General features: G+C 35.2%; 3 protein-coding genes, 2 long non-coding RNA genes and 2 pseudogenes across 26 annotated transcripts; 5 read left to right on the forward strand and 2 right to left on the reverse strand.

Moving 5' to 3' along the window:
* Window positions 1-8,597: 8,597 nt before the first annotated feature.
* On the forward strand, window positions 8,598-52,397 carry LOC145798919 (uncharacterized). Of its 5 annotated transcripts, XM_082888288.1 has the most exons (6): window positions 8,611-9,082; window positions 9,346-9,398; window positions 11,491-11,684; window positions 13,141-13,182; window positions 31,479-31,495; window positions 52,126-52,397. In XM_082888288.1, the coding sequence occupies exons 3-6, from the start codon at window positions 11,573-11,575 to the stop codon at window positions 52,177-52,179; spliced, it is 225 nt and encodes a 74-aa protein (XP_082744414.1). In that variant the 5' UTR covers window positions 8,611-9,082; window positions 9,346-9,398; window positions 11,491-11,572; the 3' UTR covers window positions 52,180-52,397. The 5 variants fall into 5 exon arrangements, 4 of the variants coding, with proteins under 4 accessions (XP_082744410.1, XP_082744411.1, XP_082744414.1 ...); XM_082888284.1 differs by lacking the exons at window positions 31,479-31,495; window positions 52,126-52,397 and adding an exon at window positions 17,400-18,878 and having other exon boundaries at window positions 8,598-9,082; XM_082888285.1 differs by lacking the exons at window positions 31,479-31,495; window positions 52,126-52,397 and adding an exon at window positions 13,255-13,646 and having other exon boundaries at window positions 8,609-9,082.
* Window positions 25,269-26,255, reverse strand: LOC145800075 (uncharacterized). The gene is made up of 3 exons (XM_082889730.1): window positions 26,088-26,255; window positions 25,872-25,990; window positions 25,269-25,779 (listed from the first exon to the last, which is right to left on the reverse strand). Exons 1-3 carry the CDS (start codon window positions 26,233-26,235, stop codon window positions 25,318-25,320), a joined length of 729 nt encoding a protein of 242 aa, XP_082745856.1. The 5' UTR covers window positions 26,236-26,255; the 3' UTR covers window positions 25,269-25,317.
* Window positions 37,039-41,253, forward strand: LOC145798917 (uncharacterized). Its single transcript, XR_014340793.1, has 2 exons — window positions 37,039-38,186; window positions 38,222-41,253. It is a non-coding gene; the product is annotated as an uncharacterized LOC145798917 (long non-coding RNA).
* Window positions 52,398-53,500: 1,103 nt separating the features above from the next.
* On the forward strand, window positions 53,501-92,764 carry LOC114257319 (leucine--tRNA ligase, chloroplastic/mitochondrial-like; annotated as a pseudogene). Its single transcript, XR_014341361.1, has 16 exons — window positions 53,501-53,542; window positions 53,647-53,935; window positions 54,037-54,101; window positions 54,410-54,694; window positions 57,974-58,237; window positions 58,419-58,600; window positions 59,419-59,498; window positions 64,684-64,746; window positions 64,893-64,974; window positions 65,372-65,449; window positions 65,525-65,626; window positions 68,691-68,857; window positions 68,974-69,160; window positions 86,405-86,482; window positions 91,422-91,538; window positions 92,179-92,764. The product of XR_014341361.1 is annotated as a leucine--tRNA ligase, chloroplastic/mitochondrial-like (transcript).
* LOC145798918 (uncharacterized) lies at window positions 71,332-74,237 on the forward strand. The gene is made up of 2 exons (XM_082888283.1): window positions 71,332-71,390; window positions 71,433-74,237. The coding sequence occupies exon 2, from the start codon at window positions 72,417-72,419 to the stop codon at window positions 72,939-72,941; it is 525 nt and encodes a 174-aa protein (XP_082744409.1). The 5' UTR covers window positions 71,332-71,390; window positions 71,433-72,416; the 3' UTR covers window positions 72,942-74,237.
* LOC145799001 (elongation factor 1-beta 2 pseudogene) lies at window positions 83,556-84,657 on the forward strand (annotated as a pseudogene). The gene is made up of 2 exons (XR_014340914.1): window positions 83,556-83,571; window positions 83,988-84,657. The product of XR_014340914.1 is annotated as an elongation factor 1-beta 2 pseudogene (transcript).
* A 1,599-nt stretch (window positions 92,765-94,363) lies between the features above and the next one.
* Window positions 94,364-118,224, reverse strand: LOC114257300 (uncharacterized). 16 transcript variants are annotated; one of them, XR_014340802.1, is made up of 10 exons: window positions 117,742-118,211; window positions 116,898-117,014; window positions 115,971-116,039; window positions 115,548-115,591; window positions 115,427-115,470; window positions 114,334-114,382; window positions 113,614-114,011; window positions 112,643-112,699; window positions 95,213-103,649; window positions 94,364-94,730 (listed from the first exon to the last, which is right to left on the reverse strand). It is a non-coding gene; the product is annotated as an uncharacterized LOC114257300 (long non-coding RNA). The 16 variants fall into 16 exon arrangements; XR_014340799.1 differs by having other exon boundaries at window positions 95,213-96,244; window positions 96,560-103,649; window positions 115,427-115,591; XR_014340800.1 differs by lacking the exon at window positions 115,548-115,591.
* Between the last annotated feature and the right edge of the window lie 25,955 nt (window positions 118,225-144,179).

Raw genomic sequence — 144,179 nt, forward strand, 5'->3', positions numbered from 1 at the left:
TTTAAATACCAATGGGCTGTACAATGACTATTTGATTACTTAATTGTGCCATAATTTAAGTACAATGGGCTATTTATTTCTCACTATAATTCTAATTTTTAACAATCAAATAAAAACAAAAGATCACAGAACATTACTTTGTATGTTAAAAAAGGAAACCCAATTCACACATTTATCAAAATAACCCAAATTATTTATCAAAACACTAATCATATTTGAAACACTTCAATCTCATTGATACTTTATTTGGTTCACTGGAATGACATAAAATGATGATTCACATTGCAATGAATTTATAATTATTCTTTTAGTGAACCGAATATGAGAAGTGTAAGGAATCTTTGCACTTTATTACAGTGAACCAAAGACTACCTTAGAGTTTCACATGACATTTTATTCCAGAAGATTAAAACATAGGGGAAAGGAAAACAGGGGAAGAAGCTCAATCAAATTGCCAAATAAATTGTATGGAAGTAAACAACCTTTTTCCTTCCTCTAATCAATTATCAATTTGAAGACACTGCAAGTCCAAATTCCAAACTAATCTAAATATGCAAATTTCCTTTCAATCCAGTGATGTTGTACATATAGTTGGTTGCTGGATGAGTTTTGGTCCAAAGTCTTCCCCTTTTGGCACTAATTTTTTTGGCCAGGCACATCTTGTAGGAGAGAGGTTACATTGTAAAAAGAAAACGTTACATATGAAAAGACTATATCAAATTGCAAGAATAAAATATAGATGTAGAAAGAATCAAATCTATTTAGGACAAGTTCCAAGTTAGAGTTAAAGACCCAAAATTTATTTTGAAGTGTTTTTTTTTTTTTTGTTTTCATTTTTTGTTTTTAGGTAAGAAAGGTACTTTATATTATAATTAACTCTATCATCGAGGCATTGCTTGAACATAAGTTGTCTAAATTGGCAGTTAACTGAACTCTACAAAGAGTTAAACCCACCCAAGCGTGGCTCAACAACCAACGAAGTCAAACTCTAAACAACCAACAAATAATTTCATCAAATCAAACTCAACCACCCCAACCTCACAATTCCAGAAGCTATGAATTTTACTTTATTATTTTTTTTTCAATAATCAAACACCCAGAAAAGTTATACAAAAAAAAAAAAATGTTATGATAAGAAAAATCCAAAAACCAACAAATTTGAGCAGTTGAGATGACTATTCGCTAAATAACAATTTCTAGCAACACATAAAACATATGTTAAAAAACTTAAATCCCATCCCATATCCCAAAAATGTTTGATTTCATGAGATGAGAAAACAACAAAGAAAAACAACCCATTTTCATTATTTATTCATAATCAACAATGATTCAAGATACAACTATAACTTGCTTAATCCATTTCAAAAGCATAACAACAAACTAAGCATCACTGTAACAATGTAATAAATAAATAAATATATATATATATATATATTAAAAAGGTCGAATGTAACAATCAATCTTCAAAACAAACTAAAATAGATATTTAACGACATAAAATGAAATGAAATGAAATGATGGGTGTTGAAGGTGGGGATGGGGAGAGGGCTTTGAGCAAGAGAGTTACATATCAGAGCCATTAGGGTGGGTGGGGAGTGATTTTTTGGCTAAATGTCATATAAGACTTTGTATTTTCCTGCCTGTTCATTTTGGTTTTCCCCTTTGGCTTCACACACTTTCAACTTGGAGCATGAAACTCATCAATTTTGCAATATGCATTCATCGGACTGGACCAAACAGTTGCATATAGTTCTCTAGTTGTGTGTAAACTTGGTGTTTTATCCATTTCTTGAAGGGTTATATTAGTTGCTAAAATAAGAAGGCTTAAGTTTTGCTATTTTTTAATACATACTTGGGTTTTCTATAGTCAAATACAATTAAAAAATAATATAAGCAAGAAGCCACAACTATATAAGAAGCCAAAAAGTAAGACAATCCATTTCAATTATCACAATCCAATTTACCGAATTAATAAATGATACTGATTACTTGAAAGTAGAAAAATGAAAGAAAAAAATAGGGGGAAAAAAACCCATCATTGGATTATTAATAGGAAAAACAGCCCCAAAATGTCTAATTTCCTGATTAATCCCTAAAATCAATCCATTTCAATTATAACGCGTTTAATACAATTATAAACTGCTTAATACATTCATAATCAAAAGCATGAACAACAAAATGATTCAAAAATTAAAACCTGCTTAATACAGATTTATGGATAAATAATTCAAAAGCATGAACAACAACAATGTAACAATCAACAACAACAACAATATACATGCGTAACATAATCCACAACGGGTGGGTATGGAATTAAATTGTTTAAAAAGTAGTTTAAAAGAATTAAATTGGAATTATATTTAAATGAAAAAGAAGAAAAAAGTAAAATTATATTTCACTCATTTTTTTTTTCTTTTACCTTTCCAAATCTCTACTTAAAACCATGATTCAATACCCTTAATAGATTCATACAAAAGAACTATTGTATTGAACTTTATAGCTAATCCATATAGATTACATTTTCTTAAACAAAACCAAGAAAATCTACAGTAGGAATGAGGTTGCCAATTAAAGCAAGGTTTTAATTTAAAAATTGTTGATCAGTCATGCACTCAGATACTTTGATTAAGGCAAGAAAGTGATGTCCTCAACTTTGATTATGTTCACAAATTAAACTTGCAACTCAGTTATTCCTCAATCACTCTTCTTGGATATCTAAACAAGATATCTAAACAAAAATCAAAATTAAGTTTGCAACTCAATTATTGTTCAATCACACAGGTTATCTACTCAATGCTCTATCTAAGCATCCCTTCAAGAAGATGGCAAATAACCATATTATGATTGTCTATTTGCTCCGGTTTCCACTGGCCTTCTAGCCAAAGCAGAGGAGAAGAATGGTGTTTCCTATCCAATAAACTTGCTTTGCCATGTTCATACAATTTTATATAATGCTGCAGATAATAGATTGTAGTTTAAATTTGAATTTTTTTTTTTTACTTCTTTTCACTACTCTATAAGTTCACCAACTAAGCAAACTCAAGAGTAATTTACATGGTGGGACATGATTTTAGGAGAGGAGACAGAAAAAAAAAAAAAGATCTTGCAACAAATCTTATTATTAAGCAAAGAACTTGACACATTTCAATGAAGCAAACTATAAAACAATAGAACTCGCGTTTATCTAAAACTTGGAGCACATCTTATTACTGTTATTTGTAATTATTTATGAAACAAACAATAGAAACCAATACGGTGGATACAAACCAAACTGCATAAAAAAAAATGTAATGAATCAAACCAAAATATTCACATTAAAATGTATAATAAAAAAATTGTCCATGCCTACAACACTACTGATATTTCTAGTGAATTGTAGGCAAAATTAATTATCTCATGATAGATACTAAAAATTTTAGGTGTATCATGTACAGACACTAAAAATTCTTGGTTCAAAATAATGGTATTACTAAAATTGGTTTTCTTCTATAAATTAAAATTAAACAAAACTACGATGAGCAATACAGAGTAGGGATAAGGTTGCCAATTAAAATTTTATTCAAGTCTAAGCACATGCAAAAAAAAAAAAAAAAAAAAACACAAAACACAAAACACAAAACAAAACAAAACAAAAACAAAAACAAAAAAGGAATCTTATTCAGGAGTTTAATTTTTTAATTTAGAAAACAAAAAAGGAATCTTATTCAGGAGTTTAATTTTTTAATTTAGAAATTGTTAATCAGTCATGCACTCAGTTACTTTGATAAGGCAAGAAAGTGATGTCCTCAACTTTGATTATGTTCACAAATTAAACTTGCAACTCAATTATTGTTTAATCACTCTTCTTGGACAATGATGGATAAACAAAAATGATGACAAGTTATCTAACAAAGATATACATAACAAAGAAAAATGCAAGAATGATGATTACATAGGTTATATACTCTATACTCTAACTAATCATCCCTTCAAGAAGATGGCAAACAACCATATTATGATTGTCTATTTGCTTTAGTTTCCATTGGTTTTCTTGCCAAAGTAGAGGAGAACAAACCTACTTTGCCTTGTTCACCAACTAATAAATTGTAGTTTAAATCATGAAAAGAGACATGAAACCATATAAGTTCACCAACAGTTTTCTTTACTTCTTTTACATGGTGGGAAATGATTTTTAGGGGAAAAGAAACCACAAAAAAAGAAAAGAGAAAGAGAGAGAGAGAGAGAGAGAGAGAGAGAGAGAGAGAGAAAGATGAGGCAATTGAAATCATATAAAACGTCTTAACCATGAACAACAACAAATAAAGCCAATCCCCAAAGATATCTTAATGGCACTTCCAAACACAATCAGACTCCAATAAAAATTGAATGAATTCCTATAACAAAGCTAATTAATCCAAGAACTTGACACATTTCAATGAAGCATCTTCTAAAACACATCTTATTACTATTTGTTTTTTTGTAATTATTCATGAAACAAACAATAGAAACCAATACGGAGGATACAAACCAAACTGTATAAATTTTTTTTTTGGTGAAATCAAGCTACAACCAAACTGCAAAATTAAGATAAAAACACAAATCCAAATCCTACAAATCCAAATCTTCCAAACAACACACTTCACCAAATCAAGCTCACTATCAGAATTGTGCAACTAAATAAGAAAAGATAGGATAGAATTGTGCAACAATACATACAAAAAAGAATAAAAAGACAGGATAGAAGAGCCCTTTATTGGTTTGGTTTCCTATGGTAAAACAACCCTTTTTGTTTTCACCAAATCAACTATTTCCTGGGTTTCTTACCAAATATGATAGAAGATTTTTCAAACCCTTAGAAACACAAACACAAACACAACCCTTTATTGGCCAAAAACTGTCCGATTTGTTGATTAATTCCCAAAAACTGTCTGATTTATCGATTAATCCCCAATAACTGTATTAATTAATCCATTTCATGAGATGAGAGAAAACAACTTAGAAAATTTCCATAAATGATTAAAAAAATGAAGAGAGTAAGAGTGGGGGGACTGAGAAATTGGGGGGAAGAGAGAGTTGTTACCTGAATACGACGACAACCACCGAATCAACGAAGAGCTGGTAAAGCAACGACAAGCTGGTGACGTAGTGATGATGAGTAGGTTTGAATACAACCACTGCGGCAAAAAAAGAGAGAAACATTGTTGATGAAATGGGTGAAATGGGTTTGAAAGGTTTTGAATTTTTTTCAACTTTCAAGCTATATCCAATGATGAAGATAAAAAGACAGTAAACCCACTTCAATTAAACTAATGTAGAACAATGAAACTCTCAACAACCAATTCCGAAGACTTTTGCTTGAACAGTATGATACTGTGAAGGGCCTATTCGTGAATTCTATAATTCTGTTAAGGGCCTATTTGTTGAAATAAAAAAATGAAATGTGGTTTAGATTTAAATGAGACAAAGTGTAAAAAAAAAAAAAAAAATTAGTTGATAATTGCAAGAAAAAATTAATAAACTAGACTTATAAATTTGATTTTAATAAACCCAAATTATAATAAACCAGCCTTATAAATTTGATTCTTGCTCCCCCTACCCCACCCACCCCAATTCGATTTTAATAAACCCAAATAATGATAATTGTAAAAAAAAAAAAAAAAAAAAAACTAGGCTTATAAATTTCCTACACAACCAACCAAAACAATGATCAATCACAAACTGTAAACATTAGACATAATGCTTCAGATACAAACTGGACAATTTTTCAATGTTTTATCGAATCAATGTTTTAATCACAAATTGGCTGTTGATTATTGAAATTAAAGATTATTGATTATTGAAATCAAAGATTAGAGTAAAGATTATCCAAAAATTAGAGTAAAGATATCCAAAGATAGAAATATAAATATTAAAGTAAAAGCCCAAGTTTGCTCACCTACATAGTATGTATGCCGTATTATTCATTTGTTGAACACCCTTGTTCCTTTTTGCAGTCCCCTTGTTCTCTTTTTGCAGCAGCTCCGTTGTCAATATTCAAGGGGATTTGGGGCTGCCATTGTTGATGAAGCTTGGGATAGCGGAGAGAGGAAAGGAGGAAGAGAGAAAATACAGAGAGTAATAGGGGGTTTGGGGTTCGATCGCCAGTAAGGGTTGGGCGGAATGGGCTTCGATAGAGGTAGAGAGAGAGACGGTGCCGTTGTCAATATTCAAGGGTGTTTGGGGCTTCCACTGGTGATGAAGAGAGGGAGGAAGAGAGAAGATGAAGAGAGGGAATGGGCTCCGACATGAAAGGTTGGGCTCCGATGGAGAGAGAGAGAGAGAGAGAGAGAGAGAGAGAGAGAGAGAGGTGTGGGTTGAAAATGAGAGAGACAAATGGGAGTGAGATATTTTGAGCCCTTAGGCCCCATTTGTTTTGGGGTATAGTGGAGGGATGAGATTAGGATAGAGGTAAGACCCATTTAATGTTGTATTTGTTTGTAGATTTGGAATGGAGGAGGGGATTAGGTTGGGCCTTGGAAGGGGGATTTGGATGGTGGAGGTGGAGGTGGAGGTGGAGGTGGTATTAGAAAAATAGTTCCAAGGACTATAAATTTTTTATTTATTTTTTACATGTTGGGCCTTTTTTTTAAAACATTAATGTTTAGTTTTTTATATATTTTTTGTTAAGTAAAAATCATTGTTTTATTTGTTTTATTTTTTTTTGGAAATTTTTTAATTTTTTTTTAATTTTTTTACATGTTGGGCATTTTTTTTTTGAACATTAATGTTTAATATTTTTGTATTTGTTTTATTGTTTTATATATAAATAATTTAACAATCCCTACACTAATAACTATCATCAAAACAAACACAATTTTACTTAATCCACTCACTATTAAACTCTTCATTATGAATCCCCTCCATTCTACCTCTGAAAGCAAACGAGGCCTTAGAATATCTCCAACCCACCCTCTATAACTTTATATTTGAAGGATTTGCTCCTCTAACCCATCCTCTAAATCTATCTCTATTTGGAAGGAGGATGGGTTGATCCTCCATATTTGGAGGGAGGATGAAAATAGAGGATCTCTTCTAAAATACTATTCATTTTATATTTTTTATTATATTACAAATAACTTTTAATATGTAGATTTAATTTTTATAAAATTAGTATCATTAAAAAGGTTGAAATCATATGTTTAGGGATTGTTTGAGAATTGCTAAATTAGTATACTTTTTTAGTTTTTATGAAAAAATGTGAAATATGGATTGGGTTTGAAGTAATGTTGTAGAGAGGTGATGTGACTCAAATAAGATGATTGTGACTTAAATAAGATGATGTGCTAAAATAGCACATGCCAAACAACTACTTAGGCCTCGTTTGGGAATAGGCTAATTTAGTAACTTTTTGGCTATTTGGCTAAAATATAAGTTAAAAAAAACTAGTATGTTTGGGATGACTTTTTGACTTTTTACGAAAAGATGTACAAAAAGTAGAGAGAAAAGAGAATCTTTGACTTTTTGGTATGAGTTGTTGACTTTTTGGCTAATTTAGTAATTTTTTGACTTTTTGACTAAAATGAAGGGTTCCCAAACGAGGCCTTAATATGTGTATAATATTAGATATATTTTACAAAAATTTCAAAATAAAATATTTGTTAATGAACAAAAATTATTTATTTTTTTATGAAAATATTTTTAAGAGAAATCTTTAGAAAAGAAAATGATAATTTTTTATTCAAATTTGAGTAAATAGTAAGATACTTTATATTTAGGGCTGGTTTGGCATAACTTAAAAAAAGATAAAAAGTCAAAAAGTTACTCAAAAAATTAAAAAGTTATCACTATTCATCCAAAAAAAATTAAAAAATCAATTTTCTAAATAAAAGTACAACTTTGATATTATCTATGTGGAGCTGCTGTGCTGCGTTTGTTGACAAAAATGAAATGATTGGGTATAATTTTAGATGGTTGTTGTTCGGCCAGTGGGGGCTATAACAGGTCCCGTTTTGATAATCTGAACCGTTCAATGTGTAGAACTCGTCGAGTACTATTTGTCCGTAAAAAATCACATTGATCGGATGTCGATAACTGCATGATTAAATCAATTATATACAACAAATGGATGGTGTTATAATTAACGATTGAAAAAAAATAAATCTGATCAGATAGCTATCGATATCCGATCAACGTAATTTTTTAGAGACATATAGTACTCGACGAGTTCTACACATTGAACGGTTCAGATTATCAAAATGAGACCTGTGATAACCCCCACGGGCCGAACAAAACCGTCCAGTGTAATGCCTTGAAAAGTAGTCGATAATTTCTTACTCCCATTTCACTTGTGCAGATTCTGGGTCACGTCTCTCTAATCTTCTCTTACATACTTATTTATATAAATTTTTAATATTTTTTTTTTTTATAAAAAGTCAAAAAATTAATCTAAACATTTAAATTTTTTTTCTCAATTTTTTAATTCACAAAAAATACACTTATTTAAGATACGCCAAACAACTCCTTTTTTAAATAAAAAAATATTTTCATCCGTTAAAGAGGGTTGAAGTGGAAATATTATTAGATAAATTAATTTAAAATTTTCGCACAGGACAAAAATCCCATCGGGATTCAAAATTCTGAGCCGTTTTGTTACGTGGATATATCATATATATGTACCAAAACCCTGACAGTCACACTCCCCTCTCTCACTCTCTCTTCCCTGCCTCCCTCCCCGCAGACCGTCGCCTTTCTCCCTGCTCGGCCGCTGCGTCTCTCTCTCTGTTCTCCGTTGATCGTCGTCGTTGCCGCCTCTGGTTGAATCCATCGTCGCCTTCACCAGATCTGAACCACATCACTCCGCCGCCCCGTCGCGCCGGGTCAAATCTGCGACGCACAGAGAGAGAGAGAGCGAGAACGGTGACGACATCTGATCGACCTTGAAGCTTTGAAGAGCGAGAACCACGTGAGAAACGACTCCATTCTTAGCTCACTCTATAACTATGTATATATATGTGTGATCTGTGTGCTTCTTTGTTTTTGTTTTCATTTGTTCAAGGAACGTGCTCCAGGTTTGAGCGTGCAAAGGCTCCTGTAGTTGTAGTTGTAGTTGTAGTTGTAGTTGAAGGTTTGACCTTTTGTTTAGATTTGCATTTCCATATATCAGTATTAAAAAGAAGTAATTGTTTTTGACTTTTCATGTTTCTCAAACTATTTGATCAGATCTGAACTCCTAGGCTTGGTTGTGGTCTTATTTATTTGTTGAGTGTCTTCCAAAAAAAAAGGAGAGTATATGTATATGTACATATATGTGTTTTCATATATATATATATATTATATGTGATATGTGTTTCTATTTGGTAAATTTCTTTTATTTCCGGCATTTTCCAGATCTAGATCGGATGTGGTTGAAGATGAAGATTCAATAGATTCGTTCAAAAAAGGTTCAGATCTGTTCAAAATGCTCAAATTTGTTCATCTTCATTTTTTTTTAACAAATATTACTTTTTTTTTGAACTGTCGACCGGATAATACTCTTTTGTATATATATATACTAGTTTTAAAAAGACTGTACAAGGCACAGAGTTATTATGAGTCCGGATCTTTGGCTGTCCTACCTAGCGGTTGTTTCCAGCAGCGCCCAAAAACGACGTCGTTTTGGGGCTAATTTTCCAAAAAAAAAAAAAAAAAAAAAAAAAACAAACAGAACGGGGATCTGCTACTGCTGGGTTCATCCATACATATATATATATATATATATCTTTATATCTATAGATGAAGAAAAAGAAGAAGAAGAAGAGAAGAAGAGGAAAAAGGAGCTGCTGGGTTCTGCAGGGTTCATCATCAACAAAAAAAAAAAAAAAAAATTTGTTCAAAATCTGGATTTGTTTGTGTGTATGTGATTACCTAGCTGGATTTGATTGTTGATGCAGATGATGAAGCAGGTGATGATGTTGAACATGATGATGATGTTCAAAAAAAATTTTGATCGCCGATGGCCTCTGCTTTCTTTACCTTTTTTTTTTTTTTTTTTTTCCTAGTTGATTTGGATCTGGATCTAAAGGGGGGAAAAAAATTGATTCCTGTGTTGAAGACCTCTGTGTTTTTTTTTTTGACCACCGATCTGTTTTTTTATGCATTCAAAAATTGATTTGGTCACCGATTTGTTTTTTTTTTTTATCTAAAAATGATGAAGACCTGTGTTTTTTATGATGAAGATGAACTGAATGTTAGTAGATGATGAAGACCTCGGGTGTGTTTGGATCATTCTTCAAGAACTGAATGCTTCCCCAAATTTTTCAAGAATGCTTCCCAGATTTGGATCATCCTTCATTTCTTTTCGAAAATTTACAAAGGAAATATACATATATATATATATATATGGATGAACCCAGAAGTAACAGACCTTCGTTCTGTTATTTTTTTTATTTTTTTTAAATTAGCCCCAAAACGACGTCGTTTTGGGGCGCTGCTGGAAAGGGCCGCTGGATAAGGCGGCCGAGGATCCGGACTCGAGTTATTATTACAGTACATTTAAGTTTTGTATTATGATAATTTTTTTAAAATTAGATTATTGTTCCATAAAATTGAATTGAATAAATCATTAAATATATAATAGAATTATGTGATATAATATATATATTTTTTGATTTATTATACACTTAATGTAGACTCTAATTTTATTAATGTATCATTTTGGATGAATTTATGAATCTTTAACATTTTTTCTGAATTTATAAAAGAAATTATGTTGTGTATATTTTTTAACCGGTAAATATAAAACAAATATTAAGATAATTTTTTCATATAAAAATACTACTAAGATAAGTTGCTGAAGTAATAAAGTAATAAAGAAGCAGTAGAAACATATATATACAAATGATTAATTTTATTAATATTTAAATCATATTTGTAGAGTAAATGACCAATTTTAATGATATAAAAAATATTTTTCAATTAACTATTTTGTTATAAATCATTAAAATCATATTTGTAGAGTAAATGACCAATTTTATTAATAAGTAAATTATTAAGTAAATTAATAATTTTTAATGATATAAAAAATATTTTTTAGTTAACTATTTTGTTATAAATTATTAAGGCAATTAATAATTTTTAATGATATGAGAAATGTTTTTTAATAAATAATTTTGATAATTTATTATTATATAAGAGAATTGTTTTTTTTTTTTGAGTATTGTGTTAAATTAAAATTTATATTTTGTAATTTTTAATATTATAAGATCGATTTATATTTTAAATAAATTTATTTGTAATTTGTCAAAAAATAAAACTTTTATGTGTCATAATTAATTAAACATATTTACGTAATTACAAAATAAATTTGTATCATAATTGATCAAAATTATTTGCGTAATTAAAAAAATATTATTTCATAATTGATCAAAAATATTTATGTAATTACAAAAAAATTTATTGTATAATTGATTAAGAGTATTTATTTAATTACAAAAAAATCTTCACTCTACTATTAATAAATTATTCAAAATGAGAGGGTAAGCGATTCTTATTCAGAAACCCTACTGGAAATGGGTTTGAGCAAACATCTCGACGGCGATGGGTTCATGATTTCGACGGCGATGGGTTTGTAATCTGTATGACGATCTCCAAGCTTACCAGAAACGGGTCCAACCAGATCGATGGCGTCAAATATGCATTTGGTGACCTCTGCTTTGAAACGCTTGATCTTCAACAGCCCATTTTGTCAGGTTATTCTCTTCATTGTCACATGCAATTTCAGTTAGCTGCAAGTCATATACATGCATTACAGATTGAATTGCAAGATAAGATTTTTTGTCACTTTTATGCTATTTTGTGGGTATATTTTTGTTAAATCTAAATTTACTTCTACTTGTGTCATATTGTAAATTGTTGAGGTGTATCAAACATGCATTTTTAAGATAGCTATTTGTACATTTTTTAAAATGTATTTCTCTTCTTATATATGCTCATCTTTTACCTTTTTTTATTTTTATTTTTTTTATGTGCCTTTGTGTTTTTATTTTTAAGATTATAAGATTGATTGATTTTCTTTTAAATTTTATCTGTGGGTCAAGCTCTGCTGGTGTTGAAGAAAAGTTTGCTTTTGTCAAATGTTTTGGGCAATTTTTAAAATTTCATGTTGTTATACTTACGTCCTATGTATGTTGTTTTTAACCATTGTTCAACTATTTAATTCTCTGAATAATTTTCCTTTTTGTTACAGTCCTCTTTTTGCAGTTTGATTTCCTTCATCTTTTTTGTCATTTCCTATTTGTAGGTTAGTTGGATTCAAGATTTAGGTTTGAAACCATGTCACTATGTAAGAACCCATTTTTTCCTGCTTTAGTTTGGGGTCTGACTTTTAATGTTTAGTTTATTCTTGTTTGTGCTTTCCTGCTGTGGTTAGATTAGGGGGAAAACAGACGCCTTTTTGGTTATCTATATCTTTTTTTTTTTTTTTTTGTGTGTGTGTGTGTGTGTGTGTGTGTTTATATATATACATATATATCTTGTTGGTTGTTTCTATTATTTTGCGTACATTGCTTTTTCATCAAATTTAAATTTGATGAAAGAAAAGATGGAGTGGAGATGCTCCTTCTTACTTTGCTTAGTTCTCATTTGCTTGATTTGCTCCCTATACTCGCACCTTATTCACGTATTTTAAGGTTTCACTTTTACTTTAATTTCTTAAAAAAAAAAAAAAATATTTTATGTTTTCTATTCCCATCATTTTTAAATGATGTCTTGTGGGTTTCATGCTTTGTGTTTATCAATTCAGCTATTGTTTTTTTGTCCTTTGCAATTCAGTATGCAATGGTGCAGTGTTTTTAAAATTTATTTTCCTTTTCATTCATGGCTTCGATTTTTCTTGGTTGTTTTTTATATAATCTATTATCTTTCTTACCTGCATCAGAGGTAAACCTACATGTACTGTTTTGTCCACTATTCATTCTTGCTTATATTTGACATCTTCGTTTGATTCATTGCTTTATTGGTTGATATATTTTCCATTTCAAATAAGATGGCCCCATGCCTTGTACCTTGATCACACAACTACAAGAGGTAGTGGTCATATAGTCTTAAATTTTCATACTTCCTTCGTTATTTTCCTAGTAAAAGATGATTGAATCTGCTTCTTTTGTAGTTATTGCATAAGCTCTTGGTTTTTTGGTTAATTTGTAGATGGAGCAAAGTTCAACTGTATAGTTCTTGCCAAAGTCCAAGGTATTGTTTCATCTTCTTCACTTATTCTATTTTCTATTTCTTCATTTCTGACAAAATATTAAGCTATTCCAGATGAGACCTTCATTATGCATGATGTGAAAGATAAACTGTGCTTTGTTCCACTCAATGTTGTGCGCAATTTGCAGATTACAACCATTTAGTATGAATATAGTTCTTGTCCAGTTGATTTGCCTTGGGGTTTTGTTATTGTGAGGTGAATTGTGAAATTTGTCTAGGATCTTTAGGATATTTTCAAATGTGTAGAATTACAAAACTGACTTCAATGTGTTTGTAACTCTTTCCTTTTTTGATATGTAATTAAATGTATAATATATTGGTACTGACTATATGTTTGGGATTTCTATTTGAGGGGCTCCTGAATCTATTTGAGTATATTTTCAGAAAAATATAGAGAAGACCATTATAGTCCTCAATCAATCCTAAATCCTAAGCCGTCATTGTTATGCTTGTTGCCGTGTATATGTTAAGTTCTAAGGTTATCTTTTATATTATTTAGCATTCCATAGTTCTTAATACAAGGTGTTGTGGTTAGTTTCGTAATTCACAAAATTCTGAGTTTTTGTTCTCTATGCTATCTTCTTCCATGAATTCCTATCGATTTTATTTAAAAAAATCCTTCTTTTTTTTTTTGGCTTTTTCTTTTTTCACCTAATTTATGTGTTTGATGACCTTTATCCTGTTCTCTATTTTTCTGTTTGACTATTTCTTATCTTCCACTTTCATGGATTCGTATTTCTTTGTTTTAAGCCTATGTTTGCAAGATGGATTTGAAAAGAGATTTGTGGAGGAAAATGGAAAGGAAATAAAATTCACATTTCATTTACTTTTGCGTCTTCGATATTTGTTTCTTCACAGATAAAGAGACTGCCCTCTGTGCCTTGGGACTTGCTACCAGATTATAAAAAAAATAAAAAATCTTGCACAGATCTATATCACTTTATTGTTTGGTGTGTAGAATATTTTTCTCTATATAGTTTTGTGTCTGCTTAATGTATTGAATTTTATAATTTTTATGTCTTGGCTGATTATAACATGCTTTAATTTCTATGACTGGATTAGTTGTTTGGTCTCTCTTGTAGTCACGCTTTGCAAGCTGGATAGATATTTAGAAAGGAATGTTTGCCATTATCATTCATTATTTGCTTTTTAAATATGCATGTTAAAATTTTTCTAGAGTATTGAGTACATGTTCAGAGCAAAGTACCCTGTTTGTAGGCCCAATGCTATATATATAATAGGGGAATGGGGATATTGCTGTGCCTCAAGGCACAGCAGTTACTGCTTCCCCCTTGTGGGAGATTGTCTCTAGTGTTTTTCGACAATCTGAATCGTTCATATTGTAAGGTTCGTTGAGTAGATCATCCATGCAAAAAATCAAATTGATTGGTTATCTGTAGCCCTATAACCAAAGCACACTTGTTTTTATAAAAATTAACAATTAACATAACTTTCATAAATTTTTAAAAACAATTAGGACCTGATCATGGGGTTATTAGGCTAGGTTTGGCATAACCTATATAATCCATCTTTTTATCTTTTTTCCATCACATTACCTCTCTACTTTTCTGCACATCTTTTCGTAAAAAGACAGAAAGTGTACTTTTTTAGGACACCCCAAACCAACCCTTAATATCTAATTAACTTGATTTTTTACATGAATAATATTGTTGACAAGCCCTACAATATGAACGGTTTAGATTATCGAAAAATATTCGGGATAATCTCCCACAAGGGGGCAGCAGTAGCTGTTGTGACTTGAGGCACAACGGTACCTCCATTTCCATATATAGGTACTTGACCTATCCTTTTAGTAGTGATTAGCATTACCCTATGACTTATTTTTCTGGAGCTCTATTTTGCAATTGGGAAACATTTAAGAGGACATTGAACGGTGATGTGGCTTCAAAGTGATTAGTATTAACCATTTTAATGTGCTTTAATGTATTTGTTAACCATTGTATGTACCTGATAATTCTCTTCTCAACACTGTCATTGCATAATTGGTTAGAGTAATCACCAAGTCTTGCTCATATAAGAATGTCATCTTGCTATTTCACTGATATTTATCATTGTCAATTTAACTTAAAAGATTATGCCTTATGCCCTCATATTTAAAAATTTGGTTGGACTGTTATTGAATTTTTATTTTGAAAAAAGTGTGTGAATTCAATGTGAGGTCACAAAATTGATGACAAAGATTAGTCAAAATTTTCATTTGGAACTAAAATTCTCATTTACAAAAGTTTATTCCTTGGTTATGTTTTATTCTTTCTTGAAGAAATAATCAGTAAGTCCTATTTTGCTTTTAAATATACCATTAAGTCCTATAAAGTTTCAATAATGCCATTGAAAAATATATGAATTCACCACTGTATTATTTTCTTTGACTATTGTTGGAATTTTAATAAATTTTTACCCTTTTGGATTGTTTACAATAAAATAAAATAAAAAATCATAGTTTCGAATAACAAAAATGATCTTTTGATCCAATTGTTAGTTATATTTTGTTTAATATAATTTTCATAATTAAAATTGTTTATGAAATTATTATTCATATTAAATGAGAAGGGTAAAATTATAATCAAATTTATAAACTTGAATTTTGTGAGAGTTGTCCATAACAAAACTTGATAGGAATAGTAATATTAAAAGCAAAATAGGACTTAATAGTAATTTTTCCCTGTTTGGTTCTATAGTTTTAATGTAACTCAATGAGTTAAACTTTCATTATTAGATTGTTTCTATATATATGGCTTTTGAATTTTGTTTTGGTCGTCCAAATACATTGTATGTTTACAAATTTATGTCATTTGATGCTCTAGTATTCGTTGTTTTTTCTTGTACCAAAACAATTGACTACCACTAAATTCAAATGTGGGCATGTTTTTTTTAAATTTATATATATCTATGCATAATTGTAAGCATGCGTATATGTGCTATGTATGCATCTATACCTATGGTCAAGTATAAAGTTGTTTATCTGTCTTGTATTGGAGAAAAAAGTTGGTGAATGCTAATCACAAACATATATTTGGCATACGATTCAATTACGAACTTACCTTATGAAACTGTTTTGATTTGTCAATTAGATATCATAGTTCGTGTAACCAATCAAGATTTATTTGATTTGTCAATGGAAATATAAAGCATACAAATATTAAACAATTGTTGCTTAGAATCTATTTTTATGTCAAGCAATGCTTTTTATTTTTTAAAAGTTCAACATCGAATCATTCATCTTAATAGTTTTCGTCAATGCCTCAAAACTTGGAGATTACCTTGGTGAGATAATTAGATCGATTCATTTTAGAAAGTATAAAGATTGTTATGTATCAATTTTTTTTAAAAGGTTTTTATTAATGTTTGTGTTTTTGGTTCTAAGTTAGTTTTTTTTAATCAATTCGGTCCATCATTTTATTTTACCTTCATATTAGTTATTAACGTAGAAGGTATGTCATGTTAATGATTTCATCCACAACTACTCTTTTCAATTTCTGTTAATGATTTTATCCATAACACTTGCGTGGCTAGAAATTTGAAGCTTATACATTAGAATTAATGCTTCTACTTCAAGTGCGCTGTTGGAATTTCTGGTAATTATAGGTGGCATACTTTTTCTAATTTCATCTTTGGGGTTTGCATGGTTCTTGCAAGAGTTGTTCATGCTTGTTATGGAGGAATACGACAATGATCTTCGTTTTGTTTTTGCATCTATGTAGCCTACATATAAAAAAAAAAACACAAATTATCAATACTTTGCTAATTTTCCTTCAGCATAGTGTAAGTATTGCATTTTGTTATACTCATGTTTTTGTACATTGATAACTAATAGGTTCAACGTCTACGGCAGCTTATGAGCCTCCAAAACAACAATATATAGGTTAATTTGTTGTGCCCTTTCTAAGTAGTGAAATTATGAGATGTTTTCATCTATAGTGCTTACAACTGTTGTTGAATGTAGAAAACATCAAGCTATAAGTAGTGAGCAACAAGGTAAAATCAGTAATATCAAAGATTAAGTATCCTTTTATATGGATGTAAATTTCAAATCAAGCAATTTATGATTGCTTAAACCATGGGCATGGGCTATCGTGCGAAGCACAACACCTCGCAACTAGTATATATATATATATGTTATTTTCTGAACAAAACCCTAACACAGTCGACATCTCTCTATTTCTCTTTCTCCTCAACAGATGACACCACTACTGTTACTGCCACCACCACCATTGTCGCAGCCGACTATCGCCGTTGTCATCGTCGACACCACCACCATCTACTCTCCCTCTCTCTCTCTAAGATACACATTATATATATCGGGGTGGCTCTTTTCAACGTCAGAGTCCTCAGTCGCCTCACCACCACCCCCTCCTGTCGCGGTCGAAGCAACGTCATCGTTCCGCCGCAGCCGCTTATCAGTCCAAAGCCAAACCGTAGACTCCCGACGCTTCCGATCTCAGATCTCTGCCCCGAACTTCCTCCTCCGCATTTGTCGTAAGCCTCTATAGTTTTCCCCGTCGCGGTTGACGAGCGCCGTCGCCGCCTCCTGTTCTGCTTGATGGTGGCTTCAGCCATGGACGACATCACAGCGACAACTCTTTGGTCAGTACTCCACTGCATCCAAACCAAACCCTTTCTCTCCTCTCTCCTCTTCATCTTGTGTCACCCCCGATTTGCCGTCGCTGCTGATCTGAACAAATCTGACGTCGCCGCTCTCTGTGGATCTTCCTCCTCCGATAGAAGCTATATACATATTGTACGGGGAGCAAATATTCCGGCGAGCCCGTACTCCTTTCTTCCGAGCTCTCTGTCTGTCCGATCGACCTGCGAACACAATGACGGTGAGCTACTTGGCGGTGTGTGGCCGGAAAACCCCTCCGACGGTCAAGTTAGCACGCACTCAGGGATAGAGAGAGAGGAGAGAGTTGAATGTCTAAGTGCACTCAGGGATAGAGAGAGAGGAGAGAGTTGAATGTCTAAGTGTATCTCACCAAATGATCATCTGCCTCAGCATGGGGGGCGTAGACACGCTTATATACCTTCTGCGCCCCAAATCTACTCCCAGTAGTCTCTTGACACGTGGTGCTGCTATCCCATCTGTCAGCACAAATCCAACAATCACCACCTAACCAAACTGTCAGGATATATTGGCGGAGCCCGGCAGACCGGCGGAATCACCACGGCCTTGCTGCGCCGCATGCTCGAATGCTCACTAGCCGAGCTCCATAACGACCGAGCTCAGTTGCATTCCGGCAGAGCCGAGCTCGAAATAGGTCACGCGGGTAAAACAAAGGCCTTCCTGCCGAGCTAAAGGCGCGAGCCTTCCTGCCGAACAACGCAAGTAGCACGGTTCCCACCTGTGCAAGTTCAAGTAGCTCGGTCTTGGGCTTTAGCCGAGCAGCTTCATCTCCGTGCAAGCCCAAAGCTATCCCGGCCCAAACGCGCTCGGCCTTCAACTTGCCCGGCCCTTACCATGGCCCATTTCCAACTCATAAAATCTCCCTCTCACATATATATGTTTGAATCTATGCATATACAGCTCTGTTTTTTCTTTGCGAAGTTTTTTTACTTTGAATTTGATTATGCTTAAATGATTTCTAGTTCATTTTTTAGGATATTTGAGTACTAGAAGCTCATATCTGTGTTTTAATCAAAATTTTTGATTTAATTCTAGTCCAGAGGCTATATTTTATATATATATATATATATATTTTTTTTTCTTTTTCCTCATTGATTATATGAAAGTATAATTGAAAAAATTAAACAAATCACTTTTAAAAATTTTGACAAATTGCTATCTGTTCATCAACAACAAATTCTATAATATGTTCATCAACATCACCAAATCATATCTGTTCATCTTTTTTATCATCATCAACGACAACATTAAATAAATAAATAAATAAAACATATTTGTTGAGCTCATAACCAAATATTATTTGTTCGTCATCATCAACATAATCTCAGACCATATCTTTGAAAAGATTGATGTTTTTTCTTACATCGTAACTTGTCTTTTTAATGAATTTATTATTTTTTTGTTATTTTTTCCTTTTATTGTATGATTGGTTTGGCCTTTGAATCTTGTTTAGTTGTTGGTTAAAAAAGCCTCAGTCTCTTACTCTCTCGTTTCTTACTCTCTCAGTTGCATCTTCTGTGTAAGATTATTGTCTAGTCAAACTTGTGTCAATATTTGGTAGGGTGAAGTTTGGAGTGAAGATGAAAGAGGCATTTCAAACCCTCAGTCTCTTCCTCTCTCTTCTCCGCTGAAAATTTCAGTCAACATTTCAAATCCATTTCATCATCTTTGTTACTCTCTTACTACCTCTTCGTCTAGTTCCTGCAGCCAATGTAGCATAAGAAAATTTTCAACTGCATCTTCTGTGTTAGACTTTTGTCTAGCCGAAATTGTGCTAACATTTGGATGAGTGAAGTTTGGAGTGAAGATGAAATCGGATAGTTTTCACTTTGTATGTGTACATATATGCTACCCCCATGTTGTTTTTCTCAAACTTGCAATTGTTGCTTCTCGCTCAATGGCGGATTTAGGGTCTCAAAGAAGGGGTTGTTCTTATATTTTTGTTTTTGTTTTTGTTTTTCTGATATTTTTGTAAATTCTATTGAACTAATAGTAATATTTATGTTTTCTTTTAGTATGGTCAAATTTTATACATGAGAAATGAGAAGCGTGGATACACCGTGTTCAACAACATCCATACTCTCTGTCCTACTCAACTTTCTGTCAACGAATTCACGAGGACATTCTTTGCTTGACAATTTGATTATCACCAAAGGCTAAGGAGTTATGATGATCCTTCAATCCTGAAACCCTATTTTCTGAATATACGGAGCAATGTAACGTTGTTTGTGACCGAGAGAATACCCGATCTGTTTTCTGTATTGGCATCCAAGCTTGGAATACGCATATGGAAGTATAGTTATGATATGTCGAAGATTATTTCGATGAGATTTAATTTTTGTGTTATTTTCAGGTTTATGTTTTGCATATTTTTTGTGTTCTATGTTTTCAAATATTATTATTATCAATTTAATGATTTTTTTTAAAAAAAAAAAAAATTTGTTTATCAATACTTGTATAGGCAAATTCACAACTTTGTTAAAAAATGAATACCATGAAAATCTTCTAAGGTTGTGTTTGATTGGGAATTTGAGAAGGAATTTGAAAAAGAAAATGAAAAAGGTGTGTAAAATGGTGAATGGTGAAGGGAGTTAGAATCGCTGACGGGAAGCAAGTTATGTTTCATGACCTTCTTTTATTCATTTACTATTACTTGTTTAGTTTCCTATTGTTTATGGTTATATATTTTCATATTTTTGCTCAGGAGCTGATTTGAACCGGGCCATAAAGAACAATATTAGAATTTTGAAAAGAATGGTTACGTTGTGCCAATTCACAAACCTCTCAACTATCAGGCCCATACCCGTGCGCTTAGCCTATTTTACCGTCTATGTATTGATGCCCAATTGAAGTCGGGTCAAGAGTTGAGATATAATTTTTGTTAGTTTTTTAAAATTTTATTTGTTATTCATATTATTTTTTTGTGACTTTTTTGTTTAATTTGATTTGATTTTTTTGTTAACATGTAGGGACATAGCTTACTTCGTGTAAAAAAATGCATCGTTTTTTAGTTGCAGCCATAGGCTTTAGTTTTTTTTCAAAACCTAGGACTTCGTCGAGGTGAATGTTGTTTTGTTTGATAGTATTATTAACTTTGAACATAGTATTTGCAGTATACTGGCTTGGAGAACTTACAGTTTGAATGTCCTGAAGCTGACCAAAGTATTTAATTATAAAAATGATGCCACTCGTTATTTTCAATATAATGGCCTTGTTTACTTCTACCGCAACTTCTACATTCACTATGTCGATAATCAGGTTTTTTTTTTTTTTTTTTATTGTGATTTGTGTTTTTAAATTTAACTATTTTGATTATTTTAATTTTTGGTTTATAGCAGAAACGTTGTCGGCGCAGGCACACTGACAAGAAACTGTGTTGCGTTTCTAGATTTTTATCCTTATTTTTTCTTTGTTGCTACTTAAATTAGAAAATTTAAGAATTTGTTTGTGAGTTTTAATTTTTATATATTTATTTTATGTTTTGTTACATGGCTAACTTACATGAATTTTTGTAGGAAAGGGCTTGTTGAATTCTTTCGAGATTCCAAGAATTCAAGTAGACGATAGACTTTTGAACAGTATACCACATTTGATATTTTTGTTTCTATGGCTTTTGAACAATATTTTGATGGTTTTGTTTGTAATCTAACGTTATATACTGTCGTAAGCAACCACGCTCTATGGTTTAGGCCATGAATTGGTTGTTGTTGTTTTTTTTTTTTTTTAATGCCCACAACCATGGAGCCCTATCAACAGCTTACGGCAGTATAAACAAAACACACACAAAAAAAAAAAAAAAAAAAAAAACCAATTCATGGCCTAAACCATAGAGCGCGGTTGCTTACGACAGTATATAACGTTGGATTACAAACAAAACCATCAAAATATTGTTCAAAAGCCATAGAAACAAAAATATCAAATGTGGTATATTATTCAAAAGTCTATCGTCTACTTGAATTCTTGAGATCTCAGAGGAATTCAACAAGCCATTTCCTACAAAAATTCATGTAAGTTAGCCATGTAACAAAACATAAAATAAATATATAAAAATTAAAACTCACAAACAAATTCTTATATTTTCTGATTTAGGAAGTAATATAGAAAAAATAAGGATAAAAATCTGGAAACGCAACACAGTTTCTTGTCAGCGTGCTTGAGCCGACAACGTTTCTGCTATAAACTAAAAATTAAAATAATCAAAATAGTTAAATTTAAAAACACATATCATAGTAAAAAAAAAAAAAAAAAACCTGATTATCGACATAGTGAATGTAGGAGTTGCGGTAGAAGCAAGCAAGGCCATTATATTGAAGATAGCGAGTGGCATCATTTTTATAATTAAATACTTTGGTCAGCTTCGGGACATTTAAACTGTAAGTTCTCCAAGCCAGTATACTGCAAACACTATGTTCAAAGTTAATAATACTATCAAACAAAACAACATTCACCTCGACGAAGTCCTAGGTTTTGAAAAAGAACTAAAGCCTATGGCTGCAACTGAAAAACGATGCATTTTTTTACACGAAGTAAGCTATGTCCCTACATGTTAACAAAAAAATAAAATAAAATCAAACAAAAAAGTCACAAAAAAATAATATGAATAACAAATAAAATTTTAAAAAACTAACAAAAATTATATCTCAACTGTTGACCCGACTTCAATTGGGCATCAATACATAGACGGTAAAATAGGCTAAGCGCACGGGTATGGGCCTGATAGTTGAGAGGTTTGTGAATTGGCACAACGTAACCATTCTTTTCAAAATTCTGATATTGTTCTTTATGGCCCGGTTCAAATCAGCTCCTGAGCAAAAATATAAAAATATATAACCATAAACAATAGGAAATTAAACAAGTTATAGTAAATGAATAAAAAAAATTAAATTAATATACATATCATATTTGTTTTGGGTCATGAAACATGACTTGCTCCCTGTCAGCGATTCTAACTCCCTTCATCTTTCACCATTTTACACATTTTTCATTTCCTTTTTCAAATCCTTTCTCAAATTCCCAATCAAACACAACCTTAGGAGATTTTCATGGTATTCGTTTTTTAACCAAGTTGTCAAGGTGTCACCAATTTGCCTATACAAGTATTGATAAACAATTTTTTTTTTTTAAAAAAAGAAATCATTAAATTGATAATAATAATATTTGAAAACATAGAACACAAAAATATGCAAAACATAAACCTGAAAATAACACGAAAATTAAATCTCATCGAAATAATCTTCGACATATCATAACTATACTTCCATATGCGTATTCCAGGCTTGGATGCCAATACAGAAAACAGATCGGGTATTCTCTCAGTCACAAACAACGTTACATTGCTCCGTATATTCAGGAAATAGGGTTTCAGGATTGAAGGATCATCATAGCTCCTTAGCCTTTGGTGATAATCAAATTGTCGAGCAAAGAATGTCCTCGTGAGTAGGACGGAGAGTATGGATGTTTTTGTATCCATGCTTCTCATTTCTCATGTATAAAATTCGACCATACTAAAAGAAAACATAAATATTACTATTAGTTCAATAGAATTTACAAAAATATCAGAAAAATAAAAACAAAAATATAAGAACAACCCCTTCTTTGAGACCCTAAATCTGCCATTGAGAGAGAGAAAACAATTGCAAGTTTGAGAAAAACATGGAGGGTAGCATATATGTACACATACAAAGTGAAAACTATCCGATTTCATCTTCACTCCAAACTTCACTCATCCAAATGTTGGCACAATTTTGGCTAGACAAAAGTCTAACACAGAAGATGCAGTTGAAAATTTTCTTATGCTACATTTGCTGCAGGAACTAGACGAAGAGGTAGTAAGAGAGAGTAACAAAGATGATGAAATGGATTTGAAATGTTGACTGAAATTTTTAGCGGAGAAGGGAGAGGAAGAGACTGAGGGTTTGAAATGCCTCTTTCATCTTCACTCCAAACTTCACCCTACCAAATATTGACACAATTTTGACTAGACAATAATCTTACACAGAAGATGCAACTGAGAGAGTAAGAGACTGAGGCTTTTTTAACCAACAACTAAAGAAGATTCAAAGGCCAAACAAATCATACAATAAAAGGAAAAAATAACAAAAAAATAATAAATTCATTAAAAAGACAAGTTACGATGTAAGAAAAAACATCAATCTTTTCAAAGATATGGTCTGAGATTATGTTGATGATGACGAACAAATAATATTTGGTGATGAGCTCAACAAATATGTTTTATTTATTTATTTATTTGATGTTGTCGTTGATGATGATAAAAAAGATATGATGTTGTCGTTGAATAGATATGATTTGGTGATGTTGATGAACATATAGAATTTGTTGTTGATGAACAGATAGCAATTTGTCAAAATTTTTAAAAAGTGATTTGTTTAATTTTTTCAATTATACTTTCATATAATCAATGAGAAAATATATATATATATATATATGTATATATAATATAGTCTATGGACTAAAATTAAATCAAAAATTTTGATTAAAACACAGATATGAGCTTCTAGTACTCAAATATCTTAAAAAATGAACTAGAAATCATTTAAGCATGGTCAAACTCAAAGTAAAAAGGATGTAAAACATAAACCTGAAAATAGCATGAAAATTAAATCCCATTGAAATAATATTCGACACATCGTAACTATACTTTCACATGCGTATTTCAGGCTTGGACAACAATAAAAAAAAAAAAACAAATTGGGTATCCTCTCAGTCACAGACAACGTTGCATTGCTCCGTATATTTAGGAAATAGGGTTCCATAGCTCACTAGCCTTTGGTGATAATCAAATTGTCGAGCAAATAATGTTCTCTTGAAAACGTTGACAGAAGGTTGAGTTGGACGGAGAGTATGTATGTCGTTGAACGCTATGTATTCTCGCTTTCCATTTCTCACGTATAAAATTTGACCATACTTAAAGAAAACAAATATCTCTATTAGTTCAATAGAATTTACAAAAATATAAGAACAAACCCTTCTTTGAGACCCTAAATCTGCCATTGAGAGAGAAGCAACGATTGCAAATTTGAGAAAAGCAGTATGGAGGGTAGCGTATATATACACATACAGTGTTTTTAAAGGCTCAAGGCGCACTAAGGCGCCGAAGGTCTCTTGGAGCCTAGGCGCAAGGCGCAAGGCGAGGCGCAGGCTTTATTGAAGTAAGGCGCACAGTATTCGTAAAAAATAGAAAAATTAATATAGACTAATCATTTATAGTACTATTACAATTTTTTAAAAAATAAAAAGTAATCAAGATTCAAGACAAAATATAGAATAATTCTCAAAGCCATGAAAGTGCATATTACATAACATTTCAATTTTCAAAGATCAAATAATTCACATTCAATAAAATAAAAACATAAACACTAAACATCTAAAACATAAATATCCAACAAATACTAATATATGTCTTAACACTTAATAGCATCAGTATCAAAAGAAAGGGTAGGTTAGGTCGGTGTCAGTCAATCATCATCCTCAACATCAATGGCAAGCAAACTATCATCTTCTTCTCCATCAGTTGATTTGTATCCCTCAACATCTTCCTCCTCTGTGTCATCTGAGCCCGCTTCCTCTTCATCTATTAATTGAAGTGGAGTCAATGTTGATGATTTAGATATCCTCGGTTGTGCCTTTGAGCGTGAACTTGTTGCTCTACTTGCATGGCTACTTTCTTTTACTCCAGAAGCTCTAGCAACAGTGGCCCACGTCAAGCCATCATCATCATCAAACACAGGCTCATTATCTTCGTCTGATTCTCCATCCATCCTCCCAAGCAACCACTCATTGCTTTCATCAATATTTTGCAAAGATATGGGATCAAGAGTGTTGCGCATGTCATACCTAAATCTCAATGTTCTATTGTATTTGACATACACTAAATCATTGAGACGTTGTTCCAATCTATTTCTTTTCTTGCTATGAAGCTGCAATTATTAAAAAGATATTAAATTCTATATAATGAGAATAAAAAATATTTGAATTGAACAAAAAATTAGTTAGAATGTTAAATACTCACATGTTCGAATACACTCCAATTTCGTTCACAACCCGATGAACTACATGTTAGGCTAAGGACTTTTATGGCAAAAGTTTGCAAGTTTGGAGTATAAGAACCATATGATGCCCACCAATCAGCTGCGATAATCCACTAGTTAGAAATAATTGTTACAAAGTATTGAGTTTTACTAAAAGTATTACTAAAAATAAACTCTCTGAGTCTATAATATATTACCTGGTGCTCTTGTATTTCTTTGCCTAATCGCAACAGACTTGCCAAAAAGACTCTCAGCCTTCATATAAATACTCATCTCATTAGTGATCAAATCTTGAACAGTGACATCCGGGACCAACCTTTGCATGCATTCATAAAACCCATTCATCACTTCATGATCTCTTTGCACCCTTGGGTAAAAGAATTCTGGGTTAAGAAAATGTGCAGCTGCATGTAAAGGTCGATGCAATTGAACATCCCATTGATTTCGAAAATTTCATTATACTTCTCTTCTTTATGATCAAATGAACTTGCAATGCATTCTTTTGCCCTATCCATTGTCTCATAAATGTATCCCATGGGAGGTTTCTTCTCGGTATCAACCAATCTAAGCACTTTGACAAGAGGACCCGAGACCTTAAGGGCAAACACAATAGTATTCCAAAATGAAGGCATCAACAAAGTTTGTGCCATTCTTTTACCTTGTGGCTCCTTTGCCTATTTGCTTGAGGTCCAGTCTTCAGAGGCGACCATCTTTCTCAAATTGTTTTTTTGTTGATGCATCCAAAACAAAGTCAAAAAGGCGGTTGCAAATCTAGTTTTTGCAGGCCTGATCAAATTCTTCAAATTTGTAAAGCACCTCATCATGTTTAGCAACGTAGGCCGATTGTAAATGTAGCCATGTACTGCAATACCCCTTTCAAATGTCTTTTTCAGTCTAGGTATCTTGAAAATGTCTTCTAACATCAAGTCCAAACAATGAGCAGCACATGGTGTCCAATACAAGTGTTCATACTTAGCTTCCAAAAACCTCCCTATAATGTAACAATAATGAAGAATTATTATTTTCAAGTTTTTAAATTTTAAATACAAAACAAACTATGAGTAAACAATTTTGATGTAAGAAATGAGGAAATATTCTTACCGGCCAACACATTAGCTGCAGCACTATCAGTGATAACTTGCACCACATTCTCTTTTCCAACTTTCTCCACAAACTTGTCTAGTAATTCAAATAGCTTTTGCCCATCCTTTGAATAGCTAGAAGCATCAACCGACTGAACAAACATGGTTCCTCTTGGACAATTAACTAAAAAGTTAATCAATGTCCTTCCTCTCTTATCAGTCCAACCATCTGCCATTATGGAACACCCGTATTTTGCACAATCCTCTTTATGATACTTCATCAAATCTTCAGTATGTTTCACTTCTATTTTGAGTTGGGTAACCCGCACTTCATGGTATGTCGGTGGCTTCATACCAGGACCATATTGGCCAATGGCTTCAATCATTGGTCCAAAACTCTCATAATTTACTGCATTAAAAGGGATGCTAGCATCATGCATCCACCTTGCAAATCTTTGTAGTGCCCGAGCTCTCATTTCTTTTTTATAAGGGTCATTTGCATCAATTTTGGTTTGTTTCCCTTTTGCTTGGTCTTTTCGATTTTTCACCACTGATTCAGGATTGGGTGTGAAGTAAACATCCATAGGCCCTTTTCTCTTTGGCGTTTTTGATTTGAATTTGGATTTGGATGAACCTTGGCTACTACTTGTCAACTTGCGGTGTTGATTGACATTGATCTTAACGACATCATCTTCATCTTCATCTTCATCTTCATCTTCCATGTCCATGTCCATGTCATCGAAATCAGCAACATGTTCATTTCTTCTTTTTGTGTCTTTTTTTTGGACATGAACTCTCTAATCTCTTCTCTTACATGAGAAGGACACTTCGGGCAAACAGTGACATTCCTATAACCTCCCGCAAGGTGTTGTTTTACCTGATAAACACCTCCATTTGATACTTTACCACAAAAATTACACTCAAACTTGTTTAAATTATTCTCCTCCACCAAATGGGCATATTGCTACGCCGGATCTTTTCTATTACTTTCCGATGTCATTTTTTACTTAGTACTTGCTACACAACACAAAAAATAAATAATAAAAAAATAATTTCAGTATAATGAATGTAATACATGTTATGTGATGAATTAATTAATGTATGTAATGTATGAATCAATTTTCTATTTTTTTAATTAATGATGAATTAATTAATTAATGTACATTACATTCCATTACATTCATTCTTATGTTACATTTAATTTTCTTGTAATGTATGTAATGTATGAATTAATTAATGTTATGAGTCAATTTTCTATTTTTTTAATTAAAGGTGAATTAATTAATTTCAGTATAATGATGAATCAATTTCAGTATAATCATAATGAATGTATTATATCTATTTTTTTATTTATGTATGAATTAATTTATTTATTTATTTGTTAATCAGGGTTATGAAAGTCAAATAATTGAAAAAAAAATTATTTATTTATTTATCATAATCAATTAATTAATTTATTTATTTATTTATGAATTAATTAATTAATTAATTAATTTATTTATCATAATCAATTTTAGGCTTCCTATTTTTTTTCAGACTCAACTCAAATAATAAAAAAAAAAATAAAAAAATAAAAAATTAAAGCAAAACAGTAGGAAAAAAAAAATAAATAAAAAAATAAAAGCAAAACAGTTGAAAAAAAAAATAAAAGAAAAAAAAAATAAATAAAAGCAAAACAGTTCAAAAAAAAATAAAAGAAAAAAAAAATTAAATCACAGAGAAGTCGAGTTCGAAGACGAAGAAGAAGGGGAAGGGGAGAACCTGCGATCGAAGACGAATCACAGAGCTGAAGTCGATCGAAGTTGAAACATGCGAAGTTGATCGAAGTAGAACCTGCGAACCCTAATCGAACCTGCGAAGTTGATCGAACTTGATCGTAGTCGCAGAGGAAGAGGAAGACAGGAATAGGCGACTTCGATTAGGGTTATCTGAGCCCTATTTGGCTCATATGGTCCCTGAGTCGTAATCCTTTATGATTACGAGGCCTTTGATTAGGTCGATTAGGTTGACGCCTGGTACCTCGACAGGCGCAGATGGTGCGCCTTGCCTCGCCCTGCGCCTAGGCGCGCCTTTGACAACACTGTACACATAAAAGGTAGAGATTGCCCTCTTTCATCTTCACTCCTCCAAATGTCACCATTTCAATCCCATTTTGATCATCTCTGTTTCTATCTCTTACTGGCCTTTCACCTTGTTCATGCAACCGGTGTAGCATCAAAAAATGTTCAACTGCATCTTCTGTGTAAGCCAACATTTGGAGGAGTGAAGTTTGGAATGAAGATGAAAGAGACATTTCAAACCCTCAATCTCTTCCTCTCTTTTCTTTTTTGCTTAAAATTTCAGTCAACATTTCAAACCCATTTTATCATCTTCATCATCTTGGTTTCTCTCTCTTACTGCCCCTTCACCTTGTTCATGCAACTAGTGTAGCATCAAAAAATGTTCAACTGCATCTTCTGTGTAAGCCAACATTTGGAGGAGTGAAGTTCGGAGTGAAGATGAAAGAGACATTTCAAACCCGCAGTCTCTTCCTCTCTTTTCTTCTGTACCTAAAATTTCAGTCAACATTTCAAACCCATTTCATCATCTCTGTTACTCTCTCTTACTTCGTTTTTGCTTGGTTCCTGCAGCTAGTGTAGCATCAAAAAAATTTCAACTGCATCTTCTGTGTAAGATTCTTGTCTAGCCAAAATTGTGCCAATATTTGGAGGAGTGAAGTTTGGGCAATCTTCACTTTGTATGTGTATATATATGTTGCCCTCCTTGTTGCTGTTCTCAAACTTACAATTGTTGCTTCTCTCTCAATGGCAGATTTAGGGTGTCATAGAAGGGGTTGTTTTTATATTTTTGTTTTTCTTTTTCTGATATTTTTGTAAATTCTATTGAACTAATAGTAATATTAATATTTATGTTTTCTTTTAGTATGATATACGACGTTCAACAACATGCATACTCTCCGTCTTACTTAACTTTTTGTCAACGTTTTCAAGAGGAAATCCTTTGCTTAACATTTGATTATCACTAAAGGCTAAGGGCTATGATGATCGTTCAATCTTGAAACCCTATTTCCTGAATATACGGAGCAATGCAATGTTGTCTGTGACTGAGAAGATATTTGATTTATTTTTTGTATTGGCGTCCAAGCCTGGAATACCCATATGGAATTATAGTTACGACATGTCGAAGATTATTTCAAGAGCATATAATTTCTTTGCTGTTTTCAGGTTCATGTTTTGCATCTTTTTTGGTTTCTTTGTTTTCAAATATTATTATTATTGTTATCAATTTAATTATTTTTTTTTTAAAGAAAATTTGTTTATCAATACTTTGATTTATTTTTTGTATTGGCGTCCAAGCCTGGAATACCCATATGGAATTATAGTTACGACATGTCGAAGATTATTTCAAGAGCATATAATTTCTTTGCTGTTTTCAGGTTCATGTTTTGCATCTTTTTTGGTTTCTTTGTTTTCAAATATTATTATTATTGTTATCAATTTAATTATTTTTTTTTTAAAGAAAATTTGTTTATCAATACTTTTATAGGCAAATTGGTAAATAATGAGTACCACGAAAATCTCCAAATGCTGTGTTTGATTTTTTTTATCCATTTACTATTACTTGTTTAGTTTCCTATCGGGACCGGGGCTTAAAGAATGATATGAGAGTTTTGAAAAGAATGGTTGAACACTTTGTGTCGATTAACAAACCTCCCAACTATCAGGCCTATACCTGTGTGATTAGCCTATTTTACCATCTATGTAATGATGTCCAATTGAAGTCAGGTCAAGAGTAGAGGTATAATTTTTGTTAGTTTTTTTAAATTTTATTTGTTATTCATATTATTTTTTCGTAACTTTTTTTATTTGATTGTATTTTATTTTTTTTGTTAACATGTAGGGACAATGTTACTTTGTGTACAAAAATACTTTATTTTTTAGTTGCAGCCATAAGCTTTAGTTCTTTTACAAAAACTAGGACTTTGCCATGGTGAATGTTGCTTTGTTTGATAATATCATAAATTTTGAACATGGTGTTTGCAGTATACTAGGTTGGAAAACTTTTTTTTTTTCGTGACTTTTTTTATTTGATTTTTTTTTTTTTTGTTTGTTAACATGTAGGGACACAGTTTATTTTGTGTACAAAAATATTTCATTTTTTAGTTGCAGCCATAGGTTTTAGTTCTTTTTCAAAAGCTAGGACTTTGCCGCGATGAATGTTGTTTCATTTGATAATATCATGAACTTTGAACATGGTGTTTGCAGTATATCGGGTTGGCGAACTTATCTTTTTTAGTGTCATGAAGTTGGCCAAAATATTTAATTATAAAAATGATCCCATCTGTTATCTTCAATATAATGGCCTTGCCAACTTCCACTGCAACTCTTACATTTACTATGCCAACAATCAGGTGTTTTTTCTTTTATTATTGTGATTTGTGTTTTCAAATTTAATTATTTTGTTCGTTTTTTTTTTGTTTTTTTGTTTGTTTTTTTTGTATAGCAGAAACGTTGCCGACTCAGGTACGATGACAAGAAACTTCGTGTTGTGTTTCTAGATTTTTATCTTTATTTGTTTGTGAGTTTTAATTTTTATATATGTATTTTAAATTTTGTAATATGGCTAACATACATGATTTTTTGTAAGAAGGGGCTTGTCGAATTTTTCCAAGATCCTAAGAATTCAAGTAGATGATAGACTTTTGAACAACATACAACAGTTGATGTTTTTGTTTCCCTGGCTTTTGAATAATATTTTGATGGTTTTGTTTGTAATGGAACAATATGTACTGGCATAAGTTGCTGCAGGGTTCTATGGTTGTGGCCATGGATTGTTTTTTTTTTTTTTTGTGTTTTGTTTATATTGTCATAAGTTGCTGATGAGCTCCAAGGTTGTGGGCCATCGATGAACAATACATCAAACAATCTTGGAGCCCCTCAACAGCTTAAGGTAGTATTAAAAAAAAAAAAAAAAACCAATCCATGGCCACAACTATGGAGCCCAGCAGCACGTTACTGCCGCACATATTGTTGGATTATAAACAAAACCATCAAAATATTGTTCAAAATCCATGAAAACATCAAATGTTGTATATTGTTCAAAAGTCCATCTGCTTGAATTCTTGGGATCTTTGTGGAATTAGATAAGCCCCTTCTTGTATGTTAGCCATGTTACAAAATGGAAAATTTAAAACACAAATAATTTTTTGTATTTTTTGATTTGGGTAGCAACATAGAAAAAAATAAGGATAAAAATCTGGAAACGCAACACGAAGATTATTGTTAGTGTGCTGGAGCCGGCAACATTTTTGCTCTAAACCAAAAAAAAAAAAAAAACAAAATAGTTAAATTTGGAAACACTAATCACAGTAAAAATAAAAAAAAATGTAAAAAAAAACCTTATTATCGACAATAATTAGGTTTTTTTTCTTTTATTACTGTGATTTGTGTTTTCCAATTTAATTATTTTGTTTGTTTTTTTTTTGGGGGGTTTATAACAGAAACGTTGCTGGCTCAGGCACACTGACAAGAAACTTCGTGCTGCGTTTCCAGATTTTTATCCTTACTTTTTCTATGTTGCTACCCAAATAAAAATTAGGAGAATTTGTTTATGTAAGTTTTAATTTTTTTATATTTATTTTATGTTTCGTATTATAGCTAACATACACGATTTTTTGTAGGAAGGGGCTTGTCGAATTTTTACAAGATCCCAAGAATGCAAACATCAGATAATAGACTTTTGAAGACTATACAACATTTGATGTTTTTGTTTCCATGACTTTTGAACAATATTTTGATGGTTTTGTTTATAATTGAACAATATGTACTGTCGTAAGCTGCTGCTTTGCTCTATGATTGTGGCCATGGATTGGTATTTTTTTTTGTTTGTTTTGTTTGTACTGCCGTAAACGGCTGATGGGCTCCAAGGTTATGGTTCTTGGATGAACAAGACATCAAACAATCTTGGAGCTCCTTAATAACTTAAGGCAGTACTAAAAAAACACAAAAAAAAAAAGAAAGACTAATCCAAGGCCAAAACCATGGAGCCCTGCAGCAGCTTACAGCAGTACATATTGTTGGATTACAAACAAAATTATCAAAATATTGTTCAAAAGCCAAGGAAACAAAAATTTCAAATGCTATATATTGTTCAAAAGTCTATCATCTGCTTGAATTCTTGGGATCTTAGTGGAATTTGACAAGACCCTTCGTACAAAAATTCGTGTATGTTAGTCATGTTACAAAACATAAAATAAATATATAAAAATTAAAACTCACATAAATAAATTCTCGTATTTTTTGATTTAGGTAGCAACATAGAAAAAATAAGAATAAAAATCTGAAAACGCAGCACGAAGTTTCTTGACAGTGTGCCTGAGCCGGCAACGTTTCTGCTATAAATCAAAAAATAAAACAATCAAAATAGTTAAATTTAAATTTAAAAACAGAAATCACAGCAAAAGGAAAAAAAAAACCTGATTATCGACATAGTGAATGTAGGAGTTGCGGTAGAAGTAGGCAAGGCCATTATATTGAAGATAGTTGGTGGGATCATTTTTATAATTAAATACTTTGGCTAGCTTCGTGACATTGAAACTGTAAGTTTTCCAACCTGGTATACTGCAAACACCATGTTCAAAGTTAATAGTACTATCAAACAAAGCAACATTCACCTCGGCGAAGACTCAGGTTTTGAAAAAGAATGAAAGCCTATTGTTGCAACTGAAAAATGAAGTATCTTTGTGTACAAAAATGCATCGTTTTTCAGTTGCAGCAATAGGCGTTAATTCTTTTTCAAAACTTGGGACTTCGCCGCGGTAAATGCTGCTTTGTTTTGTAATATCATGAATTTTGAACATGGTGTTTGCAGTATACCGTGTTGGAGAACTTATAGTTTGAATGTCACGAAGCTGGCCAAAGTGTTTAATTAGAAAAATGATCCCACCCGCTATCTTTTATATAATGACCTTGCCTACCTCTACCGCAACTCCTACATTCACTATGTCGATAATCGGTTTTTTTTTTTTCCCCTTTTATTGTGATTTGGGTTTTTAAATTTAACTATTTTGATTATTTTATTTTTTGGTTTATAGCAAAAACGTTGCTGACTCAAGCACACAAATAAGAAACTTTGTGCTGCATTTCCAAATTTTTATTCTTATTTTTTTTATGTTGCTACCCAAATAAAAAATATGAGAATTTGTTTATGTGAGTTTTAATTTTTATATATTTATTTTATGTTTTGTAATATGGCTAACATACACAAATTAGTGTATGAAGGGGCTTGTCGAATTCTTCCAAGATCCCAAGAATTCGAGCAGATGATAGATTTTTGAACAACATACAACATTTGATTTTTTTGTTTTAATGGCTGTTAAACAATATTTTGATGGTTTTGTTTGTAATGTATGATTGTGCCCATGGATTGGCGTTTTTATTATTTTTTTATTTTTTATAATGCTGTAATCTACTGATGGGCTCCGAGGTTGTCGGCCATTGATGAACAAGACATCAAACAATCTTGAAGCCCCTCGGCAGCATACGACAACATTAAAAAAAAGAATGAAGAAAAAAACCAAACTATGGCCACAATCATAGAGCCCAGTAGCAGCTTACGACAGTACTTATTGTTGGATTGCAAACAAAACCATCAAAATATTGTTGAAAAACCACGGAAAAAAAAACATCAATTGTTGTATATTGTTCAAAAGTCTATCTTCTCCTTGAATTCTTGAGATCTCGGTGGAATTCGACAAGACCCTTCCTACAAAAATTCGTGTATGTTAGCCATGTTACAAACCATAAATAAATATATAAAATTAAAACTCATATAAACAAATTCTCGTATTTTTTGATTTGGGTAGCAGCAGAAAAAATGAGGATAAAAATCTCGAAATGTAGCACGAAGTTTCTTGTCAGTGTGCTTGAATCGGCAACGTTTTTGCTATAAATCAAAAAAAAAAAAAACACTCAAAATAGTTAAATTTGGAAACACTAATCACAGAGAAAATAATAATAATAAAAAAAACTAATTTTCAGCATAATGAATGTAGGAGTTGCGGTGGAAGTATTCAAGACAATTATATTGAAGATAGCGGGTGGGATCATTTTTATAATTAAATACTTTTGCCAGTTTCGTGACACTCAAACAATAAGTTTTCCAACCCGGTATACTACAAACATGATGTTCAAAGTTCATGATATTATCAAATAATCAATATTCACCTTGGCAATGTCCCAGGTGTTGAAAAAGAATTACAGCCTATGGTTGCAACTGAAAAACGAAGCATTTTTTAACACACAGATATTTCAATTTTCAATTACAGCCATAAGCTTTAGTTCTTTTTGAAAAACTAGGACTTCGCCGCGGTGAATGCTGGTTTGTTTGATAATATAGTGAATTTTGAACATGGTGTTTGCAGTATACTTGGTTGGAGAACTTATTTTTTGTGTGTCACGAAGCTGGCTAAAGTATTAAATTTTAAAAATGGTCCTATCCGCTTTCTTTAATATAATGGTTTTGCCTACTTCCACTGCAACTCTTACAATTATTATGCCAATAATAAGTTTTTTTTTTTTTTTTTTTTATTCCTGTGATTTGTGTTTTCAGATTTAGCTATTTTGTTCGGGTTTTTTTTTTTTTTTTTTTGGTTTATAGCAGAAGCGCTGCTGGTTCCGGCACACTGTCAAGAAACTTCGTGCTGCGTTTCCAGATTGTTATCTTTATTCTTCTCTATGTTGCTACCCAATCCAAAAATACGAGTTTGTTTATGTGAGTTTCAATTTTTATATTTTTATTTTATGTACCTTAATATGGCTGTTAATACACGAATTTTTGTAGGAAGGGGCTTGTCTAATTCTTAGAAGATCTCGAGAATTCAAGTAGTTGATAGACTTTTGAGCAATATTTTAATGGTTTTTTTTTTGTAATCCAACAATATATACTGTCGTAAGCTGTTGCTGGACTTTATAGTTGTGGCCACGGATTGGTTTTTTTTTTTGTGTGTATTTTGTTTGTACTGCCGTAAGCTACTGAAGGTTGTAGGCCATGGATGAACAAGACATCTTGGAGCCCATCAACAGCTTAAAGCAGTATTAAAAAAAACACAAAAAATAAAAAACTAAAAAAAATAAGTCTATGGCCACAACCATGAAGCCCGGCAGCAGCTTACGGCAGTACATATTGTTGGATTACAGATAAAACCATGAAAATATTGTTCAAAAGCCATGGACTGAAAAACATCAAATGTTGTATATTCTTCAAAAGTCTATCATCTGCTTGAATTCTTGGGATCTCGATGGAATTCGACTAGTCTCTTCGTACAAAAATTCGTGTTAGCCATGTTACAAAACATAAATAAATATATAAAAATTAAAATAGACATAAACAAATTTTCGTATTTTTTGATTTGGGTAGCAACATAGAAAAAATAATGGTAAAAATCCGGAAACGCAGCACGAAGTTTCTTGTCAGTTTGCCTGAGCCGGCAACATTTTTTCTATAAACCAAGAAAAAAAGGAACAAAATAGTTAAATGTGAAAGCACTAATTATTGTAAAAATAAAAATAAAAATCTAATTATCGGCGTAGTTAATGTAGGAGTTACGGTGGAAGTAGGCATGACCATTATATTGAAGATACGGGTGGGATCATTTTTATAATTAAATACTTAGGCCAGTTTCGTGACATTCAAACAATAAGTTTTCCAACTCAATGTACTGCAAACAAAGCAACATTCACCGTGGTGAAGTCCGAGGTTTTGAAAAATAGCTAAAGTCTGGCTACAACTAAAAAATGATGTTTGCAATATACTGGGTTAGACAACTTATTTTTTTGAGTGTCACGAAGTTGGCCAAAGTATTTAATTATAAAAATGGTCTCATCCGCTATCTTCAATATAATGGCCGTGCCTGCATCCACTACAACTACTACATTCGCTATGCCAATAATTAGTTTTATTTTTTTTATTATTGTTATTTTTTATTTGTGTTTTCAAATGTAACTATTTTGTTCCTTTTTTTTAGTTTATAGCAGAAACGTTGCCGGCACGGCCATTATATTGAAAACACTGACAAGAAACTTCGTGCTGCGTTTTTAGATTTTTATTGTTATTTTTTTTATGTTGTTACCCAAATCAAAAAATACAAAAATTTGTTTATGTGAGTTTTTTGATATATTTATTTTATGTATTGTAATATGGCTAATATAAACGAATTTTTGTAGGAACGGGCTTGTCGAATTTTTTCAAGATTCCAAAATTCAGGTAGATGATAGACTTGTGAACAATATGCAATATTTGATGTTTTTGTTTGCATGGTTTTTGAACAATATTTTGATGGTTTTGCTTGTAATCGAACAATATGTACTGACGTAAGCTGCTGTTATGCTCTATGGTTGTGGCATGGATTTATTTATTTTTTATTTTGTTTATAGTGTTGAAAGCTGCTGTTGGGCTCCAAAGTGTTGGGCCATGGATGGACAAGACATCAAACAATCTTAAAGCCCATCAACAGCTTACGGCAGTATTAAAAAAACAAAAAAGAAAAAAACAATCCATGGCCACAACTATGGTGCCCAACAGCAGCTTATGGCAGTACATATTGTCGGATTACAAACAAAACCATCAAAATATTGTTCAAAATCCATGAAAACAAAAACATCAAATGTTTTATATTGTTCAAAAGTCCATCATCTGCTTGAATTCTTGGGATCTCGGTGGAATTCGACAAGACCGTTTCTACAAAAATTTGTATATGTTAGCCATGTTACAAAACATAAAATAAATATATAAAAATTAAAACACACACAAACAAATTCTCGTATTTTTTGATTTGGGTAGTAACATAGAGAAAGTAAGTATAAAAATCTAAAAACGTAGCACGAAGTTTCTTGTCAGCGTTCCTGAGCCGGCAATGTTGTTGCATGAAACCAAAAAAAAAAAAAAAGAACAAAATAGTTAAATTTGGAAACACTAATCACAGTAAAAAAAAAAAAAAAAAAAACTAATTATCGGCGTAGTGAATGTAGGAGTTGTGCTGGAAGTAGGCAAGGCCATTATATTGAAGATAGCGGGTGGGAACGTTTTTATAATTAAATACTTTTGCCAGCTTTGTGACACTCAAAACAATAAGTTCTCCAACCCGGTATACTGCAAACACCATGTTCAAAGTCGATACTGTCAAACAAAGTGACATTCACATTGGCGAAGTCCCAGGTTTTGAAAAAGAATTCACATTGGCGAAGTCCCAGGTTTTGAAAAAGAACTAAAGTCTATAGCTACAACTGAAAAACAATGCATTTTTGTACACAAAGAAACTTTATTTTTCAGTTACAGCCAAAATCTTTAGTTCTTTTTCAAAAACTAGGACTTCGCTGCGTTGATTGCTGGTTGTTTGATAATATCATGAATTTTGAACATGGTGTTTGCAGTATACTAGGTTACAGAACTTATTTTTGAGTGTCACGAAGCTGGCCAAAATAATTAATTATAAAAATGGTCCGATCCAGTCTCATCAATATAATGGCCTTGCCTACGTCCATTGCAACTCCTACATTCACTATGTGAATAATCAGGTTTTTTTTCTTTTATTATTGTGATTTGTGTTTTCAAATTTAATTATTTTGTTTTTTTTTTTTTTTGGTTTATAGCAGAAACCTTACCTGGCTCAGGCACACTGACAAGAAATTTCGTGTTGCGTTTTCGGATTTTTATCATTACTTTTTCTATGTTGCTATCCAAATAAAAAAATATGAGAATTTGTTCATGTGAGTTTTAATTTTTATATATTTACTTTATGTTTTGTAATATGGATAACATACACGAATTTTTCTAGAAAGGGGTTTGTCGAATTCTGGCAAGATCCCAAAAATTCAAGCCGATAGATTTTTGAACAATATACAACCTTTGATGTTTTTGTTTCCATGGCTTTAGAACAAAATTTTGATGGTTTTGTTTTTAATCGAACAATATGTATTGTTGTAAGCTGCTACTGGACTCCGTGGTTGTGTCATGGATTTTTTTTTTGTGTGTGTGTGTATTGTTTATATTGTCGTAAGTTGCTGATGGGCTCCACAGTTGTGGGCCATGGATGAACATGACATCAAACAATCTTGGAGCCCCTCAACAACTTAAGGCAATATTAAAAAAACACAAAAAAAAATCAATCCATGACCATAACCATGGAGCTCAGCAGCAGCTTACAGCAATCCATATTGTTGAATTACAAACAAAACCGTCAAAATATTGTTCAAAATCCTGGAAATCAAAAACATCAAACGTTGTATATTTTTTAAAAGTCCATCATCTGTTTGAATTCTTGAGATCTCAAAGGAATTCGACGAGACACTTTCTACAAAAATTCACGTATGTTTGCCATGTTACAAGACATAAAATAAATATATAAAAATTAAAACTCATAAAGAAATTCTCGTATTTTTTGATTTGGGTGGCAACATAGAAAAATAGTATAAAAATCTGTAAACGCAGCGCGAAGTTTCTTGTTAGTGTGCCTGAACCGGCAACGTTTTTGCTATAAACCAAAAAAAAAAAGTGAACAAAATAGTTAAATTTGGAAACACTAATCACAATAAAAAAAAAAAAACCTAATTATCGGCGTAGTGAATGTTGGAGTTGCGCTGGAAGTTAGCAAGGCCATTATATTGAAGATAGCAGGTGGGATTGTTTTTATAATTAAATACTTTTGCCAGCTTCGTGACACTCAAAACAATGAGTTCTCCTATTCGGTATACTGCAAACACCATGTTCAAAGTTGATAATACTGTCAAACAAAGTAACATTAACCTTGGGAATGTCCCAAGTCTTGAAAAAGAACTAAAATCTATGGCTGCAACTGAAAAATAATGCATTTTTGTACACAAAAATACTTCATTTTTCTGTTGCAGCAAAAGGTTTTAGTTCTTTTTCAAAAACTAGGACATTGCCGCGGTGAATCCTGCTTTGTTTAATAGTATCATGAACTTTGAACATGGTGTTTTCAGTATATCGGGTTGCGGAAGTTATTTTTTGAATGTCACGAAGCTGGCCAAAATATTTAATTATAAAAATTGTCCCATCCGCTATCATCAATATAATGGCCTTGCTTACTTGCAGTACAACTCCTACATTCAATATGCCAATAATCAGGTTCTTTTTATTTTATTACTGTGATTTGTGTTTTCAAATTTCATTATTTTGTTCTTTTTTTTTTTTTTGGTTTATAGCAGAAACGTTGCCATCTCAGACACACTGACAAGAAACTTTGTGCCGCGTTTCCAAATTTTTATCCTTATTTTTTCTATGTTACTATCCAAATAAGAAAATACAAGAATTTGTTTATGTTAGTTTTAATTTTTATATATTTATTTTATGTTTTGTAATGTAGATAACATACACAAATTTTTCTAGGAAGGAGCTTGTTGAATTCTGGCAAGATCTCAAGAATTCAAGCAGATGATAGACATTTGATGTTTTTGTTTCTATGGGTTTTGAACAAAATTTTGATGGTTTTGTTTGTAATCGAACAATATGTACTGTTGTAAGCTGCTGCTAGGCTTCGTGGTTGTGGTCACGAATTGTTTTTTTTCTTTTTTGGTGTATTGTTTATGCTGCCGTAAGCTGCTGATGGGCCATGGATGAACAAGACATCAAACAATCTTGGAGCCCCTCAACAACTTAAGGCAATATTAAAAAAACACAAAAAAAAAAACCAATCCATGGCCACAACAATGGAGCCCAACAGCAGTTTACGGCTGTACATATTGTTGGATTACAAACAAAACCATCAAAATATTGTGGAAAATCCATGAAAACAAAAACATCAAATGTTGTGTATTGATCAAAAGTCCATCTTCTGCTTGAATTCTTGGGATCTCAGTGGAATTCGACAAGACACTTTCTACAAAAATTCGTGTATGTTAGTCATGTTACAAAACATAAAATAAATATATAAAAATTAAAACACACAAACAAATTCTCGTATTTTTTGATATGGGTAGCAACATAGAAAAAATAAGTACAAAAATCTGGAAACGCAACATGAAGTTTCTTGTCAGTGTTCCTGAGTCGGCAATGTTTTTGTATAAACCAAAAAAAAAAACAGACAAAATATTTAAATTTTGAAACACTAATCACAGTAAAAATGAAAATAAAAATAAAAATAAAAACCTAATTATCGGCATAGTGAATGTAGGAGTTGCGTTGGAAGTAGGCAATGCCATTATATTCAAGATGGCGGGTGGAATCGTTTTTATAATTAAATACTTTTGCCAGTTTCGTGACACTCTTTGTCCAACCCGTTATATTGCAAACACTATGTTCAAAGTTGATACTATCAAACAATGCAGCATTCACTTTGGCGAAATTCCAAGTTTTGAAATAGAACTAAAGCCTATGGCTTCAACTGAAAAACAATGCATTTTTGTACACAAAGATACTTCATTTTTCGGTTGTAGCCAAAAGCTTTAGTTATTTTTCAAAAACTAGGACTTCGTCGCGGTGAATGCTACTTTGTTTGATAATATCATGAACTTTGTACATGGTGTTTGCAGTATATCGGGTTGCGGAACTTATTTTTTGAGTGTCATGAAGATGGCCAAATTATTTAGTTATGAAAGTGGCCCTATCCGCTATCATCAATATAATGGCCTTGCCTACTTCCACTGCAACTCCTACTTTCTCTATACCAATAATCAGGTTTTTTTTTTTTTTTTTTTCTCTTATTACTGTGATTTGTGGTTTCAAATTTAATAATTTTGTTTATTCTTTTTTTTGGTTTATAGCAGAAATGTTGTCGGCTCAGGCACGCTGGGAAAAAACTTCGTGCTACGTTTCCAGATTTTTATTCTTATTTTTTCTATGTTGCTATCCAAATAAAAAAATATGAGAATTTGTTTATGTGAGTTTTATTTTTATATATTTATTTTATGTTTTGTAATATGGATAACATACGCGAATTTTTCTAGGAAAGGGCTTGTCGAATTCTGGCAAGATACCAAGAATTCACGCAGATGATAGACTTTTGAACAATATACAATATTTGATGTTTTTGTTTCCATAGCTTATGAACAAAATTTTGATAGTTTTGTTTGTAATCGAACAATATGTGCTGTGGTAAGCTGCTGTTGGGCTCCGTGGTTGTGATCATGGATTTTTTTTTCTTTTCCTTTTTGTGTATTTTTTATATTGCCGTAAGCTTCTGATTGGCTCCACGGTTGTGGGCAATGGATGAAAAAGACATCAAACAATCTTCGATCCCCTCAATAGCTAAAGGTAGTATTAAAAAAACACAAAAAAACCAATCAATGACCATAACTATGGAGCCCCGCAGCAGCTTACGACGGTACATATTGTTGGATTACAAACAAAACTATCAAAATATTGTTCAAAATCCATGAAAACAAAAACATCAAATGTTGTATATTGTTCAAAATTCCATCAACTGCTTTAATTCTTGAGATCTCGGTGGAATTCAACAAGACTCTTTCTACAAAAATTCGTGTATGCTTGCCATGTTACAAAACATAAAATAAATATATAAAAATTAATACACACAAACAAATTCGTGTATTTTTTTGATTTGAGTAGCAACATAGAAAAAATAAGTATAAAAATCTGAAAATGCAGCACGAAGTTTCTTGTCAGTGTGTCTGAGTCGGTAACGTTTTTGTTATAAACAAAAAAAAAAATGAAAAAAATAGTTAAATTTGGAACCACTAATCACAGTAAAAAAAAAAAAAAAAACCTAATTATCGTCGTAGTGAATGTAGTAGTTGCGTTGGAAGTAGGCTAGGCCATTATATTGAAGATAGCGTGTGGGATCATTTTTATAATTAAATATTTTTGCCAGCTTCGTGACACTCAAAACAGTAAGTTCTCCAACCTGGTATACTGCAAACACCATATTCATAGTTGATGATACCATGAAAGCAACATTCAACTTGGCAAAGTCCCAGGTTTTGAAAAACAACAAAAGCTTATGGCTGCAACTGAAAAACAATGCATTTTTGTACACAAAGATACTTCATTTTTCAGTTGCAGCCAAAGGTTTTGGTTCTTTTTCAAAAACTAGGAGTTTGCCACGGTGAATGCTGCCCATGTTTGATAATATCATGAATTTTGAACATGGTGTTTGCAATATATCGGGATGTAGAAGTTATTTTTTGAGTGTCACGAAAATGGCCAAAGTATTTAATTATAAAAATGGTCCCATCAGCTATCTTCAATATAATGGTTTTGCCCACTTCCACTGTAGCTCCAATATTTACTATGGCAGTAATCAAGTTTTTTTCCTTTTATTACTGTGATTTGTGTTTTCAAATTTAATTATTTTGTTTTTTTTTTGTTTATAGCAAAAACGTTGCCGTGTCAGGCACACTGACAAGAAACTTCGTGTTGCGTTTCCAGGTTTTTGTCCTAATTTTTTCTATGTTGCTATCCAAATAAAAAAAATACGAGAATTTGTTGATGTGAGTTTTAATTTTTATATATTTATTTTATGTTTTGTAATGTATATAACATAGCCGAATTTTTCTAGGAAGGGGCTTGTCGAATTCTGGCATGATCTCAAGAATTCAAGTAGATGATAGACTTTTAAACAATATACAACATTTGATGTTTTTGTTTCCATGGTTTTTGAACATAATTTTTTTGGTTTTGTTTGTAATTGAACAATATGTACTGTTGCAAGCTGCTGCTGGGCTCCATGGTTGTGGTCATGTTTTTTTAATATTGCCTTAAGCTGCTGATGGACTCCAAGGTTGTGGGGCATGGTTGAACAAACATCAAACAATCTTGGAGCCCCTCAATAGCTTAAGGTAGTATTAAAAAAGCAAAAACAAAAAACAATCCATTGTCACAACCATGGAGCCTGGCAGCAGCTTACGGCAGTACATATTGTTGGATTACAAACAAAACCATCAAAATATCGTTCAAAAGCCATGAAAACAAAAACATCAATTGTTGTATATTGTTCAAAAGTCCATCATCTGCTTGAATTCTTGGGATCTCGGTAGAATTTGACAAAACCCTTTTTACAAAAATTCGTGTATGTTAGCCATGTTACAAAACATAAAATAAATATATTAAAATTAAAACACAGAAACATTCTTGTATTTTTTTATTTGGGTAGCAACATAGAAAAAATAAGTACAAAAATCTGAAAACATAGCATGAAGTTTCTTGTCAGTGTGCCTAAGCCGGCAACGTTTTTGCTATAAACCAAAAAAAAAAAAAAAACGAACAAAATAGCTAAATTTGGAAACACCAATCACAGTATAAAAAAAAAAAAGAAAAACAATAAGTTCTTCAATCTGGTATACTGCAAACACCATGTTCAAAGTAGATGATACTATCAAAGCAACATTCACCTTGGCAAAGTGCTAGGTTTTGAAAAACAACTAAAGCCTATGGCTGCAACTGAAAAACAATGCATTTTTGTACGCAAAGATACTTCATTTTTCAGTTGCAGCCAAAGGTTTTAGTTCTTTTTCAAAAACTAGGACTCCGCCGCGGTGAATACTGGTTTGTTTGATAATATGATGAATTTTGAACATGGTGTTTGCTGTATACCGGGTTGCAGAATTTATTTTTTGAGTGTCACGAAGATGGCCAAAGTATTTAATTATAAAAATTGTCCCATCCGCTATCTTCAATATAATGGTCTTGCCCACTTCCACTGTAACTTCAATATTTACTATGGCAGTAATCAAGTTTTTTTCTTTTTATTACTGTGATTTGTGTTTTCAAATTTAATTATTTTGTTCGTTTTTTTTTTCTTTTTTTTGGTTTATAGTAGAAATGTTACCATCTCAGGCACCCTCACAAGAATCTTCGTGCTGCGTTTCCAGATTTTTATCTTTATTTTTTCTATGTTGCTGTCCAAATAAAAAAAATAAGAGAATTTGTTTGTGAGTTTTAATTTTTATATATTTATTTTATGTTTTGTAATATAGATAACATACACGAATTTTTCTAGGATGGGGTTGCCGAATTTTGGCATGATCTCAAGAATTCAAGCAGATGATAGACTTTTAAACAATATACAACATTTGATGTTTTTGTTTCCATGGGTTTTGAACAAAATTTTGATGGTTTTGTTTGTAATCGAACAATATATACTATTGTAAGCTGCTGCTGGGATCCGTGGCTGTGGTCATGGATTTTTTTTTTTTTTTCATGTGTATTTTTTTATACTGCCATAAGCTGCTGATGGGCTCCAAGGTTGTGGGCCATGTTTGATGTCTTGTTCATCCATGGCCCACAACCTTGGATCCCATCAGCAACTTAAGGCAGCATTAAAAAAAAAAAAAAATCCATGACCACAACCATGGAGCCCAGCAGCAGCTTACGGCAGTACATATTGTTGGATTACAAACAAAACCATCAAAATATTGTTCAAAAGCCATGAAAACAAAAACAACAAATGTTGTATATAGTTCAAAAGTCCATCATCTGCTTGAATTCTTGGGATCTCGGTGGAATTCGACAAGACACTTTCTGCAAAAATTCGTGTATGTTAGCCATGTTACAAAACATAAAATAAATATATAAATATTAAAACACACAAACAAATTCTCGTATTTTTTGATTTGGGTAGCAGCATAGAAAAAATAAGTATAAAAATCTAGAAATGCAGCACGAAGTTTTTTGTCAGTGTGCCTGAGCCAGCAACGTTTTTGCTATATACCAAAAAAAAAAAAAAGAACAAAATAGTTAAATTTGGAAACACTAATCACAGTTAAAAAAAAAACCTAATTATCAAAGAATTTGTTTTGTAATTAAATACTTTTGCTAGCTTCGTGACACTCAAAACAATAAGTTCTCGAATCCGGTATACTGCGAACACCATGTTCGAAGTTGATGATACTATCAAAGAAAGCAACATTCATCTTGGCGAAGTCTTAGGTTTTGAAGAACAACTAAAGCCTATGACTGCAACTGAAAAACAATGCACTTTTGTACACAAGGATACTTCATTTTTGAGTTGCAGCCAAAGGTTTTAGTTCTTTTTCAAAAACTAGGACTTCACCGCGGTTAATGCTGCTTTGTTTGATAATATTATGAATTTTGAGCATGGTGTTTGCCGTATGCCGGGTTGCAAAATTTATTTTTTGAGTTTCACGATAATGGCCAAAGTATTTAATTATATAAATGGTCTCATCTGCAATCTTCAATATAATGGTTTTTCCTACTTCCACTGTAACTCCTATATTTACTATGGCAGTAATCAAGTTTTTTTCTTTTTATTACTGTGCTTTGTGTTTTCAAATTTAATTATTTTGTTCTGTTTTTTTTTTTTTTTTTTTTTTTTTTTTTTGGTTTATAGCAGAAACGTTCCCGTCTCAGGCACACTGACAAGAAACTTCGTGCTGCTTTTTAGATTTTTATTCTTATTTTTTCTATGTTGCTACCCAAATAAAAAAATACGAGAATTTGTTGATGTTCGTTTTAATTTTTATATATTTATTTTATGTTTTGTAATATGACTAATATACACGAATTTTTCTAGGATGGGCTTGTCGAATTCTGGCATGATCTCAAGAATTCAAGCAAATGATAGATTTTTGAACGATATGCAACATTTGATATTTTATTTCCTTGGCTTGTAAACAATATTTTGATATTTTTGTTTTTAATCGAACAATATGTATTGTTGTAAGTTGCTGCTGGGGCTCTATGGTTGTGGTCAGGGATTTTTTTTTTTTTTTTTTATATTGCCGTAAGCTGTTGATGGGCTCCAAGGTTGTGGGCCATGGATGAACATGACATCAAACAATCTTGGAGCCCCTCAACAGCTTAAGGCAGTATTAAAAAAACACAAAAAAAAAAAAACCAATCCAAGGAGACAACCATGGAGCCTAGCAGCAGCTTACAGTGTACATATTGTTGGATTACAAACAAAATCATCAAAATATTGTTCAAAAGCCATGGAAACGCAAACATCAAATGTTGTATATTGTTCAAAAGCCTATCATCTGCTTAAATTCTTGGGATCTCGATGGAATTCGACAAGACCCTTCCTACAAAAATTCGTGCATGTTACCCATGTTACAAAACATAAAATAAATATATAAAAATTAAAACTCGCATAAACAAATTCTCGTATTTTTTGATTTGGGTAGCAACATAGAAAAAACAAGGATAAAAATCTGGAACGCAGCACAAAGTTTTGTTGTTAGTGTCTCTGAGTCGGCAATGTTTTGCGATAAAGCAAAAAAAAAAAACAAACAAAATTGTTAATTTTGGAAACACTAATCACAATAAAAATAAAAATAAAAAAAAGCCTAATTATCGCCGTAGTGAATGTAAGAGTTGTGGTGGAAGTAGGCAAGGCCATTATATTGAAGATAGCGGGTGAGATTATTTTTTATAATTTAATACTTTGGCCATCTTCGTGACACTCAAAAATAAGTTCTCCAACCCGGTATACTGCAAACACCATGTTTAAAGTTCATGATATTATCAAACAAAGCAACATTCATCGCGGCGAAATCCCAGGTTTTGAAAAAGAACTAAAGACTATGGCTGCAACTGAAAAACACAGAAATGCAATGTTTTTTAGTTGCAGCCATAGGCGTTTGTTCTTTTTCAAAACCTGAGACTTCGCCAAGGTGGATGCTGTTTTGTTTGATAGTATCATGAACTTTGAACATGGTGTTTGCAGTATACTGGGTTGGAGAACTTATTGCCTGAGTGTCACAATGCTGGCAAAAGTATTTAATTATAAAAACAGTCTCATCCACTATCTTCATTATAATGGCCTTGCCTACTTCCACTGCAACTAATTCATTCACAGGCACACTGACAAGAAACTTCATGCTGTGTTTCTAGATTTTTATCCTTATTTTTTCTGTGATGCTACCCAATCCAAAAAATACGAGAATTTGTTTGTGTGAGTTTTAATTTTTATATATTTATTTTATTTTTTGTAATATGGCTAATAGACTCGAATTTTTATAGGAAGGGGCTTGTCGAATTTTTCCAAGATCCCAAGAATTCAAGCAGATGATAGATTTTTGAACAATATACAACATTTGATGTTTTTGTTTCCATGGCTTTTAAACAATGTTTTTGTACTGTCGTAAGCTGCTACTGGGCTCTATGGTTGTGCCCATGGATTGGTTTTTTTTTTTTTGTGTGTGTGTGTTTTGTTTATAGAAAAATTCTTGGGAGCACTAAAAAAGGATAGCCAGAGAGAGCACTAATGATGTGGTAGTGGGCCCGCCCACTTTCTATGCCTTGTTTTTATTTATTTATTTATTTTTTTGCCATTCTTGGGATCTCGGTGGAATTCGACAAGCCCCTTCGTACAAAAATCTCAAAGGAATTCGACAACCCCTTCGTACAAAAAGCTCGACGATGTTTTTTAGCTTTTTTGTAAAAATTGGTTTTTGTTTAAAATGTGGGTTGGTTTTTTGACCTTTTTTTAGTTTGGAGTTAAAAAATCTTGTTTGAGATAGATTTTTTGATTTTTTTGATTTTTGTAAGAGAAAAAAAAAATGATTATGATTTGGATGTGATATTTTGTCTTATTGACTCTTTAACATATTTTATATTTTTGTGACATTTTAGCCCAAAAAATTTATGCCACACATTGCCTAAGATGCACTGCACAACCGGTTTGAGGATGTCAAGGGTTTAGTTTATTTTATTTTATTTTATTTTTTTAAAACTTTTGGTGTATTTGTTGCTAACTTTTACCTATTGGAAGACTTTGTTGAAAAGGAAAATAAACTATAATAAACTATCGTTTGTTATAAATTTTAATTTAATATAATACTCAGAAAAAAATTTTTATTTTCCTATATAATAATAAATTATCAAAATTATTTATTAAAAAATATTTATCATATCATTAAAAACTGTTAATTGACTTAATGATTTATTTATTAACAAAATAGTTAACTAAAAAATATTTTTTGTATCATCAAAAATTATTAATTTACTTTATGATTTACTTATTAACAAAATTTTTCATTTGTTATGCAAGTATGATTTATGTATGACTAATTGAAAATTAGTCATTTGTATATATATATATTATCTTATTTTTTTTATTAGTTCAGTGAATTATCTTAGTAGTTTTTTTAGATGAGAGAATTATCTTGATATTTATTTTATATTTATCTATTGAGAAAAGTTACACACCATAATTTTTTTTAATAAATCTGGAAAAAATGTGAACGATTCATAAATTCACCCAAAATGATATGGTAATAGAATTGGAGACTACATCATTAGGTGTATAATAAATAAAAAATGACACATATCATACGATATAATTCTATCATATATCTAATGATTTATTCTATTCAATTTCATAAAAATAATATTTTAATTTTTAAAAAGATATCAAAATACAAAACTTAAACATACTATAATAATAGCATGTGCCTTGTACAGGCCTTTTTAAATTAGTATATATATATTTAAAAAAAAAAGGGTAAGACCATTATGATATCATCTAAAAAGTAGAAACTGTAGGTGTTGATTTTGGACCTCACAACCAAACTAGATCTCCTTGCCGAGTTCTAAGGAATTTAGCCGTAAAGCACACGAAAGAATAGAAGAGCCCAACACCTGCACATAAGAAGACAACAAACACCACGATGGCTCGTCCACCCAAGGGCACTCTAACGATCAAGTCAGTCAACTTATCTCACAAGATATCAGCACAAATAAACACCTCTCAAGTAAAAGCATACCTTTGACCTACTAGAGTGTCTTATTTTTATAGCTAGCAGTACACTCGTCTCCTAGAAGTCTTATTTCATCGGACTATCTTTTATAAGGATAACATCTATGTTGGACTCCTCTTATTCAGATTAGAATGAACTCGTCTTAGAGTCTCATCTCTATCCAAAAAGAGAACCTCAAACCATCTAGGACTCTTGTCCTCTATCGAAATATATTGAATTCTGGTATGATCACATCATATCTTAGAAGCATGATCCATCCACGTGGCACCTCGGCTAATGACATTGGCCACATGGACAACCTAAAAAATGTCCCCACAGAAACAATTGAACAAAGATTCACATGTACTACAAAGAGATTATAAAATTTTTAAATATAAGTTTTGCTAAGAGAAGACCACACAAGCTGAGACAATTCTGATGGCAAACCACATTACTTAACAGCAAGTTAAGAAGAACAAAAATATATCACAAAATAAACAAAATTCTATATGTAACACCCAATTTAAATAAAAAAAAAAGAAAAAAGAAAAAACCAGCAAAATGAATTACTCATCAACATTGTTTTGCTTCAAATGAGTGGACTTACACATCGTAATAATAGTAATAATAATGGAGTTCATAGTTGGATAGCTCTTACCATATTAGTATTGTGAAAATTATTTTCAAGCAAATAGATGAAAAGAGAAAAGTCGTGCATTTTCGATTTCCTATGACATGAAGGATGGGTGTGTTGGCATGAAGGATGGATATAGCGACCCCGGTCTTTTCCCATTTGATTATTGTATCCGGACTTAGGTTCCGTAGCTCCTGCCATTGTATTATGATTGTTACCGTCCTTTATTTTCCTATTTCTGAGTTGGGGGATGCAATGGGCAGGTTTGTAGCAGGTTGGTTGAGCTTGGGAGCAAAGGGTTGCTGCCCAGAATTTTGACCCTTCGCTCGAGCGAGCAGTTATTCGCTCGAGCGAGATCTTTGTTTTGGCCCGTCGCTCGAGCCAGGGTTTCTTCGATCGAGCGAGGATCGCGTTTTGTAGTAAGATCTGAGAGCGGAGGTTTTTGGCTCGAGCGAGCTTTTCTTCGCTCGAGCGAGTTAGTTCGTTCTTCGCTCGAGCGAGAGTTCCTTCGCTCGAGCGTGTGTCTGGTTACAGACCTGAGGGTTTGAGTCCTTCGCTCGAGCTAGATTTCTTTCGCTCGAGCGAGCTTTTGGGTTGTTGGCTCGAGCAAGGCTTCCTTGGCTCGAGCGTAGTTTTTCTGTGTCTGGTCGCTCGAGCGACCAAGTCTTCGCTCGAGCGAGCCTGTCAGGTTTAAATAGGCAGCAGCGTGTTTCAGATCTGTTTTTCTTGCACTTTCATATTCCAAAACCCTAGTTACGAGTTCTCTCTCCCTCTACACACCTTCTCTCTTAGGATTGATCTACTTAGAGTAAGTTTCTACCTTAGATCCTTTATTAAAAAGATAGAGTGGGTCGAGGGCTTTCATTTAATCTGAATTGTTGGTAGTTCGGAGCACTTTGGAGTTTGGGTCTTCATCTCCATCTTCTCTTTTGGGGCTATTTCTTCGAGGTAGGGATTTCCTACTCCATTTTATAGGTTTTGTTCTAAGTTTTGGCATTTTGATATGTTGGGGATACTTTGGTGATTTTGGAAAAAACCTAGTTGTATTAATAAATTAATTTGTATAATTAATACATGGAATTGGGAAAAATATGGTTAAACTCATGGAATTGGGGAATTCATTGATTAAATGGCGTAGTTGGTTAATTTAAATCACTCGTCTATTGAATTGTTGGTATATTTATTTCCAAGTCTAGAAATAATTGTTTTGGGCTATCGGTGGAGGATAGTCGTGCTTGTTGTAGACACTGCATGTGGATTAGGGATAACTGAAACTAACCATTGATTAAGTCATCAATTTTGACTGCTGAATTAATACAGACATTATGTGTATTGATTGTGTGTTGTATATGTTATGTGTTTGCATACATTGTTTTGTGTGGGAGGAGATAGGGGATGTACTCCACGGTTTAGGGGAAGATAGGGGATGGACCTCTAAACCGGATCTTGTTTGGGAGGAGATAGGGGATGGACTCTATTAGCATCACTTTTATGTGTGCTTATATATATAGAAGTGTTTTATTGATACAGCACTAAAATGTGTATCAATCTAGAAGTATGAAGTGTTTGATTTGAGCTTGAGTCTCATTTGTTTGTTGGTATTCGAAGGACGTGAATATGATATATGTAATTCACTGTTGTAAGTTTGGCCAGGTTCTGAGCCATGTTGATAAAATTGGAAAGTAAAACGTGTGTTAGACAATAGTGTCATGAGACTGTAAAATGAAGTAATTGATTATCTTGGTTAACCATCTGTTGAATGCTATTGCTTTATTCATTGCTTATATGTGGTTTAGTATATTTCTACTGGGCTGTGGCTCACCCTTTATGGGAACATCATTTTCAGGTTCAGGTGATAAGCTACCTCCAAGGACTTAGCTTGGAAGGACTTGGATTTTGAAGACTGTTTTTAGTTATTTGTTTTTCGTTGTTAGTACATGTAAACACTCAAGCCTAGGGCTTTATTTATATTTGAGTTAGAACTCATACTTTGTGTCCAAGTGTTGGCTTGGAAAGATGTAAGCCGGTAGGGCATTTACTTTGATGTTACATGTAATGCTTTTGTTTAATAAGACTCTGATGGATATTATAATGAATTATTAAAGTGTTTTCCTTAAATAATGCATGTCAATGATATATATAATGGGTATATTTTTGAGGGCGTGACAATGGATGTATTGACTCTATAAAAGCAAACTAAAAGGTAGGTAACAATGCGTGGAGAGGGAGTAGTAGTTTTTACATTATGAGAAAACAAAGAGAAATCAAAAGATGGAGAATTGAATGAAACCAAAATATAATAATAATAACCAAGACCAATACAAAATATTGGTGCAATTAATAAAACAATGGTTGCCTGAAAATCTAAATAATAGACAACAAAATAATATTGATAAGATAAATTCACCTTATGAGTTGCTTTTCAGATCTGTTCCTGATTATTCTCAGTTAAGGGTCTTTGGCTGTCAGTGTTTCCCTTGGCTCGAACCTTATGTCTCTCATGAGCTTTAACCCAAATCTCTCTCGTGTCTTCATAAGCTATCATCCATTTGTCAAAGGATATGGATGCTTGGATCCTCTTACAGGTCAAGTGTATTTGTCTAGGCATGTTCATTTCAATGAATCTTGTTTTCCCTTTAAAACTCTTTTTCAATCTTCTTCTTCTTCTTCTAGTCTGTCTTCTTCACATCAATTTTCTGGTCTTCTCCTTGTGTTTCTCAGCCCAGTTCTTCTCAGTAGATTTCTTCTCATCTGCAGTCCAATTCTACCCCTCTGTAGCTCAAATCTACTCTGCAGCCTAGGTCTAGGTCTGTCTCTTCACAGTCTAGTTCTGCCACTCTGTAGTCTAGTTCTGAATCTTTACAGCCCAGGTCTCATTCTCTGCAGCCTAGTTCTCCTCATCCTACTTCTGATCTTCCTATTCCTATTCAGTCTATTTCTATACAGCTTCCTTGCCTCCACCTCCCTCAATAAACACATATCCTATGCTCACCAGGCCCAAGTCTTGTTTATCAGCTATCAAGTCTTCTCCTAATCTTTTTGCAGACTCTGAACCTCCTCCTTACAAAGAAGCTCTCTTATCAACTATTTGGATTAAAGCCATGCAAGAGGAAAAAGGAAATTGATGCCTTGCATACTTAACACACATGGTCTCTTGTTTCTCTTCCACCTCGTAAACAGGCCATAGGGTGTAAATGGGTGTTTAAAGTCGAGAAATTAAGATGGTACTATTGCAAGACATAAAGCAAGATTGGTGTCTAAGGGTTATCTCCAACAACATGGGATTGATTTTCAGGAGATCTTTAGTCTTGTTGCCAAACAGCCTACTATTTGCATTCTTTTGTGTCTTGTTCTTCATTATCATTAGCCCTTGAAACAATTGGATATTTCAAATGCCTTTTTTCATGGTTTGCTTGAAGAAGTGTTTATGCTCCAACCTCTAGGATTTGTTTCTTCTTCACCTACTCAAGTGTGCAAGCTTCACAAAGCTTTATATGGCTTAAAGCAGGCTCCTTGTGCTTGGTATTCCAGATTTTCAGCTTTTCTGTTATCTCAAGGTTTCCAAAACAGTAAATGTGATACATCATTGTTCATCCAAAGAACTGCAACCACTATCGCTGTTCTCCTAGTGTATGTGGATGACATCTTGCTCACTGGTAATAACACTCATCATTTTCAGAATTTGATTTCCAAAATGCTTCAAGCTTTTTCCATGGAGTTAGAAGATATCTCTTTTTTTTTGGTGTTTCTATCAAAGGCACTCTTGGTTCAGGGTATTTTCTGTCGCAGCAAAGTATGCTTAAGATTTTCTCACAAAGGGAGGTTTGGCTGATTGCAAACCTTGCTCTTCCCCCATTGCAGTCAAACCTCATTCTGTTCCTAATTCTGATGCTTCTTTTCAAAATCCCTCTCTATATAGAATCTTAGTGGGTGCCTTACAGTATCTCACAATTACTCGACCTGATTTATCTCTTGCCGTCAATCAGTGTTGTTAGCATATGCATGTTCCCACTATTAAGCATTTCTCTGCAGTCAAGAGGCTACTTCGGTTTATCAAGGGTACTCTTCACCATGGCTTGTGGTTTCATCCTAGTTCCTTTGATCTTCATGCATTTTTCTACTCTAACTAGGCTAGGGATGTTACTGACAGAAAGTCCACCTCTGGGTATTGTATTTTCTTGGGCTCCAATCTTATCTCTTGGTCTACAAAGAAACAAGCTACGGTTTCTCGAAGTTCTACTGAAGCTGAATATAGAGCTCTTACTCACACTACTATAAAAATTTCATGGATTACAATGTTACTTCAAGATCTTGGTGTTTCTTCTCCCACTCATCCTATCTTGTGGTGTGATAATGCATCTGCCATTGCTCTTGCTTCTAATCCTGTTTTCCACTCAAGGTCTAAGCATATCAAGGTTGATTGTCATTTTCTTCGAGACATAGTGCTTACCAAGCAACTTACTTTGCAATACATTTCTACTATGGACCAGTTGGTTGATATTTTCACTAAACCATTATCCGTCGGTCAATTCTCTTATCTCAAGTCCAAGCTTATGGAGCTCACTCACCCCATCAGCTTGCCATGATAAGATATAAAACAATAGTTGCAGCTCATCATCATATCAGTGTTGCAGCTACAACCACATCATCAACTCAAGCCTATAGTTGGTTAGTTAGTTAGAGTAAGAGTTTCTTTAATGCCCAACTTCTGGGCCGTTAATAAATCAAATTAATCTCAAATTTATAATTACAGATAACTCATAATCTCAAATATACAAATCGTCTCCATAAATAATTAACACAAATGTCTCTAAAATATAAATTATACAAATCTCCAAAAAAGAATATATTGTGGCCCCAAAAATCTCCAACTCAAATAATCTCTTTGGAACTTCTGATCCAATCTTCACTAAATTCCTCTGCACCTGAAAAATAAATTAATTCGGGAAGTACACAATACAACAGGAATAACAAGGCTCGGACAGAGAATAAATCAGCAGGGATCCAACAATTACACAACCTATTAGATTCGATAATCTAGCAATTTACCAAATTGCATAGAAAAATCAACTCGACATATGATAATTTATCTAGGATCAAATACCCGATCCTACTCGGTACATGACCAGTGACCGGCCTCACCCACCTCACCTAAGCACAACCGCTTATTCAGGCTATTGGTCCAAGCTATTGGCAAGGTCCACTCGATCCATGTACGGAGCATTTCCATGTCATTTAGCCAGATAAATCAACACTGACTATACAGAACAACTTCAGAAAACTTATCAAATGACCAGAGTACTCAAACGTGTCAACAGATAATGATTTCACAGGATTTATCAAATGATCACAATAATCAAGAGGATTACAAATTGGAAGTAATTAAAATAAACTCTTTGCAAAGATATTTAAAAAAATCATATTGTATACCACCCGAATTACCTCAAAACAGTCTCCTCCGTCGCTAACACTCGAATCTCGATATTTCTCCGTGGATATCTAAGTTCTAAGCCATAAGGTATATAAGGTTTCACAATATCTACAACTCTCCTCCTTAAATAAAATGCTAACTCTCACTCTAAATACTCTTAATCTAAACTCCAAATTTCTATAATTTAAGAGAGAACAATATGAGAGAGAGATATGGATGGACCAAGAAGAAGAATGGAAAGAAGTTGAGAGGATGAGTTCTAATTTATAGGCAAAACAAAGAGTAGCCTCCAAGTAAACTTGGAGAGAAAGAAAGATAATTGACTTGTAGGCAAAAAAAGGTTGCTTTTAGGGAAATAAAAGAACTTTTGCTTAGAGGGAAAGGAAAGAAGAGTCCGGATTCTTGGCCGCCCCTACCCGGCAGCCGTTTCCAGCAGCCCCCAAAACGACGTCGTTTTGGGGGCAAATTTTCAAAAAAAAAAAAACGCAGAGGAAGAGAGGGAGGAGGGAGAGGAAGAGGGAGGAGGGAGGAGGAGGAGGAGGAAGGAAAGGGCCGGACTGGAGGGGGCCATAACCAGTGGGGGAGGAGGAGGAGGAGGAGGAGGCGGAGGCGACGGCGGTGCAGCTGCTGCGACGAGCTGGATCGGGCGACGATCGGACGGCTGCGACGGTCGGCGGCGAGGCGACGAGCTGCGATGGCGAGCTTGCAGCCTCCTCCCTCCTCCCTCTTCTCCCTCTCCCCTCCCCTCTGGTTTCGAAGAGAGAGAAAGCAAGAACAGAGAAGAAGAAGAGAAAAGAAAAAAAAAAAAAAAAAAAACCCCAAAACGACGTCGTTTTGGGGGGCTGCCGGGTAGGGCGGCCGATGATCCGGATTCAAGGAAAGAACCTTTACTGGGAGCCCAAGCAAACTAAATAAATAAATAAAAGAGATGAATAATGATAATAATGAAATGGAGGTAAAAAGAGATGAAACAAATAGAGAAAATAAGTTAAGTTCTCATCTAAAAATCTCACCACCAAACTACCACCAATACCTCTCACTAAAATATTAATACATCAAAAATACGGGGTTTCATAGTTTGTTGGAGTATGTGTGTGTGTATCAATTAGTTGAATAGAGGTAGATTAGTTGTAACTGCCCGGATACTCTTGAACCACTCTCGGTAAATCACCACGGACAAGACTACCCTCATCGCCCACCGTGATAGCAAAGAGGAAACTCGGCTCTCCTCGACCCTTAAGGTCATACAACAAAGGAATAAAACTATCAGCCCGGTCACACAAGAAATAGAAACGATCCCGGGATGGTGTACACACCGACACCCTCCTACGGTGACAATCTATCGAAGCCCGAAAGTAGGTCAACCAATCTAAACCCAAAATCACATCAAAGGCATGTATATTAAGAACAATGAAATAGAGGGATAGTCGACAATTTGTGACCTCAATCTCACAAGAGTGGCATACTTGACCCAATGCCACCCTATCCCCAACAGGTGTCTCAACAACCAGATGAGACTCCAACTCATCAAACTCCAACCCCAAGGCAAATACAAAAGAAGATGATATAAATGGATGAGATGCACACATATAACTCAACATATTGGCTAGAGAATTGAACAACAAAAAGTTACCTCTTACAACCAGTGGTACTGGTAATTGATCCAACGTAGTAACAGTATACACACGCCCCGGAGGTCTCTGATCTACCTACTCAGCCCTCGGAGCATAGACCTGATGCACGGACTAAGCCGTGGCTCCCTGATTGGCCCTCAAGGCTTGAACTGACTGAGCTGGCAGATGTCTCTATGTTTGTCTCAAATTAGACGCACCAAATGTGCAACCTAACTGAGTGCAAAACTTCATCAAATGCCCGGTCTGCCCACACTAATAATAGGTAGGTGGTTGCCCACTCCGTTGGCTACGACTTTGAGAACTAGTCGAAGACTGTGCTGGTTGTTGACCTCCTCCTCTTTGCGGGCAAGCTAGAGACTTATGGCCCAACTAACTATCCTTATTTGGATTGCGGATTATGTTTTGGGGAGGTCTGTAAATCCCTTTTCTTAATTTCTTATATTCTCGTTCTTTTTAGCATTGGCTCATGTATTATGCTTAGTAGCAATGTCTATCTAATCTATAATGTAAGATATAAAGTGCATTGGTACATCACTTGGTCAACTAGGAAATTTTTTTAACTGATTGCATTCTTTGTGAAGTACTAGGATTTGAATTGACTGTAACATATTAAGCATGTTCTGTTGCAGCTATGGTACAGGAGCAATAATGGTTGTACCGGCACATGCATGCGCGACCATGAGTTCGCTTTGAAATATGATATTCCTATCCGCTGGGTTGTGACCCCAGATGGTGGAAGTTCTGGTGATTCTGAAAGACCTTACTCAGGTGAAGGTATTAGTGTAAATTCGTCAAGTCCAATTTTGGGTCTGGACATCAATGGCTTACCTAGTAAAGAAGCTGCTTCCAAAGTCATTGAATGGGTGGAGAAAATTGGAAATGGGAACAAAAAGGTGACTTTTAGTGGTTGTTTGTCTAGAAAGGTGTACTTTTCTTAGTTTGTCTGAAGCATTCTTTTCCCCTTTTGAGGGGTGATGGGAGGGCAGGGGAGGGAATTTGGAGGTGTTTTTAGCTTCTACCATTCAATACAATTGATCTTGTGTGAAACTTGTCTTCCTTTCGGTGAATTACAAGTTGAGGGACTGGCTTTTTGCTCGGCAACGGTATTGGGGGAGCCCATCCCAGTTGTTTTCTTGAAGGACACAGGTGAGGGTGTTCCACTTCCTGAAAGTGAGCTGCCTCTTGCCCTTCCTGAGTTGGATGATTTCACTCCCACTGGGACAGGAGAACCACCACTTTCAAAAGCAGTTTCTTGGGTGTGTTTTGCCTTCTTTATTCTCTTATCTGTTTTCCATTTATGTTTAGCAAATGAATTGATGAGTTCTTCATCACATTACTTCCTGGTTTTTTTCTTGGAGAAGTGAAAATGTTAATAATTGGTTAAAATCTTTCAAAATCAGTTTCTTGATGTGTTCTTCCTTTTTTTGTCCTTTCTGTTTTGTTATTTATGTTTGACAGATGGATAGATGAGTTCTGCAGTATTTTACTTATCTGAGTTCGTACTTGCGGATGTCAAAATGTCAGTAATTGCCTAAAACACTTACTTTCTCTGCTTGTGTACATCTTTGTTCAAATAATCTCAAAATCAAACACGTGTGCTTGAATTTTACCCTTTTTTCCATTTCCAAGATCTCAAAATCAAACTCTTCATGGCAAAATTGTTGCTGGCTAGTCATTAGTTTTGTCTGATTGCTGAGAAGACATGCTAAACAAACAAATGTTTGGAATCCTGTAGCAAGTTGGAGTGGATTTTACTCTGATTTTAAATTTTCTTCTTCTTTTCTGTAACTTCTCTACAATTGTATGGAGCATGAATTGCCATCATGATGAGTAGGCAAAAGAAACACCTATTTGATCAGTTGCTCTCATTTGCAGTAATTGCAAATTCAGTCATACCTATCTTTCAAACAAACTATTGTTACTTTGGACTACATGTCAACTATTAACACCCTCAACACCAATTTAGCCAGCGTGCTGGCTCTTCTCATATTATTTATTTCTGAATTGTTAGTAATTGTCTAGCTGTTTTTCATTTTAATATTCATACATGTAAACTTGGATGATTGATTTTCAGGTTGAGACCGCTGATCTTTCGTCGGGAAAGCCTGCCAGACGCGAAACAAACACCATGCCACAGTGGGCTGGTTCATGCTGGTAATCTGTTGTTTCAAATTTTAAAATTTATTTATTTTTACTCTATTAGTGACAATGGTGCAATGGTATTGAGATTTATTTGTTTTTTATGAGGGCTATATTTTGTACCAGAATTTTCTTTTTTCTGCTAAACATTGAAGTACTTTACGTTTGGGGAAGATGAATAGCTAAGAAGCATGGGCACGGATATAGATGCGGACACGAGCCACTGCAATTTTTAAAAAATGGGAACACAGACATGGCTACGGCGGATGCACGGCAATAAAATATGTTTTCATATATTTTTATTTGCTATCTAGATTAATATTACATTCACAAACAATCAATATTAACAAAAATTAACTCTAATTCAATTTTTTTTTTTTTTTTATAAAAAAACACTTTTAAATTAACCCTTACAGTTTATATCTTTCTTTATGGATGATCTATTACGTATTTAAATCTATGAAAAAATAATGAACATTCAACATTCATCAAAAACACTAAGGGTTGGTTTGGGATGTTCTAAAAAAGTGCACTTTTTGACTTATTGGCTTATATGAGTTGGGTTTGGGTTAGGTTTGATGTGATGTGTTAGAGAGGTGATGTGATTTAAATAAGATGATGTGACTTAAATAGGATAGTAACTTTTTGACTTTTTGTATTATTTAGGTCATGCCAAACTTGGCCTAAATAAAATGGGGGAAAAGACAACTTGGTATGTCCCTATTGTGTCCCCTGAAAATAAATTAATTAAATAAGGAGACACGCCATGTGGTGTGTTCCATACGTGTCCCCGAAGTGTCTGTGTGTCTAACACGAATACGACACTTGTTTTGAAGTGTCAATACTTCATAGATGAATAGAAAGGAAAACCTGAGAGTGAAGCATGGAGATGCCTGAAGGGACATATAGAGGGTGGTTTGTTGAAGAAAACAAAAAATAAAGAGCAAAGAAGAAAGAAATGTCTTCTGTCATATATATTCCACTTGTGTGGCCCTGCACAAAAATACATACTTTGGTTGAATGGGTGAGTGGATGCTGGACCTGTCAAAAGAGAGAAAGGAGAGTGGATGCTGGACTTTCCAGAAGTGGAAAGGAGAAATTTAATAATGTGTTAAAATTTATCAATAAACCTACCACCACTACCACCTCACCTACTCCACTAAACCTAACCCACTACACAACTACCACCTCACCTACTCCACTAAACCTAACCCACTACACCTACACCTACATCTATATAAGGAACCATTTGTAATAGACAGAAAATATCAATATAGATCAATCAATAATACAATTCTCTCTATTTCTCTATACATAATTAATTCTCTCTATTTCTCTTTATACATTAAATTTCTACATGGTATCAGAGCTATAGGTTAAAGATCTTGGTGTTCTTTGCCTTCCGGCGGGCGGCAACCTTGCCTTGACCGCCCGCCGGACCTCAACCTATTCCGCTTATTTTCTACACAACACATACCTTCACTTTGAAACCAGAGAACATTTTGCTTTCAAGCCCTCACAGTGATGCAGTGCTAAAGATTGCTGATTTTGGTCTCTCAAGAATTTTACATCCTAATGATCACGCAGAGACAGTTTGCGGGTCTCCACTGTATATGGCCCCAGAAATTCTGCAATTTCAGCAATATGATGCCAAGGTTGACATGTGGAGTGCTGAATGTCCAGTCGTGTTCATGTCTTCCATTTTCCGAGCTCATCCCTTACGGTAATGCCAGGATGAGAGAGAGAGGTACATCACCAATTCCAGAGGAATGAAGCTGTTCACACAGTTGTGTGCCCCGCTGGCAAGTCACCGTACTTGGATTCGATATATTTCGATATCGCAGACTTGTTTGAGCCGTCCTTCTCCTTCAAAGCGTCAAGGGGAAGATCATCGGAATAGTCGCCGTCGTCCACGGGTTCACCGGCGAGTCGAGCTGGCTCATTCAGCTCACCTCCGTCCTCTTCGCCAAGTCCGGCTTCGCCACTTACGCCATCGATCACCAAGGCCACGGCTTCTCCGAAGGTCTCTCTCTGCTTCTAGATCTCCAGAAATCGATTGGAACCCTCGGTCAAGCTCTCCGCTCTGGCCGTGCTCAATACGTCTCCGCCTTGTTCGCGACATGCTACGGTTGTCTGCTGCCGGTTTTGGAGGTGCCTTCAAGAGGGACTGTACAGATCTATTCTGATTTGGCTCCTTTGCTTGAAGAAATTAGGGACTTCAAGACCGATTTGAGGCCTTTGGATGTTCCTGCTGCTTCGTCTTCATCAAATTCGAGTTTCTTGTCTGATCTCACTAAGACCAATCCCTCTGCCAGAGCTACAACACTCATCTCTTCTTTCTTTCAGGTTCCTTTTCTCTCACAAGCATGTCTCACAGACCCATCGTTCCTCACTCTTCTTCAATACCCTTCACTCTCCACACTCACTCCTCCATCACCATCATCAAAACCATCATTCACAATGGACAACTTTCTGAATATAATATAACCCACTATGTTTGTCCTCCACAATGGACAACCACCCACATGCCTTCTCTCTCTCATCTTTTCACTTTCCAACCCACTTTGCATCCACCGCCACTTTCCCCACTTTCTTTATTTTTTATATATATATATATCTCTTTTTTTATTATAAAAAAAAAATAATAATAAAAAAAATAAATAAATAAAAAAAAATAATAAAAAAAAAAAATTAAAAAAAAAAAACATCATCTCTCCTCCGTTTGATTTCAAACTCCATTATTTTTATTTATTTTCTCCAAACCACTTTCCTTATTTCCCCCATCTTTCATTTTTGATTTCAAATATATTTTTATTATTTCTTTCTTTATTTTTCTTTCACCTTATTTTTAATCTTTTTTCAATTCCATTCATACCATCTAGCTTTGCACACCAAACCATATTTTATTCATCTCAGGGATCAACCCCGATCACAATTTTACACAAAAAAAAAAAAAAAAAAACAAACAAACAAACAACCACATTCACAGGTGGGATTTTTTTCTTCTCTACTCTGCCGCCGGTCTTTTCTTCTTGCCTCCGTCCTGGGCGGCCCTTGCCGGTGTTGCCTCCGTGTTTCCCACTCCACTGGGCATGATCATTACTCCCTGCTCCTCCACTGCAGCATATGGTGGCCCTCCGAATCGGAACATCACGGTGGCCTTCCGCTTCAGCTCCTTGTTTTCTGCCTTTAGCACACTTATCTCTGCTCGCGCATCCTTATACATGCGTTGGAGCAGAGCCAGCTGGGAGTTTAACTGTTGCACCTCATTTGTCCTGCTCTGCAGCCGGTGCGACAAATTTGTGACCGCAGTCATGGTTTCTACGCATGACTTCAGAGTATACTGATTGGCCTCAATATCAGTTTGCACCGCCATTTTTTGCTCCACCGACCGCATCGGAAAGTTCAACGGAGCAAACACAGAGGTGTTTGGTTGAGGTTCACTGGCCACCGCACCAGTTATTTCTCTTGTGGACTCGTTAAGGTCTGGAAAGAGAGTGAGCAGACCACGGGAAGATGAAGCCATTTTCTGGACAACAGAGTGTTACAGAGTGTCTCTCTCAGGAATCTCTCTCAGAAAACAGAGTGTTACAGCGTATCTCTCTCAGAAATCTCTCTCAGAAAACGAAGAGTTTTTCAGAGTTTTTCTAGCAGGTTTTTTGTCTCTGATTCCAAGCCTCAGCCTCTGCCTCAGTTTATAAAGACCCTGACGAAGAGGCAGACACGCGCATCATGCGCCTCTCGGTGCTCGCCGACAACTTGGGCGCGCCTTTTGATGGCACGTCTTTTGATGGCACGCCTTTTGATGGCACGCCTTTTTATGGATTGGGCACGCCTTTTTATGGCACGCTTTTTTGAAAAATTGGGCACACCTTTTGAGGGTGCGACTTTTTAAGGGTCCGACAAGACTCTGTAAACTGTCCCGACATTGATTCCGGTTAGCTCCTTCATGGGTCCGACAAGACTCTATAAACTGTCCCGACATTGATTCCGGTTAGTTTCTACAAGGGTCCAGCAAGACTCCGTAAACTGTCACAACAACTGTCACAGCATTGTCTGCTACAACGGTCCGACATGACCCCATAAACTGTCTTCTACATCGGTCTGACACTGCCATCTAGTGTCCTCTACACCGTTATGACACCACCATACAGTGTCCTCTACAACGTTATGACACCCCCATACAGTGTCCTCTACAACGTTATGACACCCTCATACAGTGTCCTCTACAACGTTATGACACCACCATCCAGTGTCTTCACCAATGGTCTGACACGACCATACAGTGTCTCCTATCCTCTTTTATTTTTATGTATTTTCTTGTTTTGTTCCTCTCTCCAAACTCATGTTGGTTAGTTTCTATCCTCCTTGAGTTTGCGGGGGGCTGTTAAAATTTATCAATAAACCTACCACCACTACCACCTCACCTACTCCACTAAACCTAACCCACTACACCACTACCACCTCACCTACTCCACTAAACCTAACCCACTACACCTACACCTACATCTATATAAGGAACCATTTGTAATAGACAGAAAATATCAATATAGATCAATCAATAATACAATTCTCTCTATTTCTCTATACATAATTAATTCTCTCTATTTCTCTTTATACATTAAATTTCTACATAATGTTACATGTTTGTCGAATGTCAGTTCACTGATTATCAGCTGTATGCTATTTGTATGATCTAAACTATAGTTATGTGTAAGCTGTCTGAAATAAATTATTTGTTCCAATTACTTGGCGTCAACTGCATGGATTTCTTTTCTACTGTTGGCTTTATTAAAAGCCATGTCCCAGTCAAGTCCTTGTCCGCCTTTTATTTTTTTTAGCACACTTAACATGAAGCAATCACTCTTTTTTATTTATTTATTTTGATCTGCAACAAAAGGAAATTTATTAAATATAAAAGAAGTACAGAGGACAAGAGGTCTTCTAAGACTTCCGCTCATTCTTGCAGGCATGTTAATTGGTCTAAATTGCACATGGCCATTCCATTTCAAACAACTTTCGCTCATTTTATGGTGTCACTTCTATGTTTTCCCTAATGCATTTATGTCTTATTTTATATTTTCTCATAACATTGTTGTTCATCTTTCTCAACATTCTCATTTTAGTTACACTCCTTTTTTTTATTTATTTATTTTTATAAATTAGATTCTTAGTCATCTTACATTCTGCTTTTGTCCAGGTACTATTTGAGATTTATGGACCCTAAAAATTCTGAAGCGTTGGTTGATAAGATGAAAGAAATGTAAGTGCCACTTTTGCTAACACTAATCTCTATAGTTCGACACTACAGTGGTTTCCTACAGGGGATCTGTTTTATGTATATGTCATTTGCTGCTAAGAGATGATTATATGCTATGCATAGTTCTATTTAGCGTCTTTCATGTGCAGGTATTGGAGCCCTGTTGATGTGTATGTTGGCGGTGCTGAACATGCTGTTCTTCACTTACTTTATTCCAGGTTCTGGCACAAGGTTTGTGCTCCAAATTGTATTGTACTGTATTTTGAGGCGTCCTTGTCTCTGGTTGGTGTCTCCCTTTCCATGCAGCATTGTAGGCAATATTCATTTTTTTTGGAACACATCTAATTGATGTTGTCATAAAAAGATATACCTAGGATTGTTATGAGTCAAGCCAAATTGTAGGTTGATTGTAATGATTGTATTCTGGTTTTCAAGAAAAGTTTATTTACCATAGTAATCTGAGCCAGTCTGGGGAGATGGAGAGCCCAATTGGTAAGATACGTATTTGAGAAGCACTGTGATGAAGGAAGCACCGAAATTAAAAAACGAGGCTGTCTGTGATCAAATGGCTAGTAAATTAAAGCCTGGTGCCGTCCATAGTTGTTTTCTAATTCAAACTATGTTGCAGGATCTCTATGACATTGGTGTTGTATCAACCAAAGAACCTTTCTAATGCGTCATAAACCAGGGAATTATCCTAGGGGAAGTAAGTAATAAGTAAAGTTGCTTGGTCACAAAGTAATGTTTCCCCGTTGCTAGTTCTTAAAGATTTAAGTGGCAGGTTCAAAATATGGCATGCAGAGATTCAGATGGGAATTTCATGTTTGCAGACTCTGTTGATGTGTTCGGAGAGCATCATCAAGAAAGAATACCTGATGAAAAAGTGTGTTTTTCTGCATCTGTTATATATTTTCTCACCCATCTTGATGCATACCACTAAATTCAGTAGAGACAAGGCTATGATTTTTGGCATTCACCTTTGTAAGAAAAATTGATATAGAGAGAAATTGTATGTATTATGATTGATGTTATTGATATTTATTACAATGATTCATGATTCCTATATATAGAAGAGGGTGAGTGTGTAGTAGGTAAGGAGTAGGTGAAGTGGAGGTGGTAGTGGTGTAGTGGGTTAGGTTTAGTGGAGTAGGTGAGGTGATAGTGGTGTAGTGGGTTAGGTTTAGTGGAGTAGGTTTAAGTGGGTGAAGTAGGTGGAGAGTAGGTGGATTTTAACAGCCCCCCGCAAACTCAAGGGGGATAGGAACTAACCAACTTGAGTTTGGAGAGAGTAACAAAACAAGAAAATACATAAAAATAAAAGAGGATAAGAGACACTGTATGGTCGTGTCAGACCATTGGTGAAGACACTGGATGGTGGTGTCATAACGTTGTAGAGGACACTGTATGGGGGTGTCATAACCATCAAAAGGCGTGCCCAATCCATAAAAAGACGTGCCATCAAAATGCGTGCCCAATCCATAAAAAGGCGTGCCATCAAAAGTTGCGCCCTCAAAAGGTGTGCCCACTTCATCAAAAGTCGTGCTCGACAGAAAGCGTCGAGCCATCAAAAGGTGAGCCGGAGACGCGGCGAGGCACGTGAGAGCGGCGTGTCGGCCGCGTCGTCTGTGTCAATATAAACCAATGCGGAGGCGGAGGAAACCAAACCAGACTGAAACCTCTGAACTTGTTATTTTGAAACAATCTGTAAATACTCTGTATCCAACCCTTCTCGGAAACACTCAGTAACCCAAAAAACATGGCCTCTTCTTCCCGTTCAGCTACCCAGAATATGGCCTCTTCATCCCGTGGTCTACTCACTCTCTTTCCCGACCTCAATGAGTCAACAAGAGAGAGAACTGGTGCGGTGGCCAGTGAACCTCAACCAAACACCTCTGTGTTTGCTCCGTTGAACTTTCCGATGCGGTCGGTGGAGCAAAAAATGGCGGTGCAAACTGATATTGAGGCCAATCAGTATACTCTGAAGTCATGTGTGGAAACCATGACTGTGGTCACAAACTTGTCGCACCGGCTGCAGAGCAGAACAAATGAGGTGCAACAGTTAAACTCCCAGCTGGCTCTGCTCCAACGCATGTATAAGGATGCGCGAGCAGAGATAAGTGTGCTAAAGGCAGAAAACAAGGAGCTGAAGCGGAAGGCCACCGTGATGTTCCGATTTGGAGGTCCACCATATGCTGTAGTGGAGGAGCAGGGAGGAGGCAACGTGCTTGGTGGTCTAGGAAACACGGAGGCAACACCGTCAAGGGCCGCTCAGGACATAGGCAAGAAGAAGAGACCGGCGGCAGAGTAGAGAAGAAAAAATCCCGCCTGTGGATGTAGTTGTTTTGTTTGTATTTTTTTTTTTTTTTTTTTTGTATGGGGGAACATGGTGATCGGGGTGAGCCCCGACATGAATAAAATGAGTTTGGTGTGCAGTTCTTCGTCTGTTTTTTTTTTTTTTTTTTTTTTTTTTGGGGGGGGGGGGTTTGTTTCATAATAATAATAAGAATAAAATAAAATAGATAAAGAAAACAGAGAATACGTTTGGGGGGAAGATGTGCAGGCGGTGGAATATATTATAGAGTTTGGGATGAAGAGAAAAAAAAAAAAATAGAGGGTGAGGAACAGGAGGATATGGGATAAAGACAAAAAAAAGTAAAGTAAATAAATAAAAGAAAAAGTAGATCGGTTTAGAGGATGAAGTTTCCGACAGCAAAGGGAATAAAGGTGTAAGGAGAAAAAGGAAAAAATCTGAAGGCAATGATGATGACGAGTGGAGAGGTGAGAGGGAAGATGATAAGGAATTAATTACAAAAGTAAGAAAGGTGCAGAGACCCAAGTACTCTACTAGATCGAAGGACCATGACAAACCCACTAAGGACACAAGAAATAATATACATTCTGTCCAAAAGCAAACTATCGGTGCTGATGATGCATCTCTTCATCACACTACCTCCTATCGATTTCTCCGATAGCGAAACCAATCCTCCCATGGCAGCAATGCTGCTTGCAACAGCACCAACGTCACTGGCACCAATGTAAAGACCCCGACTCCCAGTAGCAACAATGCTGTGTTTCTTCTCCTCTGTACTGGTCATAACAGACGGAAATACATCCATCAGCTGAGGGTTGGTCTGGCTAGAACTGATGAGCAGACGCAGAGTTTCTCTTGCACCCTTTTCAACAACAGAATCAGATTCTGGAATCAATGGATTCACAAGTTTTGGGTGTAACGGTGGAATGCTGGTCGAGATAGCAGGACCTGCACTCACAAGGTAGCCTTGGCCGGAGGAACAAACATCAATGACTGGAATATGAACAATAGGGTCACACATTAGAGGTGTGAATGTTAGGATCTGGGGTGAACTTGATCTAGATAGTGGCAACCTGACCAGTGGCTCAGGCAGCAACGTTGGAAAATCCATAGGGGGAAGATCAGACACATTAAGCGGTGATATTGGTGTCAACACACTAGAAGACCTTGTAGCTGGTAGTAAAGAAGAAAGTGGAGGTAAAGATAGTGATTCAGTGAATGACATAGGCAGTTGTGGAGGTCTGAATTGGTTGAGCTCCGGCGGGCGGTCAAGGCAAGGTTGCCGCCCGCCGGAAGGCGAAGAACACCAAGATCTTTAACCTTGCTCTGATACCATGTAAGAAAAATTGATATAGAGAGAAATTGTATGTATTATGATTGATGTTATTGATATTTATTACAATGATTCATGATTCCTATATATAGAAGAGGGTGAGTGTGTAGTAGGTAAGGAGTAGGTGAAGTGGAGGTGGTAGTGGTGTAGTGGGTTAGGTTTAGTGGAGTAGGTGAGGTGGTAGTGGTGTAGTGGGTTAGGTTTAGTGGAGTAGGTTTAAGTGGGTGAAGTAGGTGGAGAGTAGGTGGATTTTAACAACCTTTTTATTTTTGGTTTTTGGAATTATGTTTTCCCCTTATGTAGGTAATGAAATCTGGTGATTCTTTTGTGTTAAAAGACAATCCCAAAATTCGGTTGATTGCCTGGGCTCATAAAATGAGTAAAAGCAGGGGAAATGTGGTGAATCCTGATGATGTTGTTTTTGAGTATGGTGCAGACTCTCTTCGCTTATTTGAGATGTTCATGGGCCCATTTGGGTAGGTTTCTGTTAAAAAAAGTATCTTATAATTATCATTATTATTATTATTTTTTTAAAACTTGAGAACATGTCTTGCAATTTTTAAACTCAAGCTCACTTTTTATATCTGCTCCTTTCTTGCATGACCTTTCCCTATACTGGTGGTATTGAAGGCGTTCATCGATTTTTGGGGAGAGTTTGGAGATTGATAGTTGGTTCACCTTTACCCAATGGTACATTCAGAGATGGAACAGTCGCAATTGACAATGAGCCTCTATTGGAACAACTTCGTTCTCTCCATAAATGCATTGATAAGGTATTATTATTATTTTTTTTCTATGCTATTAGTTTTTCTTCCTTGCCTTTTCTACTCCTTGAGGTCTCGTTTAGTTAGAAATTGGAATGCAATAGTGCACATATATGTTATGAATTTTGTATTGTTTATTTATTTATTTTGGGTAAATAAGCAATTTTATGACCAAACGAAAGCATATACAATAAAGTTCACGACTAGTGTGTTTTGTTTATTACATTGTGTGTGTGAAAGTGTGTAGTGTTTAAAAGATGCTCTCTGAAGGCTGTGCAATATTGCTAAAGCTTGTTTATCCTAAGTGATGTCTCTCATCAATGTCGAAGATATGTATGGTTCGAAATCTGAAGTCACCTGACCACCATATCTGAAGATATAGAACCATGTTTTTTAACTCTACAAATAATTAATTGAAATAAAAATAATATTTTTATGGAAAGAAGCTGTTCATGTGGACATCATGCTGTTTTTATAAAGTTCAGTTAAAACAACTATAATGGAGAAAAGCAGAGGAAGAGAGTGTGAGGGAGGATGGAAGCTGGTATTGTGCAAATATAGTGGTCAAGGAAGTAGGGTCAAAGAAAGAGAGGATATTGTTCACACTTTTTGTGGATGATCTTCCAGAATCTATGAGTCCAAAAAGTCTGTATGCACTATTTTCTAACTTTGGGGTAGTGGTAGATGTGTTCATCCCAAAAAAGAGACGGAACCTGTCACGATCCAGATTCGGATTCGTACGTTACGACTGCCCTGTAGCAACCAAGATGGCATGTCAAAAAGCTCATGGACTCTGGTGTGATAACAAAGCATTAAAGGTAAAAGTTGCAGATTTTGGTAGGGGAAATGAAGCAGAGGCCAGTAGCACAAACATTTCGAAGGGGGAATATAGGCAGTGCTAGTGCAGTGTCTGGTTTGGCACAAGGGGGAAAGTCATATGCTCAGGCTGTGAATGGCAGAGGGACAGTAGCCAATTCCTCTTTAATCATAAAGGCTTTTGAAGAAGGTAATGGGTGGCTGTATACCAGTGCGATTGTTAGACTGAAACCAATGCATGATGCGGAAGAGTTTAAACAAGAACTGAAGAGTAGGGGAATGGGGGGTGTCCAGGTGAGAAATGGAGGTGGTAGAGGCATGGTCATGACTTTTGACTCAGTGAAAGGCATGCAAGAGAGTTTGAAGTCCATGGAGGGTTGGATACATGTTTGGAGCGAGTCGATAAAGAAATGGAAGGAGGGGTTGGCTATTGAACAATAACGGATTGTTTGGTTATCATGTTTTAGAGTTCTGTTAAATTTATGGAGCAGTAACACTTTCAGCAGCATAGGAAAATTGTGGGGGGAAGTCATTGGTTTGGATGTTGCCACCTTTAGAATGCATTCCCTACACTGTGGGAAAGTGAAGATAGCCACAAAGTGTATGGAATCCATTAACAAAACTATTCACCTAAGCTGCAAGGGGAAGCTGTATCCAGTAAAAGTTTGCGAAGAGCAGATTGTCATCTCGGAGGTGGTCTATAAACAATCTAAGTGTTATAAGATGCAGAGCAATGGAGATAGCCACAGCTCTAATGGAGGATTCAGTACTCAGATGCCAGAGGCGGAGAACAATCAAGAGGATGATGTGGCTGAGGTGGAGGGCCAGCTAGCAGGTGAGTTGGACAAGGAAGGTGACATGGCAGCAGGAGGGTCTGAGTTAAGGCCTGTAAAACACAATGACGTGGATAATCAAGACAGGTGGTTAAGCATGTCTGTGGTTCCTGAGACTGACAATAGCATGGGAAGGACAAATTTTGGGGGCGCATGCGTTGGCAGGACTGCTACAATAGTGGAGAGTCCTATGCAGATTCAAAATGGAGGCAACCGAAATGTTGTGGATGAAATTGTTACTCCTGGTTTTATGAGGAGCATCAGTGGGTCTGAGGTGGATAGACCTGGGCTCAATATTGAAATATGTTTAGATAAGGCCCAAGATTTGAAGAGGGGTAATGATGGGGCCCAAAACTTATCTAATAGTTATGAGATGGTGGTGTAACCCACAAAGGGAGTTTTGGGACAAGCCACGAGTGGCAAGGAAGCCCAGGTTGCAGCTGCAAACAGGGGCAACAGTGGGTTTTTACTGAAAGAATTTATGTATTATTGATTGATGTCTTGATGTGTTGTTTTTATTACAATGATTCATGATTCCTATATATAGAAGAGGGTGAGTGTGTAGTAGGTAAGAAGTAGGTGAAGTGGAGGTGGTAGTGGTGTAGTGGGTTAGGTTTAGTGGAGTAGGTGAGGTGGTAGTGGTGTAGTGGGTTAGGTTTAGTGGAGTAGGTTTAAGTGGGTGTAGTGGGTTAGGTTTAGTGGAGTAGGTTTAAGTGGGTGAAGTAGGTGATAAATTTTAACAGCCCCCCGCAAACACAAGGGGGATAGGAACTAGCCAACTTGAGTTTGGAGAGAGTTACAAAACAAGAAAATACATAAAAATAAAAAAGGATAGGAGACACTGTATGGTCGTGTCAGACCATTGGTGAAGACACTGAATGGTGGTGTCATAACGTTGTAGAGGACACTGTATGGGGGTGTCATAACGTTGTAGAGGACACTGTATGGTGGTGTCATAACGGTGTAGAGGACACTGGATGGCAGTGTCAGACCGATGTAGAAGACAGTTTATGGGGTCATGTCGGACCGTTGTAGCAGACAATGTTGTGACAGTTGTTGTGACAGTTTACGGAGTCTTGCTGGACCCTTGTAGAAACTAACCGGAATCAATGTCGGGACAGTTTACAGAGTCTTGTCGGACCCATAAAGGAGCTAACCGGAATCAATGTCGGGACAGTTTACAGAGTCTTGTCGGACCCTTGAAGGAGCTAACCGGAATCAATGTCGGGACAGTTTACAGAGTCTTGTCGGACCCATAAAGGAGCTAACCGGAATCAATGTCGGGACAGTTTATAGGGTCATGTCGGACCCATAAAGGAGCTAACCGGAATCAATGTCGGGACAGTTTACAGAGTCTTGTCGGACCCTTAAAAAGTCGCACCCTCAAAAGGTGTGCCCAATCTTTCAAAAAGGCGTGCCATCAAAAGGCGTGCCCAATCCATAAAAAGGCGTGCCATCAAAAGGCGTGCCAGTTTGTCGGGCGTCAAGAGGCGCGCGATGCGCGTGGCTGCCTCGGCTATAAGACAGAGGCTGAGGCTGAGGCAAAAACACCTGTGAGAGATATTCTGAGAGAGATTTCTGAGAGAGATTCTGTATAACACTCTGTTGCCCAGAAAATGGCTTCGTCTTCGTCTTCCCGTGGACTGCTCACCCTCTTTCCCGACCTCAACGAGTCAACAAGAGAGAGAACTGGTGCGGTGGCACTGGAACCTCAACCAAGCGCCCCGGAGTTTGCTCCGTTGAACTTTCCGATGCGGTCGGTGGAGCAAAGAATGGCAGTGCAGTCGGATGTGGAGGCCAATCAGTATACTCTGAAGGCATGTGTGGAAAGCATGACGGCGGTCACAAATTTGTCGAACCGGCTGCAGAGTAGGACAAATGAGGTGCAGCATTTAAATGCCCAACTGGCTCTGCTCCAACGCATGTATAAGGATGCGCGAGCAGAGATAAGTGTGCTGAAAGCAGAAAATAAGGAGCTGAAGCGGAAGACCACTGTGATGTTCCGATTTGGAGGTCCGCCGTATGCTGCAGTGGAGGAGTATGGAGGAGTGAACGTGCTCGGCGGCGTAGGAAACACGGAGGCAGCACCGTCAAGGGCCGCCCAGGACGGAGGAAAGAAGAAGAGATCTGCAGCAGTGTAGAGAAGAAAAATCCCACTGTGAGTGTTGGGTGTGTTATGGTGGTTTTTTTTTTTTTTTTTTCGTGTAAAATTATGATCGGGGTTGATCCTGACATGAATAAAATAAGTGTGTTTGGCAAACTCGAATGGTAGGTGTGGTAAGGCAGAAAAATCAACTGGAATGATTTTTTTTTTTTTTTTTGTGAAAATAATAATAATAATAATATTAATATGGAAATCATGGAGTGGGCGGTGGTACAAAAATATTGTGTAGAAAAAGAGGGAGATGGTGGAAAAGAGAGGCCACTCATGTTATTAAAATAAATTAAGGAATTAAAAAAAGTGATATTGGTTTTGTTTTCAAAAAGATGGATTAAAATAAATATAAAAAAAGGAAAAGAAAGTGGAGACCATGATGAAAGGTGGGAACAAGTGTGCTGGTGCTGTGTTGTAATGGTCAGAAAGAGAGATAAGAAAATAAAATAAAATAAATTTCAAGGTGCTGTGTTGTAATGGCATTGAAATATCCACCATCATAAAGAGTATCAGTGGTGCTGCATATGTTTATGAGCATTATTTGAGGCCTTTCTTTCTTAACCCACAGCAGACTGTTAACGTCTAGTATGTCCCAAGGAAGAAGGACATCTTCAGTAAGCCAGATGACATTCTAACTGCTGCTGAGAAGTACATAGAAGAACATGGCCCGGAAGCATTTGAGAAGCTTGTTAGCAAGGATAGGGAAACCAAGTTCAGGAGTAGCAATTACACGTATTTTGATGAGGACCACAGCTATTGAGCCTTGTTTGGCTGAGGGAAACACCTTTTTTCCGCTGCTGTTAGGAGTATCTTTCCGGTGGAGAAGCTGCTATGGACTATTTGGGGAGAGTGATGTCGAAAGCCGGAGCCTTGGATCTCGCCACCGGCGTCGGCGGAAAGATCGAGAAAGACGATGTTCTCTCCGCTGTCCAGAAGTATGAGCAGTATCACGGCTACTATGATGCCGAGAGAGAATGAGATGTTATGAAGATATGATGAGGAGGTAGGTATGTAGTAGACAATTCTAGCGGACTAGGTTGAGGACCGGCGGGCGGCCAAGGCGAGGTTGCCGCCCGCCGGTGAAGTGAAAAAATACTAAATTCTTAACCTTGCTCTGATACCATGAAAGAATTTATGTATTATTGATTGATGTCTTGATGTGTTGTTTTTATTACAATGATTCATGATTCCTATATATAGAAGAGGGTGAGTGTGTAGTAGGTAAGAAGTAGGTGAAGTGGAGGTGGTAGTGGTGTAGTGGGTTAGGTTTAGTGGAGTAGGTGAGGTGGTAGTGGTGTAGTGGGTTAGGTTTTGTAAAAAATTAATGTATTATTGATTGATATAATGTTATATTTATTACAATGATTCATGATTCCTATATGTAGAAGAGGGTGAGTGTGTAGTAGGTAAGGAGTAGGTGAAGTGGAGGTAGTAGTGGTGTAGTGGGTTAGGTTTAGTGGAGTAGGTGAGGTGGTAGTGGTGTAGTGGGTTAGGTTTAGTGGAGTAGGTTTAAGTGGGTGAAGTAGGTGATAGGTTTTAACAGCCCCCCGCAAACTCAAGGGGGATAGGAACTAGCCAACTTGAGTTTGGAGAGAGTAACAAAACAAGAAAATACATAAAAATAAAAGAGGATAGGAGACACTGTATGGTCGTGTCAGACCGTTGTAAAAGACTGTATGGTTATGGCAGACTGATGTAGAAGACAGTTTATGGGGTCATGTCGGACCGTTGTAGCAGACAATGTTGTGACAGTTGTTGTGACAGTTTACGGAGTCTTGCTGGACCCTTGTAGAAACTAACCGGAATCAATGTCGGGACAGTTTACAGAGTCTTGTCGGACCCATGAAGGAGCTAACCAGAATCAATGTCGGGACAGTTTACAGAGTCTTGTCGGACCCTTAAAAAGTCGCACCCTCAAAAGGTGTGCCCAATCTGTCAAAAGGTGTGCCATCAAAAGTTGCGCCCTCAAAAGGCGCGCCCACTTCATCAAAAGTCGTGCCCGACAGAAAGCGTCGAGCCATCAAAAGGTGAGCCGGAGACGCGGTGAGGCACGTGAGCGACAGAGCGGCGTGTCGGCCGCGTCGTCAGTGTCAATATAAACCAATGCGGAGGCGGAGGAAACCAAACCAGACTGAAACCTCTGAACTGGTCATTCTGAAACAATCTGTAAATACTCTGTATCCAACCCTTCTCGGAAACACTCAGCAACCCAAAAAACATGGCCTCTTCTTCCCGTTCAGCTACCCAGAACATGGCCTCATCTTCCCGTGGTCTGCTCACTCTCTTTCCCGACCTCAACGAGTCAACAGGAGAGATAACAGGTGCGGTGGCCCGTGAACCTCAACCAAACACCTCTGGTTTTGCTCCGTTGAACTTTCCGATGCGGTCGGTGGAGCAAAAAATGGCAGTGCAAACGGATATTGAGGCCAATCAGTATACATTGAAGTCATGTGTGGAAACCATGACTGCGGTCACAAACTTGTCGCACCGGCTGCAAAGTAGAACAAATGAGGTGCAGCAGCTAAACGCCCAACTGGCTCTGCTCCAGCGCATGTATAAGGATGCGCGAGCAGAGATAAGTGTGCTAAAGGCGGAAAATAAGGAGCTGAAGCGGAAGGCCACCGTTATGTTTCGATTTGGAGGTCCGCCATATGCTGCAGTGGAGGAGCAGGGAGTAGTGATCGTGCCCAGTGGAGTGGGAAACACGGAGGCAACACCGTCAAGGACCGCCCAGGACGGAGGCAAGAAGAAAAGACCGGCGGAATAGGCGAAGAAGTGAGGTCGGTGGGTGTCCGTCGGCAGAAAAGAAAACAAATCTTTGGGTGTTTGTGTTTTGGTTTTTTTTTTTTTTTTTTTGTGTGTGTGTAAAATTGTGATCGGGGTTGATCCCTGAGATGAATAAAATATGGTTTGGTGTGCAAAGCTATATATATATATATATATTTTTTTTTGTGTGTTTTGTTTTTTGTTTTTTGTTTTTTGTTTTTTGTTTTTTGTTTTTTTTTTTTTTTATTGTGAAAAATGGAACACAAAAAAAAAGGTAAGATAAATAAATAAAAATTCTATTTTGTGGTGAGGGAGTCGGTGAGGGAGGTGCAAAAGGTGATTAAAAGAAATAAATAAAGAAAGAGTGTGATGATGGATATGGGTATAGATGTAATAAAGGAATGAAAAGAAAGAAATAAATAAAGAAAGAAAAGAAGAAAAGAAAATGGGTTTGTGAATCTGTGCAATATGTTATAATAAACATATATATATATAGATATATATTAAAATAAAAGAAAGTTGAGTGGGTTGATTTAAAAAAAGGATTGTGGGTTTGAAAGTGGAAAATAAAGAAAAGAAAAGAAAGGGGATCATGTGGTGAAAGAAAAAGGAGCTGTGGGTTTGAAAAAGTAAAGTGAGAGAGGAATTTCGTTGCAAGTTTTCTGACTCTTCTCAAAAACAACACAGCAGTGTTGACATCCTTGGGCACCACATCAAAGATGAGAGAGAGAGATGAGATGAATCTGTTTGGAACAGCCACAGCCATGTACTTCCCATGGCGATGGAACAGCCACAGCAGTGTTAAACTCCACAAATGCCTTCTCTGGATCTTGATTCCTCAGAAAATTCTTTCCAGATTTCAAATGGGAAATCAATTCATGCTTCATTGGATCAACAATTACTTCATTTTCTTGTATTCTACCACTAACAGGAGCATAACTCCGAGTGGGGGCATAAGACTCGATCTTTGCTTGCCTTCTTAGTGCTGCATTGATCTGGCGCAACTGCTCATTCAGCCGTTCCAATTCTCCTCTCCTGTGTCTTGCAAGCAGTCCTCCAACTGTGGCCCCTACAAGGACTACAAATAGCAGTAAGGGCATGTCGAAAGCAGATCTATCAGCCTCACATGTTTCTGCCAGAGCTTCAAAAGGCATACGCAACATCAAGGCATTAGTGACAATAAGTGCCACGGCTGGGGATCTTACAGGAACCATCACCTGAGCAACTAAGTCTTCCAGAGTGGTGTCATAATCTACTTGTGTATGGACAGTATCACAAGTTCCTTCTGATACAGAGGTGTTGACATCATTTACTCCTGTAAGCATAGACCGACTGCCTAGCAGTGGCAAAGACATGGAGTTTGAGAGGAATTTGGCCGGAAGAAGATGAGCGGCGGTGAAATACGGCGGCGGAGTGAGGGCGTGTAGAAAACTTTAGCGGAATTTGGTTGAGGTCCGGCGGACGGCTAAGGTGAGGTTGCCGCCCGCCGGTGAAGCGAAAATATTAGGTTCTAAACCTGCTCTGATACCATGTAAAAAATTAATGTATTATTGATTGATATAATGTTATATTTATTACAATGATTCATGATTCCTATATGTAGAAGAGAGTGAGTGTGTAGTAGGTAAGGAGTAGGTGAAGTGGAGGTAGTAGTGGTGTAGTGGGTTAGGTTTAGTGGAGTAGGTGAGGTGGTAGTGGTGTAGTGGGTTAGGTTTAGTGGAGTAGGTTTAAGTGGGTGAAGTAGGTGATAGGTTTTAACAGGTTTAGTGGAGTAGGTTTAAGTGGGTGTAGTGGGTTAGGTTTAGTGGAGTAGGTTTAAGTGGGTGAAGTAGGTGATAAGTTTTAACATTTACCTCAGTCTGTCTCACAAGCTCAGAAAAGGAAAGTTAGCAAGGAGAAAGCTCAAGGAGTTGTTCGGTCTCATGGTAAGCGAAAAGGACCTCTTCAATTTGGTGCAGGATCCTCTTTGAACTTGAGGAAAGGAGCTATCTTTAGATCAGCTGTTGCTGCAATCTCCCTGTCAATGGCAAGCAAATCAGGTTCTGAGCAACTGCTGCTAAATGAGGCTGAAGCAACACTTCAAATTGGCCATGCTCTGGGGCTCAATTGTGATGGAAAAGAGGAGGAAGTGATAAGCAAACTAATAGAGCTAGAAGCAAAGGATAAGGAGAAGATGAAGATGAGGGATGTGGGAGCAGATTGAATTGTATCTCAAGGTGGGTTGGTGTTTGTATTTGTTTCCTCAATGAAGTTATTATCCTGGAATGTAAGAGGGCTAGGTAAGCCTGCTAAAAGGAGAAAAATAAAAAATCTATTTTTTGAAAGGAAGGTGGAGATGGTGCTATTACAGGAAACTAAAAAGCAATCAGTTAATGAAGAGTTTGTTAGATCACTTTGGCATGGTGAAAAGATGGATTTCATGGAAGTAGGTTCAATGGGAGCAGCTAGAGGGTTGTTATGCATTTGGAATCCAGATGTCTTTCAATTGGTGGACTGCTGTTGTACTAAGAACTTCATCATCTTGTCAGGTACCCTTTGTTTCAGTTTTGAATGTGTCATAGTTAATGTCTATGGTCCAAATGATAGTACCTATAGAAGGAGAGTGTGGGATTCTTTGGTTAGAATGAATCTATTGTATGAAAAACCTTGGTGTTTGGGGGGAGATTTTAATGAAGTTAGGTACATATCAGAGAGGGAGGGGTGCTCTAGGAGAGATAAGGGTATGAGAGAGTTTAATGAGCTAATTGACAACCTGGAAGTGCGTGATATTCCAATGTTGGGGAGGAAATTTACTTGGTGTAATTCTCAGGCTGATGAGAAGTGGAGTAGGATTGACATATTTTTGCTTAGTCTCGAGTGGATGAATAAGTTCAATTTCAAACTTTAGGGGCTACCAAGAAGGGTCTCTGATCGTTGCCCTATTTTACTCATGGAAGATGAGAGGGATTGGGGTCCAAAATCATTTAAATTCATAAATGCTTGGACCCTCCATCCTAGCTTCTTTGCCTTTGTGGAAAAAGTTTGGAAGGAGACTATTGTGGAGGGTTGGAGTGGTTTCAAATGTCTTAGAAAACTCAAAGCGCTTAAACTGGCATTGAAACAATGGAATGTTGATGTGTTTGGAAATGTGGAATCTAAGCTCAAACTACTTGAGGAGGAATTACATGTTTTGGACTTGAAAGCAGAAGAAAGTTCACTATCTGAATCAGAGTTAACTCGAAGAAGGGATGCAAAATGGGAAGCTTGGAAATTGAGTAGAATGGTGGAGTGGATTTGGGTGCAGAAGTCTAGAGTGAATTGGGCTTTAAAAGGAGATAGAAATACAAAAAAATTTCAAGTTATGGCTACTTCGCGTAACAACAGGAATGCCTTATGTTCAATTAATGTGAATGGAGTTGTATTGGAAGATCCTGGGGATATAAGGGCTGCAGTGTTGGATCATTTTAGGAATCATTTTGCTGAAAGTTGGTCTAGAAGGCCAAGTTTATCTGGCACTTTCAATTCCATTGGGGGGGTACTTGAAGCTGAATTTTCAGAAGTGGAAATATCTAGAGCCTTGAAGCAGTGTGAAGGTAATAAAGCACCTGGTTCGGATGGTTTTAATTTGATGTTATTTAAGAACTGTTGGCAAATTGTTAAGGGGGATGTGATTCACTTCATGAAAGATTTCCACAAGAACTCTAAGTTGGTTCATGGAATTAATAGCTCCTTTGTTGCTTTGATTCCAAAATCTGATAATCCTTCTTGTCTTAATGATTATCGGCCTATTAGCCTTCTAGGCTCCTTGTATAAAATTCTTGCAAAGGTTTTGTCTAATAGGATCAAGAATGTTATGCCAAAGATCATTAGTGATTCTCAATCAGCCTTCATTGGAGGTAGAAGTATTTTGTATGGTGTGTTGATTGCAAATGAAATAGTTGACGGTTGGAAGAAGCATAGGAAAGGCATTGTTTTAAAACTTGACTTTGAGAAAGCCTATGATTCAATTAACTGGGAGCTCCTCTTTTCTATGCTCGCAAATTTTGGGTTTGGTGCCAAATGGATCAGTTGGATAAGAGAGAGTGTGTTTTCAGCCAGAGTTTTTGTATTAGTCAATGGATCACCAACATCTGAGTTCACACCTCAAAGGGGTCTTAGACAAGGTGATCCATTATCACCTTTTCTTTTCAATATTGTTGCTGATGGTCTGAATATTCTTTTGGGTAGAGCTCTACAACTGGGGTTGATTAGAGGGGCTGTGGTTGGCTCAAACGATCTTGTGATCACCCATCTTCAATTTGCAGATGATACAATTCTTTTTTGCGAGGCAGAATGGGAGGAGATTGGGAATGTTAAGAGGATTCTGAGATGCTTTGAAATGCTTTCAGGGTTGAAAATTAACTTCCACAAGAGTGTGGTGTGTGGGATTGGCATTAGTGAGGACCTCACTAAAGGATTTGCTGACAAACTGAACTGCTTACATCAAAATCTGCCTTTAAAATACTTAAGGGATGCCATTGGGGGATTGTCCAAGGAGAAGAAGGTTTTGGCAACCTGTGATTGATAAGTGCAAACAAAAGCTAGCATCTTGGAAGAGGAGATTCCTATCCTTTGCAGGGAGATTAACCCTGATAAAGTCAGAGCTGTCTAGTTTACCAATCTACTACCTATCTTTGTTCAGGATGCCAGAAGGGGTTGCAAAAGAAATTGACAGAGTTCAGTCTAGATTCTTATGGGGAGGTGATGAAATTAGAAGAAAGATTCATTTGATAAAGTGGGAGGAGAGTTCAAAAAGCAAAAGTCAAGGGGGATTAGGAGTTAAAAGGATCAGGCTTATGAATGATTGCCTTCTCTTAAAATGGTGGTGGAGGTTTGGGGCTGAAGAAAAAACCCTATGGAAGCAGGTGATATGCAGCAAGTATAATGAGGATGGGAGGGGATGGTGGCCTGAACCTGTGGAACATCTCAGGTGCTCTTTGATCTGGAAAGATATATTGGGGCTTGCTTCGGGTAGGCCTGATCTGGTGGAGTTTTTTAAAAATAAAATAGCTCTGGTTATTGGAGATGGTAAGAGAACACTTTTCTGGAAGGATAAATGGTTTGGAAATGTATGTTTGAAAGATGTATTCCCTAGATTATATTCTGTAACAGTGGGAAATGATGAATCTGTGGAATTGGTGTATAGCAGGAGAACTGGTGCTGAGGAGTGGAATCTGAACTTCAGAAGGACTCTGTTCCAGTGGGAGGTGGAGGAGTTGAGGAGAATGACTTCAATATTACTTAATGCTCCGGCTCTCAGGGAAGGTAGGAGAGATATATTGAGTTGGACTGCAGATACATCAGGGTCTTTCTCAGTTGCTTCAGCTTATAGATGGAGTCAATTGGGTCACGGAGCTAATATCAAGACTGCTGGTTTCATTTGGAAGAATGTATCTCCTCCTAAGGTACAATTTTTTGGTTGGTTAGCATGGAAGGGGAGAGTAAAGTCTTCTAGCTATCTGCACAAAATTGGTGTTCTAAATGCTGGATCAACTGTGAATTGTATTTTTTGTAATGGGGAGGTGGAAAGTAATAACCATGTGCTGTTGCTTTGTCCTTTTACTTGGAGGATCTGGTCTAATATTATCAAATGGTGGGGTATTCGTTGGTTAACACCTGGGTCTGTGAGCAGTTTACTCAATTGGTGGCAGGGTTGGAGATTATCAAAGCAGTTGAAGGTAATCTGGAATGTTGTTCCTCTGGCTGTGCTCTGGTCCGTATGGAAGCAGAGGAATGATTGTATTTTCAAAAGCGCTCAGGCTGATGTTGTGAGTTTGTGTGACTCCATCAAGGTGAGGATTGCATTGTGGATCAAATCCTCTTGCCCAGCTATGGTTTACTCAGTCAATGAGATTGTTCATCATCTTCAACAGGTTATAGTCTGCCTTGGCTGAGGTTTCTATCTAGCTAAATCAGGGGTGGTGGGCTGTGTAGGGTGGACCTTGAAGAGTGGTGTGCTGCTTTATTGTTTTGGCTGATTTGTGGTTCTGATCTGTCTGTTCTATATTTGTTCAAGCTGATTTGTGGCTGTGGCTGATTTGTGGTGCTGATCATGTTTCTGCTGCTAGTGCATTTAGGCCATTTTTGGTTTGCAGCTTGCAGTGCTTTGGTTGTTGTAAGAAAAATTGATAGAGAGAGAATAAATTGTGTATATATTGATGTTATTGATTGTTGTTTTATTGATATTACAAGGATTCCTATTATATAGAAGAGGATTTGGGTAGTAGGTGAGGAGTAGGTGAGGGTAAATTGGTGGTAGGTGTAGTAGGTGTGGTAGTAGGTGGTGGTAGGTGTAGGTAAATTTTAACAGCCCCCCGCAAACTCAAAGAGGATAGAAACTAACCAACTTGAGTTTGGAGAGAGGAATAAAACAAGAAAATACATAAAAATAAAAGAGGATAGGAGACACTGTATGGTCGTGTCAGACCATTGGTGAAGACACTGGATGGTGATGTCATAACGGTGTAGAAGACAGTTTATGGGGTCATGTCGGACCGATGTAGAAGATAGTTTACGGGGTCATGTCGGACCGTTGTAACAGACACTGTTGTGACAGTTGTTGTGACAGTTTACGGAGTCTTGCTGGACCCTTGTAGAAACTAACCGGAATCAATGTCGGGACAGTTTACTGAGTCTTGTCGGACCCTTGAAGGAGCTAACCGGAATCAATGTCGGGACAGTTTACTGAGTCTTGTCGGACCCTTAAAAAGTCGCACCCTCAAAAGGTGTGCCCAATCTTTGCCATCAAAAGGCGTGCCAGATATGATGGCGAGTCACGTGAGTGCCTTGGCTGGCGCGCCCGTTTGTCGTCTGGCGTGGCGCGCGATACGCGTGGATCGGCCCTGGCTATTTAAACCAAGGTTGAGGTGGAGGCTGTGCATACCAGTCTGAAACCTCTGAAACCAACCCTTCTCGAAAGAAAACTCTGCCTCTTCGGAGAGAGAAACTGTGGAACACTTTGTAGCCCAGAAAATGGCTTCGTCTTCCCGCGGTCTGCTCACCCTCTTTCCCGACCTCAACGAGTCAACAAGAGAGAGAACTGGTACGGTGGCACTGGAACCTCAACCAAGTGCCCCGGAGTTTGCTCCGTTGAACTTTCCGATGCGGTCTGTGGAGCAAAAAATGGCATTGCTCCGTTGAACTTTCCGATGCGGTCTGTGGAGCAAAAAATGGCAGTGCAGTCGGATGTGGAAGCCAATCAGTATACATTGAAGTCATGTGTGGAAACCATGACTGCGGTTACAAACTTGTCGAACCGGCTGCAGAGTAGGGCAAATGAGGTGCAGCAGTTAAACTCCCAGCTGGCTCTGCTCCAACGCATGTATAAGGATGCGCGAGCAGAGATAAGCGTGCTAAAGGCAGAAAATAAGGAGCTGAAGCGGAAGGCCACCGTGATGTTCCGATTTGGAGGGCCGCCATATGCTGCAGTGGAGGAGCAGGGAGTTGTGATCATGCCCAGTGGAGTGGGAAACATGGAGGCAACACCGGCAAGGGCCGTCCAGGACGGAGACAAGAAGAAGAGACCGGCGGCAGAGTAGAGAAGAAATATCCCGCCTGTGGGTGTGGTTGTTGTTGTTGCTTTTTTTTTTTCTTTTTTTTTTTTTTGGTAAAAGTGTAATCGGGGTTGATCCCTGAGATGAATAAAATATGGTTGGTTGTGCAAATTTGTAAAATGGGTGCAATGGGGTTTGGTTTTTTTTTTTTTTTTTTTTTTTTTTTTAATAATAAGAAAGAAAGAAAAGTGGGTGGAAACAGCACATGGTGTTGATTGTATGGTGCATGATGGTAATATAGAAAAATAAAAGAAAAGTGTGAAATGGTGTGGGCAAAAGGTGCTATTTAAAAAACAAATAAATAAAGAAAGTGAAAGGAGTTAAGAACAGCATTTCTGTCATGTTTTTTTTTTTTTTTTTTTTTAATTAATAATAATATATTAATGGCAAAAACATGTGCCCTGGTGGGAACAGCTGAGTGTGTGAAAAAAAAGGAAAAAGAAAAAGTATGAGTTAAAACATGTGCCCTGGTGGGAACAGCTGAGTGTGTGAAAAAAAGGAAAAAGAAAAAGTATGAGTTGGAGAATCGGAAAAGAGGAGAGGAAAAGGAAGTGGAGAACATGATGACATATACAGGCGTGTGTAATCCAGATTCCTTCACTTGAATTAAATATCCTCCACTGCCGTTCAGAGAGAGAGAGAGAAGAAGTGGGATTAAAGAAATAAAAGAAAAATGGGTGTGAAGTGTTTATGAGGATTGATTTCACCGTCTCTCTCCGCCTCTGATTGCGATCAATATTCTTTATCTTCCTCATTGATATCGATCATCGTCATCAAGGATGATGTCAAGGTATACGCAGCAGTTTTGGAGAAACCCAGTGGTGCCATTGCGTCTCTTCGCATCTAGCCCCAAGCTTCCCTGGAGAAGCTGCTGGCGTGAGAATAGCCGGCCAAGGTCCTCCAATAGAAGCAGCTCCAGCCAAGAAGGAAGCACCAGCTGGAGATGATGATGATGACCTGGATCTCTTTGGTGATGAGACTGAGGAGGAAAAGAAGGCAGCAGAAGAGAGGGAGGCAGCAGCTAAAAAATCTGCCAAGAAGAAAGAGAGTGGAAAGTCATCTGTTCTTTTGGATGTGAAACCTTGGGATGATGAGACAGACATGAAGAAGCTGGAAGAGGCTGTTCGGAGCATTGAGATACCTGGTCTCTTGTGGGGAGCATCAAAACTAGTTGCTGTTGGTTATGGAATAAAAAAGCTGCAGATCATGATGACTATAGTGGATGACCTTGTTTCAGTGGATACACTCATAGAAGAAACACTCACGGTCGAGCCTATCAATGAATACGTGCAGAGCTGTGACATTGTTGCCTTCAACAAAATCTAATCCTAGATTACCGTTCCCAGGCTGGTATGTGTAGAAAATTCTAGCGGACTAGGTTGAGGTCCGGCGGGCGGCCAAGGCGAGGTTGCCGCCCGCCGGTGAAGCGAAAAATACTAAGTTCTTAATCTAGCTCTGATACCATGTAAGAAAAATTGATAGAGAGAGAATAAATTGTGTATATATCGATGTTATTGATTGTTGTTTTATTGATATTACAAGGATTCCTATTATATAGAAGAGGATTTGGGTAGTAGGTGAGGAGTAGGTGAGGGTAAATTGGTGGTAGGTGTAGTAGGTGTGGTAGTAGGTGGTGGTAGGTGTAGGTAAATTTTAACAGTTGTGGTATGTTCTGGGTTGGTTGTTAGGTTGTTGAGTGGTTTTCGTTTTTTTTTCCTTGGTGCTGTGTTGGTGTCTCACCAACCTTTGGGGGTTGTGCTAGCAGATGATCGAGCGCTCTCCTTGGTGTCAACCTAGTTGAGATTGGGGTAGAGTCGCTTTGATGCTCTTTACACTTCCACCGCTTTGTTGATGTACTCTCATATGTAGTGTATGTTTTCTTCATCAATAAAGTTTTTTTTGCTGATAAAAAAAAAATGCTGTTTTTATAAAATAAATAAAGCAGTCAATGTTAAAACAAAATAATACATATAGCATTGTGTACTATTTTCTAAATTTAGAAGGGAGCTGTTTATAGATTTTCTGCATGGCCTTATAATGTTAATGTTAAAAACAATAAGCTTATTATTTACATCCATTTTGGTCATCGCTGTCACAACTCACCAAGCTAGTGGCCTAGTTATCCATTTTTGCATTGTAGTTTGTTGCTCTCTCTCTCTCTCTCTCTCTCTTCAAAGGTTTTTTAAATCCCATTTGTGTTTGTGCAGCAGCCACAATATTTGTTCCTTCCCATTTTCATTGGCTGCATGCCCTGGTTTCTTACCATGGGATGTTGTAGTATTATAACTGGTTTGGCTGCTATCCGGGTCACAGTTTTTGACCAGAGCATAATTCTGGGGATACAGTGAATTGCCATGTTAAGGTGATCATTGCAAAGCCCATGGTTGGGAATGAGCATGGTATTCATCTTTTAAGTTAATCTTTGTTAATCTCTATTCAGATAACTTCAAGCTTGTGATCTTGAGAACAGTTCTGTATATTTGTTATGTTTATGATATTTAACCTTAAGCTTCTAATAAAACTATGCTATTACAATCTTGTTGAGAGCACAAAATTGAATTTATTATTATTTTTTAAAATTCTATAATCAAATTTCTGGTAGCCATGCTACTGGGCATGCTCTACCCAAGCCCCACATTAGCTGGAGCCTCGAGCACTGGGTCACCCCTTTTTAGCCATGCTATTGGACATTGTTTACCAATGCATATTAATATGTTGCATTGGCATGGGTAAGGGTGGTAAAATTTGAGGTGGGTCTATAGTGTCAGACTTATCGAATTTGAAAATGTTGAATTTTTGGAAATGGAAATTAAAGAGCTGCATGATACAAAACGCATAATATGTGTGAAGGGGAGCAAAGATTTATAATAATAATAATAATAATAATAATAATAATAATAATAATAATTATGTTATAATAATAATAATTATGTGTGGGATTTTGATGCTTAAATGGAGAAATGAAAAGTAAGACAATTTATACAAGTGCTTTCAATTTAGTGTTTTGGCGCATTTCTAATGCAGATACATCTTTTAGATGTCATCATGCCCCTAGGTGTTGTAGTTTGAACATAATATGAAGCTCTGACCAATTAGTTGGTTTGACTTATAGGTCACAGAAGAGATTGAAGGGACACGGTTCAACACTGGAAGCTCTGCAATGACGGTGTTCATTTATGCAGCATATAAGGTCTCTATTATCTATCTCTGTGATTTGGCTCCTTAGCGATTTCTTCTTCTTGATATGGGCATGTGATTTACTGCAACTGGTACTTTCCCTGGGTGGTTGGTAACATGTTGGGATACTGATACAGTAATATGTTTTTGTAAGATTTCTGAAAGCTTTTCTATATTCAATTTTATTTTCTGAACAAAGAATATATCACTTATATAGAACACTAAATCCTAATCCTAATCCCAATCCTAATCCTAAACGAATACATCACTGACATAGAATTCTAATAGACATAGAACACTAATCCTAAATAGGAAACAAGAATACACCTAAACCAGTCCTAAATAGAAAACAATAGTCACATAATATAGAATATACTAATATTATTCTCACACTCCCGCTACTCAAGGTGTTTGGGCAGAAAACACTAAGAGCTTGCCAAGAAGAAACTGAAACTGAGCAGCGGTGTGAGTCTTGGTAAAGAAGTTAGCAAGCTGCATAGCCAAAGAGACGAAATGAAGTAAGATAGAGCCAGACTGCAGATGCTGACGAACAAAGTGACAATGAATCTCAATGTGCTTGGTCCGCTCATAGAAGACAGTGTTATGTGCAATCTGAATAGCACTACGGTTGTCACAATAGAGGGAGGTCGAGGAAGACTAAGGGACGCCCACGTCAGAAAGAAGACAATGAAGCCAGACAATTTCAGCAGTAGCATGAGCCATGGCACGATACTCAGCTTCGGTAGCAGAGCGAGCAACAATAGTTTGTTTCTTGCTTTTCCAAGAGATCAAGAAATCTCCAAGAAACATATAGAAACCAGACGTGGACTTGCGATCAGTAACATTACCAGTCCAATCAGAATCAGCATAGGCCACCAAATCTAGAGAGGAAGTAGAGGACAATAGTAAACCCTGAAAGATAATACCTCGGAGATAGCAAAGAATCTGAACCAATGCAGCCAGCGAGGAGCAAAGACAAACTGACTAATTACATGAACAACATAGGCAAGATCAGGACGAGTAACCGTCAGATAGACTAGCAACCCACGAGCTCTCGATATAGAGTAGGATCATCCAAAAGAACACCATCAATAGTATTGAGCTTTACATTAAGCTCAATAGGGGTATTAGAAATCTTAGTGTCAGTAAAATCGGCACGATGAATTGGCATACTTGGCCTAAGAGAGAAAGTAGCTCTTGGGAGAAAAAGCTACTTCAATTCCAAGAAAATACCGCAATGGGCCCAGATCCTTCATTTCAAAGGTGCGGAAAAGATGTTGCTTGACCTCAGATATAGCTGAAGAGTCAGAACCAGTGATGATCATATCATCCTCAGTAACAACAATCTGAAAGCGATCATACCAAGCACGAGGAGACTGCTTCAGACCATACAGAGTACGCCGAAGGCGACAAACCTGTCTAGAGGAATGGTGAAGCCCAGGAGGAGGATGCATGTAAACCTCCTCAGTGAGATGACCATTAAGAAAAGCATTCATAACATCCATCTGATAAAGAGGTCAAGAACGAACAACGGCGATAGAGATCAAAGTACAGACAGTAGTCATTTTAGTAACAGGAGCAAAGGTCTCCTCATAATCAATACCATACTCCTGTGAGAAACCTTTAGCAACCAGACGAGCTTTGTAGCGCTCAAGAGAACCATCAGAATGAGTCTTGACTTTGTAAACCCATTTGCAACCAACCAGATTCTTACCAGCAGGTAAAGGAACCAACTCCCAAATACTAGTTTTTTGTAAAGCAGACAACTCATCCTCTATAGCTTGAACCCAATTAGGATCCTGACAGGCTTCCATATAAGATTGAGGTTTTGAAAAGGAATGAATAACAGACAAAAAAGTACGATAGGAAACAGAAAAATATGTATTAGACCAACCCAACCTGTTTGGAGGATGACGCTCACGAGTAGAATATCGATGTGCAGCAAGATCAGAGTTGTCAAAAGCAGGAGGATCAACAATAGGAGTAGAGACAACTAGTGGAGAAGGAGCCTTGCGACGAGAATAAACTAATAATGGAGGAGGAGAAGAAGCCAAAGAAGGAGAAGCAACTAAAGGTGAAGCAGAAGGAGAAGATGGAACAAGCTCAGGAGGAACAGTGGAGATATACTCATTAGGCGGGACTTCAGAAGGAAATGGATCAATATAAACCAAATCCTCTTTGGAAACTGGGGCGGTGAGAGGAGGAAGCTGAAAGTAAGGGAGACGTTTGAGAAAGGCAACATGGCGGGAGACATAAAGGCGACAGGAAACAGGGTCATAACAGTGATAACCTTTTTGAGTGAGACTATAACTCAAAAAGACACAATAGGACAAACCGGGCACTAAGTTTGGTCCTATCTTTACGGGGTAAAAGGACAAAACAAGCAGACCCAAACATACGAAGGAGAGAGTAATTAGGAAGTTGGGAAAATAGAGCCTCATAAGGAGACCGACCAGAAAGAAGGGGGGTAGGCATACGGTTGAGAAGAAAAGCAGCAGTAAGAACTGCTTCACCCCAAAACGGAGCCGGAACAAAGGCAAAGAGAAGGAGAAACCTAGCTGTCTTAAGAAGATGACGGTGTTTACGCTCAGCTTGACCATTTTGGGCAGGTGTATCAGTACAAGAAGTTTGGTGAATGGCACCCAATTTGGCCAAGTATTCACAGAATTCAGTTTTAAAGTATTCCCCACCCAAGTCAGACCGCAAAAATTTAATAGTAGACCCAAACTGTATAGTGACCATAGACTGAAAAGTACGGTATATCTAGTAGAAGTCAGACTTATGAGTTATAAGATAAACCCAAGTGTAACGGGTGCAGTCATCAACAAAAGACACATAGTATGCAGAACCCCCTTTGGTGAGAATAGGAGAAGGGCCCCAAACATCAGTATGAACTAAAAAAAATGGTGTATCAGATATAGAAGTACTTTTATGAAAAGGTAAAGCTGTTATTTTGACAAGTTTACACTCTCCACATTCAGTAAGTTCATTAGGAGAAACTTTACCCAATATACCCGACTGAGCTAAAGACCGTAAGAGATCAGCAGACAAATGTCCTAATCTAGAATGCCATAAGTAAAAAGGACTAGACAGAGAATCAAACTAAAAAGAGGAAAAGGCAGTCTGAGAGGTTGCCATAGGTAGATGTAAGCTCTCCACCACATAGAGGTCTCCAACTCTATGATCGGTCCCAATCTGCTGCTTAGACATCCAATCCTACACAGAATAGATAGAAGAAGAAAAGATAACATCAAAACCTGATGCATCAAGCTGATTGATAGATAATAAACTGACAGATAACTGAGGAACATAAAAGACAAATGGAATAGAGACAGCAGACATAGCAGATGGTAGGACAGACCTAACAGATATAACAGACATACTAGACCTATTAGTAGCATTGACAGTAATAGGAAAGGGAGGAGTACAATTTTGAAGTAAGGGGAGATGGGGAGTCATATGATGAGAGGCACCAGAGTCAAAAATCCTGACAAACGAAGAAATACTTGAAGAAGACTCAAGCAAACCTAAATGAAGAGAGGAACAATAGAGGCAGAAGAGGATGGTTGGGAGACAGACAGTAAATGCTGAAGCTGATTAATCCGAGCACTCAAGGAAGCTAAGTCAGGATCAGGAACCGGAGCAGATGCAATAGAACCAACAAAAGGCTGAAAATTACTCGGAGAAGACGGGCAAAACTGGGCCCGAGACTGCTGAGAAGATGAGCTAGACAGACATCTCTTCTTGGGACAATGATACTTCCAATGGCCCCTCTGATGGCAGAAGGCACACTCATCCAAAGCCAGAGATATCATGATAACCAGAAAACTACGGGGTCACGTGTAATAAACTCAAAATAGGAAAAAAATAGTTAAACCAAGGGTCTAACCGTAATAACCAAAAAGGTTATGAACCAACCACAATCAGAATCAGAGCAAGACCCAAAAAACCAAGGTCACGAACAGAGTCAGAGGTCTCTAGACCATGCGACCCAAAGTCTAGAGAAGGAGAGTGAAATTGCAAAGCAGATGCCAAAAGGTCACAAAGAGACCAATGGAGATTGTAAACCACGTGAGCTGATGAACCTGATCAAAACTTCGAACCAGACATAACAAGAAGGATATCGCAAATCAAGAGAGAGAGAACTCTATTGATCTGTGATTCGAAAACTAGCTAGGGTTACGAACTTGGCTATGATACCATGTAAGATTTCTGAAAGCATTTCTATATTCAATTGTATTTTCTGAACAAAGAATACATCACTTATATAGAACACTAAATCCTAATCCTAATCCTAAACGAATACATCATTGATATAGAACACTAATCCTAAATAGGAAATAAGAATACACCTAAATCAATCCTAAATAGAAAACAATAGTCACATAAAATAGAATATACTAATATTATTCTCACAGTTTTACACTTTTAGTAGCATCCCATTGACAAATTAATTGTACTGGAAGGTTTGTTTGCTGTGAAGGTGTGAGACACTTCACATCAGGAATATAAGGCGTTTAAATTATTGTAGAAGCACAAAAGCAAAATGGAAAATGAAGAAGTAGGTGAAAGTGATGGCTGAAATTAGGGAGTGTGGGTTCTCTGTCTTATTGCTCTTGTTCACAACAATACCCTTTTGAAACATGCAATTCAACTCAACACTTCACCTCCCAACCCAAGGAACCTGAAACAAAAGTGAAAAGAAAGTGAGAGTAAGGCCACTTATTACCTTTCCCTGTAAGCGGGAGTCTTCTTCATTGAGTATGCCCATTTTAAGAAAGAAAGCATCGTCTACATGTGAACCAGTTGCTTGTTTGGTAGTCTTGGGGTGCTCTACCATATGTTTGATTTGTTCACATCATTAATGGCCTGAATTATGTTTTATTTGTCCATCAATTATATAATTTTTTGGTAAATTATCTAATCAGTTTTCTGCATTTTCGCATCTATAGTGGGATAAACTTCCAAGGTTAGCCATTGAACCATTTGTCTTATTGCTTTCACCATATGAGGAGCTTTGGTTTCGCCTGGGACACTCAAATTCGTTGGCATACGAGCCTTTTCTGAAGGTACGGGTTTCTATTTTTCTTGAATATGGCATCATGTGTGGTTCATCTTTCACACCAAGTAAATCTCTCTCCCTCCGTGGGTGGGTGGGTGGAAAGATTTACTATGTCCCCTTGCTGCTTGTCTGGGTGGAAAGATTGACTATGCTCAAGAGTTGTATGACATGCTGTTTTATTCTATATTGCAGACCACGAGCTGAAAAAGATTGTATTTCGAGTTCTTAAACATCGGTCAAGATGGAATTAGAGTGAATCTAGAAAGCTGACACACAAGTCACGTTCACTTAAATTTATCTTGAAAGATCAAGAATGTTCAGAGTCATAAAGTATTACTGTTTCATTGTTTTGGCAAGTTTCTGCATGTATGGCTTGAATGTACAGAAGTTGGAAGGAGACACCAATTATATCTCCAAATTAATGCAGAAACTTGCCAGTTATTTTGTATCTTTTTATATATGGTTTTGGCTGGGGTCTTGCTTAGTTATTAGAACTTGAAATTCATCTTCTTTTTTCTTCTTTATTTATTTTTATTAAAGCATGTATTAAAGAAGAGAATAGATTTGTTTAGGCAGGAATTCAGGCTCATTTTCTGTCGTACTTAATTAATGAGTTTTCTTGTCATATTGATTATGAGACTTTGCAGGCTGATCCTGCTTACCTAAAAGAGTCCACAGTGGTCCTACCAGTTTAGATTAATGGGAAAACGAGGGGTACAATACAGGTCGAAGAAACATGTGCAGAGGATGACGCTTTCAAACTGGCTTCAATTGACCAAAAACTCTCCAAATATTTGGACGGTAGAAATGTCAGAAAAAGAATTTATGTTCCCGGTAAAATTTTGAATGTCATATTGGAGCCCCAAAACATCAAGGCAGGCATCCAGTAGTGTCCCCATGTATGAAGATTGAAAGTCTACACAACATAGACCAGGTCAATTTGCGGCAGAGAAATTTCTAAACCATAGAAAGTTGTGCTTTTGTCTGAAATGTTGATTGGCAGGTGCTAATTGTAAATTGCAATGAACATATTTTCCTTGTATTCTGGTGCTAAACATTCTTTTGTACACTGACAGTCTGTTTGGATGGGGTGATTTTGTGAGAATTAATATGAAATGAGAGAAAAAATGGACTGTTATTTGTTTATGTTTTGCACAAAGAATGCTGATTGTGCAAATGATGCATGTGGTAAACCAAAGGAGAGTACCAATTTGAATGTCATTTTATCTTTAACCTATGTAGAAAGCTAACCCTTTTCACTCGATTGATGAGCTTTATATGGTTGTGAACATTCCATAATGAATGCGGTGTGGTATAGAGTATTGGTCTGATTTTAAGTTGTTTGAGTTTTGTAATGGGTGTGTGATGTTTTGATAACTCGATTTAGTATTTAAAATTGAATATTGAATATATTTAGTAAAAATAAATTGAATTGCTTTGATAATTATAATTTGTATCACTTAAAATTTTAAGCACTCCCTAAAATATGTTTAAAGTTTTAAGTTACAGAACTTTTAATCTCTTATGATTATACCGCCTCTTATGTGCACAACAATCATTCTATCCATTCACCACACCATTATTTACTGCACAATATGACTATCTATGTATCATTAAAATTGATCTTAGTTACTAAGTGAAGCTTATTATAAAGAAAAAAGTTGTCCAAATTAACAAATCAATTGATTTATAATAATCAACTTTAGAATTTAAAATAAAAGAATAACTTCATAATATGATTAGCTCCACAAACAATAAGGTTAATTTGTATAATATTAATTCATTATAAAATATGATTATATTTAAGGGAGTATTGCAATGGAATGGATTGCTAGTTCTGAAATAAATATTTTCTAAATTATTTAGCAAAAAATGATATGTATTTAGCTATTACTCTTATTTTTCTAAACGATAGATTAGTAGATATATTAGAATTCAATCTTACACTTCTAAAAGCTCATGTCATAAAAGTATTAGAGTTTTTCCGCTGTAAAATTATAGTTTGGTTATTTAAGAAACCATGGTTGACTCTTGTCTGACATTAATTCAATCAGGTTATTGTTCCTACTGCAAAATGAAATAATGTTACACTTATCATCTTATTATACCATCTTTAATATACTATCTCATGTTAGTACATCATTTGACATAAATATGGATGAAGACTTATTACACCAATGATGGGTTAACAAATAAGGCAAGTACATTGATAGTGGTATAAAAAGATGATAAGTGTAACATTATTAAAATAAAATTACTCATTGAATAACATGACATCATAAACATATTCACATTTTAATTTATTCAAAATTTTAAAAACCCAATTTAGGAGTCCAAATTCAATGATGGAAACAAGCTTGAAGCTCAGTAATGTAATGAATATTAACTTCCAATATAAATTAACCATGATTTAGATAGTATTTAGTTCACTTAAAATTTGATATTCTTACCCTCTCTAGAATGACCATTCCTTGTATAAGTCCATTCTTGACAACAAAGGTCCTAAAATTGAACAAGACTACTGAGAACATAAATATGTTGTAGGATTGTTTTAGGAAGTTGATTAAAAGATTCAGTTCCAATTCGTAGCTCGAAAGAGCGTGGCTCGAGAGTGGCTCGACACCAAAACAAGTTAAAAGCTAAAAAGTAACTTTTTACTCACTTGCCAAAATAAGCCTTAGTTGTTTAAAATTGAGTCCAATTTTATTCAAAAAATGGGAGAATAATACACAAATTTCTATTGGATCAAATTACTGGAGTCCAAAACTTGACGTGGGATCAATGCACTTTTTTAATATAAAATTTATTGAATTAGACCAATCACAATCGGTATATTATTCACACTTCAAAAGTGTGAACACATTCAATTCTTTTTTTTTTTTCTTTCAATCAGCATTTCAATGTACTTCCAATAGCATCATAGCGAAATAAACAAATTACACTAAAAAAAAAAAAGAGAAAATGTCTACACATCTGAAATTACTTAGAAAATGAAAACCAAGATTCTACATACCTTATATAATAAAGCATTAAAAACAGATTGTTAAGCAAATTCAAAAAAACAAATACTAGTATCAAATAAGTCATGCAGTGTCTTGAAACAAGAACCTTCCCGAACCATTCCCACAATGCAATGGTAGATGCTCTACCTTCAATGTCCTATCTGGAACCAGAAGTTACCCCCATTCCACCTGTGTTACTGCGAAGTGCGCATCAATACATCAAAAACCACACATAAAAGTAATAGCAGCAGCAGGCAACAACAAAGTAACCTCTGAAGCACATAATCAATATGAGCACAACATGGAAAACCATACAACAAAAATACATAAATGAACATCTAAATCTCACCATAAATTAATGCAATGTTATGATTGACAACGTCAACTATCTATTTGGCATAACATACTTCATGTAAGAATTTGACAAAATGGTTTAAGAATTTGGATAACACGGATTACAATGACATTATATGTTCACAAACATCATACAAAAAGTAATTTGGTTAGAGCATGAGAGATAGATTAAAAAGGTAAAAGGAAGAAAATTACCTAGTTATGGCAAGCTTAACTTGAACAATCAGCTTGTCAGGTTGTTCCAAATTTTCAAGTATCAAATTAATTTAATTGCAGTTCATGGGGGAAAAAAATGCCAAGGAAGAAGCTAAAGAGATGAACTTACAGCACCATGCCATCGAAGGAGTTGATAACAATTCCATCAGGGAGATAATATTCGGTAGACAATGGCTTCACACTCAAACCGAGTACTCCTCTCTCGATCCAGCAGAATACTCATAATCCTCCCATATCAGGCAAAATGTTTCATCATGTAAGTGAAAAAAGAGTAGTGGAAAACATGGATCATCTCTTAAAACCAACAAAACTTCTTTCAATGCCCAAAAATGGATACGACCGCAAAAATATTCTCTCTCATTGAGATCATAATATGGAGATATGAGCTCAAATTTTTCATCCACCACATCCCACGAATCTTGACAAACATAATAAGCATACAACCAGCGCTTATATAGTGATCCAACAATAATGATTTTTTCATTATGCATGGGTAACAGAAACAAATACACAGGGCGCATGGAAGGAAGGTTGTTTCAATGGCTTCCATTCATTATTGGAAGCATGAAACACTTCCGCCCACGCCTGTGAACTACAGTTGGTGCTAGAACCACCCCAGGGCTTAGTGCCTCCAAAGACAAATTTTCCTATCAATACCCACAGCTTTACCACAACTTTGGCAGCTAGGAGCTACCTCCTTGCCTTTTTGAATCTCTGCAAGGGCCCAATACTTGACTTTGTGACTACCTCGTGTGGCCCCAAAGCAGTATACAACCGATTCCAATGTAGTCCAAAAACAACCAAATGCTGCCATATTAGGGGTCTCACACACCGGGGTGACCGGTGTGGAGAAGAACTCCCCCGTCTCCTCTACTTTCCCTCCACTAATAAATATCTCAGCTATCTTCTTAACCAGATTGGCTCTTCTCTTGGCTTCTTTTTCCATTTTCTTTGTGACAGGGCCCAAGGATAGATGCTGCTTCATTGAAATTGATTATATACCAACTCGTTTTTTGTTCACCAGAAAGTTTGGTTGTGCTCACACAAAGATACACCAAGGATGATGGATTTGATCCTTCCATATTGAAACCTTCCATTTCTTTCGCTGCTTGCAGTAGTAAGGAAGGGACCCAAGTAAGTTCTATTGAAGCGGAAGAAAAAAAATTAATAAATAAATCTGGTTGGGAAGATTATTTTTGAAAACTCGGCTAAAAGTTAATTTTTCAATTTTTTGACTTTTTTGAGTCATTATTATTTTTTATTTTTCTATATATATTTTTCAAAAAAGCAAAAAAAACAAAAAACAAAAACAAAAAAAAAAACTTTTAACCTATTTCTCAAAATAAGCCGTTATCAGTGTTAAATTTTTATTATTTTTTTTTTATAATTTCCCATAATAATTATCAACAAAACAGCAAAACAAAATCAAATGGGAAGAGGAGGTCGGAGGGAGTACCTGAGATGAGAGGAGACGAGTTGCTCCGCCGCTTAGAACAACTCCTCCTTCTATACTTTTCACCGTGGCAGCAAACACAATTGTAGAGCAATTGTGACATCTTTTTGGAATACAATCACTGATTTGGTATTTATGGGATTGTTTTGGTAACTATTAGTTAAAAAATTATTGTCAAAAAATTAATTTTTCTTTTAACTTTTTGTATATTTTTTTTATAAAAATTAAAAAAATTAATTAAAATAATAGTTAATTCTTTACTTATTTATATCTATACTACATATATATAAGCAAAAAATATATAAGCAAATGTAATGTATTCTTAAAATTCTTCAAAACGTCAATACTAATATCTCAAAGTTCTATCTTCTACGTGGCAGTTTCTGAAGTCTCCCTACCTCATTTCCCTAATTTCTAATTTTTTTAATATAATAAAAATTCAAATAAAAATTAAAAAAATTGAAATAATGAAATTTAGATATAAATAAGAATATGATTTGTTAATCTATATCTACCAAAAGCATTATCTAAATCTTTATTTGGATTTACTCCTATTTTTTCTCCCTCTATCACATATATTAAAAATTAAAAAATTTGAAATAATGAAATTTAAATAAGGATATGATTTGTACTTATCTATAACTTCATTTCTCCTTTTAAATTCTTAATCTTCTGCTCATAATTTTTATTATTCGTTATTATTGATTTAGTGATAAAGATAAAATATATATATATATATATATTTTTCTAATCAATACTTATCCCTTTTGTTTGATTTTTTTTCTCCTCTATCTTTAACTTCCCATGGTTTAATTTCTTAAGATGAAACACAAAACGCACAAGCACACCTTGAATGTCCATATTTTCAAATGATTTAGGATTTTATTCATATGTGCCTTTATGTTCAAATCATTTTATGTTTTGAATAAATTGTACTTAGATTTGGTTAGATAATCTCTATTTTAGTTGGTGATTGCATACTTTTGGGTGCAAAACAATTATATTATTAGAATGTAATTCCATATTGTTTGAAAATTATTTAAGAATTTGTTATGAATTAATACAGGAAGACTATGTTGGCTCAGAATAAGAAGAGTATTAATAATAGGATGAGGAAGGCTACATGAGAGGATGCAGTACAAAAATCTTTCAAAATAAATTTTCGTCACTATATTTATTCAAGGTAATAATTTGATGTTATTTCTTTTAACTATTGAAATAGTTTGCATTGGATCATTGCTCTGTGTGTGTGTGTGTGTTTTTCTTTCTTTTTTTGGTTATAGTATTTCTTCAATCCCATCTCTCAATTTAGTATCTCTTTGAAAATTTTGTTTTTCCAATAATGAAGTTTAGAATTAATTTCTTAACAAATTTGTTTTCTTATTTTATTGAAGGATCCATACAAGTAACACTTCCATACGACACATGAAATTAATGAATAGAACACAGAGATGGTAGGGAGGTACTACATATTTGTCGATCTCTCTTTATTATTAGAATAATGTTTGAGCTCTAATGCAGCTCTAATGATGTGGAGAGTGCCCATGTGAAGGTGAGGCCCACGCTCCTCTCTCTAGTATTAGAGCTATGTATCATAACTATTATTATTATTAGTTGATTTTCTAGATCATACTATCAATTTAGAGCTCATATGATTTAATTTAATGTCCATGATTTTAGTTGCATTCGACCATTGTTTTGTTGAGTAGCCTATATAATTTATTTGTTAGTATATAATGATTAAAGTTATCATTTATTATATTTCTTCAAATACAATTCAAATAGCTTGTCATCATTTTTTTATAAATAAAATGGATTAAAACTATAATTTTTATAATCCTACTAAGTTCTTATTTTGATTTTTTTTTTCTTAAATATTGTAGGAACTACGCAAGTATTAATGAAGAAAATGATTATGGAGAATGAATTATACTCATATGATATAGAGTTGCTAACAGGATCAATTGATGATTTATTTATTTGTTTGAGAAGTTTTTTCTATGAGCAGGGTAACAAACTCATATTAAAAAAATTCAAAAACCTACTTAGAAATTACAATTAAAGGTTGAGATTTATTAATGATCGCTTTTTTGAGTTTATATATACATATATATACATATTTTTTTTTTCCCGGCATGACGCTATAGTTTGATACAAATTATTTATGCTATCAAGTGATTGTGATAATATTACCCCCAATAATCTTCATAATTAACAAATTTTTATGCATATCAAATTTCATTGTGAAATTTTATGAGTTAATTATTGTTAACATCTACCATGATGGCCTAACATCTTGGCTTGCCAAGACATAATTCAAGATTAAAATAATTTATTTATCACACAAAATGTCTATTGTCTTTTTTTCGTGTGTCACACAGGTTACTGCTAGTATTATATAAAGAAAATGGAGTTTCTAAACTATAAGAGCACTAAGAGCTTCAAACTCTCAACCCAATTATCTTGCTTTTTGATTTTTTTTTTTTAAAGAAAAAAACATCAATTGACTACTAAAAATTGAAATTTAAAATTTAAAATTTAAAATTTAAATCATAGTAAATAAATCACTTAATGAATATTCACCTATGATTTAAGAATTCAAATTTCAAAATTTAGAGCGCCGATGGTTGTCTGCGGCTGCCTTATATTTAGCATTTGTTTCCTCCCAGTTTTGTCGTACTTCTTCTTAGATTGCTTGGCCTTGTTTGACCATGGATTCGGTGGCAGTACTCACTCCTGGACCCTGAGGCAAATGGAGCAAATCAACTGCATGTTTTGGAGGCGTGACATACACCAGAGAGAATGATGACTTTCCTGTGGCACTGTGAATTGCGCTATTATATGCAAATTCTGCTTGAGGCAAAACAAGATCCCACTACTTTGGCTTGTCTCCACAAACGTTGCGAACCAAATTGCCCAAAGTCCTATTACTCACCCATGTTTGATCATCTGTTTGAGGATGTGAGGTTGAACTACGATTCAAGGTTGCGTTAAATTTCTTCCACAAAGTCACCCAGAAGTTGCTAAGGAACTTGACATCACGATCTAAGGTAATGGACTCAATGCAAACGAACTACTTCTCGAAAGAATAATCGAGCTACATGAGAGGCGTTAGAAGTCTTTCGACAAGGAAGAAAATGCGCGATCTTTGAAAACCTGTCAACCACTATGAACACAGAATCAACTCCACATTGGGTACAAGGGAGTCCCAACACAAAGTCCATCGACAAGTCTTCCCAAATGTTGTTAGCAACAGGTAGAGGCATCTATAGAGGCCAGTATTCTGAGAGTGCCCTTTGGATACCTGACAAATGTAGCACTTCCTCACAAAATTGCCAATATCTCACTTCAACTAAGGCTAGAAATATCGTTCTTCCCAAGCACAAAGAGGTACGAGGAATGCACAAGCGATTTCCTCGAAATAGATAGGCATCAGTGATGTGGAAATCAGTGACTGGTTGCCTTTGAATACACTTTGCCCATATCTCCTTGAAGTCATCATCATCTGGATAAAGGTCTTTCAGGAACTCAAAACCCACAATCTCATGTGTCAACGTGACTAATAAACTAGCCCGTCGACTCAAGGCATCCGTGACTCAATTTAGAACCCCTAATTTGTCGTGAATAGTAAAAGGAAATTTTTTATGGAAAGTAGACCATCTTACATGCATGTCATCCAAGTGCTTCTGGCTGTTGATAAACTTTAAGGCTTGATGATCAGTATACAACACAAACTCTCTCTGTATTAGGTAATGTGTATCAGGTAATGTTCCCAATGATTCAAAGCTCGAACCACTGCATAAAATTCTTGGTCATAAGTGCTCCACTTTTGCTGAGCTTCACTTAATTTTTCGCTAAAAAAGGCCATTGGTTTATGTTCTTGAGATAGGATGGCCCCAATGCCCACACCACTAGCATCACACTCTACCAAGATCTTCTCAAAACTGGGCAAAGCCAGCACTAGTGCAGTGCACAACTTCTCTTGATCAACAAGAAGCTCTTTTCCGCATCATCATCCCACAGGAATTTTCCTTTTTTCATGCACTCTGTGATTGGTGCCACAATAGTGCTGAAACTTCGAATGAAACGCGTATCAAATGTAGCCAACCCATGGAAACTTTGAACATCACTAAACCATCTGAACTAACCACATAACCCAGGAACTTGTGAGGAAACTACACTCTTAAAGTTAACTTACAACTTGCTTACCTCTAGCGCTGTCAACACCTTCCGTAAATGGGCCATGTGGTCCTCTGATTTACTGTAGATTAAGATGTCATCAAAACAAACGACGACAAATTTCCTAGTGAAAGGTCGTAATACCTGATACATAACTCGCATAAAGGTGCTGGGAGCATTGGAAAGGCCGAACCATACAAACCATCCTTAGGCTTGAACGCTGTTTTCCATTCATCCCCAGGATGGATTCGAATTTGATGGTTTGAAAACCACTTTGATCCTTCCATCTTTCTTTGGCGTTAATAATGCCAGAACAGCACTTAGGCTTTCACAAATAAGTCCCTTTCGCAGCAATTCTTCAACTTTCTCTCGCAGGATCTCACTCTCTTTTAGACTTATTTTGTAGTGTGGTAGGTTTGGTAGACTTGCTCTTGGTATGAAATCAATTTGATGCTGATCAGCAGTAAGCACTTGGGTCGAAGTTCATCCGGTAACTCATCAGCAGTAAGCCCTTGGAATTCGTCCAATAATGGTTGAATTTTCTAAGGGATGGGTGTGATTGTTCTCTTTGGCCTCAGGTACCATTGATTTCACAACCATAGCAATTTTATGAGACCCCCAATCAAACATTATAACTAATACATGACTAGCATCAGTTATCTTGATAGCAGGTCCTTTTTTGATCCAGCAGATATTGCAAGGAGAGGGGTGTGGTTCAGGAGACAACTTCAGGTGCGCTACCAATCGTCTAGCCACAATCACACACCTTTTGATTTATGGTACAAGAAGAGCGAAAAATACTGTGACGTTGACTGAGGTCCTCAGTTTTTGAACCCTTTAAAAATAGAACCCTTTGAATTACACAATTGACTCGTTCTCCCTCTTCTTTGGCGAATTCAACACCATCATACTGATCACCCTCATATTCTGCGTCTTCATCATCCCCAATTTCATCTTCTTCTTCAACTAAATTAATAGTCCTTTCTGGGCACACATTAGAGCGATGGCCAAGCTTGCCACTTATCCGTTGCTGGTTTAGCATAAGGATTTGTGTTTCGAGGTGCCTCCCTGCTACTTGATCCAGTCATCTGGTTTCCTCCAGCGGTACTGCTGATTCATTGGACTGTTGGTTGGGCAGCCCCTTTTTCTTTTTCCGTAGTAGGAAACGATGAATCAGGAAAGTTCCAACGATATCCAAAATAGGTTGTCTTGCGCTCCATTAGCACGGCTTTGAGAGCCATATTATGTGCTTCATCCACAATCCACATTATCGATTACCCCATCTTCTCTCGAATGGTTAATTTTAACCCATTGAGGTACTGGGTTACACGCTGTCCTTCAGTCTCATTCAGATTTTGCGATCTAAAAGTTCGCAAAATTCAGTTCTATAATCAAATACAGATCAGCTTCCTTGGGTGCAATTTTGGTCCTAAAACAAGTATTGATCATAATCTGGTGGTAAAAATTTGTCCTGAAGGAGTTGTTTCATCCGACACCAAATATTTTTCTTCAATTGATCCCACCATACTGCACCAGCTCCTTTTAGTTTGGAACAACTCTAAAAAATCGCTCCATCTCTAAAAAATCGCTCCATTCCTCAATATGCAGATTTCCATTGAACTGGGGAAGATCTATCTTCATTCGGTACTCATCGAACCCTTGTTGTTGTTGCCTTTTGGGTTGATAGTTGGCTGGAAGTTGTTCAAACTTTGGTTCAGACTCCTCTGACCTCGGGTAAATCCTCCGATGCGCACTCTGTTCAATTGCTCTTCTTGTTTCTCATATGCTACATAGGGCCTCGACCCCACGATCACTGCCAATAGGGATTAAATCACACGAGGCTCGATATCGTTACATCGTTCTAGTAGACGAACAAAATCCTTGAATCCACAAGGGAAAAAAAAAAAAAAATTCAAGAAAAATTGAATTATAATTTGTAATAAATCCTTGCTAGACACGAAAATAAACAGAAAATTTTAATAAAGTTATTTCCCAAACGAAACTTTCCTAAAACGACAGAATCACTAATTTGAAGGGATTAAACGAATGAATTTGGCTAAAATCCAGCATTCATCATCGCCGACTACTCGCGCGATGATTTCGATTTAAAATGCCGTTTCTGATCAGACTATCAAATTTGAGACAATTCCTAGCTCATCCCAAAAGTGTCGCTATTGCTCTTAATCTAGTATCTTTCTTGCCTTTCGTCGGTCTAATTGTTCCAAGAAGTCTTCAGCTACTTGTTCTACATCAGAGACTATGCGATTGGTACCATAGAATTTTCTCAGAGAAATTCGAGTCTCACTGTGATTGTGTCGATGGAAAATGGATAAATCTGGAGCGATTCCCAAATTTTTGGCACCAGCTTGGAGTTGGCGGATGAGAAAGATGAGCTTGGTTTAGAGAGAGATAAAGAACAGATAAATATTTGTAGGAATGTGTGCAAATGAGAAGGGATAATTTACGTTAGGTTTAATTTTCAAAACTCAATTCTGTTTTCAATTTTTAAAATACAATTTCAAAATTATATTCAAAACTCATTTCTTCTCTATTTTTTTATATTTTATTATTATTAATTAATTAATCAATCACTTTTTTTGTCTCCTCTCTCCTCACATTCTCTCTAAAAAAAAAAGTACAAATCATCCCAAAACTAATTTCAAAACTCATAATCAAACAAATTTTCTCTTTTCAAATCATAATTCAAAAACTCAAAATTCAAAACACAACTCCACACTCAAATTATAATTCTAAAATTAAACCAAATGATCATTGTGGGTAGTGTCCGAGATAGGCAGCGGCGACGAAGACGAAAGAGACATTTCAAACCCTCCTCAATCTCTTCCTCTCTTCTTCTAACCCCCAAAATTTCAGTCAACATTTCAAACTCACTTGCTCCGTCTTCACCTAGCTCCTGCAGCTACACTAGCATCAGAAAATTTTCAAATTTTCAATTGCATCTTCTGTGTAAGACTCTGTGTAAAACTTTTGGAGGAAGTTTAGAGTGAAGATGAAAGAGGGCAGTGCCCTCCATCTGCTCTCAAACTTGCAATTATTGCTTCTCTCTTAATGGCGGATTTAGGTTCTCAAAGAAGGGTTTGTTTTATATTTTTGCTTTTCTATATTTATGTAAATTTTATTGAACTAATATTTTTGTCAACGTTTTCAAGAGGACATCCTTTGCTCGACAATTTGATTATCACTAAAGGCTAAGGATGATCCTTCAATCTTGAAACCCTATTTCTTGGATATACGGAGCAATGCAACTTTGTTTGTGACTGAGAGGATACCCGATCTGTTTTCTGTATTGGCGTCCAAGCCTGGAATACGCATATGGAAGTATAGTTACGATATGTCGAACATTATTTCAATGGGATTTAATTTCCGTGCTGTTTTCAGGTGTTTTTCATCTTTTTGTGATCTATGTTTTCAATTATTATTCTTATCAATTTAATGATTTTTTTTAAAAAAAAAATTGTTCTCAATGCTTGTATAGGCAAATTGGTGATGCCTTGGCAACTTTGTTAAAAAATGAGTACCATGGAAATCTCCTAAGGCTCTGCTTGATTAAAAATTTGGGAAGAGATTTGAAAAAGGAAATGAAAAAAGTGTGTGAAATGGTGAAAGGTAGAGGGAGTTAGAATCGCTGACGGGGGAGCAAGTAAAGTTATGTTTCATGACCCAAAACAAATACGGTAGGCATATTAATTTAAATTTTTTTATCCATTTACTATTACTTGTCTAGTTTCCTATTGTTTATGGTTATATATTTTCATATTTTAGCTCAGGAGCTGATTTGGATTGGGGCTTAAAGAACGATATCAGAGTTTTGAAAAGAATGATGGAACATGTGTCAATTCACAAATCTCCCAACTATCAAGCCTATCCTCGTGCGCTTAGCCTATTTTACCGTCTATGTAATGATGCCCAATTGAAGTCGGGTCAAGAGTTGAGGTACAATTAGTTTTTTTAAATTTTATTTGTTATTCATATTATTTTTTTGTAACTTTCTTATTTAATCGTATTTTATTTTTTTGTTAATATGTAGGGACACAACTTTACGTACAAAAATGCATCGTTTTTCAGTTGCAACCATAGGTTTCACAATTCTTTTTCAAAACCTAGGACTTCGCCGAGGTGAATGTTATTTTGTTTGATAGTGTCATGAATTTTGAACATGGTGTTTGCAGTATACCGAGTTGGAGAACTTATTATTTGAGTGTCACAAAGCTAAAATTAAATACTCAAAAATTATACCGGGTTGCATTTTTATAATTAATACTTTGGCTAGCTTCGTGACACTCAAACAATAAGTTCTCTAACCTGGTATACTGCAAACACTATGTTCAAAATTCATGATACTATCAAACAAAGCAACATTCACCTCGACGAAGTCCTAGGTTTTGAAAAAGAATTAAAGCCTATGGCTGCAACTAAAAAACGATGCATTTTTGTACACAAAGTACAATGTATCCCTACAAGTTAACAAAAAAATAAAATATAATCAAATAAGAAAGTTACGAAGAAATAATATCAATAACAAATAAAATTTGAAAAAACTAACAAAAATTATACCTCAACTCTTGACCCGACTTCAATTGGGCATCATTTCATGAACGGTAAAATAGGCTAAGCGCACGGGGATAAGCCTGATAGTTGGAAGGTTTGTGAATCGACACGTGTTCCACCATTGTTTTCAAAACTCTAATATCGTTCTTTAAGCCCCGATCCAAATCAGCGCTTGAGCGAAAATATGAAAATACATAACCATAAACGATAGGAAACTAAACAAGTAATAGTAAATAGATAAAAAAATTTAAATTAATATACATACTATATTTGTTTTGGGTCATGAAACATAATTTTACTTGCTTCCTGTCAGAGATTCTAACTCCCTCTACCTTTCACCATTTCACACACCTTTTTCATTTCTTTTTTCAAATCCCTTTCCAAATTCCCAATCAAACACAGCATTCAAAGATTTTCATAACACTCATTTTTTAACAAAGTTGCTAAGGCATCACCAATTTACCTATACAAGTATTGATAAACAATTTTTTTTTAAAAAAAAAAAATCATTAAATTGATAATAATAATATTTGAAAACATAGAACACAAAAAAAAGATGCAAAACATAAACCTGAAAACAACACGGAAATTAAATCTCATTGAAATAATCTTCAACATATCGTAACTATATTTCCATATGCATATTCTAGGCTTGGACGCCAATACAAAAAACAGATCGAGTATCCTCTCGATCACAAATAACGTTACATTGCTCCGTATATTTAGAAAATATGATTTCAAGATTGAAAGATCATCATAACTCCTTAGCCTTTGGTGATCACTACAACAAATTGCACTTTTGGCGACAAAATTTGATTGGCAACCAAAAATTATCTTAGTCGGCAAAAGTATAATATTTAGCTACTAATTTATTTTAATTGGGGTATATTGATTATTGGCAACTAAAAAAAATTTAGGTTCTAAAAATGCCACAATTGGTGACTGAAAAAATATTTTAGTCGCTGTATAGTTAGTTTTGGCTACTAAAATTATGCAGTCGCCGAATGAAAAACAAAAATTCAATTTTTATCTTTGGCGACCAAAATTTGCTCGGCAAAAATGTATTTTTAGCGACTAAAAAATATTTAGTCGCCAAAATGTATTTAGTAGCCAAAAATGTATTTTGGCTACTAAAATTATGTAGTTGCCGAATGAAAAACAAAAATTTACTTTTTATCTTTGACATTTATTTTCAGTGATTAAAAAAATTTTAGTCGGCAAAAATACAATATTTAGCTACTAATTTTTTTTAGTCAGGGTATATTGATTATTAGTGACTAAAAAAAAATTTAGTAGCGAAAAATGCCACACAATTGGCAACTGAAAAAATATTTTAGTCGCTATATAGTTAGTTTTGGCTGCTAAAATTATGTAGTCACGAATGAAGAACAAAAATTTAATTTTTATCTTTGACAACCAAAAGTTTGGTCGGCAAAAATATATTTTCAGCGACTAAAAAATATTTAATCGCCAAAATGTATTTAGTAGCCAAAAATGTATTTTGGCTACTAAAATTATGTAGTTGCCGAATGAAAAACAAAAATTTACTTTTTATCTTTGACATTTATTTTCAGCGACTAAAAAATTTTTAGTCGCCAAAGAACTAAAATATTTGGAGGGAGACATTTCAAATTTTGGAGGGATTTATAAAATTAATTAGAGACCAAAATGTTTAGTCGAGAATTAGAGGGATTTATATATTGTTTCCAAACCAAACACTAAACAAACCAGCGCCTCTCTCTCTCTCACATCAGCATCTCTCTCCCTCTCCCCCTCTGCTGCTCCTCTCCCCTTCCTCTCTCACCGCCGCTCCACCAGCCATGGAACAACTCTCCTCCGCCTCTCCTCCTCGCGTTTGCTGGCAACCAGAGCACCGATTCACTGTGACTCACTACCCCTCTCTCTCTCTCTCGCCTCTATTCGCCTCTGTTTCTCTTGCTTTGTGTCCATCGATGTTGGGTGTAGGAGCATCACCTCCATCACCACCATCGCACCTCCATCAATCCACAATTGACTTTACCCGAGGTATGTCTCTATTTCGCCCCCCCCCCCCCTCTCTCTCTCTCTCTCTCTACGTCTTCTTCCATTCGCACACTTTGACACAAACCCAACCTTAAATCGACCCAGCCCCAAATTGTGATTTGACAGCAATGTTACTGATTTGAATATTATGAATTTCAATTACTAGGGTGTGTGTGTTTTTATTTTTATTTTATTTTATTTTTTTATTTGGTTGCACCAATAAAAATTTGCAAGGGTAAACAATATTGGCTAAACAAATGCCAGAATCCAAAGCTCAATTCTGATCTCCAGAATAATCAAATTGTTGCCCAGCCTTGGTGATTGTTAAGAAAAACACAAAGTAAACAATTTAGATTTTGTGAACTTTTGGCCAATGGGGAAAGTCTAGGATACTAATTGAACAGAAATAGATTGAGTTGGGATGTGAAAATTGCTCAAAGTTACAAATTACTTGGGGGAAATTAACTACATTCACCTTAAGAAAATTGGTTGAATGCCGTTATATGTTAAATCTAGCAAGAATGAATTAACAGGATTCAAAAGGCACAAAAAGAGAGCTGGAATGGGTCTTGATTACATGTTGAGGCACTTTGTTCACTACTTGGGCTTTATATTACTCAAATATATTATTCTTTTATATTTTATTTTATCTTTTGTGATGTATGCTCTACTTTTGCATATTGAATTGGCATAAAATTGTGTTTTGCTTCGTTAAGAACCCAATGTTGTTTTCTATTGGTAAACATGGTTGTTATCATAGACATAGACATTCAGGGCTTCAAGTTGTATATTCTCTCCACAGTAGTGAAGGTAGGCAGGCTTATCGGGTGCTCCATTTGGTTTGAGTGAGATTCTATTGATGTTATGAGCATGAAGCTGGCTTGCATTTTGTTGAAGTCCTATATAATTTTAGCAACATGTTGAAATTTAACATATAGAAAATGGAAAATACAAGAATCGGATGTTGGAAAAGATGGAAAAGTCAGCGTGTGGTGCTATTTAAATTTTAGAAATATTAATGTAGGAACTACATTATTTAGTGCTTGGAAAAAGGGAAATAATACAGCTGATAGTTAGAGTAAACTTTGAGCGCGAGGGATTTTCAAATAGTAAGCCACATTTCAAGTGTCCCATCTTTGGATGACCTGAGAAGGAAAAAAAACGTAATAATTTGTAGGATTTATTTTCAGTATGGATCAATTGCGTACACAAATTACCATGGACATGCACACTTTTAGAGTTGTATGCATACCTAATTTGGCACTGCACGTTTTATATGGAGTACATTGGTACTCCTTTTGGTGGCTCATTGAAATATAGGCCTCTTTTGGTGAATTGGGAGATGGAGAGCTTTTGAATTCTTGTTAGTATAGGTTTTCCGTGTGAAAGCTGTTGACAATCATGTCTAGTAGTTATTATAATAACTGGATTGAAGAGATCATCTAGTTTAGATGTTCATAATGTCATGAGAAATTTTATTGATTGCCTATTGCATTAATTAGCCGTATGCTACTTGGACACCCCATATATGAATTATGTGACACACTGGAGATTTGAAAAACAAACTTGATCATCAAACAAGTGATAAATTTATCAGTCTCTCTTGCTTTTATGAATAAATTTACAATGATAAATTTATCTGTAAGGACCTATAGGTAAATAAGTCCAGTTACTACGATTGATTGGTAAGTGTCCCTTTATTTAACTTACACTATTTTTCTTCATTCTGCATTTGGTCAAGGTTTTACATGCATAATTCTAACGTCAAAAAATGAATTGTGTTTCATATCATGTTCTTGGGGGACATGAACATTATTTAAGCACTACAAATGATTTTCTCCCACCAACTTTGGCTTTGTGCTGCACTTGTTATAAGGGCTTCTATTACTTCTCAACATGCAAGATACGGTTTCCATATCCATGGCAATGGGGGACTCCCACTGTATGATTTTATAATACAGTTATGATTGCTCTTGTTGAGGTTGATTTAAGTCGTTTGATTTCATATATAGTTGGTGTATGGATGTCACCGGTAGCTCGTATGATTATTTGTTTTGTATGAAATTACTATTTTTAGTTGGAATATACTTAGTTTATATGCAATGTTGACATTAAAAGTTGTTCTTTTGTTTAGATAGTTGTAAGTGAAATAGATGCAGATTGTGGAATAGGTGATAATATATATGTATTGTTTTGTTTGTATACCTATTACTATATACACGTTGTGGAAAAATTGATTTAAAAAAAAAAACATGAAATGATGTTTTTGCCGACTAAACAATTGGTAGTTGAAAATGGAGTAAATATTTTTAGCGACTAAATAGTTCATAGCTAAAAAAAGAATTAAACAGAAACAAATCTTTTAGCGACTCAATATTTAATAACCATAAACAAAAGACTTTAGGCGACTAATGATTTAGTAACCAAAAAAAAAAAAAAAAAAAAAGAAAGAAAGAAAAAACACTTTTGGTGACTAAACAAAAGAAATAAGACGAATAAAAAAGAAAAGTAGCGACCAAAAGTTTGGTCGCCCTAAATGGTTAAGTTTATGGTGACAAAATTTTAGTCGCTAAAAATATAATGTTAAATTTATTATGAACTTTGGGTGACTAAAAAATTAGTCTCCAATTGAAGACTTTCAGTGACTAAATAATTTTTAGTCACCAATTGAAGCCTTCGAGTTAATAATTTTTAATCGCCAATACCTTTCCCGACAATCATCTAGTGACAAAGTTGGCGACCAAAAAGTTTAGTCGGCAAAACATTTTGGCGGCTAAAATATGACTTTTGGCGACTAAAAATTTAATCACCAAAAGTGTAATTTGTTGGATGTCCTCTTGAAAACATTGACAGAAAGTTGAGTAGGACGGAGAGTATGCATGTTGTTGAACGCAGTGCATCCTCGCTTCCCATTTCTCATGTATAAAATTCGACCAAATTAAAAGAAAACATAAATATTACTATTAGTTCAATGGAATTTACAAAATATCTGAAAAAGAAAAACAAAAATATAAGAACAAACCCTTTTTTGAGACCCTAAATCCTCCATTGAGAGAGAAACAACAATTGCAAGTTTCACTCCAAACTTCACTCCTCCAAATGTTGACACAATTTTGGCTAAACAAGAGTCTAATACAGAAGACGCAGTTGAAAATTTTCTGATGCTAGGTGAGGAGGGAGTAAAAGAGAGTAACAGAGATGATGAAATGGGTTTGAAATGTTGACTAAAATTTTGAGCAGAGAAGAAGAGAGAGAAAGAGACTAAGGGTTTGAAATGATTCTTTCATCTTCACTCCAAACTTCACTCCTCCAAATGTTGACACAATTTTGGCTAGACAATAGAAGATGCAGTTGAACATTTTTTTGATGCTACACTGGCTGCAGGAGCCAGGTGGAGAGAGAAACAAAGAGATGATGAAATGGGTATAAAATGTTGACTGGAATTTTGGACGGAGAAGAAGAGAGAGGAAGAGATTGAGGGTTTGAAATGTCCCTATCACCTTCACTCCAAACTTCACTCCACCAAATATTGACACAATTTTAGCTAGACAATAGTCTTACACAAAAGATGCAGTTGGGAGAGTAAGAAATGAGAGAGTAAGAGACTGAAGTTTTTTTTCAAATTTTTAATTTAAACATGTAAAACATTTATATTAAAATCAACAACTAAACAAGATTCAAAGGCCAAACACATCCTACAATAAAAGGAAAAAATAACAAAAAAATAATAAATATGCTAAAAAGAATAGTTACGATGTAAGAAAAAAATAAATCTTTTCAAAGATATGGTCTGAGGTTATATTGATGATGACAGACAAATAATATTCGGTGATGAGCTCAACAAATATGTTGTATTTATTTATTTATTTATTTTTATGTTGTTGATGACGATGAATATGAACAGATATGATTTGGTGATGTTGTTGATGAACATATAGGATTTGTTGTTGATGAACAGATAGCAATTTGTCAAAATTTTTAAAAGTGATCTATAAATTTTTTTGATTATACTTTCATATAATCAATGAGAAAAAAAATATATAAAATCTATAGCCTCTGGACTAGAATTAAATCAAAAATTTTGATTAAAACACATATGAGCTTCTATATATAGCAATCGTTTAAGTATGATCAAATTCAAAGTGAAAAAACTTCACAAAGAAAAAACAGAGCAGTATATATATAGATTCAAACACATATATGTATATAGCTTCTATCGGAGAAGGAAGATCCACGGAGAGCGGCGACACCAGAATTGTTCAGATCAATAGCAACGGCAGATCGGGGGTGGCAGAAGATGAAGAGGAGAGAGGAGAGAGGGTCTGGTTTGGACGCAGTGGAGTATTGACCAGAGAGTTGCCGTTGTGACGTCGTCTATGGCTGAAGCTGCCATCGGAAAGAGGAGGAGGCAGCGACGCTTGTCAACTGCAACGGGGAAACTTTAGAGGCTTGCGACAAAGGCGGAAGAGGAAGTTCGCGTCGGAGATCTGAGATCGAAAGCAGCAGGGTCTAGGGTTTGGCTTTGGATTGATGAGCAACTGTGACCGAATGACGGTGCTGTTGCTTCAGCTGCGACAGGAGAGGGTGGCAGCGAGGCGGCCGACTCTGGCGTTGAGAAGAGCCAACGGAAGCGTAGTTTCTTCCTCCATCACCACCGCAATATATATAGAGCGTGTGTGTTTTAGAGAGAGAGAGAGTAGGTGGTGGTGGTGTTGACGATGACGGTAGTGATTCATCGGTTGAGGAGAAAGAGAAAGAGGTGAGAGAGAGAGAGAGAGAGAGAGAGAGAGAGAGAGACGCCGACTGTGTTAGGGTTTTGTTATACAGAGGGCCATTTTGATTATCTTGTATTATTATTATTTTTTTAACGGTTAAAAACTGATTTTTTTTTTATTTTTTTAAAAAACACATAAAAAATGATATAATTAAAAATTGACTTTTGATTACAAACCCACTTCTTCGGTTTTTCATGGATGGTATTATCTTTTGAACACTGCACTAGTGGACAGTATGCATGTGTAAACTATTTGATGGGTCTCCATCAGTTTACATGATTATGATACTATGTTTAAATTAGTTTTTTTTTACAGCTTAGGATAATGCAATGTAAGTTATTAAAGAAATTTGTTTGTTTACTTTTAGTTATGGGTTTTTACATTCTCCTTATTCAACTACTAGTTTAGGCACGGTGGAAATAATGTTGGAATTAATCTTCTCCTGTCTAATCTTTTATGTAGTACATGAAAAATTTATTCACAAAATAATTTATTTTAGAGAAAAATTGTTCCTTTCTTATAGTATCACTGTTATACTTACCCAAGCTATCAATCTTTCTTGTTCTAATTGAGGAGGTTAATCTCATTTGAACTTCGGCTGAAATTCAAAAAGAATATAATCTCAATGATTGCAATATAATCTCTCATGTCAACTATTGATAGGTAATATTTAAAAAGAAAAGGCATATGGAAAGAAAAATCGTACACTGCCACTCGAAGCCCAAAATGTAGCAAGAAAAATGTATCACAATTAGTAAATGTATGATTAGCAAACTCATGAACATATTACACTCAAGTCTGAGTGATATTGCAGTATTAGTTAGTTACAACACTCATTTTACTTTTCTAAGCTTAAGTTTCAAACTCTTCGTATTACACTTCTCTCTTGCTAAAGCTTAGTTAATGAACCAATTACAGAGAGAGAAAAATAGAAAGTAAAAAAAAATAGAAAAAACTAAACCTTAATCAACAAAACCACCTCTCTTTGGGCAATCAACTAACCCTCTAATCAAGCATACATGTCTATGAATTACACCAATCTCAAAACATCAAGCACTATCTATAATAGTTGCAAAAGCAAAAATCATCAACCACTAATTGAAAGTTCTAAACACATTATTAGATTTTAGCTCTTAAATACATTATCAAGCACTAAAGTTTATAAATGCCTCCCTCCATCATCAAGCACTAATGATTCAGCAAATATATTTAATTTCTAAAATTGAGAATGTTAGTCTTTTAGAGACATGGAATTCAACACTTAGGCAGATAACTTTTCAAGAAGCAATTTGTCTCACACCATTTTATTCATTTATCTGCACTTTTTGCCTCCCTCTATCTCTACTCTCCCTTATCCCACACCCACACACCCCCCTCTCTATTTTTTAATCTATGTAGCAAATATTTTACGCATACATACATATGTGGGGTTCACACGAGAAACTACTATATATCAAAAAAATGTTTTAGAGACACATCCATATAGAGGGAAAAAGAGAGAGATTTACTAACCAAGAAAAATGCTCTTTCTTTGATAACCTTCATAAATAACCTTTGGCACCACAATGCAAGGAGCATCCGTTTCAAAAATCTTCAAACCACAATCTCAAAAGAAATATTTCATAAACTCACAACTGAGATCCAATTGAGAGCATTCAAACTATTTAAAAGTAATGCAAACAAAAAACAAAAAACTGCTAATTTTTTTGGTCTTTCCCAAAAACAATAAACAAATAATAAAAATAATTTGCAAAGAAAACATTATCCAAAAAATAGATAAATTCATAAACTCAACCTAGTCAAGAAAAAGGGAACTTTTTCCTCACCCCAATCAAAAGTTCAGCAAAGGGAAACTTTTTCCTCAACCAAAAGTTTGATCATTCGATTAATCTCCCCTCACCTTCCATTCCCTGTGAATTAATAAACACATCAAATAGAGAAACAATTTATCAAGCATTAGGTGAACATTGTAGTAGCATAAACTATATAGTGGTTAAACCAACTATTTTGAACATCAATTATTGCAAAACTATACCCAAATCCTTAGAATGGAATGAATAACAATAAATTTAATTAAAATAACGGGAAATAGGTTGTAATTTATTCCAAGTGACATGAGGAAATTGGTTTTTGAACTATGGAAATCGAGTAAAAGATTAAATAATCAACTTACAACATGAATGTACAAAAAATAAAAAATAGAAGCAAAAAAAAGGATGGAATCTTGATTACCTCTATTGATGGAGCCTTCAGAACTATTCTCCTCACCAAATTTCAATGCCTCCGTCACATGTACAAAGCATTAAGAATAAAAACATCAGCCTTACATGAATTGATAATTTCTCTACAACACTCCAACTCAACAAAAAATTGTGCATTGATTTTAGGAGAAAAGATCTTTCATACTTAAACCTTATTCCTTGGATAACAACAACAACAACAACAACAAACAAACAAACAAACAAAAGAAAAAAAAAACTACTACAATAAAAGGTGGGTGTGTCCAACATAGATGAAGGAGCAGAAGGGTTTGCAGAATTCGAAAGGAAGATTCATCTTAATTTTATATATATATTTCAACAACAGTAGCAAAAATAAATAAATCTATAAATAAAACTAACAAAACTCTACTAACTTGTGGATATAATGTTAAGGGGAATAAAGAGATATGAACAACTAACAAAAGAGGGAGGGAGAAAGTCAAAAGATGGCATATAGTAATCCTAAAGACCTTAAAAAGGTTGTCTGAACCCTTTTCCAACAATAAAAAACTAAAAAAGAAAGTCAAACATTGATTTTAGCAAATCGAATCAATCACTTCACGATTCACCGATTTGGTTTACCGATTCACCTACAATTCATGGCTATTTGCGACTCATACAACCTGTTCATATTGATTACCCACTGAATCGAATCGCAAATCGTATGATTCTAATAACATATATCTCAACACATTTCATATTCATATAAATGAAATCAAAACCATAAAGAAACACAAACAATTATGCCCAACTGCACTCCTTTTCAATTATCCATAAAGAAATTGAAGAAAAAAAAAATTCAATCAACACTACATAAACAAACCTACTAAATGGTAGCTAAAATGACATATGACAAATAATAGGGAACTAATAATTAGACCAAGCAACCATATGACAACAAATGTTCTATAATAAGAAATGAGTATATATGTTTTTATCATTTATCATTTTCGATAACTTAGAAATGACAATATTAAATTTAAAAAAAAATTCGTAAACTAAAAACAGATTGAACAATTTTATTCCCAATGGAAGCCAAGCATTCTATTAAAGAATTAGGATACCTTTAAAGGGTTAACATGGTGCATTGAAATGCTACGGATAGCAGCTGCAAAAAAAAAAATATATATATATTCAAATAGCTCCAACTATTCAAATCCTCCCATAAGCAAAATATGAACCAACCCTTTTAGATCCATTTGGTTTGCTCATGGGAAGTAGCCAACGCACTGCCACAACAAAAAACAAAATTTGGATTAAAAAAAAAAAAGTAGCAAAAACTAGGCCACAATATTGATATTGATATTGTGCACGTTTGAATATGAACACTAAAATTGCTTAAGAGGTTGACACACCACGGCTATGTATGTAGTGAAGAAACAGCTCATTTTAAGGGAAAAAGAGAACCGCTCATCAATTGATGAAGGCATTGTTAAAATATTGATAAAATTGTTTACGAAATCAATTGACAGGACCCAAGACACGAAAGAAAGCATACCCACAAAAACACAAAAGCATGAGAGAGAGAGAGAGAGAGAGAGAGAGAGAGAGTACCCAAATGGAACTTAATTTAACATTACTAAGAATGGGAATAAAGTAAAGACTTACTGGAAGAGAGTAGTTAGAATAGAGAAAACTTGCAGCTCTCAACCTTGGTCCTTGATGGACTTTGGGGACCTACAACTCGAAAAATAAAATTAAAAGCATCAGAGAGAGAGAGAGAAAGAGAGAGGGAGTGGAAGTTTTAAAATTTTAATCTTAGGCAAATGAAAGTTTCAAATAATCTTAATAAATCCGTGCCTATGTCATTCCAAAGAATAGAAAATATAAGTAAGCAAGCTCCATTATCCCTTGTCCAAAAATTGCCTAATGTTTATTATTAAAAATAACATCTAACTCCCATTGTTTGTATCACCAATTTGAATATACCTCTATTTTTGCTAAACCTTACCACCATACACTACATTTACTTGGCCTGTTATAATAGATTCACTCACTATTTGAACAACAAAAAAAATAGAATTATATAAGCAGCTGGTTTAACCAAAAGAAAATAAACTACTTTAATTGAGGCATTTTACCGAACATGGCGTATGCATGAAGAGATACACACAAAATATAGAGGGGTAAAGATACAGATTTTAATTGAGGCAATATAAATGAGAAATACAATCAAACCCAAATGAGAAACAAAGATTAATGGAATGGTGAAACAAATCACATAATATAAATGAGAAACACAATCAAACCCATATAATTGAGGCCATTTGATTACCCCCTAAAAAACTACACTCTCGTGTTGCATATGTTAGACATCCAATGAAAACCCAAATAAAAAGTTCGAGGCATTTTGGAGACTCATTTTAGAAAAATATTTCAGAGACCTATGTGAGACATTTTACATAACATAGTGTATGCATACAAAGAGACACGCATAAAACCAAAAAAGTCGAAAAAGAAAATCAACAAAAAAAAAAATGAATTGAGAAACCCTAGATATGCCTAGAAAAGGGAGGAAAAATTTGAAGAGGATACCGATCTCTTTCTTGCTGGTTGCATCCACCGATCTACCTTGCATTTGATCAAACAGTGCACTCAAATCTCAACAAAGTTGCCATAGGTAAAAACCAAGAAGGGAGAGAGAGAGAGAGACTGAAACAAAACCAGAGAGAAGGAGATTAAAATTTGAAATGAGGATAAGACAGAGAGAGAGGAGGACATCCGTGAGAGAGATAGTGAACCGTTGGTTATAATGTATCTCCAAGACAATTTCTTGCCACGTAGAACAAATTCAAAAAACTGATTTTTTTATTATTTTTTAAAAACATAAATATAAAAAATGATATGATTCAAAACAAATTAAAATTTAACTTCTTATTACTAAGCTAAGAGCATCTCCAATGGCAAACCATTGGAACTGCCAAAGCTATAATATAGCAGCTATGATGAAAAAGGGGTTCTATAATGGTGAGATATAGCAGCTGTTAAAAATGGCAAATATCAAAGTTGTTGCCAAATTTGACAACAATGGCAAATCTGCCAGCTCACCCAAAACCAACTGATTTTCTTCATTCCCCTACCCTCCCTCCCTCCCTCCCTCTCTCATCATTTTCTAGAAAAACTCACACAAAAACAGATCAATTTTTTCATTTTGAGAAATTCACGAAATTTTTTCAAAACAAAACTCACCAATTTGTTTAAACAGTGTTGGCAATTGACATTTGAAAAAAAAAATCAACAATTTTTTTTAAAACAGAATGTCACGAAAACAACAACAACATTCAAGCAATCTCAAACAAATTTCAAGTAATCTCAAAAAATCTCAAGCAATCCAAGCAATAATCAATAAATCTGAAGCAGATTTTAAGCAAAAAAATACCAGGTGACTCCCAGCTTTGCCTCGCCGGAGGAGCTAAGCCGACAGCTCCGCGGTCTTCCTTCTGCGTTCCGGCACAAAAACCACCATCATCTCATGCGTGTGGGTCAGATCTGAGCTGATCTAAACTTTCTCTATTTCAGATCGGGAAAAAAAATATACAAATCCACGGCGCCAGATCTGGAGCTTCCAGATCTGTAGCTGAGCTTCCGTATCTGTGTGAGAGAGAGAGAGCGAGAGAGAGTTTGAGGAAGAATGACTTGGTTACCGTTTGATTTGGAAGATATGAGGAGAGGAGAGGAGAGGAGACGAGAGAGATGAAGACTGGTGAGAGGAATGAAGAGAGAGCAGAGAGACAGATAGAGAGAGAGCTTGGTGTCATAGAGACTTGGGAGATGATTGTTCTAGAGGCTAGTGCTGAACCGTTGGATGCTCATTTGTCATTGGAATGCTTTGAGCAACGGCTCTTTTTCTTCCTCTCTCAAAAGTAATTTTTAGATGAAGTTTGACAAGTTTAAAAAAAAATTAGAAAATTATTTTAAAAGTTAAAAATTATTACTATTTATCAAAAGTTAAAAATTACGATTGTATAATTTTTAATTTTAATTTTTTTTTACATATTAATTTATACAATTTTTAATACATATTTTTTCATAAAAAGTTAAAAAATTAACCCAAACATTCATATTTTGTTCCTCAATTTTTTAGTTTAAAAAGATAAAAAATACACTTATTTAGAACACTCCAAACAACCCCTTAGTCTTTTTTTTTTAATAAAAAATTAATTTTTTGAAATGCATAGAGTTGGTAAAAAATTGATTTTTTTAAAGAATTTTAACATTTTTAATGAAAAAATAGAAAAATAATATGATTTAACTTTTTTTATAAAAAAAATAAAAAAATAATATGATTTAAAAAGGTTAAAAAATAAAAAAACTGACTTCTGCCAAAACGCCCCAAAGCCACTTCTTTTGTTTTTCATGGACAAATCTTTTGAACACTGCACTAGTGGACAGTATGCATGTGTAAACTGTTTGACGGGTCTCCATCAGTTTTACATGATTATGATACAATGTTTAAATTAGTTTTTTTTTTTTTTTTTTTTTTTTAATCTTTTACCTGTTTTATTGAGATTTACAGATTAGGGTGATGCAGCATAAGTTATTAAACATATTTGTTTCCTTTTAGTCATGTGTTTGTACATTCTCCGTATTTTATGTGAATTTGCATGTTTTAGTTTTTGTTTAAAATGTGGATTGATTTTTTAGTTTGGAATTAAAAAATCTCGTTTGAGGTAGATTTTTTTAGTTTTTTTGATTTTTGTAAGAGAAAAGTGAAATGATTATGATTTAGATGTGACATTTTGTCTTATTGACTTTTAAACTTATTTTATATTTTTGTGACTATTTTAATTCAATTTTTTTTTTGCCAAACATAGCTTAAGATGCACTGCAAAACCGGTTTGAGGGTGTCAAGCTTGTTTTTTTCTTTATTATTAAAACTTTTTGTGTATTTGTTTGTAACTTTTACCTATTGGAAGACATTGTTGAAAAAGAAATTAAACTATAATAAATTATCATTTGTTATAAATTTTAATTTAATATAATAATCATGAAAAAAAATATTCTCCTATATAATAAGAAATTATCAAAAATATTTATTAAAAAACATTTATCATATCATTAAAAACTATTAATTGACTTAATAATTTATTTATTAACAAAATGGTTAACTAAAAAATATTTTTCATATCATTAAAAATTATTAATTTACTTTATGATTTACTTATTAACAAAAATTGTCATTTGTTATGTGAGTATGATTTATGTATAACTAACTAAAAATTAGTCATTTGTAGTCATTTGTAGTCATTTGTACATATGTGTATTTTTTTATTTTTTTATTAGTTCAGTAAATTATCTTAATAGTTTTTTTTAGATGAGAGAATTATCTCAATATTTATTTTATATTTATCAATTGAGAAAAGTTATACACCATAATTTTTTTTTAATAAATTCGGAAGAAATGTTAACGATTCATAAATTCACCCAAGATGATATAGTAATAGAATTGGAGTCTACATCATAAGGTGTATAATAAATCAAAAAATGATAGATATCATGCTACATAATTCTGTCATATATCTAATGATTTATTCTATTCAATTTCATAAAAATAATATTTTAATTTTTAAAAAGATATCAAAATACAAACCTTAAACATTTTAATAATAGCATGTGCCTTGTACATGCCTTTTTAAATTAGTATGTATATATATATATATATATATATATATATATATTAAAAAAAAGGGTAAGACCATTATGATATCATCTAAAAAGTAGAAACTGTGGGTGTTGATTTTTGGCCTCACAACCAAACTAGATCTCATCGCCAAGTTCTAAGGAATTTAGCCGTAGAGCACACGGAAGAATAGAAGAGCCCAACACTTGTACACAAGAAGACAACAAACACAACGGTGGCTCGTCCACCCAAGGGCACTCTAACGATCAAGTCAGTCAACTTATCTCACAAAATATCAGCACAAGTAAACAACTCTCAAGTAAAAGCATACCTTCGACCTACTAGTGTGTCTTATTTTTATAACTAGCAGTACTGTTGTCTCCTAGAAGTCTTATTTCATAAGACTCTATCTTTTATAAGGATAACATCTATGTTGGACTCCTCTTATTTAGATTAGAATGAACTCCTCTTAGAGTCTTATCTCTATCCAAACAGAGAATCTCAAATCATCTAGGACTCTTGTCCAATATCAGAATGTATCGAATTCTGGTATGATCACATCATATCTTAGCAGCATGATCCATCCACGTGGCACCTCAACTAATGATCTTAGCTACGTGGACAACCTAAAAAATATGTCCCCACAGAAACAATTGAACAAAGATTCACACGTACCACAAAGAGATTATAAAATTTTTAAATAAAGGTTTGCTAAGAGAAGACCACACAAGCTGAGACAATCTCGATGGTAAACCATACTTCTTGATAGCAAGTTAAGAAGAACAAAAGTATATCACAAAATAAACAAAATTCTATATGTAACACCCAATTTAAAGAAAAAAAAGAAAAAAAAAACCAACAAAATGAATTACTCATCAACATTGTTTTGCTTCAAATGAGTGGACTTGCACATAGTAATAATAGTAATAATAATGGAGTTCATACTTGGATAGCTCTTACCATATTAGTATTGTGAAAATTATTTTCAAGCGAATAAATAAAAGAGAAAAGTCATGCATTTTCGATTTCCTATGACATGAAGGACGGGTGTATTGGCATGAATGATGGATGTATTGACTCTCTAAAAGCAAATTAAAAGGTAGGTAACAATGCGTGGAGAGGGAGTTGTAGTTTTTACATTATGAGAAAATAAAGAGAAATCAAAAGATGGAGAATTGAATGAAACCAAAATATAATAATAATAATCAAAACCAATACAAAATATTGGTGCAATTACTAAAACAAAGGTTGCCTGAAAATCTAAATAATATACAAACAAAATAATATTTATAAGATATCAAACAACAGTTGCAGCTCATCATCATCATCAGTGTTGCAGCTGCAACCACATCATCAGCTCAAGCCTATAGTTGGTTAGTTAGTTAGAGTAAGAGTTTGTTAGAGTATGTGTGCGTGTATCAGTTAGTTGAGTGGAGGTAGATTAGTTGTGACTGCCTTATGTATATATACATATCATGTAATGACTGTTTTGATCTATTGTGAAACGAAATGAATGAATGTTGAGTTTCTTCATGGTATTAGAGCATTGAGCTCTAATGAACATAGTGATTCATGGCTTCAACATCCACTATTGCTGCACTTTTAAGCTTTTCAATCTCTTCGATTCATTCAAATCTTTCCTTGTTAATTTCCAATTTGTTTTTGTTTGTCACTGTCAAACTTGATGCAACAAATTTTGTGATCTGGAAAACTCAATGGCAGAATATCCTTCGAGCTATAGATCTCCTTGGTTATGTGGATGATACAATCTCTTGTCCACCATTAACAATCATTGATGCTTTAGGAAAAAGTGTTTCTAATCCTGAAGGAGTGCAATGGAATCTTGTTGATGTGCACTCGTTCAGTTGTATTACTGCAAGTCTTTCTCCATCTATCTACTCTATTGTGCTACAATTTCTCCATCGCTCTAAGGTGTGGTCTACTTTGCATAAACATTACACCTCTTTCTCTTGATCTCATGTACATTAGTTGAAGTACAAATTAAATAATGTCTAACAAAACTGAGTCAATGGTTGAATATCTTGCTAAGATCAGAGAAATTGCTGATGAATTAGCTCTTGTTTCGGTCATGATTGAAGATGAGGATTTAGTGTTAACCACTTTAAACGGATTACTAGAAGAATATGATGCATTTGCAACTTACATTCGAGCCAGATTAGGTTTTATTACCATGGAAGAAGTGTCATCTCTCCTTTGTTCTAAAGAAATAAATATGGAATCCAAACTCAAGAAGCCTTCTTCCTCTGAACCTACAGTTGCTTTTGCCTCTATTAAAGGCACTCCATCTAATTTTCAGTCTCGTGGTTCTAATCATGTTAATTTCAGAGGAAGAGGATCATAAAGAGAGGGCAAATGAGGTAGATTTCAATCTCGAGGTTATGACAACAATAGAGGTTCTACTTCGTCCTTTCGAGGTTGAAGCAGAACTTCTTCTCCGCAATGCCAGATCTGTGGTGGTTTTGGTCACATAGCTCTTGATTACTGGTATCGTATGGACTTTTAAGTTTTAGTTCTCTTAGTTTGTCTTATCTCAGGCTCCTTAACAATCCAAAGCATTTGTTGTTTTTTTTGGCCTTGTTGTTTCTGGTTCATCATCTTCACCAATGCTAATGCCTTGGTTTCTTGATTCTACTGTTACAGATCACATCACCAAGGACATGAGTAATCTGAGTTGCTATCAACCGTATCAAGGTACAAATCAAATTACCATTTGCAATGGCACTTCTATTCCCATTCAATACGCTAGCAAGGGTATTTTACCTACTCCTCACCATTCTTTCCAATTAAACAATTTTCTTCAGACTTCTTCTATTTTTTCAAATACGATTTCTGTTAAAAAATTAGCATGGGATAACAATTGGTTCATTACATTTGATGATGTTAATTTTGTTATTCAGGACAAGCATTCCAAGAGAGTGCTTCACAAAGAACTAATGACAATGATCTCTATTATTTCCTTCCATCTACTGTTGCACCTTCTTCATAGGCGCAAGCATATTTTAGTACTAATTCTAGTTCTTCTTTAACTCCTGTGTCTAAAGAAACATGGCATAATAGGCTTGGTCATCCTAGTGTGAGAATATATTATATATATATATGGCATGTTATGTATATATGGCATGTTGTGTATATATGGCATGATTGTGTAAATAGGAATTAGTTAGTGTTTCCTTTTTCAGTCATAGATTTAGATTTAGGGCTATATAAACTTATGAACTCTTTGTAAATTAACACAATTGAATATACAAAATTATTTAGAAACATACATGGTATCAGAGCTATCTCTTAACCGAAACCATAGAAGCTGTCTCTAAGTCACAGGTCGTGACTCTCTCTTCTTCTGTGTTCGTTTGGATCGATCGAAGGTCCCGAGTAGTCCTTCATTTGGTCATCTAGTTCGTCGCTTTCTTTCGTTTTCTGCCTTGCGACCTATTTACGAAAACCCTAGCCTCTGGTTCGTGATCTGTAGTTGGACTCGTGAAGTTGAGTCACCGCTATTGCTAGACTTGCAAGGTTAGGTTATAACGACATCAAGATGCCTTCTCTTTCTGTTTCGATTGGTGCTTGTCTCTCTGTTTCGACTAGTCCAGCTCTCTCTCTCTCTCTCTCTCTCACTGTTATTTGATCATTTGGTGGTCTAAATATATACCTTTCGTATAAACTTTGTTTTATTTTTTAAAAAAATAAAAAACACGGACTCTTTTTTGACTACTCAGTTATTTTTTATTGCATTTTAACCCTACAAAATTTTGGGCACACTTGAACTCCTCAATTTTCTAGTTATTATGATATCTTTGGCTTCGGATGAATGTGCCTACTGCCATCAAAGGGGTCATTGGAAGTACCATTGTCCCAAGAATGGATGTTTGTCTGCTTCTTCTTCTTAGCAGTTTTCGATCCAATCATGCGCTTCTCCTCTGAGTACTATCCGATTTTACTGTATCTACTTTGGCTCCTGATCCTAACTTGGCTTCCTTGAGTGCTCAAATTAGCCAGCTTCAGCATATACTGTCTACCTCCCAGCGATCTCCATCTACCTCCATTGTTTCCTCTCTTCATTCAGGTTTGCTTGGGTCTTCTTCAGGTATCTTTTCGTCTGTCTGGCTTTTTGACTCTGGTGCCTCTTATCATATGGCTCCTTATCTCTCTTTACTTCAGAATTGTACTCCCCCTCCCTTTCCTATTACTATTAATGCTGCTAATGGGTCTGGTATGTCAGATCCTACCGTCTGCTATGTCTGCAGTCTCTATTCCATCTGTTTTATATGTTCCTCAGTTATCTGTCAGTTTATTATCTATTAGTTAACTTGATGCCTCTGGTTGTGATGTTATATTTTCTTCTTCTATCTATTCTGTGTAGGATCGGATGTCCAAACAGCAGATTGGGACTGGCCGTACAGTTGGAGACCTATATGTGGTGCAGAGCTTGCATCGGCCTATGAATACCTCTCCGACTGTCTTTTCTTCTTTTCAGCTAGATTCTCTGTCTAGTCTTTTCTATTTGTGGCATTTCAAATTAAGGCATTTATCTGCTGACCGCTTACGATCTTTAGCTCAGTTAGGTATATTGGGTAAAGTTTCTTCTAGTCAACTTATCAAGTGTTAGGGGTGTAAACTTGCCAAAATGATAGCCTTACCTTTCCGTAACAGTACTTCTTTATCTGCTACACCGTTTTCTTTAGTTCATACTGATGTTTAGGGTCTTTCTCCTATTCTCACCAAGGGGGGTTCTGCATACTACGTGTCATTTGTTGATGATTGCACCTGTTACAATTGGGATTATCTTATGACTTATAAGTCTGATTTCTATCAGATGTACCGTACCTTTCAGTCTATGATTACTATTCAGTTTGGGTCTACAATTAAAGTGTTACAGTCTAACTTGGGTGGGGAATATTTTAAAAATGAGTTCTGTGAGTATTTGGCCAATTTGGGTACCATTCACCAAACTTACTGTACAGATACACCTGCCTAAAATGGTTGAGTTGAGCATAAACACCGTCATCTCCTTAGCTTCGTTGTCTCTTGACCGAGTTGGGTATACCTCAGTCTTCTCCGACCTCCCTTTATTGTGACAACCACAGTGCTATTCAGATTGCCCACAATACTATTTTCCATGAATGGACGAAACACATTGAGATTGATTGTCACTTTATTCGACAACATCTGTAGTTTGGCTTTATCTCGCTTTCTTTTGTCTCTTCGGCTTTGCAACTTGCTGACTTCTTCACCAAGACTCACACTGCCGCTCGGTTTCAGTTTTTTCTTAGCAAACTCTCAGTGTTTTCTGCTAAAACACCTTGAGTTTGAGTTGGGGTATGAGAATATATTGTATATATGGCATGTTGTGTATATATGGCATGATTGTGTAAATAGGAATTAGTTAGTATTTCCTTTTTCAATAATAGATTTAGATTTAGGGCTATATAAAATGATGAACTCTTTGTAAATTGACACAATTGAATATACAGAATTATTCTGAAACTTACACCTAGTTCTTTGAAATTTCATCATCTTAAGAAGCATTTGTCTTTTGTTTCTAATAAATCAACATCTTAAGATTGTATTGATTGCTGTGTTTCTAAAAGCCATAGGCTTCTATTTCAGTTGTCTAATTCCACTAGCAATCAACCTCTTTCTTTAATTCATACTAATGTATGGGGACCTTTTCAATCTACTTCTCCTTACAAGTTTTATGTTCTTTTTGTGGATGATTATACTAAATTCACTTGGCTTTATCCCCTGTCTTATAAAAGTGAAGTTTACACCAAATTTGTGGAATTTAAAGCATATGTGGAAAAACAATTTCATACTTAATAATAAAATGAAATATTTTCTTGCTTCTGAGAGCATTATTCATCAGCATTATTGTCCTTATACACCACCCCAAAATGGGGTAGCAGAGAGGAAACATAGGTACATAATTGATTATGCTATTGCCTTATTGCATCATGCTTTTATGTCTATTCAGTACTAGTTTGATACTATTATTGTAGCTACTTTTTTTATCAATAGAATGCCTTCTTCTCAATTAGTACATCAGTCTCCTTATGAGTTGCTTTTCAGATCTGTTCCTAATTATTCTCAGTTAAGGGTCTTTGGCTGTCTATGTTTCCCTTGGCTCAAACCTTATGTCTCTCATAAGATTTAACCCAAATCTCTCTCATGTGTCTTCATAAGCTATCATCCATTTGTCAAAGGATATAGATGCTTGGATCCTCTTACAGGTCGAGTGTATTTATCTAGGCATGTTCATTTCAATGAATCTTGTTTTCCTTTAATACTCTTTATCAATCTTCTTCTTCTTCTTCTTCTAATCTGTCTTCTTTATATCAATTTTTTGGTCTTCTCCTTTTGTTTCTCAGCCCAATTTTTCTTAGTAAATTTCTTCTCATCTGCAGTCTAATTCTGCCTCTCTATAGCCCAAATCTACTCCTCTGTAGCTTAGGTCTAGGTCTGTCTCTTTACAGTCTAGTTCTGCCACTCTGTAGTCTAGTTTTGAATCTTTACAGCCTAGGTCTCATTCTCTGCAACCTAGTTCTCCTTATCTTACTTCTGATCTTCCTATTCTTATTCAGTCTATTTCTATACAACTTTCTTTTTTGCCTCCACCTTCCTCAATAAAACACATATCCTATGCTCACCAGGTTTAAGTCTTGTTTATCAGCTATCAAGTCTTCTTCTCCTAATCTTTTTGTAGACTCTGAACCTTTTTCTTACAAAGAAGCTCTCTTATCAACTATTCGGATTAAAGCCATACAAGAGGAAATTAATGCCTTGCATACTTAACGCACATGGTCTCTTGTTTTTCTTCCACCTCATAAACTGACCATAGGGTGTAAATGGGTGTTTAAAGTCAAGAGAAATTAAGATGGAACTATTGCACGACATAAAGCAGCATTGGTGGCTAAGGGTTATCTCCAACAGCATAGGATTGATTTTCAGGAGACCTTTAGTCCTGTTGTCAAACAACCTACTATTTTCATTCTTTTGTGTCTTACTTTTCATTATCATTAGCCCTTGAAATAATTGGATATTTCAAATGCCTTTTTTCATGGTTTGCTTGAAAAAGAGGTGTTTATGCTCCAACATCTAGGATTTGTTTCTTCTTTTCCTACTCAAGTGTGCAAGCTTCACAAAGCTTTATATGGCTTAAAGCAGGCTCCTCGTGCTTGGTATTCTAGATTTTCAGCTTTTCTGTTATCTTAAGGTTTCCAAAATACTAAATGTGATACATCATTGTTCATCCAAAGAACTGCAACCACTATCATTGTTCTCCTAGTGTATGTGGATGACATCTTGCTCATTGGTAATAACACTTTTCATTTTTAGAATTTGATTTCCAAAATGCTTCAAGATTTTTCCATGAAGGAGATAGAAGATATCTTTTATTTTTTTTGGTGTTTCTATCAAAGGCACTCTTGGTTCGAGGTATTTTCTGTCGCAGCAAAGTATGCTTAAGATATTCTCACAAAGGGAGGTTTGGCTGATTCCAAACCTTGCTCTTCCCCCATTGCAATCAAACCTCATTATGTTCCTAATTCTGATTCTTCTCTTCAAAATCCCTCTCTATATAGAAGCTTAGTGGGTGCCTTACAGTATCTCACAATTACTCGACCTAATTTATCTCTTACTGTCAATCAGTGTTGTTAGCATATGCATGTTCCCACTATTTGGCATTTCTCTGCAGTCAAGAGGCTACTTCGGTTTATCAAGGGTACTCTTCACCATGGCTTGTGGTTTCATCCTAGTTCCTTTGATCTTCATGCATTTTTCGACTCTAACTAGGCTGGAGATGCTACTGACATGAAGTCCACCTCTGGGTATTGTATTTTCTTGGGCTCCAATCTTATCTCTTGGTCTACAAATAAACAAGTTACAGTTTCTTGAAGTTCTATTGAAGCAGAATACAGAGCTTTTACACACATTACTGTAAAAATTTCATCGATTACAATGTTACTTTAAGATCTTGGTGTTTCTTTCTTCCACTCTTCCTATCTTGTGGTGTGATAATGCATTTGCCATTGCTCTTGCTTCTAATCATGTTTTCTACTCAAGGTCTAAACGTATCAAGGTTGATTACATTCCTACTATGGACTAGTTGGTTGATATTTTCACTAAACCTTTATCTGTCGATCAATTCTCTTATCTCAAGCCCAAGCTTATGGAGTTCACTCACCCCATCAGCTTGTAGGGGCATGATAAGACATTAAACAATAGTTGCAGCTCATCATCATCATTAGTGTTGCAGCTATAACCACATCATCAGCTTAGGCCTATAGTTGGTTAGTTAGTTAGAGTAAGAGTTTGTTAGAGTATGTGTGCATGTATCAATTAGTTGAGTAGAGGTAGATTAGTAGTAACTACCCGGATACTCTTGAACCACTCTTGGTAAATCACCGCAGACAACACTACCCTCATCATCCACCGTGATAGCAAAGAGGAAACTTAGTCCTCCTCGACCCTTAAGGTTATACAACAAATGAATAAAACTATCACCCCAATCACACAAGAAATAGAAACGATCCCCGGATGGTGTACACATCGACACCCTCCTACAATGACAATCTATCGAAGCCCGAAAGTAGGTTAACCAATCTATACCCAAAATCACATCAAAGGCACGTATATTAAGAACAATGAAATTGAAGGATAGTCGACAATTTGTGATCTCAATCTCACAAGAGTGGATACTTGACCTAATGCCACCCTATTCCCAACAGGTGTCTCAACAACCAAATGAGACTCCAACTCATCAAACTCCAACCCCAAGGCAAATACAAAAGAAGATGATATAAATGGATGAGATGCATACGTATAACTCAACATATTGGCTAGAGAATTGAACAACAAAAAATTACCTCTTAGAACCGGAGGTACTACTAACTGATCCAACGTAGTAATAGTATACACACACCCCAAAGGTCTCTGATCTACCTGCTCACCCCTCGGAGCATAGGCCTGATGCACGGACTATGCCATGGCTCCCTGATTAGCCCTCAAGGCTTAAACTAACTGAGCTGACAGATGTCTCTATGCTTTCTCAAATCAAATGCACCAAATATGCAACCTAACTGAGGACAAAACTTCATCAAATGCTCGGTTTGCCCACACTGATAATAGGTAGGTGGTTTCCCTCTCTGTTGGCTATGACTCTAAGAACTAGTCGACGACTGTGCTGGTTATTGACCTCTTTCTCTTTGTGGGCAAGCCGCAGACTTGTGGCCCAACTAACTATCCCTATTTGGATTGCAGATTATGTTTTAGGTAGCTTTGCAAATCCCTTTTCTTAATTTCTTATATTCTCATTTTTTTTAGCATTGGCTGATGTATTATGTTTAATAACGATGTCTGTCTAACTATTATGTAGGATATAAAGTGCATTGGTACATCACTTGGTCAACTAGGCAAAATTTTAATTATTTGCATTCTTTGTGAAGTATTAAGATTTGAATTGACTACAACATATTAAGCATGTTCTGTTGCAACTATGGGACAGGAGCAATAATGGCTATACTAGCACATGATGTGCACGACCATGAGTTCGCTTTGAAATATGATATTCTAATCCGCTGGGTTGTGACACCAGATAGTAGAAGTTCTGGTGATTCTGAAAGACCTTACTCAGGTGAAGGTATTAGTGTAAATTCGTTGAGTCTAATTTTGGGGCTGGACATCAATGGCTTTCCTAGTAAAGAAGCTGCTTCCAAAGTCATTGAATGGGTGGAGAAAATTGGAAATGGGAACAAAAAGGTGACTTTTAGTGGTTGTTTATCTAGAAAGGTGCACTTTTCTTAGTTTGTCTGAAGCATTCTTTTCCCCTCTAGAGGGCAGGAGAGGGAATTTGGAGATGTTTTTAGCTTATACCATTCAATACAATTGATCTTGTGTGAAACTTGTCTTCCTCTAGGTGAATTACAAGTTGAGGAACTGGCTTTTTGCTAGGCAACACTATTGGGGAGAGCCCATCCCATTTGTTTTCCTAAAGGACACAAGCAAGGGTGTTCCACTTCCTGAAATTAAGTTGCCTCTTGCCCTTCCTAAGTTGGATGATTTCACTCCCACTGGGACAGGAGAACCACCACTTCCAAAAGCAATTTCTTGGTTGTGTTTTGCCTTATTTATTCTCTTATCTGTTTGCCATTTATGTTTAGCAGATGAATTGATGAGTTCTTTATTACATTACTCCCTGGTTTTGTTCTTGGAGATGTGAAAATGTTAACAATTGGCTAAAATCTTTCAAAAGCAGTTTCTTGATGTGTTCTTCCTTTTCTTGTCCTTTCTATTTTGTTATTTATGTTTAATAGATGGATAGATGAGTTCTGCAGTATTTTACTTATCTGACTTCGTACTTGCGGATGTCAAAATGTTAGTTTTTGCTTAAAACGCTTACCTGGCACCTCCCTGCTTGTGCACATCTTTGTTCAAATAATCTCAAAATCGAACACGTGTGCTAAAATTTTACCATTTTTTCCATTTCCAAGATCTCAAAATCAAACTCTTTATGGCAACATTGTTGTTTGGCTAGTCATTAGTTTTGTCTGATTGTTGAGAAGACATGCAAAACGAACAAATGCTTGGAATCTTGTAGCAAGTTGGAGTGGATTTTACTCTGATTTTAAATTTTCTTCTTCTTTTCTATAACTTCTCTACAATTGTATAGAGCATGAATTGCCATCATGAATGAGTAGGAAAATGAAAACACCTATTTGATCAGTTGCTCTCATTTGCAGTGATTGCAAATTCAGTCACACCTATCTTTCAAACAAACTATTGTTACTTTGGACTACATGTCCACTATTAATGCCCTCAACACCAATTTAGCCAGCATGTTGGCTCTTCTCATATTATTTATTTCTAAATTGTTAGTAATTGTCTAGCTATTTTTCATTTTAATATTCATACATATAAACTTGGATGATTGATTTTCAAGTTGAGACCACTAATCTTTTGTTGGGAAAGCCTGCCAGACAAATAAACACCATGCCACAGTGGACTGATTCATGCTGGTAATCTGTTGTTTCAAATTTTAAAATTTGTTTATTTTTACTGTATTAGTGCCAATGGTGCAACGGTATTGAGATTTCTTTGTTTTTTATGAGGGCTGTATTTTTTACCAGAATTTTCTTTTTTCTGATAAAGATTGAAGTACAAGTTCAGGGAAGATGAATAGCTAAGAAACATGGACACGGATACAGATACAGACACGAGACACGACAATTTTTAAAAAATGGGAACACGGACATGGATACGGCAGATACACAACAATAAAATATGTTTTCATATATTTTTATTTGCTATCTAGATTAATATTACATTCACAAATAATCAATATTAACAAAAATTAACTCTAATTCTATTTTTTTTAAAAACATCTTTAAATTAACACTTACAGTTTATGTCTTTCTTTATGGATGATCTATTACGTATTTAAATCTTCTGGGAGTGTGCATTTTGCGTTCGAGCGAGGTGACTTATTTGTGTCTGGTCGCTCGAGCGACAACTCTTAAGCTCAAGTGAGCTACACGTATATCAGTTCGTAGAAACACCTTTTTACATCATTTTTTGACATCTTTTCTCTCAAAAGCCCTAGACCGACTCTCTTTCTCTCTACATTTTTATGTAGATCTAGTGGGTTCTTTACCCATATGCCTTTGTTAAAAAGGTAGTACGTCTCAAGAGCTCTCTTTTGATCATATTAAAGCTTGGTTTTGGCATCTCTGAAGTTCATCCATCTTTTCCTTTGGTCTTATAAGCTTGAGGTAGGGATTTTCTACACTTTCATATGGTTTTTAACTTAGTTATTTGATGTTGTATGGACAAGATTGGGATTTGGAGGATTTTAGACAAACCTAGGGTTTTGATTTAAAATCTCAAGAGGGGTTTTCGAATGAATGTAATGGAAATGGTTAAGGAATATATATGAACTTGTATTGTGTTAAAATAGTTGATTTTGGTGTTTGGGATGAACTTGGAAAAAATGGGAGCTTGGCCCTAAAATGACTCAAATGATTATGTTGTATAAATAATGGAATTGGTAGTAAATGTGTGAAATTGGAAGGTTGTTACATAAATGGTGGAGTTAGATATGTATTATCTCGCATCTATGGAAATTTGGATAATTTATCTATTGTAAAGATTGTATATCTGTTTAGAAATATCTATTTTGGACTATCAATGAAGGATAGTCATGATTATTGTAGAAATTGCATGAGGATTAAGTGAATTGAAACTAATCTCTTATTGTTGTCATTGAATATGACTGTGTTATAATACATTGTACATGTATGATATTTGGGAGGATAAAGGGGAAGTACTCCATATGCGGGAGGAGAAAGGGGATGGATTCCATTGAATTAAGTTGGCCTGTATGTCCTGGGTGTAAGTCTTGAAAACTGCGCATATACATAGGTGTTGATCCCCGCATATGAAATTTTCGTAAAATGGCAAATTGAAGTGTTGTGTATTGATTATGTATGTTTGAGAACCACTGAGTTGTAGTCTCAATTGGGTGGTTTGGATAATAAGGAACATGACTCATGAATTGAAGTGAAAATGGATTGACATGAATGAAATTGAGATAAGACATAATGGAATAAAATAATTTGGCATAATATGATCTTGTAAGATATAATTGATTTTATGATGGGCATTAGACATACATTTCATGCTTAGACCTTTGTTAAGATTTATATATTGTATTAGATTGTTTCTACTGGGCTTTGGCTCACCCTATTGGGAAAAAAAATCATTTTCAGATACTGGTGAATTGCTTCCGCCAAGACAGTAGTTTGAAGAGAATAGGAGCAAGGGCTCATATTTGTTGTATTTAATTTGTATAGCCAAGGGCTTTAACTGTATTGAGCTAGACTCAATTTGTTGTAACCAAGGAATGACTTGGAAAGATGTAAGCCGTTAGGGGATTTAAATATCTGTTCAACTTTCATCTTTTGATTACTAGTAATACATGTTGTAGATTCAAGATAGGACATTTATGAATGTATATCGCATGTGTTATCGTTTGCATATTAACTTTGATGAATGAAAGTATGTTGTTTCAATTCTATTTTCGCAAATGAGATGGGTTTGTCATGTTTATTTTGGGGCGTGACAAGTATTTTAATTGTTCTTATTATAGCATGCTGCTAATTTTTTGTTATTTTTTTAAATTTTTTTTGAGGTGATAACAACATGGGAAAATTGGTCTAACATCCCTCTCCAATTTTTAGTAATAGAAGAGATTGAACACCCACTCCATATATAACACCCACTCTTTCGTTCTCTTTTCTCTCTCTTTTCGCACTAAATAACCCCTCTCTTGCTCTCTCTCTCTCTCTCTCTCTCTCTCTCTCTCTCAATCTAGAGTTCCAATATGGCTGTGAAGATGTCAATCATCAACCAACCATAAACCATTGCTCCTATTTCTTGCACATAGAGAGAGAGAGAGAGAGAGAGAGAGAGAGAGAAGATGCACAGATTCGAGAGATTGAACATGACCTAAAAGGGGGACATAAAAAATGGGCGACTCTGTACCCAGGTCTCGGCTATGGAGAGAACCAACTTTGTTGGGGTTTCATTTGCAAGGGGTCTACAACATTCATCATCACTACCATCGTTGTAACAGCGCCCTCGTTGGAGCTCGTGCTACAGTTCGGACTCGACTTGTGTCACGGTTCTTAATCTGAACCAAAGAGTCCAAATCTGGCAAATCGTTTGAGAAAACAGATTTTTTGAAAAAGTAGTGCCAAACATGGACTGCTTTGCCAGATACAGAGTCGCCACCTAAATATTTTTAAAATGGGGAAATTTAGGAAACCCTGACTCGGTGCCGAAGGCCACATGTCCGTCATCACCGGAGTTGTCTCGGCTCGGGAGCTTGGGTACGATCGGGGAAGGTCAGCTATGAGCACCCCCTTTCGCCCGGTCCGAAGACCGGCCTCTACTAACCGTGATATCCGTTTTTAAAAACTTTATGTGTTCTTATTCCAATTATTAGCCTAGAATTACTATGTTATGCGCACAGCAAACAAGTATAGACTAGATTGCCTAATTTGGAAAGAAACATTGCATATCCGTTCATTTCGAAAATGCTTTGGAATTTGCTACTCGCAAGTAGGCTAAAATGCGGATTTTAACGAGTCTTTCCAACTCAAACAATCCAACCTTCACCCACAGGCATTCAAAACAGTTTAACACATAAGCATCTAGCCACATGTTAAGCATGCTGTTATGGTAACATTCACACTCATGCGATATGCTAAAGCGGAAATACTTACCTAGTACTCCGTGCCAAAACAAAGAACTTGTTAGCAAACATGCATGATCCAAGTCCATGTGAAGTGCCTAATGCATCGCATACAAAATGTCGCTAAGATAGGCTCGGCTAATCCTAGACATGTCATGTGAAAATGCACAATTATCACATATTCAATTTGGAATTGAAGTACTGATGCAGTTAGCATGATGTTCCGAGCCTAATGCATGTCAACAAATGCATGAATGCACGCATGCATAGCATAAGGTATGCTAAAATAAATGTGCCCTAATCTGCCATCATAAGCAGGTAAATAAAAGGGAGGAAAGAAGTGGGGATTGGAAGACATTCACACCACCCACACACGCTTATTACAGATTTGCCCTCGCTCGGAGGGACCAAATAAATATTACAAATTAATTAACTACGCAAGCTAATTAAATATTACAAATTAATTAATTAACAAATTAACTAATTAATTAAAGCAGGAAAATGCCTCGGGAAGCGTGCCACCATGCGCAAGCCGCCTCTGTTTTCCTCCCTTTCCTCCTCTGGAGGTTGTCAAAACCTCAGGACTACATCCTTGGACAGAGGGGATCACCACCGGCTAGATGAAACTTCCACCGGCAGTGTAGTATGGCCATCGGCACAAAATAGGGTCTGTCGGCAGAGAAAATTGTGCCGGTCGGCACATTACACTGCCGGTCGGCAGAGTATTCCTGCAGAACCTGCAACTCACAGCAACAGAGGGCAAAACAAGGCATGACAGCACAATTCAAGGCATGTATGCACCAAACATGTCTCTTATCATTGTAATGACTCAAAGGGACATGTGCCTCGGTTCTCGGGCCACCAATCACGCATTTCCATGCATGATGGCCCAAGGAACCAAGCATGCAACTTTGGTTTCAAATGCATGCAAACCAATCAAACAAATTAGGCCCAATTCCTATCACCAATTCAAGGAACAAGGCATGCATGCAAGATGCAATGCAACCTAGGCATACAAGCTAAGGATGCAACATGGCATGGCAAAACACTTATGCAAGCATACAAGCATACATATGGCAATGCAAATGGATGGCAAGATGAACTTATGCATGAATTAGGCAGCTCTAATAAGGCCTAAAACAATGGCCAAAGTGCCATAAAATGAAGGCTAAATGGCATGCACGCACACATGCACATAAGGGCCAACACTTAAGCACAAATCAAACAACATTCAAGCACACTTGAAAGGAGGGATCATGGACTAATTAGCATGCAACATGAGCCCTAAAATCATGTTATAAAATGATGCCAAATCAAGTTATAAATCAAGCCAAAACATGCAAAGAGTAGTCCAAGTGTTCAAGGCAAATCAATAATGCATTGAACTACACTTATCATGGCCAAACATGGCATGCATTAAACAACTAAAAACAGATTTTTAGCATGTTAAAACAAGGCCAAAGGACTCCTTAGATGGCATCTAAGTGGCCCAAATACAAAGGCATACACCATGGCCAAAACATGGAGCATTGCAACACATGCTTTCAAAGCATTAAAGAGACATGCAAGGCAATCCAACAAGCATGGAAATGGGACTGAAATAGCATGTAGGATGATTCCAAATCATCAAAACAATGCAAAGATGGCATGCTACACATGCACATACTCAAGGCCAACAAGCCCAAATACAAAAGAGCTATATAATGCATGCTAAAATCAACCCAAATACTTATGGACAGACCTAGAACATGGCAAAATAAGCACATAATCTTCACAAGACTAAGCCTAAAACATGCTCCAACAAAGGCTAACAACCTAAGGCGCATTAAGGCATAAACAAGGCATTACATGGCAACTATGCTAAACATGCATGGAGTTCCAAAACCAACTTGAAATCATGTTATATTATGGATATATAAGCATGAAAAACAAACCAAACATGCTCAACACACACTCAAGCATAGGCTTCCTTAGGAGGCCAAAATATGCCCTTTTCAAGGACAACAAGGAGAGGGGGTGGCCCTCTCCTTCTTGGGACTTCAAAGGGTCATCTTCACCACTGAAATCCCTCAAGATTTCAGTGGTGAAGAGACCTCAACACCAAAATCCCGGAGCTAGCACAAAATGGCTCAAAATGAGGCCTTTTGAGGCCTAAGGGTGGTCAACACCCCTCAAACAACAAAACACTCTTAATAAACAATAAAGAGGGCTTAAAAATAGAACTTTTTTATGTTATACAATAATCACAAAAACAGTTCTAAGATAGGTATAAAATCAGTGCAAAAAAGGGGAAAAAAAAGACTAGTTTCTCACCCTTGATGCCTTCTTCAACAAAGATGCTCCAATGGCCTCCTTGAGCTTGAATCCAAGACCAAAACTTCAAAACACACTCTTTAGAACCTCAGCTCCTAGAGGAAGGTGAAACACTAGGTGTTTGTGTGCAATAGTGAGACACAAAACACCTAGTGTGCAAAATGAGAGGGAAAGAGAGATAGGTGAGTGTATCTAACCCTAACCCTAGAAAACCAGAGCTCTCCTCTGTATTTTCCTCTCTCTAAAATGTCTAAAGCCTCCCTTTTTGCCTTAGAGAGAGTTCCTCTCTATATGCCTCTTGTAAAGCTTACAAGACAAGCTTTGCAAGAGGGAGATCCCTCCATACACGTGTATGGAGGGGAGCAAAATCAATACAGCTGTCCTAAAATATCTACAAAAGCAGATGAACAGCAATCGGCCGGCAAAAAATGCCATCTTGGCCAAACAAAGTGCCGACCGGCACAAAAAAGTGCTGACCGGCAACAAATAGTGCCGACCGGCAAACTAAATTGCCGGTGGCAGCAAAAACCAGCCGGTGGCATCTAGCCACTGCCGGTGATGGGTGGGGATGGTCTACAAGCCCCAACCTGCCTCTCAAAGGCAAGATGCAAGTGTTTGGTGCAAAACCAGACACTAAACGGTCGAGTTCGGGGATCCTGAAGCGGGGCGCGCGAGCCGAGACCTCCGGGAACTCCAAACGAACACAAACATGGATAATCACCGAGTGTTCAAACGATGACGTCCAAGTCTTGAGGACGGTCAAAAATGGGGTGTCTACAATCGTCTCCTCCATCACCGTCGTCTACCTCCCCGTCACCGACCTCCTCAGAGGAAACTCCAGCATCTTTATTTTCCTCCTCTTCCTTTTCCTCATCTGTAAGCCCTAGATCTCATTTATCTCATTGAAGTGTCTGTCTGTGTATTTATGTTTGTTTAAAATTTGTGCTAAAATTTCTCTGGTTTGGTTAAAACAATTTTCTTTGGTTTAAAATTTTGAACAAACACAGAGAAATTTGTTAACAAAGCCATAGAAATTCTTTGTGAACAAAACCAGAGAAACTGTTCTATTCGTTGGAGTTGTTGAGAAAAGAAATGTTTGTGTGTACAATAAGAATTTTTTCTTATGTCAATTTTTATGAGACAAGTTGCTGTATTCATGGGGAATTTCTTGTTTGAACTAAATTTAAGTGGAGAAAACTATATTTGAATTTAGTGATTGTTAACTGCTTTAGTATTATTTTGTGGGTTTGTTAGTAAAGATTGCATTGTTGGCTTACATACTACACAAAGTCAGAGAAATTCTTTATGAGCAGAACCAGAGAAATTTCTATTCTCTGTGAATAGAGCCAGAGAAATTTGTAAACAAAGTCAGAGAAATTTCAATCTTCTCTGGATTTCTTTGGTTTGAACTTAAAAAAATTTCAATTTTCTCTGGTTTGAACCTAGAAAAATTATTTAGGAAGTCTAGAATTTCTTTGGAGAGAATTTCTCTGAGATTAAAATTTCTTTGAATCGATGTTGAGGGACCTTAGATATTATGAAAATATTTAATGTCCTTTATACTATAAAATCTTAATACCAAGGACTCTAAAAAAAAAATCCCCATTACCAGTGAGTTATACATGAAGGGTACAAAGTACTCTAACAAAATTTAAAAATCAATCATGATTAAGTTTATATATAGCAAAATTAATAAGCCAAATATTTTTTTAGATTTAGGATGACACAGTTTCCAAACATTTTTTTAAATAATTTAATTTTGTATGTGTTGAATATAGCCCACATTCAGTGTGCTTTATTCAGTTGTATATATATATTTTGTAAAAATTTATGCCAAAGTATTTGGTATAACATATATTTTGTAAAAAATATATATATATTTTAAATAAATTAAAAACTAATATTAATGTTTTTACTTTTCACCTTCTGAGATTTTATTTTAAAAAAATTTATACCGTTAATATTCCACATATTATTATGTACTGCAATGATTTTTCAAAATTAGATTTATATAAATTTAAGTTTAGATATTAAACTATGTAAAAGTGCCACTTTAGATATGATAAGTTTTATTATGATTTTTCCCTGAAAATATATTACCATAACTTCAATGTAATATTATTTGAAAATAAATTTTTTTTTGGGTATTATTTTCATATAATGCTTAATTTGGAAAAGGAAACCAATACACCTAAATCTTTCATATTATCTTTGCAAAATTTAAAATATAATTTTGAAAATCTTTCCATATTAGTCTTTAGAAGCAATATAATTAAAGAAAATTTGTAAATCCATTATTAATGAATCAAGTTAAAATTAATTTTATTTTCAACTTGATTTTTGTAGGTGTAGGTTTCCTTTTCCATATTAAGAATTATTTGCAAATAATACAATAAAAGATTTATTTTCAAATAATATTACATTGCAATTATGGTAATGGAATGATTAATATGGAAACAAATTTAAATTATATTTTAAATTCTTACATAGAAAGTGCATACGTAATAAAAATTCTTCATAATTAATTATTTATTTTTATTAAAAATAAAGTTATCGAATATGTTTGGTTTAATTTTTTTGAATTTTTTTTGAGTTTTGTTTTTGTTTTTGTTTTTTGTCTTCAAATATATCTTCTTTTTTTTTCATATTTCAGTCAAATACACCTACAAATTAAGATATTTATAAAAAAAAACCTTTAAAAAAAAATTACTAAAGACCAAAAAACTATGAAAAATGTACTATGAAAAATGTGTCATTTTTTTGTTTTTATATTTTTGATCTTTTCGTTTTTAGTATTTTTTTCCCCAATTGTCTTCACAAATTTTAATTTTTAGGTGAATTTAGATTAGGTATATCTAAAAATTAAAAAAACAAATTAGTGAAACATGAATTATTTTTTACTAAAGACAGTAAAAAACATGAAAATAAAAATTCAAAAAATGTATTTGAGTTTGAAAATATTATGACTTTTTCACTTCTTTTTTTTTTTCTTCTTCTTTTCTATAGCTAAATTAAATTATACTTATTAATGAACTTAGTTATAGTTTCTTTATAAAATGATGAAATTTAGTTTTCTTTAATCAATTTTTTTTTTGAAAAACATTTATGCTTTTGAACTAAACAATATTTTTTGAAATAATTTAGTTGTAACATTCTGGCTATTTACATTTTTTTCTAGAAATTTATAAAAAATGAACAATAAATATATATAAATATATGAGAGAGAGAGAGAGAGAGAGAGAGAGAGAGAGTATTTTTTTCGAGTTTAAAATCAAACATTTGTTAAAAGGGTAAAAATCATTTTCAATTGAATTTTGCTAATGGTCCAAATTAAAATTAATAATAAAAATGATAAATTCATTTAAAAGTAGTCCAAGACACACTCCAAAATAATAATAATAATAATAGTAATAATAATAATAGTCCATATATAATAGATTAATTGAGCGGATTTGAAATTTAGAATTTTTTTAAGATCGAGTTTAGGATGGCTATATTAATCCTAATGTTGTGTTGGGATTGAATTAACATAATCTTTTTATATAGTTCAGCTCAATCTAGCACTAACTCATTTGATGCCCCTATACCAATATACTTAGTAGACAATTCACCTAATCATTATATATTAGATCTTAATGAAATTTGACATTCTTTTAATAATTAAATTCTGGATAAATTACAAATGCACTCTCAGAGATTTGATTAAAATACGAATCGTCCCCCATGGTTTTGAAAATTACATTTCACCTCCTGAGATTTCTGATTTCATAATAAATCGCCCCTTTTATTAAGAAATCATCAAGTCAATTAACAGTTTTTACTGATATTAAAATATGTTTCAATTAATAATTTAGGTAATTTTATTATTGTATAGAAGAGTAATTATGGATTTCATTTTTTTTAGTTAATTCTGTTAAATAAAAAGTTCTAATAAGGGGATATTTGTAATTTTTCAAACCACATGAGGCAATCTGTATTTTACCCAAATCTTAGGCGGTGTATTTGTAATTTACCCTTAAATTTTAATAGTTAGTTTTAAATTATTGAACTATTTTTGTTTTAATAGAAATTAATTTGCAGAGTTCAAATAAATACAATGGATTATTTTTATTTTATAATATTTTATATTTAAAAAATAAAAAAATTCACTTTGTGCGTAGCACTGGTTTATTGCTAGTTATATATTATGGCAAAGTGACTTTTCGTGAAAAACTTTGTGGGAGCTCCAAAACTTTCAACAAGATTTTTGAATTTTTGAATTAAAAAATAATTTTAAAATGTTATTAGTTAACACATTAATGTAATAATTATAAAAATACTAATTACTACATGATTTATGTTTTTCAAAAGCAAAGTTAAAAGATATTTTTTTCTGATTTGTCCAAACCTATTATCTATTATAAAAATTCAAAATGAAAGATTCCTTCTCTTTTTTCTCCAATCTATTTTCTCTTTACACAAAATCCTAGTTTTGCACAATCATGAACATTTTTTCACACCATATAAAACCTTCTTATCGCTCAAAATATTATTGCATGCAATAGATTACCGTAATACTTTTAACTCTTATTTAGAGATATTAAAAGTTAGCTAATGTTTATTAATTTTTAATAAATTATCTTCCAATTTTTTCTTTAGAATTCACGCCTAAGTGTGGTATAGTCAAGGAGGATGTAACGCTTTGAAAAAACTAACATCAGATACCCTCTTGACTCTCAATAGATATGCAAAAGCCTGCTACTCCAATCATTCAATATCGGAAACATTTCCAAAGCCAACATTCATTCATTGATTTCCTTTAAATAATACATGAAACGTCACATGCATTAAAACATTCATCAATCTTAGATCATGAATCTATAGTGTGGATGTAACGCCCCGAAATTTCTCACAAAGTCAGGTCAAGACAAACACAACAATATGCTCAAGAGTCATCTTTTTCATTGAACTAAAAGTTAAAGGATTGCAATTCGCCATGTACAATCTTACAAGATTCAGGATTCATATGCCAGTTCAATGAACTAGATGGCATTACAAATTATAAGCCTCTAGGGCATACAATAACAACAAAACAACTTGATGGTCTTGTTACAAAAATCCCAATTCAAAATATCAAAATACACTCGAGTCAACTCCTCTCCAAAAAGAGCTACAACTGAATCCCATCCATTAAGGGGGTGGTACTTCATTAACTCCTAAAAATAACATAGGGTTGAGCTATATGCCCAATAGGAATACATTTAACCAAGTATTTAATCTTTTCAAACTAGATTATGATGCCTCTGTGATAAAACAGAACAAGGAAATTTATCTTCACAAATGGTCTTAATCAATCATAGTGATACATAATGACTCAAGAGTGATAAGTTATAATTTACATCGTCAGGCACCACGTAATTCATGTTATCAAGCATCGCACTTAAACAATCACAACCATGGAAGACAAACCATGACTATAAGAGTCCAATTCACAACACCCTTGCTTTTGTTTTAAAACCACCCCACATTTGCCGGCTATTATACGGCAAGGAGTGGGCACCCAAAGAAAACCATCCATTTTTTCACTTTCGCCAGCTATTATATGGCGGGACTGTGTGGACACCCAAAAACCATTTTTCCTACATTCGTCCAACAATAAGCGTAGACAGGGCAATTGGACACCTTTAAAACTCCCCGCGTGGGTACTAACACAATACCACACTTTCAAAACTGACTCTTACCCAGACTCATGCACAATTAACAATTCAATCACATTATATTTCAATCAACAAGCATCCAACATTGCCAAAGAATGGAATACAACACCACATTTTAAAGAAAATAATGTCCAAACCTCAATTCATTTATCATAACAATTCTCACATCTTTCACCTCTTTATTGTTCACAACATTGCATCAGTCAAAGGAAATTCCATTCAATTTGGGGTTTTCAACTCAAATTGAATATTTAGGGTTCTAACAAATTTGGGGGTTTGTCTTGTTTATCATAGAAATGGGTTTCAACAATATTTATATACATGTTTTGAGAGGAGAGTATGAGAAATTTCAAACAAGAGTCAAATAAAATGGTTTCTTATGTAGAACATGGGAGTAATCCAACAATATTCTCAAATTGGTTCATGAATTACAACCACACCATGAAATCCATTCAAAGCAAAGAAATACTAGGGTAAAAGTGTCCCTACCTCTACAAGTAGGAAGAAAATGAAACCCCTAGCAGAATCCTTCGCAAAATCAAGATCCAATCGGCGAAAAAGTAAGATCTCCAAGTGTTCTTCACTTTCTACTAGGTGATCTAAGCCAAATCTTAGTGGAATGGTAGGTATTTTAGAGTGAGAAACTAGGTTTCTCGGAAAAGAGGGGAGGATAGGGAAGTTAGAAATGAAAAATGGAATGAAGGATCTAGAATTGCTTTTTTAAAGTTACTGAATTCGCACAATCCGCTCGAGCGCCACATTTCCCGCTCGAGCGCAAGAAGCAAACTAAGAGGCCCGCTCGAGTGACGAATCCCTCGCTCGATCGTAAAATGACAAGTCCCAAAAGTTTTACAGAGCTACAGGAAAACAACTGGGGGCCAACATTCTCTGTTCGAGCGCCACTTCCCGCACTTGAGTGTCCTGCCTGCAAACTCAAAGGATACTGGCAGTTAAGATTTTCTGCTCAAGTGTGTCTTTTGACGCTCGAGCAGACCTAGAAACAAAAGTGTCATAAACTCCCTCCTTAAGGAATTTCGCCCCCGAAATTAGTGCCCAATCTCAACATGATAAGATATGATAACATCAATACATTCATCAATCTTCAATAACTCCCAATATGACAACAAATTATGGTAACTACAATATATTTACCAATCCATCATAATCTCGTATTTAAACAACATACACCAATTTAGTTCCAAAATCATGGATAATAGATCTTAAAAGTTCTAACTCATTTTTCCATTCATCAAGTGTAAAGAAAGAGTAACAAAACAGGTATATTACACATGAGAAAACAAATCTAGGTACTTTTCGCGGATTTCAGCTTCACGCTCCCATGTAGCTTTTTCCACACCATGATGGCACCACAATACTTTAACTAAGGGAGTTGTTTTATCTCTCAAAACTTGTTCTCTGGAATCTAGGATTTGGAGTGGTTTTTCTTCATATGATACATCTTCATCTATTTCAATCTCTGTCCAATCTAACACATGGGAGGGGTCGGGTTCGTTGACACATGAAACATGTCATGGACTCTGGAGAGCTGGGGTGGCAATGCAAGATGATAGGCAACTTCTCCAACCCTTTCAATGACATCAAAAGAGCTGATATAACGCGGTGATAGTTTTCCACTTTGGCCAAATCTCATCAACCCTTTCCTAGGAGAGATTTTCAAGAACACATGATCGCCAACTTCAAAAGTTAAAGGTCGTCTTCTTCTGTCTGCATAGCTTTTTTGTCGGCTTTGAGCAGTAACTAACCTTTTCTGAATGAGGACTATTTTCTCCGTAGTTTCATGAACTAAGTCTGGTCCTAGTAAGGGTGAATCTCCTATTTCTGCCCAACACACTGGTGATCTACATAGACGCCCATACAATGCCTCGAAAGGTGCCATCTCAATACTTGCTTGGTAGTTATTA

Source organism: Camellia sinensis, chromosome 9 (assembly GCF_055761805.1).
Source record: "Camellia sinensis isolate YWXY chromosome 9, ASM5576180v1, whole genome shotgun sequence".
NCBI classification, from domain to species: Eukaryota; Viridiplantae; Streptophyta; class Magnoliopsida; order Ericales; family Theaceae; genus Camellia; species Camellia sinensis.

Excerpts from the sequence above, each read along its gene's own strand:
- LOC145800075 (XM_082889730.1), bottom strand. The coding sequence starts at position 26,235 with ATGAATGGGTTTTATGAATGCATGCAAAGGTTGGTCCCGGATGTCACT. Across the intron at positions 25,991-26,087 it reads AAGAAATACAAGAGCACCAG|CTGATTGGTGGGCATCATAT; the intron begins GTAATATATTAT and ends GGATTATCGCAG. Across the intron at positions 25,780-25,871 it reads ATTGGAGTGTATTCGAACAT|CTTCATAGCAAGAAAAGAAA; the intron begins GTGAGTATTTAA and ends TAATAATTGCAG.
- LOC145798918 (XM_082888283.1), top strand. The coding sequence starts at position 72,417 with ATGGCTTCGTCTTCGTCTTCCCGTGGACTGCTCACCCTCTTTCCCGAC.
- LOC145798919 (XM_082888284.1), top strand. The coding sequence starts at position 11,573 with ATGACGATCTCCAAGCTTACCAGAAACGGGTCCAACCAGATCGATGGC. Across the intron at positions 11,685-13,140 it reads TCAACAGCCCATTTTGTCAG|ATGGAGCAAAGTTCAACTGT; the intron begins GTTATTCTCTTC and ends GTTAATTTGTAG. Across the intron at positions 13,183-17,399 it reads AGTTCTTGCCAAAGTCCAAG|ATGACACCACTACTGTTACT; the intron begins GTATTGTTTCAT and ends TCTCCTCAACAG.